The 144,179-nt window shown below is 39.8% G+C and overlaps 1 protein-coding gene across 2 annotated transcripts; it reads right to left on the bottom strand.

Annotated features, from left to right (window-relative positions):
- Positions 1-39,176: 39,176 nt before the first annotated feature.
- PDGFB (platelet derived growth factor subunit B) lies at positions 39,177-119,990 on the bottom strand. Of its 2 annotated transcripts, none has more exons than XM_044066349.1 (7): positions 119,063-119,990; positions 94,448-94,547; positions 79,162-79,248; positions 76,567-76,766; positions 61,240-61,381; positions 51,647-51,786; positions 39,177-49,285 (listed from the first exon to the last, which is right to left on the bottom strand). In XM_044066349.1, the coding sequence occupies exons 1-6, from the start codon at positions 119,114-119,116 to the stop codon at positions 51,668-51,670; spliced, it is 702 nt and encodes a 233-aa protein (XP_043922284.1). In that variant the 5' UTR covers positions 119,117-119,990; the 3' UTR covers positions 39,177-49,285; positions 51,647-51,667. The 2 variants fall into 2 exon arrangements, with proteins under 2 accessions (XP_043922284.1, XP_043922276.1); XM_044066341.1 differs by having other exon boundaries at positions 51,647-51,789; positions 119,063-119,986.
- Positions 119,991-144,179: the final 24,189 nt, after the last annotated feature.

Consider the following 144,179-nt stretch of genomic DNA (forward strand, 5'->3'; position numbering starts at 1 on the left):
TGTTTGTGTGTTTTAGCTGCTTTTCTGTATATATAGACTTCTCTGTATATGTAGACTAGCTACTTATTCTGTTGTATTGCTGCCTCTTAAATCGTTTTGCACTTGCCTTGCTTCATTTAAAAAGCTTTAAATTGCTAATTTTGTAGCATTTTAATTGCATTTACTGTTTTTAGGACTACACACTCGAGTGTTAGCCTTTTCTGTGTTTATTTACTGTATTATTGCATTGTTTAGCCTGTTTTAACCAAAAAAGAAAAATACTATCTTGTTTGCTCGTTTCCCACCTTTCCTAGTCAGTCCATATCCCAGGCTTTGCTTGTCTCAGGACTTTATTTTCTGTGTTCAGAGCTATCCAGACCTTGCTGTGGTAGAGGGAAGTCCTACTGCTTACCAGTGGGAGTGATGAGCATTGTACTGCCTATCTAATGCTAGAGGAGTGGTTTCCAGCTCTGAAATTGTAATTTTATTAGCCTTTTTAGGCTGAGTTCTACCTCTTTCAACTTTCTGGCTTAAAAATGTGCGTGTTTGCACATTTTTCGCATCGTGCAGTACTGCAAGGCTACAGTTAAACTATTCCAGGTGCCAGAAAGTCTGCTCTTCAAAATTTCCCTTAGAACTAGCTGGTTTCTCAGTAGTAACACTACAATCTGAACTGTGACTAGCACTTGCTCTAGAACCTGCTGGAAAGCACTAGGAAGCCTGAAACTGATACAAGCTCTCAACTCTCCTTGTCAATAAGGAAATATTAATCATAGGCACTAAACAGCCTATAATTGCAAAGTACCTTGAAAAGGTAAGGGAAAACAGCTCTTATACTTTACAAAAAAGCACCTAAACAGGCATGTCCAAGGGTCAGCTTCCGGTGATTTCTCCTGTCCACCTCGTGAATCTGGGCATACTGGGGCAATGCGGCATCTGCCTCACGTACACAGACAATCCTCTCCTCCTACCACCCAACACTACAACCTGCGAGAGACTTGAGACGTACCTCCCTGGATTACATGAAAAGAGACATGGAAGAGCTCTTGGATCATGTGGACCCAGGCAGGTATGACCCTAGCCCTGAGTAACATCCTGCCTTCGCCCGGAATGATACCACAGCATAAGGACAAAATAATTGACTTCAACAATTGGCTAAGCTTCTGGTGTCATTCAAAGGGGATCCAGTATCTGTCTGCCTGGGAAGACATGATCGACAAACCACGATTCTTTGCTAGAGATGGTCTGCACCTGTCACCCCTGGGATTCAGGTTACTGGCTAAAGCTCTCGCCACCTCTATAGTGCCTTTTTTAGGTAAGGTTCAAAGGATAAAACCACCACTGTAACAGATACAAGCATGCAAAATCTGAAGGTAATGCTACTCAATGCTAGAAGTCTAAACCTCAAAATGCACTCTCTTGAAGCACTCCTAAAAATGGAGAACATCGATATCTGTGCAGTAACTGAGACCTGGTTCAAGGCTCCAGAGAGCACCCCTGCAATACCAGGCTACAACTCTTACCACACTTTTCGGCCACAAAACCACGACTGAAACACAAAAGGTGGATTAATGTCCATATTCACCAAGGATATTCACACCTCCAGGCTAGTTGCCCAACACAGTGCATCTGAAATTCTCCATGTGCAACTAACACTAGGTAAGACTGCAATCCAAACTGTAGCTTGCTACAGATCCCCCACCATGCCCCAAGATTCTCACTACACCTTTCTAAACATACTGGAAAATATTAAGATACAACCAAACACCCTAATACTGGGTGATTTCAGCTACCCTGCCATTAACTGGGAAAACTACTTGGGTACCAACTCCTTTTCCCAACGGTTCTTGGAATTCATAAATTCCAACGCCCTGGATCAATGAATCCATTGTCCCACCAGCGGCTCCAATATCCTAGATCTGGTCATTACCAACACGAGAGATAGATGCTCCACACCAGTGGTCACCTCCTCATTGGTCAGGTCTGACCATAAACAAATCACCCTTGACATCCACATCCCACCCCCCAGTAAGGAAACCTCCTTAAAAAACTTCTCCAAAGCCAACTTCATGCTACTGAAGTCAGAAGTGACAAACTTCATGACACCCATGCAGACAGGATCTGAAAGTTCGACTGCAGAATCCTACACTAAGGCACTGTACGAGCACATCCACTCGTGCATGAATCATGCAATCCCAAATAGAACCAAGATGCTCTTCTCCAAAAAAGGAAGCTAATCTGATGGTCCCGTGCTATAAACAAACTATACAACAGAAGGAAGAAACTGTTGCAGAAAAGAGGAAAATTCCAAGATGCAAAAAACTCACTCACCAGGCTCATTAAGAAGCTGAGATCCCTCATAAAATCCTCAAAAGCTAGTTATGAAAATAAAATTGCCAAAGATTCCAAAGACAACCACAAGGCATTCTATAGTTATGTCAAGAATCTAAATGGCAATGCTCAGATCTGCTCTGAGCTACAACAGAATGGCATTAAATATTCTGATCCCAAGGATATTGCCAATATCCTGGCAGGTTGATTTAGTGCCAACTTCACCCCCCTCTCACTCCTAAAGGGCCCATCTCAATACCAAACGATTGCCAAATGACGGTAATCATGGCCACACAGGTAGAAACCGCACTCTCAAAGCTAAGAATACAGCATCCATGGGACCACATGACATCCCAGGCTGTGTACTACATGAACTACAAAAACTGAACCCTGAGGTACTCCACTTGTCACTTGTCTGGATCTGGATTTGGAGTCGGCTACTTTTAAAGTGTGGGTTCTATCAGTAAGCCAGTTAGCAACCCATTGGGTGACATAGGGATTAATGCCCAGCTTAGTAAGTTTATCTATGATTCCAGAGTGGGGGATGGTGGCAAGGGCCTTGGCAAGGTCTAGCTAGGCTGTGTGGACAACCTTACCCTTGTCCATGGCTCTGGAGACTGATTCGAAGAAGTCAATTAGGTTCTGGAGACAAGATCAGCCCTTTACGAACCCAAACTGGGTGGGGTCCAGTGTTTGAGGGTTGCCAATGTCTTTGTTTATAAGTTCCATGATAATACACTCCATGGCCTTGCAGATAAGGCTCGTCAAACTGATGGGACAGTAGTTTCCGGGATCCAAGTTGGATCCCCCCTTGTGAAGTGGGATAACTGTAGCTCTGCGCCACTCAGTGGGCATGAAACCTGAGGTGAGGCTATGATTAAACATGACACTTAGGTGAGGTGTCAGTTCATATTGTAGTTCATGTAGTATACAGCCCGAGATGTCATCTGGTCCCATGGATTCTGTATTCTTAGCTTTGGAGAGTGCATGTGTGGCCATTATTACTGGAATTTGGCAATCTTCCGGTACTGAGATGGGCCATTTAGGGGGTGAGAGGGGGGTGAAGTGGGCACTGAATCGATCTGCCAGTATATTGGCAATATCCTTGGGATCAGTATATTTAATGCCATTCTGTTGTAGCTCAGAGCAGATCTGAGCATTGCCATTTAGATTCTTGACATAGTTATAGAATGCCATGTGGTTGTCTTTGGAATCTTTAGCAATTTTATTTTCATAACTAGCTTTGGAGAATTTTATGAGGGATCTCAGTTTCTTACTGAGGCTGGTAAGGGAGTTGTTTGCATCCTGGAATTTTCCTCTTTTCTGCAACAGTTTCTTCCTTTTTTTGTAAAGTTTTTTTATGGCAGGGGACCACCAGATCGGCTTCCTTTTTTTGGATGAGAGCATCTTGGTTCTATTTGAGATGGCACGATTCATGCATGAGTGGATGTGCTTGTACAGTGCCTTAGTGTAGGATTCAGCAGTTGAACTTTCAGTTCCCGTCTGCATGGGTGTCTTGAAGTTTGTCACTTCTGACTTGAGTAGCATGAAGTTGGTTGTGGAGAAGTTTTTTATGGAGGTTTCCTTACTTGGGAGTGGGGGTGGGATGTGGATGTTGAGGGTGATTAGCTTATGGTCAGACCTGACTAACGAGGGGGTGACCATAGGTGTGGAGCATCGATTTCCCATGTTGGTAATGACTAGGTCTAGGATATTGGAGCCCCTGTTGGGACTATGGATTAGTTGATCAAGGGCGTTGGAATTTATGAATTCCAAGAACTGTTGGGAAAAGGAGTTGGTACATGAGTAGTTTTCCCAGTTTATGGCAGGGTAGTTAAAATAACCCAGTATTAGGGTGTTTGGTTTTATCTTAATATTTTCCAGTATGTTTAGAAAGGTGTAGTGAGAATCTTGGGGTATGGTGAGGGATCTATAGCAAGCTAGAATTTGGATTGCAGTCTTACCTAGTGTTAGTTGCACATGGAGAATTTCAGATGCATTGTGTTGGGCAACTAGCCTGGTGGTGTGAATATCCTTGGTGAATATTGACACTCCTCCACCTTTAGTATTTCGGTCCTGGTTTGGTGGCCGAAAAGTGTGGTAAGAGTTGAGGCCTGGTATTGCAGGAGTGCTCTCTGGAGCCTTGAACCAGGTCTCAGTTACTGCACAGATATCGATGTTCTCCATTTTTAGGAGTGCCTCGAGAAAGTGCATTTTGAGGTTTAGACTTCTAGCATTGAGAAGCATTACCTTCAGATTTTGCATGCTTGTACCTGTTACGGTAGTGGTTTTGTCCTTTGAACTTTGCCTGAAAAAGGCACTATAGGGGTGGCAAGAACCTTAGCCAGTAACCTGAATCCCGGGGGCAACAGGTGCAGACCATCTCTGGCCAAGCATCATGGTCTGTCGATCATGTCATCCCAGGCAGACAAATACTGGATCCCCTTTGAATGACACCAGAAGCTTAGCCAATTGTTGAAGTCAATCATTTTGTCCTCATATTGTGGTATAATTCTGGGCGAAGGCAGGATGCTACCCAGGGCTAGGGTCATACCTGCCTGGGCCACATGATCCGAGAGCTCATCCATGTCTCTTTTCATGTAGTCCAGGGAGATATGTCTCAAGTTATTCACTCCAACATGGACAATGACAGAGTCATATTTGTAGTTGTTGTGGAGTGACTTGAGTGCATGTGTTATGTGGTGGATCCTGGCACCCAACAGGCAGCTGATTGTAATTTTCTCCTTGTTCAACCTGGTGAGTGGGACATCAGTGTGCCGGACTATATAGTCACCTATGACTAAAGTGTTAGGTACATTGTCTTACCTTAGGGGCTGTTGCTGGGTGGCACACTGGTGTTGTGAACTATGTGACACTTTGGTTGTGACTGGTGTTTGTTTGCATTTCAGCTTCAGAGGTCCTTGTTGTTTGGGCAGGTTACAGTTAAGGGCCTCTGCATATGTAGATTTAGTATTGCTATATGTTGGTGTTGGTGGTGTGGGTTTAGAAGGGCTATGTGTTGCTTGAGGTGTAGTGTGGGTATTAACCCTCTCCTCTTGACTGTCTAGCACAATCTTGGGTGGAGAGAGCTTTGCTTCCATTTTGGCTATGTAAGTGCATCTCTCACAGGTTGTTGTGTTGGCTGGTAGGAGGAGAGGGATGTCTGTGTACATTCAGCAATTGTTGCATTGCCCCAGTATACACAGATTTACCAGGTGGACAGGAGAAATCACCAGAAGCTGACCCTTGGACATACCTGGTTTGGAGCTTTTTTTTTTTGTAAAGTACAGGAGCTGTTTTCCCTTACCTTAGCAAGGTACTTTGCAATTATAGGCTGTTAAGTGCATACGCTTAATTTCTCCTTATTAACAAGGAGAGTTGAGTGCTTGTATCAGTTTAAGGCTTCCTAGTGCTTTCCAGCAGGTATTAGATCAAGTGCTAGTTACAGGGATGCTTAAAGGTAAGATGAAAAAAAATGCACACTGCAGTGTGCACTAGAGAAGTTAGATGTGAAAGTAGGTAACTTAAGTTTTACCTGTTTAAAAAGTTAAGGTTTAGTGGAGAGTTACTATTTTTAAAACAGCAAGATGGATTGAAAGGGGTGGTCTTTTTTGTATTCTGATACTATGGAATACAGTAGGATGGTCAATAAATTTAAATAGTTGAAGGGAAGGGATTTCAAAAATGATGATTTTGTGATTACTCACACAAGCCAGTGAAAGCAGAGAGGAAATGAGATATATGGTCAGATTAACAAAAGAGGCAGGCAACTAGAAAGACAGTGGTATTTAACAAGACAACGGTAACTGAGTGGGAGCCTATGAACCTATGGCCCCACCCAGTTTGGGTTTGTGAAGGGCTGATCTTGTCTCCTGAATCTGATTGACTTCATCAAATCAGTCTCCAGAGCTGTGGACGAGGGTAAGGCAGTCCACACAGCCTATATGGACCTCGCCAAGGCCTTTGACACCATCCCCCACTCTGGAATCATAGATAGACTTACTAAGCTGGGCATAAATCCCTATGTCACTCGATGGGTTTCCAAATGGCTTACTGACAGAACCCAGACTGTAAAAGTATCCGACTCCAAATCCAGCTCCAGACAACTGACAAGTGGAGTACCTCAGGGTTCAGTCCTGGGATGACTCTTGTTTGGCATCTACTTCCCTGAAGTACAGGCCAACACTAAGGGACTCTGGCTAACAAAGTTCACAGATGACTGCAAACTGGGAGCCATTATTGAATCCCCAAATTATGTGGATATTCTACAAAAGGGCCTTACAGAAACAGATGCCTGGTGCCAGAGCCATGGGCTCAAGCTTAATGCCAAGAAATGTATAGTTATCCCCTTTGGAAAAAAACATGTACCCATGAATTACCACATAGGTGGCAGTACACTAAACATCGAAAGTGTGATAAGAGACTTAGGGACACAGGTGGACAGTGGTCTCACTTTCGATAACCACATTGCCACAACAGTCAGGAAATCCTTCTATGTGGCACACCTCATCACTAAAGGATTTTCATCCAGAAAAAAGGAGGTCATTGTCCCACTGTACTCATCCCTCATTAGACCCATTATAGAGTATATAGCCCCATTTGGTATGTACCGCACAAGACATCTGCAATAGCTGGAAAGGCCACAGAAATACCTCACTAAAAGAATTACAGGCCTAAAGCAGATGCCATATGCTGACCGTCTAAAAAAACTCCAGCTATACTCTGTGGCATATTATCTACTCAGAGGTGATCTCTGCTTAACATATAAGGCCATGTAAAACCCTGAGCTGTTGGACATGCTGCACTTAAAGAAATCCCAATCCTTCAGAGCCACATGCTCCAGGGATCCAAACTTTGTCATCACAATGAAGAAAACATGCTGGAGGGATAGGTTCCTGACCCAGAGACTCCCCATACTCTTGAAGAAACTGCCCATACATGTCAAGCAGAGTGCCTCCTTGGCCCTCTTCAAAAGGAACCTTGATGATTGGATGGGAGATAGGAAATTCACCCCAGGGATCACTTCAGTCACCCTGCTAGACAGGGGTCCAGGGAAGTAAATAGTGTGGGAAGAAATAGCCAGGGAATTGTTATGGCTAGGCTTGTACAGGCCCTAGGGCCAATAGCCTAGTACCAACCTATGAACCTATGGAAGCACCTAGGACATATGTCGGGGTTCTTAAAAATCTAAAGGATTTTGTAAATCCATCCAGATCTGCACCATATAGATTAAACTGGGCAACAGCAGTGTGATATCTGCGACTTATAAAATAAAATGTCAGTAATAATGTGATATCTAGGAGTTATAAAACAAAAAGCAAATTTATGATTATGCACGCCAACTCTGCATGACTTATCTGAAAGAGAATGTATTATAGTAATGAGGAGCGGAGTAATGAAAATCAGGTGTTCATGAAATTGCACACAGGTTATGAAGTCTATAAATGTTTGAATCAATCTCTGAAGTGCTGCCTTCTATCTGCTTGAGCAAAAGAAGGCAAGAAATGGATGTGGCACCTCAAATAGTGTCTCTCCTGGCAGTTGTGTACAAAAGGAGTACAATGGGTGGAGCTCCTGTACACCGTATCATGCTATATGTATGCTGGCAGGAACTACACACCAGGCAGAGATCTCCTGTTCTAACTGGTCAAGAGCACCTTCCTTGGCACAGGGTATACACGGCAATTATCAACATCTGTGACATATATGGTGTGGACCCAATGTAAACCAGCATACAAAGCTGCCCATCTTATTGGTCAGAAAGGTTAGAGATGCACTCCATATTCTAGCAACATGGGCATTCCAGTGTCTTACATGTAATACAGAGGATACCTTTCATTCTTCTACATCAAGTATCCTTGATACAGTTCTTACATTCATGCTAGGAATGCATCATGTTCCTCAGTACTCCAGGTATGATGAGCCACCTGGAAAGAATTCCACATAGTGCCAAGTCTGCTTATGGGTCCCTGTGTAATGAACTGTACACTTGCAACTAAACATTCCCAAGTGGGAAAAAAGGGGGTAATGTATATGAGTCAGACGTCACAAGTGGAGTCCCTCAGAGATCAGTCCTTGGACCGCTCCTTTTTGGCATTTACTTCTCAGAAGTCAAGGCCAATGTCAGTGGTCTCTGGCTAGCTAAATTTGCAGATGATTGCAAATTAGGAGCTGTCAGTGAATCTCACTTTGACACAAATGTTCTCCAGGAGAGGAGATGCTGACACAGACAAACATGCTGGTGTCAGAGCCATAGACTAAAACTAAATGCCAAGGAATGCATAATAGTATCTTTTGGGAAGTCATCCACCCCTGGTAACTATCATATTGACAACACATCCCTTAGAGTTGACCCATTAGTCAGGGACTTTGGGACACACATACACAGTAATCTAGCCTTTGACCATCATGTGTCTACAGTGGTGAGGAAATTGTTCTATGTTGTGCAGCTTATAAACAAAGGTATGGCATACAAGTCCAAGAAAATCATTGTTTGACTGTATTCAGCATTCTTCAGACTTGTCATTCAGTACAATGCCCCCTTTGGTATGTACCTAACCAGGCATATCCAATAATTAGAATGTCCACAGATGTTTCTCACTAAAAGAATACAGGGCACAAGTAAAATATCCTATACAGACCACCTCAAGGCCCTATCCCTGTATTCTGTCTCCTACAGGCTTTTGAGGGGAGATTTATGTCTGCCATACAGGGCATTGTCAGACCCCACTTTGATGAACCTCCTGCATATCCACAAAACAAACAGCACCTGAATGACCCATTCTAAAGACTTAAACCTTGCCTGTGATATAAATAGGACTTCCTGGAGAGATAGGTATATATCCCAGAGACTACCCTGTCTCTAGAACAGGCTCCCCATCCATGTGAAGCAGAGTTCCTCCCTAACCCAATTAAAGTCCAACTTGGACAATTGGATGAGAAACCAGAAATTCATCCCTGGATTGGTACCTGTGTCTCTAATGGACACATGCAACATGTAAATGGTTCATCTCCCAGCCCCATGCTTGCACTTATCAAGGGTATCAAAAGGCCCTTGTGGTCATTAGCCTAGTAAACATCTATAAACTTATGAACCTAAGAAGGAGGCTCCTTACTTCTTAATCTGTCAGATTGTATGCAATGTCAGTGACATTATCATAAGTGACATTATCAGAGGTGGCTGTTAGAAAGGACTGTTGCATTGACTGCAGTAGCTATAGTATTTCTGTACAAACAGCACAGAGCACTCTGCTTCACATTAGTACTGACAGATGCAAACTTGGATATATCTTTAAGAAAATTACTTCAGTAACCCAGACCAGAGGGATAGAGCCCTGACTGAAACCCCAGTTTGATTATTGGTTTGTGCATTGGATAAACCCAGCTAGTGAGAAAGACATGGCGTTTTGTTGGCACCACCTAGGGGGAGGAATTTAGTGGCTGTCCCATTGATTTATGCTGCTTCAGGTGAAGGATAAAACTAGTGCCTGGAAGCTAGGTTATGGCTGGAGTATGCATGATGCTACCCAAAGTAGCTTCCAAGTAGTTTTCACAGGCAAGTTTGGTCATATACACACATTGCTGCTTGAGTAGTGCTGGTAGACCTTATGGTGATACAGGTGCTTATGCCACTACAGGTTAGGGGAAAAAGATAAAATCCCCTCATGACTTTTTCACTGAGGATTGTGTCTGAGGCTCCTCCCTCCTGATTGTGAACAAATGGGAACCAGAGCTCTCAAGTCAGTGAGGAATGAAAGAGTGGCTGTGGCTTGATAGTCACCAGGCACAGAGCCAAAAACATATCTGGAGCTATGTCAATTGATCCAGTTTTCAGAAACTCGAAATTCATATCGGCAAGACAATATGATTGAATTTCTGAAAATTCAAACATTAAAACAAAAACAAAAACAAAAAAATCTATCTTCTTTTACAGTTTTGCAGGGGGTAAGCCTTCCTGTACCCCCCATGTGTGGCTCACACTCACCCTGCTAATTATATATACACAACTCTGAGAAGATCTCACTCCATTGAGGAAATTGGTAAATTTCCCGATCCTCACTGTTCTGCGATCTCCATTCAAGAACTTCGGGTTTTCAGAAATTTGATCATATTGTTTCTCCAATATGAATTTCGAGTTTTTGAAAACTCACTCAACCGATAGGGATCCATATATATATATATATATATATATATATATATATATATATATATATATATATATAAACTTACAATAGTACATACTTGAAGGTGCGTGAACAATAATCTTCAGTTTAACTTTTAAGTTATTTGTTAACGAGGAGTTAACAAAACTGGATTAATTGACATATCTCCAGATAGATATGTTTCTTTCAGTCATGAGTCAGGCCACAAAGTCAAGGGTAAATATGTTTCTATATATACAGTAAGTATATTTGTTAGTGTAACCAATCAACCAGCCATGCTTAGGGATATGAGAGGAAACTGGAGTACCTGCAGAAAACCCAAAAAAAGATATTGGTAGCTGATGCAAAACTCAACATAGAGAGTGGAAATCAGGACTGAACCATAGACCTTGAGGCTGTGAAAAAAAGAAACTTAGCACTAAGGACCAAGTTTTAATAAACAACTTTTTCTGTTTTTTGTTTTTTTTTTCTTCTCCAAAACATTTCAAACAGCTTTACAGTATAACACTTTGGAAACTGCATGTACAGTGGATATAAAAAGTTTACACATCCCTGTTATAATGCCAGGTTTTTGTGATATAAAAACATGAGACTATAATAAATCATTTCAAAACTTCTCCCACCTTTAATGTGACCTATAACCTGTACAATTCAATTGAAAAACAGACAAATCTGTTAGGAGAAAAATATAAAAAATAAAAAACATACAATACACTGATTACATAAGTGTGCACACCCTTAAACTAATAATTTGTTAAAGCACATTTTGATTTAATCACAGCATTCAGTCTTCTTGGGTAGGAGTCTATCAGCATGGCACATCTTGACTTGACAATATTGCCCACTCCTTCTTGCAAAAGTGCTCCAAATCTGTCAGATTGCAAGGGCATTTCTTGTGCACAGCCATCCTCAGATCACCCCACGGATTTTCTATTGGATTTAGGTCTGGTCACTGGTTGGGCCATTCCAAAGCTTTAATTTTCTTCTGGTGAAGCCATTCTTTTATTGATTTGGATGTATGCTTGGGGTCATTGTCATGTTGAAAGGTGAAATTCCTCTTCATCTTCATCTTTCTAACAGAAGCCTGAAGGTTTTGGGCCAAAAGTGACTGGTATTTGGAACTGCTCATAATTCCCTCCACCTTGACTAAAGCCCCAGTTCCAGCTAAAGAAAAGCAACCCCAAAGCATGATACTGCTACCATCATGTTTCACTGTAAGGATGGTGTTCTTTTGGTGATGCAAAGTGTTGTTTTTGCACCAAATGTACCTTTTGGAATTGTGGCCAAAATGTTCAACCTTGGTCTCATCAGACCATAACACATTTAACCACATGCTTTTGGGAGACATGATGTATTGTTTTGCAAATTTTAGTTGGGCCTGGATGTTTTTCTGTGTAAGAAAAGTCTTCCATCTTGCAGCCCTACCCCATAGCCCAGACATATGGAGAATATGAGAGATTGTTGTCACATGTAGTACACAACCAGTACTTGCCAGAAATTCCTGCTGCTCCTTCAGTGTTGCTGTAGGACTCTTGGCAGCCTCCCTGACCATTTTTCATCTTGTCTTTTCATCAATTTTGGAGGGCCATATTTTCTCCACTTTTTGATGACTGTCTTCACTGTGTTCCATGGTATATCCAATGCTGTCGAATTTTTTTGTACCTTTCTCCTGACTGATGCCTTTCAACAGTGAGATCCCTCTGGTGCTTTATAAGCTCTCTGTGAACCATGGCTTTTGCTGTAGCAGGCAACTGAGTAATTATCAGGAAAATCTTACTAGGGCAGCTTGGGGTTAATCAGAGTCTCTTTAATTGCTAGCAGATGTGTACCCAAGAAGACTGAATGGTGTAATTAAATCAAAAGGTACTTCAACAAAGTATTAGTTTAAGGGTGTGCACACTTATGCAACCAGCTTATTGTACATTTTTTATTTTTATATTTTCCCCTAACAGTGAAAAGTTTTGAAATGATTTATTGTGGTCTTGTTTTTTTATTATATCACAAAAACTTGGCATTTTAACAGGGGCGTATAAAATTTTATATCCACTGGTATGTTATCACACCTGTTAACACATTTATCTTTGAAGGAGCTTCAGATGCTTTCATGTACATTTGTGCACATCAGCCATTATGCATAGCACATGATAGTGGAGTTCTGTTGGCTTTATGCAGTACTTACAAGACCAGTACAGAACAGAAGGGCCTTACTTTGCACGTATTCCTTTGTATTCTCGTCTGCTGATTGAACTGTTCTCTTCTATGTATGTTAGCATGTTGAGGCATGAAATGTGCACATATTTTTCATGTGATAACACTTTGCAGCATCATTGGCAAAATTTGTGCTTGTGAACAGTGCACAGTTTGCAGGCTGCCGCTGTTGGTCTGTGAGTCTTTGATTTGTTGAACCTTGCTTGCAGATCACTAAAACTTGTCTTAGTGACTGCAGTATGCTAGTGCCCAGGTAGTGACAAGGAGATCTCTCATTTTGTTAACTTAGTGGGACCTTGTTACAGTGGTGCTGTTAGAATGGTAGGGCATTGTAGCGATCTAAATAACACAGTGTGGCATCTCACAACAATTGTAAGCATTTTGTGACATGGGAAGTGGTGCTGCTGTTGCTGATGCTGCTGCCATTGGTGGAATGTGTTGCAGCAATGAGTTTCCAGCGTCATGAGCTGTTGAGAGTATAGATCCCAGAAAAGCCCCAATGACCACTTATTAAATACATCTTTAATTGTCTTTCCTTTTGGTTTTGCAGCATATATATAATAATGAGCAGTTTGAATAATTCTTGCTATCATAAATTGCAGTTCATTAGTACTGTAGTAAATTTTGTACAACAAGCATACACATATGCAACTGTAGATGTGTGGCATCTAAATTATTTAAATTATTACCATAAGAATTCTACAAAACATGTTGGCTTATTTTAAAATGAGTACATCACATAACATAAATCTTCTTGAGAGTAAGACATATTTGTTAGCTTGCCATAGTTGTAAATTATGGTTTGTACTAAATGGCTGTAATATCCTACCATAGCATATAAGCTAGTTTAGTGAAAGAAATTCATAGATAAAAACTCCAACTGTCAATCGATCCTGGATTGGACACTAACCAACAAACCTCAGAATTATCAGATTAGTGGCTGCTTACCCAACAGCCTTAGTGATCATATGCCAACCTATCTACTGAGAAAATATATCAGTACTGTCAAGCTCACCACCTTCCACCAAATCCGCAGTAAAAAAAAACTTTATCCCCCAAGACCTAATCAATACACTAAAGAAAATAACTGTCCGCTACTAAAAAACCTACACCTTGATACTGCAGTAGATTATTTCAACAGTACCTGCCTTGAAATTCTAAAAATATTGGCCCTCCCCAGGTCAATTCATATTAAAGCCACATACACACCATGGCTAACTAATGGCACCAGAATTCCCATTAGTGGAAGAGACAAAGCTTGGCAAACATGCCTCACCTGTAAAACCAAAATCAACTGCATCATATTCCAGCAAATTAGAAACAAGGATAAACACCAAATCAACCTAGATAAAAAGAACTCCTACTATAACCTGCAACATAAACAGCAGCACAACCCCCAAACATTTTGGAATACCATAAATGCCTTTCTCCATCCAGGACATTTCACTACCCCTTCCCCCAACTTACCACACTCTACTACCACCACTGCAGAATAATTCAATAAATACTTCATTGAAAGTGTGCTATCTCTAATTAAAAGTAATTCCACAGAACCATCACTAGCCTCCAAACCTCTCAATATTAACTCCAACTCCTTCTCCTTCTCCTTTCAGCCTGTTCCCACAGCTACCATTAAGAAACTACTGAAATAGCTCAAGCCCTCTTCAATAGCAGCTGACAAGCTACCAGCCAAATATTTAAAACTAACAGCTGAAGCCATATATTATCCAGTGTCAATCATTATTAACAGGTCCATAGCAGAACAACATGTCCCAGTAATATGGAAAATTACACACATTATCCCCTTACACAAAGGCGGAAACTCCACAGAGCTGAACAACTACAGACTGATCGCTATTCTCTCTCCACTATCTAAACTCCTTGAAAGATGTATCCACTCCCAAATGATTCAATATCTTACCTTCAACAATATGCTAGCAACATGTCAACATGGTTTTAGACCCCATCATAATACCACAACTGCATGCCTCAGTTTCACCAGTACCGTCAACCAACTCAGAAACAATGGTAAAATAGTCTCTGCTGTCTTTCTAGACATGTCCAAGGCCTTTCATATGGTCTCCCACCCCAAACTATTAAATACACTCTCCAAATTGGACCTCAGCCCTCTCCACTAAATTGGTTCTGCAGCTATCTACAGGACCATCAACAATCTGTAAAATGGTTTAATGCACTATCTCCCCTCTTCCCGTCACACTAGGAGTACCTCAAGGCTCAGTTCTTGGGCTGCTACTATTCACTATTTTTACAAACAACCTCCATATTGCTACGCCACTGGCTTCAACTATTCAATATGCAGATGATACAACACTTATATGTGCCGCTAATAACCTGCAATGCCTCCGTGATATAACCCAAAAATTATTCTCAGACACAAAGCTATGGCATTCTAACCATCAGCTCATACTCAACCCCAATAAAACAAAACTCATGATCTTCCAACCTCCAAGATCCTCTCCCCCCAGTACCTTCTACATCACAACTAGGGATAATACTAAAATGAATGCCAATTCACAAACAAAAGTACAAGATATAATAATAGATAACAACCTAAGATTTGACCTACATATAGCACAAACAATTAAGAAAGTTCACAAAAAATAGGTACTCTTTACAGAAATAAGAAGTATCTAACTAGCACCTCTAGGTTTGGCATTGCTAGAACCCATCTTCTATCAACACTTCTGTATGCTTCCCCAGTTCTCACCAACCTTAAAAATACAGATTTAATTAAACTTGAAACATGCTAGAATAAAATAGCTAAATTTGCAATTGACTGCCCACATCATACCCACCTCTGTCACTCCATAAAGAAACTCTCCTGGTTAGAAGTCCCACAGCTTCTATCCTATTACCAATTAACCTTAGCACACAAACTAGTATATCAACCTGAAAAAAATTATGTCCTTCTAAATATTCTCCAGCCCCATACCACAAACTGAAGTCTTCGTTCAACAAATAAATCTCTACTACACTTGTCCAAATCCACTAATATGGCAGGGGACTCACTATTTTCTCATTATGTAGCAACAAGATGGAATTCCCTACCTCACAGCATCAGAACCAACACAAATACCAACCAATTCAAAAAGATTCTTAAAAATTATCTTAATGACATCTGGCTTTGTTCCTGCATTACTCCAGGCTAACTAGTTTTAATAGTTTCTGGTCAAACTTCTTCTTCTTCCCTAATCACCTCATAATCTGTGCTCTCTCTCATGTCTAGATAATCGCTAACTTCATCTTTATTTATCCAATTCCCCCCCTGCAATCCCTTCCACACCTTACTTTGAGAAATTACAATGTCTACGCTATAATAAGGAATTACATCAGATGACTGTATAATACAAATGTCAGCTATAATAGCATAGAATGTCATTTCTGGTGTACTGTAAGTCTTGTATATTTTTTGTATAATTTCTTGTATAAGTTTTGTATAATTTTTTTTGTATAGGTTTTGTATAATTTCTGTATGTGGAGCTTTTTTCCCTGAGCCTCCACTGACAATGGGTCTTATCCCAGTCGGACTTTCCCGATAAACAAATGTAAAATAAAATAAATAAGTAAATAAATTCCGAACAGTTCTTACATATAAGATGTGCGTGGGGCATATGTAAAACTTCAGGACTGTACTATTGAATATTTCTGGAAGCAGCAATGACTGTTATAGTGTTACTCATAAGCAAACTAATTGGTCATACCACTTCCCCCACAGATGGCGTAGTCTAGGTCATAACACTTACTCATAGCTGGCTCAATCCAGCCATGAGTGTAAAGCCCAAGTAGGTAAATGACGAAGATCAAAACTTTCAGCAGTAGTCATCGCTACTACGCATCAGACTTACTCAGAAAATACTTCTTATGTTTTTAAACTGTCCATTTTATAATAAAATGTTTCACATATCATATTGCCTTGAAGGGATTCAGCAGAAATACATATTGCACGCTCATAAATACTTGGACATTTAGTACATCGATAGAGTTTGCTTTGTGCAGTTGATGGTAAGGCAATGATATTGTGTGTATGTGTGCGCGCCTGTCTCTATGTGTGTGTTTGTGAAGGACTTATCTTAGCTGTTCATTTCACTTTCTTTGTTTTAATTGCAGAATAAGAATACTGAAATAAGTAACTTCATGGGCCAGAAATGAAGGTACTTGTGTTATTCATATGTGTAATTTATGCATGTTCACGTGCTGTTTTTGTCTCAGCTGTATGGATATTTTTGTAGTGGCAATTGTGGTTTAGTACTGCTAAAATTAATGCTTTTTCTATGAAATAGCTCATTTGCATACATGTTTTTAGAAACTCTCTATAAAACACATATTTATGTTGTTACATTTTGTTTTAAAATATTTTAAGCTTTGACATTCTATATTATATGACTGAGCTATAGCTGAAAGTCTAAGAGTAAATTCTGTAACATTTTCACTAAGCCCCACACTCTATGTGCAGGTGGAGATATTTTCACCAAGTAGAACTTCCTGACAAATAATTTATTTGAGTAAGTGGTATAAACACTTTGTGCATGTGACACCCCGGGAATATGAATGCTAGTCAAATGATTATGCTTCATCAGAACCCACTATAACGACAATTTCTGAAAACCACTTTCACTGAATAGAAGATGTTGCACTTTCTGCACTGTTGTGCGACTGTGGAGTTGGTATATATAAATTGGGGGTTGGGCGGTTTCCCCCAACATGGACGGTGCAGGGGTCTTGCACCCCTTGCAAGAAAAGGCTTGAAATTTGTTCACTGATAGTGGTTTTCAGCAAATCATGTTCATGCATCTGTCTGTTGCAGAACTATCCTTCAGTGAATAATCACAAATCTGTGGCAGTGAAGGATTCGCTTGTTATGTTGGTAGGTAGTGGATCGTAGTAGATCATCCGGTGTGAGCAGAGTGTGGAAGCCATTACTTGATGTGAATTAAGTAGTTTGTCTTACAGCTGATGCTGGTGTATGTGTACATTCTTTATTGATGGGATAGTGTTTTAGCACCTACTGATTCCCCATGCAATTTGCCTGCAGTATTGTTTACTTGTAAGCTTGTTTTCTTTTCTCTGGCTGCTTCAGTTTTGCCTGCAACAAACTACAGTCTGTGGCAGACACTTCATCAACATTTCTTTAAGTTTAAACTGACTGAAGGCTACACCAGGTGAAACAACCTTGTCTAAGCTTCAACTCTGCTAATCTTCTAAAATGTGTTTTTGCAGAGGGCCATACATGTGTGCATTCCTCATAACACATTTAGATATTTATACTAATTTCATAGTCACACAGATGCAGAGGAAAAAGTACACACACACACACACACACACACACACACACACACACACACACACACACACACACACACACACACACACAGACACACACACACACACACACACACACACACACACACACACACACACACACACACACACGCACGTACATTGACTCACCGCTGTCCTGCAAATAGAAACTGTACTGGTAATGATTTCTAATAGGAAAAAAAAGATTAATGAGTTCAGTGAACAGGAATAAAACTAGACAAGCTTAAACCTGATCCAGTTTACACCTGGTTCAGTGCAGGGAAACAGTAGCAGGATGAAGATCATAGATCTAATTCTGTTTCCTGCCATAACAAGGCTGTCAGCCTGTACTGTTCTGCATCAGGTGAAAAGAACTTTTCTGACTTTGATCTGCTGATAAGGCCACTTACAGATATTAGTGGCTGGTGCCAGTGATTGTGATGATCAGTTGTGGTTTTAGGCACATTTGTTTGTTGCATGTGCAGTATTTGTACTTTCCTGATCTTGGTGGGGCCACTGCTATACGACTGTGCTGATCCTTTATTGTGCACTCATGTTTTGAAGATGAGGACACTATGATGGCTGAACAAATGGAGCAGAAGAATTGGCAGTGAAGCATGAAACACATTTTGTCAGTTCTAATAGGGACTGGTATTTCTAGTGTATCTATATGTATGGTAATGCTATTTTCACTACTGCGGCTTCAAAACTGCTCATGATCTCATTGCATCCCTGAGCCCAGATGGTGGGTGATGGGAGGAAAATGAGACAGCTTCTCAGGGGGTGACTGGGGGTACCAAGCAAGAAATGGATGCTGCTGAGTCATCTGTACTCCACAAGTAGCGTTATGTGAGCATCATAATCATCACTGCACTGAAATGTCCTCAACCAGTTTGGGTGGTGTCATCCAGGTACTGCAAGACCTCCCAGATGGCATGATGAGATATCCAGGTATTATAAGACCTCCCAGATGGCATGATGGAATATCCAGGTAATGCAAAACCTCCCTGATGGCATGATGGGATATCCAGGTATTGTAAGACCTCCCAAATGGCATGATGGGATATCCAAGTACTGCAAGACCTCCCTGATGGCATGATGGGATATCCAGGTACTGCAAGACCTCCCAGATGCCATGATGGGATAAGATGCTGAGGATGTCTTATGAGACATGTGGATTGCTCCTGTGTCACTGACGTATGTCACTAGAGGACTGTCCTCCTTGTGCCATCTGATGCCGCACCTCATGAAATACAGATGGCACCACAGCTCATGGATAACATTAGGCCTGTTAGCAGCAGCAGCAGCATGTGTTGCAGCTCACCATCTCCATGGCTGTACATAACAATCAGTAAAAATGGTTACTGCACAGTTCTTACTTTTAATTTAGTAATATGTTTATCTGATGGCGCTAGATGATTGTCAGTGCTGATGTGATATCCTGGCCTCATGTGCAAAAAATGGGAGAAAAGGGGTTGTGGATAGCTGAATGGATGTATAGATGACTGGGTGGATGGATGGATGGATGGATGGATGGATGGATGGATGGATGGATGGATGGATGGACATTTGTGAATTCATATAGTATGTGTATTGCAAGCATATGATCTTGCCTATTTTTTTTTTGTAGTGGCAAAGTGCACTGATTCTGTTGTGTAGATCTGTTTCTTATCATATGTTTACTGCACTGTAACTATACCTACAACCCTACTGCTATGCCTCTGCCTGTGTTATATGTGCACGGGTAGCCTATACATGCTGTAATCATATATACCTTTATATCTGATGCATTGCCCATTCATTGGGAGTGTGCCCCTTTTGAATACATTGGCACCCACCTGATTAGTGCATAAGTGCTATGCATTATTTGGAGTTTACTGGCTACTTTATGGAAGTGCCCTGCGTGCCATGTAGCTTGCTTATTTTTATTGCTCTTGTCATAGCATTCCTATCAATGTATTGCTTTCGATAATATGCTATGCTGCTATTTCTGTGGAAGCTGATGCTTGTCTGACTTCACAGCCATACTAGTGCTGTTCCGCTAACTGAATTTAGTACTCCTTAGTATACTAGGCTGTGTGTAGTTGCTACTTTGTTACTGCTCATAACTGCTGGTTATATAGGAACAACATGCAGACTGCACACAGAAGGCACCCTAATTGGAAACCAAAGTGGTGCTCCAAGTCTTGTGAGGCAGTAATATTAACCACTGCATGAATGTACCACCAATTGTGTACATTGTGTTTATATTATTATTTACATTTTACAAGTTCTCCTGGGCAATGGCAAAAAAAAAAAACTCTTAAAATCAGCCTGTTTGATAAGTTAACAAACAACTGCATTAAGTAAATAAAAGAGTAAGGAACGCCGCTATTAGAAAGAAGCAACAGGACGCACAAAGACCAATCATTGCAGCTTCTTTACCACAGCTAACACAGTGTATGCACTGCATGACTGGTTGAAGATCCCAGCTGAAATTTCTAGAACTTTACTGAAAAGATGCACAACTAATTGCAGAGAATAAAGAAGTAGTTCTATGCTAAAGAAAAATGAAATTGTTTTCATAGGGCAATGGCGATAAGCTGACTGACGTTTGCAACTGTCTTTCAATAAAACATACAGAAAACTTTATTCTCTTGGGGAAAATGTAACTGTTTTTACATGAACAATGTGTAATGCAAATGTGCTTCTTGCTTCCATTAGATACTGCAATGTGTAATAAATACTAGGGTGGTACCCATGTCCCTCCTGGACAAATGAAGTCAGTATTAACTAGTATAGACTCTTACCTCTGTGAAGTTCACTCACTTAACCACCAACAAGTGGGGCACCTTGGGATAAATATGGCTAGGCTTGTAAGGGCTTTAGGGCTGTTAGCCTCATAACCTTCTATGAACCTATGCAGAAAATGCAATGGATTACAAACAATTAAATTACAGCAGAGCTGATAAGAATTGACACTGGGTTCTCAAAAGTGCTTGTATTTGCACTGCTCTGCTCCTTGAAATGCTACTCTGGGTCAACGACATTATTTAACTTGTTTAGCTCCACCCATCAGGAGTACATTATTGTGGAAACATGGGCTCCCGTAAGAATTTTTGCGGGGGGGGGGTGCAAACCCAGAGGCCAGAGCTCCAGGGTATATCTGTTTCCATGCAGATAACCAAGAAAACTGTATACTGTGGTTAGCTGTAAAGTACTCAGATCTTCATACCACTGCCCATTTCTTGCCTAAACAAATAAATGATCACCAGCAATATCAAAGCCTTCCACAAGGCATCTCTTGTAGGTCCTTGCTTTATTTTTGGCCACCTGCAGCTTTAAGTAACAGTGTCCACAGTGGGCGAGGTGCTCATGCAGCTCTTCCTACACAATGCAAGGTGCCTAGGCCATTACACACACAGGTGGGACATTGTAAATGATAGCAAAGCCACTCCCCTGGTTGCTTCAAACTAACACAGGAAATATTCATTAAGAAAAACTCATTTAATGAATCAGTTAAAATTACACAGCAAGCATTGCAGATGTCTTAGTGCACATACTGATTCCTTCATTTCAGTGTAAGCCATGACCGCAATGAAATACAAAGCATTGTAATGTTATGGCAGGTTGTGAGCCAGGTAACTTCATGGTTGAGTTCCTGCCTGAAAGAAATTCTGGCTATAAATGTGGCTGACATTGTGGGTGGTATGAATGAAATATAAACAGTCGAACATACTCCGTCTCATACCTGCAAATGTTAGATCTATGCTACAGTGGAAGTGCACCCTGTGTGTCTGTGGTTGAGGAGCAGAGCCATATCATGGTCAAATGGTGCCCTAGGCAGAGTAATGGATCAGAGCCCACCAAATACAGAGCTCTCCTCCTGCAGCCATTCCATTGTCCCATTACTTGGCTATTTCTCCCCAGTTACCATAAACAGTGTAATGTGCATACTGCTTTCTGCTTTACTTCTACAATGATTATTTGGATTTAATTTAAAACTTTTATTTTAAATTTTATAGCTGAAACACTGAAAGACATTTGCTAAACAAAGCAATACAGTCGCAGAATGAAAAAAATACTTAGCATTAAAACTTCTCTGCCCTTGAAATTCACATTCATTGAAACAGTATTGAATCCCAGATTCAAAGAAAATGCATCTGGCCAGTGATGGTAAAGTTTACCTTTGGACAGTTTTCAAATCATAGGCCCCTTGCATACATATTTAGGGCTATGCATACAAACATATATTCTTTGATTCACCTGCCTGAGTGTATTAAATTATATTCCTTATATAATACAGCACTATGTGTTAGGGTGTGTTTTAAATTTGTAGTTTTGAACATTTTTCCAGTAAACTGGATGAATCAGTTATGACAAGACTGCCCAATTCAGAACATTTCCCTCACAAAAGTCTACTCAAACTTCTGTCATTATAATCTACCAATATCAGTAAATATGCACAATCTCTGCAGAAGTAAAAGTCACCTAAATAATTCCACATTAAAGAGATATGTAACTAAGGCTCCAGAGAGTGCCCCTGCATTACCAGGCTATAATTCATACCACACGTTTTGGCCACCTAACCTGGACCGAAACAGTAAAGGCGGAGGCGTGTCCATATTCATTAAGGATATCCACACCTCCAGACTAGTTGCTCAGCATAATGCATCCGAGATTATCCAAGTGCAACTAACTCTGGGCAAGACCGCAATCCAAATTGTAGCTTGCTAGAGATCCCCACCATGCCCCAGGATTTCCACTCCTCATTTCTTGATACACTGGAAGATATTAGGGTACAACCTAACACCCTAATAATGGGTGATTTCAACTACCCCACCATTAACTGGGAAAACTACTCATGTACCAACTCTTGTGCTCAACATTTTCTGGAATTCATAAATTCCAATGCCTTGGATCAACTTATCCAAACCCTCACCAGGGGCAGCAATATCCTAGACCTGGTTATTACCAACATGGGCAACTGGTGCTCCACACCAGAGGTCAATTCCTCATTGGTCAGATCTGACCACAAGCTAATCACCCTAGACATCCACATTCCTCCCCCACCCCTCATTAGGGAAACCACAGTAAAAAATTTCTCCAAAGCCAACTTCATGCTTCTTAAGACAGAAGTGGCAAACTTCACGACACCCATGCTGACGGACAGTAGAGGTATGATTGCTGAATCCTACACAAATGCACTTTATAAGCACTTACACTAGTGCATGGATCATGCAATCCCTAACAGAACCAAGATGCTTTCCTCCAAAAAAAGGAAGCAAATCTGGTGGTCTCCTGCCATAAACAAACTCTACAACAGAAGGAAGAAACTGTTGCAAAAAAGAGTAAAATCCTATGATTGGAGAAACTCCCTGGTCAGCCTCAGTAAGAAGCTGAGATCCCTCATAAAATCCTCCAATGCTAGTTATGAAAACAAAGTCATCACTGACTCTAAAGACAACCACAAAGCATTCTATAGCTATGTCAAGAATCTCAATGGCAACAGTCAGATCTGCTCTGAGGTACTACATAATGGCACTAAATATACAGAAACAACTGATATTGCCAACATCCTGGCAGATAGGTTCAGTGCTAACTTTACCCCCCTGTCATCCCCTAAAGGGCCCATCTCTATACCAGAAGAATGCAAAGTTCCTGTAATCACAGCTGCACAGGTAAAAAACACACTATCCAAAGCCAAGAACACAGCATCTGTGGGACCTGACAACATCCCAGGCTGTGTTTTACATGAACTACAGAATGAACTGGCACCCCACCTAAGTACCATGTTCAATCATAGCCTCACCTCAGGCTATGTGCCCACTGAATGGTGCACAGTGACGGTTATCCCACTCCACAAAGGGGGAGCCACCACAGACCCTGGAAACTACTGCCCCATTAGCCTAACGAGCCTGGTCTGCAAGGCTATGGAACGTATCATCATGGAACTTATAAACAATGACATTGGTAATCTCCAAACTCAGGACCCCACCCAGTTCGGGTTTGTAAAAGGCATATCATGTCTCCTAAACCTGATAGACCTCTTTGAAGCAGTCACCAAAGCCATAGATGAGGATAAGGTGGTTCACACAGCCTATCTATATCTTGCCAAGGCTTTTGACACCATCCCCTACTCTGGAATTATAGATAAACACACTAAACTAGGTATAAATCCCAATGTCACAAGATGGGTTGCCAACTGGCTCACTGACTGAACCCACACTGTGAAAGTAGCAGACTCCAAATCTAACTTCAGACCAGTGACAAGTGGAGTACCACAGGATTCAGTCCTGGGTCCTCTCCTGTTTGGTATCTACTTCTCTGAAGTACAGGCTAACATAGAAGGTCTTTGGCTAATGAAGTTCGCAGATGACTGAAAACTAGGAGCCATGATCAAAACTCCAAAAGATGTGGACATCCTACAAAAGGGCCTCACTGAGATAGGTGCCTGGTGTCAAAGCCATGGCCTCAAGCTCAATGCCAAAAAGTGCATTGTCATCCCTTTTGGTAAAAACTCTGTACCCATGAACTACTACATAGGCAGTAGTCTACTTAACACCGAAAGTGTGATAAGAGACCTTGGGACACAGGTGAACATTAGTCTCTCCTTTGATAATCACATCACCACAGTAGTCAGGAAATCCTTCTACGTGGCACACCTCATCACAAAAGGTTTCTCATCCAGGAAAAAAGAGGTCATTGTTCCTCTCTACTCGTCACTCATTAGACCCATTATAGAGTACAATGCCCTTTTGGTATGTACCTCACAAGACATCTGCAGCAGCTGGAAAGGCCACAGAAGAACATCACAAAGAGGATTACTGGTCTCAAACAAATGCCCTACACTGACTGCCTGAAAATACTCCAGCTTTACTCTGTAGCATATCACCTACTCCGAGGTGATCTCTGCCTAACATATAAAGCTATGTCAAACCCAGAGCTGCTGGACATGCTACACCTAAAGAAATCCCAATCCCTTCAAGCTACATGCTCTAGAGACCTAAACCGTGCCAGCAGAATAAACAACACAGTATCTGCAATCCATTTGCATGCTGTGATAGTAGAACCCACAGCCTTCTGCATCAAAAGCAAGTATAATACATGCTGTGCTACTAACCATGTGCTTAGATTCTTTAACACAATAGAAATACTATTTGCTAAACAAATTGGAAAAAGAACACATTTTATTAATATTGAAGGAAAACAGGAAATACAGCTTGAAACTAGTTTAAGTAGGAAGGTAGCTTGATAGTTAAATTGATGCCTTGCTTCTGGAGTAGGTACAAGAGGACTGCATTCTTAAATAGAGCTCAAGCTGGAATCTATTTGTCTGTGAAACTATGCAACCACTGTTTGGGGTTCTAAGTCAGAGGTAGTCAGAATTCAGTAAATTGTTCAACTATGCATAGTGCTAAAGCCAGCTAAGCTGTTAGAATTTTTCTTTATGTCACCTTTCTCTTTTAACCCATTTACTTGGTATTTATTTGTGCAAGGGTAAATATGTCTGTATATTCAGTTTGAAAGCACATTGCTTCATTTTATTTTCATTGTGTAAACAACTTTATTTTTTAATCAATTTTAAATGATTTTTATGGTGATTTCTAAGCCTAAGGGTATGTGTACTAGACTGGATCAATCTCAACTGTTGGATTTCTACCTTTTTTGAAGAGTTACTGCTCAAGCTATTGCTATGATATAATTGATTAAGAATTGTCTTATTTTTAAGAGCAAACAGAAACTGTTTTCTTAATATTGCAGAATGGTCCTTTTGTTGGCAATGCTAGCATAAAGACAAAGAAGGTGGTCTTCATACTGTAGAGGTATCATTAATTCCCAACCTGGAAAATATTGTGTGTGTTTGTGTGCAAAATATTCAGTTACCGCTGGGAAGATTGTGCTGGAAGGCACAGGTTTCAGACTGAGGTGGTTGAAATCCTGAAGAGTGAAGAATTGTAAACGTGATCTTCAGCTGTGCAGTGTAAAGCTTATTTGGGTGAGACAGGTGATTGCTATTTTATGAGACAACACTCGGCATTTACTCTGTGCGTTTAAGTCTAATTATCATTCACATATAATTTGGTGGTCAGTAACCTTTTATCATCACATAGTAAACCGGTGTATGAAGTACAGATTTCAAGGCCACATTGTAATATATTAAACTGGTTTTCAACAGTGTGGATGCTTTAAACAGAATTTGTATAACCTTCAAAACTGTTTTAGCAACAGAAAGTGTATGCTCCATTGAAGCCACAAGACAAAATATACCCTGCACTGCCTTCAAATTATTAAAGTAGTTTATCTCCATGGAATATGAAAAAAATTGTTAGTGTTAAAGTTGACTAAAGAATGCAACTTAAAAGGAATATAATGTATCGGTGTGAACAAGGATATGGTGATAGACATCTATTTGTGCAGCTAAGATTCAGTCCACTGAACTTGAAGACAGCCTGGTTGCAGCTGTGAGTGCAAACCATGCAGAAAAACAACTTAATCCATACCCAGATGACATCAGAGTACAGCTAGAACCAAGAAAAATGGAGCTAGATCTGGAAATAAGATCTCCTGAGACAGCTGAGAACCAAGAAAAATGGAGCTAGATCTGGAAATAAGATCTCCTGAGACAGCTGAGAGAGACTCAGCCTAAGGAGCAGAATAGGGAGAAAGTAAAAAAAGAAAGACAAAATGACAAAAAGAGTACTAATATGAAAGATAATATATTACTGTCCACTAGAGGCACATAAGTACAGGAGGTGCCCTTTGTGTCAAGGTGAATATGAAATGTTTCTTTGGTATAAAGAGGTGGATTTTATTGATAGTTTTATTCTAGTATTTGAATATGCATGCAATCACCGTCAAATTGACAATGGGCAGGGTGTAAAATTTTTATCCCCACTGGTTTCATTCAAATGGTATGTTTGCTTTTCATAAAATGACTCATGATAATAATGCAGAATGCTTAAAGATTCAAATCCATGTATCTGAATGCTTTATACTCAGTCCTGATACTTACAGGAAAACATCTAGAGGACATTGATGATGGGCAGAGGACAGCATTAGGAATTTCATACAGAAATAAGCCCTTAATTTCATTGATAGATGAGTGCATATCAAGTTACTTCTTTAAAATGTTGCGAGTTATTATGACAAATAAACAAGCACTCATTTCCTAACCTGGGAGCACAGAATATGGTTAACTTATTGCTGACTAGGGTGTTTCAAAAAATTGTTCTTCTCTAATCGTTTTGCATAGGTTTCTAAAATGTGAGGTTTGGTGAGTTGTGTATGTTTGCAAAAAATTAGAAATGTCTGACTTCATTAAGTGACAGCTCACAGCATGTAAAAATACACACTGTTTCCAGTACCGCTAACTGCATTCCAGTGTTGTATTTATCTATCTCCAGTCAGTTTTACTTGTGCTTCCATAACCTCCTGCAACCTGCTTTACTTATTTAAAGCCTTGTGCACTATTTAATTCTATTTTCATTGTTCAAAATTCTATGCTGTTTCCTGTTTACACCGTGCAGAGTGAAACATTGTATTAAATTACTTCTTGATGATTTATCAATTCATATATTTTCTGCACATGTGGCTGGCAATGTTAATGCTAATTGATAGAGCCCAGTCCCCCTAATGGTAAACCAAGAGCTCAGTGAGTGTCAACCAGAGCTGCTGCTGATGTCTGGCTTTTTGGCCAGCAGTTACCTGCCCTTAATATCTCAACTTGCTCAAATCATCTTCCAACCAACAGTCATGTTTTACACAGACTGTTCTATGATCATAAAACCAATAAGTTAACTCTTTCAGTGAGTTGTTCAAATGCTGTTGATGAAGTTCTGCAGTTATGGCAGTTAGCTAACATACCTACAACGCAGAAGCCGAATGCAGTGGCAAAACTCAAAATTCTGTATGAGAAGCATTCTAGAATCAGGAACAATAAGATGGGCCAGTCAGATACATACTCTCAGTCAGAAACAGATTTTAGCAATGCACTTTTGAAGCTTTTTGATGTGGGGAATGCTCAAGAAGACTAGGATTTTCTACAAGATCAGTGTACAGACAGAAAAATGATAATTGGTGGAGGGGACATTGAATTCGAAAAATGAATTGGTAGAAAGGAAAAACGACTACAGGGAGAAATTAAATGTAAAGATAAAGAACAGATGAACGAAACAGTCAGAGAAGCTGGAGAACTGACAGAGGCAGAAGACAGTAGTGAACATGAAAATGATGATGAAGATGATACAGCAGCAAACATGTCAAAATACCACCAGAATTGAGTACAGTAGATACAGAATCACCTGAATCGGTATCCAGAAATGATGACTGGTGGATGATCCTCTTTTTATTGCCAACTTGGACCGCACAAAAATAAATTCTCGTCAAGCGATGCATATTGTTGCAGTGGCATTGCAAGCAGCTGCTGTTGACGTAAATGTACGGTCATGTCCACAAGTTCAATACACAGAGCAAGGTAAGCTGCACGACAACTCATTGGTGAGAAAGTAAAGAAGCAGTTTCAACCATCAACACCCCTTGTAGCACATTTTGATGGGAAGCTGTTACCTCAAGGTGATGGAGAATTTGCTGATTACATACCAGTTGTTGTTACAGGTCGCAATACTGAAAAACTGCTGGACATAACCCAACGTCCATCAAGCACTAGTGAGCTGATGGAACAAGCAGTGGTACAGACATTGCATAGCTGGCCAGGTATCCCAGAATGGCTAGCCGGTTTGTGCTTTGATAATACCAGTGTCAATACTGGTGTGCACACTGGTGCCATTACAGTGATTCAGCGAGCATCTGAGAAACGACTCTTGTTTTTACCATGCAGACATCACATTTTAGAAATTATTTCTACGGCAGTGTTTGACATGTTCTTCCCATCTTTAGGACCACAAATAGCAGTTTTTAGAAGATTTAAAGAATATTGGAAACTTCTTGACTTGAATGCATATGCACCACTGGTTAAGGAAACTGGAGGTAATGGATGCCTGTTAGACTGTAAGAAACACTGGCTAGCTGAGAAGAGAAGTGAGGTTGTTGCACTACTGTGAAACATGCTGACATGTGAAACACAGCCTTATGATGACTACCTTGATTTTCTCAAACTGTCACTGCTCACCCTCATTGACAAACCACAAGGTGAAGCATTTGCTTTCAGTCTATCTGGTGCATACCGTAATGCCAGGTGGATGGCAAAAGGCATATACTGCCTTAAAATCTACTCCTTCCAGGAGCAGTTTAGATTAATTGCACATGAAATTCAGGCTTTTCACTGAATCCGCCTCTTCACAGTGACAGTGTACATTAAAGCATGGTTTTCAGCTACTGACACTTGCAATGCCCCACTCCATGATCTTTGTCTATTGCAGACACTGGAGTCATTTACAGCCATAGACAACCAGATGGCTCAAGTTGCTTTGCGAAAGCTTAAGGGACACCTTTGGTATTTGAGTGAAGATCTCATGGCACTGTCCTTGTTCTCAGATTGAGTGTGGAACGAAGAGAAATATCACACTACTGAAGCCTTGAAAAAGCCACCCAGTAAGGAAGATCTAAGAAGAGTCAATACAACAGCTGTTGCCAGTTTCCAGGGCATGACCTTATCAGACTTCACAACAGAACAATCAATGAATCTCTTCACTGCTGTCAACATAAACCCATCTTTCCTAACAGCTGATCCTCCAGCATGGAGTGACATGCCTGACTTTATCATTGCGAAACAAACTGTTACAGCTTTGTGTGTTGTTAACTGTGCCGAACAAGCAGTCAAATTAGCAACTGACTTTTGTCAAGTGCTGACTCACAATTACAAACAGTGAAAGCTGGTATATCAGATTGTTGAACACCATCGACAGAAAGTCACAGAACCACTAAAAAGACACTATAGTACTATAAATGAGCTGATGTAAACTTGAGCTTACTACCTATGAATGTTGTTAATTTTTACTAGGCTTAGTTTTTCCTAAACTGTTTGACATTTGTGTTGCTCAGAATTACAAACAGACATTTCAGATGCAACATGAAACTGATATTTGCCATTTGTGTACTGATCTGTGAATATATTTCATTTCTGTTGGCGCAATTTGGAAAAAAAATGTAAAAATCATAGAATTAAAGTGCACTGAGCTGTCACTTAACTTAGAATTTAAGGCTTTAAATTTTACATGTTTTTTTGTCCTACCAGTCCTCATAAAATCAGGGAGTATGCGAACAGAAAATAAAAAAAAAATGTTTTATATATATATATATATATATATATACAAGAAACATCCTATTGCTGACAGTCAGGTTATTAGATGTTTCATTCCTGACTGTTAGCAGGCTGAAAGTACAGTTGTGTACACCTACCATAAATGTAGATGTTCGAGTGTCTTCACTGTTGCAGTCATAACTGTAGGGTACTCCTGCCGGCAGGCAGCCCGAGGTCGGCCAGAATATCAAAGTCTGGGTCTGGCGTCGGCTGTGTCAGCAAGTACCCTGACATCAGAATGCATGGGTATAAAGCTGACAGCCGACGCCATCTTCTCCAGCCTTTCTTGCCCCTGATGTCAGAAACCCCCATAAAACCAAAAGGTGTCCCAAAGGAAACACAAATACACCAGAAAGGTAGTGGAAAAGGAAACAAAGTAAGCAAAAAGAAAAAAGAGGGGTCTGGAGGGAGGGAAACACCGACTGCAACAATGAAGACACTCGAACATCTACATTTATGGTAGGTATAAACAACTGTACTATGTTCTTCGTGTTTCACTGTTGCAGTCATAACTGTAGGGTAGAATCCCAAAGCTGAGAACATGGGAGGAGGTTATGAAGAAGAAGGAGCAGTTAGAAGACCCTGCAAAACAGCAGAGGCAAAGCCTGCCCTAGACTTAGAGTACAAAGGGAGGTTATAGTGCTTGGAAAAGGTATGCACAGAGCTCCAAGTGGCAGCCTCCAGAATGTCCTTGGTAGGAACTCCTCTGAGAAAGGCTGCTGAAGTGGCAGCTGCTCTAGTAGAATGAGTCCTGACAGTACCTGGAATCTGTTTTCCATAAAGAGAGTAACAATATCTTATTCCATGAGCAATCCATTTGGAAATAGTTTGCTTAGAAATAGCTTTACCTAGAGAACTGGAAGCAAAAGAGATAAGCAATTGATCTGATTTTCTGAAATCTTTTGTTTTGTCCAGGTAAAAACGTAGTTGCCTGTGTACGTCCAATGAATGCAAAATCCTTTCCCCCTTATTTTGGGGTTTTGGGAAAAAGGTAGGAAGGTGAATAGTCTGATTTAGAGCCACTATAGAAACTACCTTAGGCATAAAAGTAGGATTGGTCCTCAAGGAAACTCTGTCCTGATGGAAGATGAGGTATGGTTCCACGGCCATGAGGGCTTGTAACTCAGACACCCTTCTGGCAGAAGTCAAGGCCAACAAGATAGCTGTCTTCCAGGATAAGAACTTAATATCTGCAGAGGCAGCAGGCTCAAAAGCAGGCAAAGTAATCTTTTCCAAGACATAGTTGAGATCCCAAGGAGGGACAGGAGGAGATCTAGGACGTCTTAAATTCTTAGCTCCTCTCAGAAATTGTCTAACCAGCTGGTGGGAAAAAATGGGAGGATCACAATTGAAATGAGCCAAAATAGCAGAAGCATGAATTTTAATGGAAGAAAAGGAAAGACCTTTAATCAAAAGGTCTGAGAGATAAAGTAAAATAGAGGGAATATCAGGTAAAAAAGGATCAGAACCACGATCCTGCATCCAAGTACAAAGTCTTTTCCATTTAGCAGCATAAGATTTCCTTGTACTAGGATGCCTAGCTTCCAAAAGAACATCCAAAACTTGTTTAGGAAGAGAAGAAGGAATCAATTGCCTTTGATGAGCCAAGCTGCCAGGCAGAGAGTCTTGATTTGAGAGTGAAATACCTGACCCTGATGTGGGACAGTAGAGAATGGGTCAGAGGAAGATTCCAAGGGGGTTCCAAGCAAAGGTGCAGTAGAGTTGGATACCAAAACTGACGAGGCCAATTTGGAGCTATCAAAATGATCAGTCTGGGTTTGTCCAGCTTTATCTTTAGCAATACCCGAGGCAGAAGAGGAAGAGGAGGGAAGGCATATCCCGAAAGATTCCTCCAGCTGAAGGACAGGGCATCCACTTTCCAAGCTGTCTTGTGGAAGGACCTTGTGCAAAAGAGAGGCAACTGATGGTTGAGATGGGACGCAAACAGATCTATCTGAGGACAGCCCCAAACTGCAGTTATCTTGCTGAATAAGTTGGGGTCCAACATCCATTCATGAGGATCCAAAATGTTTCTGCTTAGGCTGTCTGCTAAGAGATTCTGATTTCCTGGAATGAACTGTGCCTGAAGATTCAGATTCAAATTTAGGGCTGTGTCCCATAAAGTCATGGCAAGTCTGCAAAGGGGGTAAGAGTGAGAGCCCCCTTACTTGTTTATGTACCACATGACTGTGGTATTGTCTGTTCGAATTAGCAGAGGTCATGGCTTCAAAAGAGTCTGGAAGGCTAGAAGAGCATTTTGGACTGCCAACATTTCTTTCAAGTTGATATGCCATAGAAGGTGTTTGTTTGTCCAAGAGCCCTGTTGGCATTTGTCTAGAAAATGAGCTCCCCAAGCATAATCCGAGGCATCCGTGGTTATGATCTGAGTAGGTTGAGGAAGACGAAAGGGCTTCCCTTCGTTCAAAACACACGCCCTGGACCACCAAAGGAATTCCTTCTGGAGGCAGGGAATCAGTGGAATCATTGTATCCAGACTGTGGCAATGCTGAGACCATACACTCTTTAGGTACCATTGAAGTTTCCTCATGTGAAGCCTCGCATTTGGAATCAACAGGATGCAAGAGGCCATGTAGCCCAAAGCCTGCAGGAATTTCCTTGCAGTGAGCTGAGTCAAGGTTGCCAAGGTCTTGAAGATTGAAGCCAGCTGTAACTGTTTTTCTGGAGTAAGGAAGGCCATCTGTAAACTTGTGTCTAGAAGAGCTCCCAAAAAGATCATTCGTTGAGAAGGAATCAAATGTGACTTTTTTGTGTTCACTGAGAATCCCAGACGTAGGAGAAGACGTTGAACAAAATGCAGGTGTTGAAGTAAAAGGTCTTTGCTGTCTGCCTGAATTAGACAGTCGTCCAGATAGGGGTAAATCTGAATCCCCTGAAGTCTGCAGTAAGCTACTACTGGAGCCAGGCATTTGGTAAAAACTCTGGGCGCAGTAGATAAGCCAAATGGCAGTACAGAGAATTGGAAGTGTCTCAAGCCTGTCTTGAATCTGAGGTACTTTCTGCATTGTTGCCTTATGGGGACGTGTAAGCAAGCTTCTTTTAAGTCCAATGTTACCATCCAAGCATCTTGTGAGAGCATTGGGAGAAGTTGTTAAAGTGTAAGCATCTTGAATTTTGGAATTTCCAAAAGGGTGTTTAATATTGAGAGCTCCAGAATAGGTCTCCAGGAGTTTTGTTTTCTTGGGACCAGAAAAAGTCTTAAATAAAAACCTTTCCCCACCTCTAGAGGTGGAACAGGTTCTATGGCTCTTAAGGCTAATAAAGCGTCCACTTGATTTAAGGCCTCTGTCCATTGATGTTTTGGCAGATCTGACCAGCCGGAAGGCCTTGGAAGAGTGTGAAAATGGAATCTGTAGCCTTTCAAAATCACGTCTAACACCCATTTGTCCTGGGTAATGTGAGTCCAATTTTGGTAAAAAAGAGAAAGTTTTCCTCCGAGAGGGGCATCCAGGGAAGGAGGACCTGTAGCCCAACAGAGGGAGTCATTGGGTCTGCTTTCTTTGGGTTTGAGGTCTGTCTTCTCCCCTTCTAGGTGAAGAAGCAGTCCACTGTCTAGATCTGTAAGATACCTGAGCCTGCGCCCGACCTCTGGAGCGTCTATATCTTCCCCTTTGAGGCCTGTCAGAAGTGGGAAAAGACCAATTTTTGGAGGGCCAATTTCTAGAAAATCTAGGAGGCTGTACTTTCAAAAAATCTTTTACAGTCTGCATAGACTTGGCTTTTCTTCCATCTTTTAATAACCTCCTCAGCCTTAGATCCAAATAAGACATCATGCTGAACAGGGGCATCTAGCAATTTAGCCTTAACTTGTTCAGGTAAATTCTGCTCACGAAGCCAAGCATGTCTCCTGATAACAGTACCAGAGGCAGCAGCTCTGCAGGAAGCCTCTAAGGCATCAAAACCACAATGTAAACTATGTTTGCTAACTTGTTCAGTTGCATGCAACACATCCTGTAATTCCTTGTCCTCAGCACATGCAGGAAAGGTAGAAAGCCTTTGTTTTAAAACAGATAAAAGAAACTGTTGATACTTAAACATGTGAAACTGGCAATTTAAAGCTCTAATAGAAAGGGTAGCTGAAGTATAAACCTTTTTGCCCCACCTGTCCAAGGCACGAGAATCCTTTTCAGAGGGGATAGGATTCTTAGAGGAGGTGGCCTTAGCAGCCTTGGAACCCTGCGAAATGGTTTCAGGATCAGCAGAAGGGTTCTTAAATAAGAATTGATGGGAATCAGGGACCCTCTAAAATCTATCAGGCTTAGAAGGAGCAGACGGCATGGAATCAGGATTCAAGTTAGCTTCAGAGAAGGCATCATCCACAATGTCAAGTACAGGAGGAATAGCTAAAGGCCTGTGTTGAGGGAGAAGAAGAAATTCCCTAAGTCTCTTTTTGGAAGCAGAATAATCCTGACCTTCCCAATGAAAATGCTCCCTCATCTCATGCAAGGTTTCCCCAAAAGAGAAATCTTCAGGGGGAGAGGCAGAGGGAACAGAATCCTCTGCATCCGAATCCTCATAAGGAGGAAAAGAGTAACCCTGATCAGATGAAGAAACTGAAGATACAGAAACCTGATCAGAGGAATCATAAGGGATATCCTGTCTAGGCCTTTTCTCAGGAGGAGGGTGAAAGCCCCTAATCATAGTTAATAAATCCTCAGCCATCCGTAGTAATTGCTTCTGAGTCTTAAGAGCTGAATCCGAAGAAGCTTGAGCAGAAAGTCTGGGTTTAACAGGAGTCTTTGACTTAGCCTTTGTCTTTGTGGAAATAGTAATATGTGAAGGCCTGAAGACCCCCTCAGAAGCCGGTACCTGCACAGCGGTTCCGGACCCATCTGAAGGAGCGACGTCCGAAGGTCTTGCAGCAGACAAATTACTAGGCCTAGATGGCTCCCCATGGGAGTCCGTGTCGGCCATCGGTTCTGAAGTGGCGGACGACAGGGGCTGCAAAAGTGCCTCACTGACGACCGCTGAACCTGAAGCTGGCTCCGGCTGCAAAGTATCCTGTTTGGACCTCGGAGGCCTGTCCTTGTCTTTGCATTTCTTCTGTATTCCGGTAGTCGGTAAAGTATCCGACGACATCCTATAATTAAATCGTCTACTGAAGTAATTCAAGGCCCAATCGTACCTATGCTTGATAGTGCGAGAATTAAACCTGGCACAGAACCGACAGCAAGAAATGTCGTGGTCAGGGCCTAAGCAAGGTAGACAGTAAGAGTGGAAATCTTTATGAGGTATTTGTTTTCCACACGATACACAATTATTAACTTTTTCTGACATCGGAGGAGCAAGAAAAAGGTTTCCCCAACGGGGTACTTAGCTTTGAGAAGAGAAGTAGAAAACTTCGGACCGACGACAATATAACCATGTTGTCTTGAAAACGCCAACCAACAACTAGCGAACTGCTTTGCACCGCACGGCAAGAAAGACTGGAGAAGATGGCGTCGGCTGTCAGCTTTATACCCATGCGTTCTGACGTCAGGGTACTTGCTGACACAGCCGACGCCGGACCCAGACTTTGATATTCTGGCCGACCTCGGGCTGCCTGCCGGCAGGAGTACCCTACAGTTATGACTGCAACAGTGAAACACGAAGAACATCAGCAATTGCCTAGAGCTCACTGTAAAAAAAAAAAAAAGAAAAAGAAAAAGAAAATTAAATGCGAAGTAGTATTTTCAAATGAAAAACTATATTTTTTTGCCTTTCTTGTTCTGATAAAGTAATTTTTTCACATTTATTGTTCTTAATCATAACACTGAATACCATAAATTCAGTACCCAATTAAGTTGCAATAGAACAAAAATGAAAAAAAAAACACTGTGCTTGATGTACATTTCAGTCACTATATGCTTGAATAAGACATGGAGGCCCACGCAACCAGTATCAGGAGGATCACAAAAACATGGATGAGGAAGACACAGCTTTCACAGCCCACTGTACAGAACCTGAGGGATGTACCAAGAAGACTTCTGATCCTCAGGGGCAGAAGGGATATGTGTACTTGAAAAGGGGCAATTATACAGATAAAGGACTCTTGAAGGAGGTCTAAATGGAGAAGTGATACAACGTTTAGTCCCAAGCTGATGTAGCATTTTGTACTCCCATGAGACTATCATGTGGCACTTCTGTCCATTGTCCATGATAGTCTTTTTTCAGGCAACCTGGGCATAAAGTGCACAAAACGGGGACTTATGTAGAACTTTTAGTAGCCAGACATTGTAAAATATGTCAGACAATGCTTCAAAATGTGTAAGCGGTGTCAAAAGGTTGGCAAGGCAGAAGATAAACTTAGGGCTTCATTGATGCCTTTTTTGATGTCGACAGTGGATACCATATTTATAGTCGTTAATGATTTAGTAGAGCTCCTAGCAACTACTTTAACCTATTGTCATAATCTGGTCATTAGTATCCATCATGTTTGCTAGAGATGAGACAACTTGGGAGAGACTCCATTCATCTGATTCTTCTGGCTAAGCCACATTTTGGGCAGTTCTTCAGAGATGGCATGGAGTTGATGTGAGGTCACTGGAGTGGTGAAATGTGTGGATGAACACCAGCCAGTGGCCTTTAGTCTTGGCAGACATTCCACGAAGCAGGAAGCAGTACTGAAATAGGTAGAATGACTGGCAGTAGTACTTTTCTTAGTAACTTGCTGAAATGGTGGAACACATTGCATATATTCCCCCAGACCCTTTTGGTACATACAGACTTGCCTTATAATTGCCTTTTTACTTTACAGGCCAGGGTAGCATTGTTCAGTATAGGTATGTCAAGGACCTGAATTTACTGCGTTATGTATTGTAAGGTACTTAATATGTTTGCTAGTCATTGTTTCTTAAATTAATGCATTATGTTTTTTGCTATGTAATTTTATTCTATGTCTGTAGCTAGTTTTATTTTAGATTAAGCTTTACAGAACTGTACTACTTAACTTATACTATATCATTTTCTTACATGACAGCATGTTGCCAAAGTATAGAGTAACCAACGACATTAAGATGTGTGTTATTGTATACTACTGTACTTTGCAGATTTTCATATAGTAAAATGGGCAAACTCAGATATTACTTTATTCCCCAGTCCATACATATTTGCAGACAGACTTTCAGCTGCTGTGTGAGCTCCACAGGGAAAAGTGTGAGATGACTGCAGCCATTTTATATCTGACTAGGTGATCTGAGTGGGAAGTCTCAGCTGTAAAGTGCAATCATAGGAGAAAGGATGTGACTGCAGCCATATCAAGTGGCCAGTGGAAGAGGTAAGATAGTCATGGCTGCTAACTGCGGTCTGCTGGGAATTCCATGCTTTTCTGCAGCCCTTTCCAGTAACATATCTACTTGGATATTGCTTTAGTCATTCCAATCAACTGTGCCTGATTATCAGATATATCTCTAATTATACTTCCAAATGTTGATCCATCCCTTTCGAAATATGCAGTAGTATAAGAAAACTAGTAGGATTGAACAAGGCATTACTATTACAGTTTTGTTATTATTCAGAATGTGTATATTAGTGCAAATACTATTATTCTAGCGCATATCTAAATGAGCAGTACTATTATTTAAAAAGTTTTCCTTATTTTGGTGATTTTGTCCCAGACTATTTATTGGTTGTCCTCAGTTAAGGCAAGAAGTCCAGAGTCACAGCCTCAGTTGTAAAACATGAATCAGAGTAGGCATTATTGATCTTGTATAGCCAGTTCTAGAAATGTGTCAATCTCTTTATGGGGGGGGGGGTTCAACTTTTGGTTATAGTCCACAGGGGAAACTGCATTTTTAGCCATGTTTGCCAACGGTATCTCTGCTTGAGGAGTAAACTCATCTTTTGTATATGATTCCCACAGTCTATGAACTGTCTGCAACCACTTTCAAAAACATTTTATACAATTTGACACCCCCATCTTTTGTATGTGGTCCACATTAATATGAGCAATGTACTATTCTTCTAAGGATGATCGCGTGCATGATGGGTTTTAGATGAAGCAGAGTTTGTCTGCAGACATTTTATGAAGGAGGAGTACTTAAGTCTAATTGGAGATTGGGAGGAATTTGTAGACATGCTGTAAAGAAAGGCCCCAGTGGCCTAATGGATACAGCATTGGCTTCCTAAATCAGGGATTGTGGGTTCAAGCCCCATCTTGGGTAATATAATCTTGGAGACAGGGGTTAGCATTAAGGTGTTTACCTCATAGAAACAAAATGCAGGATGTGATTGTCACCTTTGAAGGGAAATGGGCTAGGCTTAAAATGGCCTACAAGGACAGCTAGCCTAGTAATTATTCATGAACCTAAAGGGCACAACACTGTATTCAGGTCTCTTTTGTTTTAGTAATACTGCATTGGGTTAGTGATTGTATGAGGTGTAGCATAATTGTGTGGGATTTACATTCTACATCTTAGATTTTGTTCTCACAATTTGATGGGATTCTGAGAGATATACTCCAAAACACACTGAATGTAATAGTAACACTCAAATTACTTTTCTGCTAGCTAATGTGTGTTTTTCAGATAAGCTGAGTAGCACAGCCTATGCCACAATGGTGGGCAATCTCTGACAGCATGTCTGACAAGTGTTAAAGCAACAAATTGAAATACCGAACACAGTACCAAGTAGCTCGAACACAGCAGACCTCGAAACAGGTAGCAAAAATAATCCTCAGGCTCTCTCAGTAATGACTCATTACTCATTTTTCCTCATTAATTACTTTGCAATCAAGTCTGGATGAGATCAGTTCAGACTCATTGTATGTCTTGTAAGCATCCAGAACAATGTACGCTAAGTTTTCACTTGTGTCACATAATTTGTGATTTACTCAGACCTTCTTGACAGATACACGTATAATCTCCCTTTCTCATCCTGTCTTATGTGCATTGTTTTCTCCTTCTGCATTAAAAGTTACATTAAATAAATCTGAGCATCTGTGACATGATTTTTCACAAGACAATATTTTATTCTTTTACTTACAGCACATTTGTACATTAAATACTGAATATAAATTAAAAATTCAAATTCAACAAAAGCATCACAGATGGATATGTACACAAATAATACAATGTGGCAAAATAAAAAAATTCTGGACATGAACAGACAAAGGATGTAGACAATATGGACTTTAAAACAATTTACAAAGGAAAATGTGGAAACTGGGAGACCAATATCAAATGGTAGTAATGTGAAATGTCAAAACATGAGAGGAATCTCAGGACTAGAAAACTGAATATAGACAACATAATAAGGCACAATAAAATAGCCGAACGTATACAAAATATACAGCATACAGAAGACTCATTCCTACCAGAACGCGATTGCAGGTTCTGGCTTTCACAGCAGCATGCTGAATAGGTGGTTTGTTTGTCACCACATCACCCCATGGATAGGTAAAAAGCTATAGATCTAACTAGAGGAACCTTGTGACGTGAAGCAAACAATGTAAAACAGTTGTAATTACTGGAACAATAGTCATAAAGGTCTTATTTCAGCAGGACAGAATACTCAGTGTATCAGAAAAAAAATTGATTTAAAGCCCTTCTATAGAGTAGCAAACTAATGCTTTATATATTTTTAATAATAAAGCACACACTCCATAAGCAGGAATATATTGCTTTTATACTGCCAGCCTGTTGTAGTCAAGATTCATAGAAAATGGCACAGCAGCTGTGCAGTGTACCTTGCATCAATGTGCTGGGTTGTGCCACTGCACTGTTAATCAATTTATAATCATATACATTCCCATAAGGACAACAGCTCAATACACAGTATCACTGTCCTGTGCTTGTAAACAGCTAGGGGACTATAAATTGGGTATGGTTTCCTAGTATCCATGCTGTACTGTATAGCTTTTCATTTTATGGTATGGCTATGAATCCTAGCAAACATTTTGCAAACTCACCGTTTTAAATGTGTCACAGTGGATTTGATGACCAGCAGAACTGTAAATGCAATTACAAATGCTGTTGCCCACACATAGGACACCGGCATAGGATACAGAATAATAAGACATGCAGAGATGGTAACCTGCATCTTTGGGTAACTGATTTTTTTATCTGAGTTTTATCTGCAGTCTCATAAAAAGAAGGTTAAAGACTGTTATTTCAGAATGTGCGGGACAGGAATAACAGCAGAAAATGCACCAGATCTCAATATATGCCACTACAGTTTGATTTATAACAGTCAATGAATGTTGCCTCTGTTTCTAGTCACTGTATATTCTGAGGACTTTCCCTCACAATTCTCCAAAAGCACAGCTCAAATAAAAAAATTAATAGTGAAAAAAGAAGGACAATCATAACAAATGGAATGGTTTAAATAAAATTAGAATGATCTTTTGATCAAAAGTCTTCATATGGCGTAATCTGCCGAGACATAAAATGAAATGCCTAAACGTATGCAAAAAACCCTAGAACTGAAACAGGTTTTTAAGATTATCTTTGCTGCTGGAATAGCTTCATTGCATGCTACATTTGCCATCCTGTTTCATTACTACTATTTAAAAAATGTAATTTTATTTTCATTCTTTAAAGTGGCTAAACCATTTTAAATGGTTTAGCTTCTGGTTTGGTTAAAGGGCATCTTTTATTTACCATTTCTAATATATTTCCTTGGAATTTAAGACATTTGCAAACTGCTAATTATTACCTCAGGGTCATAAATATAACTTAATCTTACAAGCAAATCAAAACATTCCCTACAAATGAGGAAGTAAACAAACAATTAACCAAAGCATGTATGTCTGCTGCATTGTTTCACAAAATCTTTCACATTGTTTAGAACCAAGACTGGAGACCACTCTTTGAAGACTATGTTAATCTTGAAAGTTGTTATTCAGTAAGGTGCACAGGAAATCATCTACTCAATCTTTCAAATAAGATGAGAAAGTAAGTCCATCCAAATGCCAGCTTTGCATATCTCAAAATAGGACAGTGTTCCAGATGAGAAAAAAACATGGACACTGTTTGAGAAAGCATGTATATTTTTTAAAGGGACTCATTAAATTTCTAGGCAATGACCTAGAGATACAGGCTAGATATACATCTAGCATAATGTATAAAATACATAACATTTTGCAGTGCTGTACGTCTGATTTGTGAATGTATTATGACATCATAGCTGTAGTATTACAGTATTACATCACTAATGATAGCAGTGAGATCTTTTATCTACATTAAATGCAACAAAAGACTTGAATAATAAAAACTTTCTTTTTCACACAAGTTAAAAGTACATGGTATCACTGAATCCATACTCAAGAAGTAATTAAGTGAATGATGGGCCACCTTGGGTCATAAAAGTGTCAGAGTTTGAATTAGTGTAACACTTTTTTTATCCATTCAGGTTAAACAATCTGTTTCAAATAAGTTGCTTGGTGATTCTGTACTAAATGTAGATTTTTGATGGATATTCTTGCCATCAGTCACTCGACACTTAGGCATGGCAAGATGATCTCTGGCAATATAATAAGTTTAGCTATGCTAGTGCTGGGACTTAAGCCCTACAGCCTTGGTGCTTAGCTGACAGAGGGCTGGCCTTAGATCAAGTGGTGCCCTAGGCAAAAGAGCTCCACAGCACCCCCATACCACCTGGTGCCCCCATCCTGGTCTATTTACACCATCCAGTTTACTGGAAAAGTGCCCCTGCTACAGCGGTGCCTTAAGTGGCCACCTAGTTGGCCTATGCCTAAGGCCAGCTATGTTAGCTGTAGAATAGCAATGTGGTGAGACCACTGTGCAGCAGCACAGGGTCTGCATTCAAGCTTTTCAAGCTTTAAATGATTTGCTCCTCTCAAGGCATGGAAAACAGAGTTGATTTAGCAACAGCTATAAGTGCTATTCTGCTCCCCAGTATGGTACACCATTTAACAGCTACTACATATTACAAATGGGAATCAACATCACTTGTATTATCAGTCAACTAGTAATGAACCTTTAGTGATAATCCTAGCATTCTAGAAAGCTCTTCAGCTGAGCAACACTACTGGCAACAGTTGGAAAACACACAAAAAATGTGCTAATGATCCACTGTGTGTTTACATGATGATGTAATTTTGATTGTTATACTTTCAAGCTTGTATTCACAGAACAATGTATCTCTCTCATAAAAACAGAAACAAATCTAAACAGCTCTTACAGCTAAACAGGAACATCAATAGACATTACAGAATAAAAATGATTACTTAGTAATGCAATAATTTTTGGGATTTCAGAATACTTATATTTGTACCATAAGACTACATGATCAAGATGAAAGTTAGTGCTACTGAGATAAACATGTTTTTTTGTTGTTGTTTTGTTTTTTTGGGGGGAGGGGGGCACAGAGTACATTTTTTTTCTCAAAAGAAATTCTAATAAGACAAGGGAATACAACATTTTGGTTGCATTAAGCAGTATCTATTATATGCTGAGCTTCTGCTTTACTTTTATAGCTCTTGCAAGTAATGTTTTCAACTAAAAATAAGATACAGTAAATCTATGTTCTTTTTTTTCAGCTATGTCTCTTTTTATATGAAACAGACTGCAAAACCCGTTAGATGTTGCCATTAGCATTCTTTCACAGGCCATGTTACTTAAGGCACTGGGCTAAACAACCTTCCAAAAAAAAAAACAATAAAAATACAACTACGTAAGACATCTCACAGCCAAACAACCACAGCCAGCAGGACTATGGACTCACAGTACAGAAATTCCAAAATAAAGATGTTAATCACCACCAAGGAAGTATAACAGTTTATTAAAGTTTCTCCAATAAAATTCACTGTTAAGCACTTTCACCAGGTCAAGTACCAGGCTTCATCAGAACACTGGTCATGGTTGTTTGGCGTTGGTTTTTGTTCGTGGTATTGTTTTCTTAAATTTTACATCTCACAGCCAAGCATGAGAGATTACACTACACTTTTGTTTAGCAAACTAGTGTGAATCCACATTAGTCATTATTGCTCAAGATTGTAACAATTATTATTAATATTTTAAATTTTTTGTTTGCTGTGGAACATTACATTTTTAGTCACCATAACAGCCTATTAAATGGTGAACTTGTTACTTATGGCTGTGTCTTCAGTTAAAAGTAATTACATACAATAACCTGAGGACTGTTCCACAGTTCTCTACCTACGAATCCTTAACTGTCTCTGCTAAACCAAGCATAAACTGTGGGATGATAAAATGTTTGAGGCAGCATTGTGGAGGGCCACCATCATGCTACAACATTATAGCAATAGTGACAACCTAGACTGATCTATAGCATGATACCATGCTACGGGAATAGAATACTTCTCACGCTACCCAGTGCTACTGCCAGCTCTTTTGAAAAGATGTTACATCAGGACCATATACAGTCACAAAGGTGCTATGAAGTCAATACTGACTGACTATTCTTTGTGCAGGCTGATCCCCAGCGAGCCCACCACATAACCAATGAAGTCTTCCAAAGCCAGTCGTCTTCACATATCAAGCTATACTGCAAACATGAAAAAGCATTCCTGACAGGTAAAAAAACAAGTCCTGTATGCATTCTCATGTTTGAAACAACAGGATTTGCATCCAAAGTCTTTTCTTTTCATTTAACATATTTGAGTCATCCCTTGTATTCAAAGGTGTACAGTTTCTAAAAACAACTTAAAACACGTTTACTGTCCTTGGCCAAATTCTCACCCACCTATATAGTTGTAATACAGGCTACTGGCCTATCCACCATGTAACGCTTACAGTGCATGTACTGACATACAGGTGGAGCACCATTTACACAGGAAAGTCTAATTCACATCAGCCTTTCCACCATGTAATACTTACAGTGCATGTACTGACATACAGGCTGGGCACCATTTACACAGGGAAGTCTAATTCACATCAGCCTTTCCACCATGTAATGCTTGCAGTGCATGTACTGACATACAGGTTGGTTAACATTTACACAGGGAAGTCTAATTCACATCAGCCTTTCCACCATGTAATGCTTAGAGTGCATGTACTGACATACAGGCGGGGGACCATTTACACAGGGAAGTCTAATTCACTTCAGTCTATCCACCAAATAATGGCTACAGTGCATGTACTGACATACAGGTGGGGCACCATTTACACAGGGAAGTCTAATTCACATCAGCCTTTCCACCATGTAATGCTTACAGTGCATGTACTAACATACAGGTGGGGCACCATTTACACAGGCAAGGCTAATTTACATCAGTGAACCACGCTGTTACATGGAGACTTTATATTGCTGCACAGCACCAATGTAAAATGTCCATGCCCAGGTGTTGTGAGATCAATTCACCTTTTAGAACTGGGAGTCACCTCAAGGGTTTCATATTAGCCTATGCATCCTGGCCAATCTTGTAATCCTTTTCTTACAATCAAGGGTAGTGTTACTGCTTTGGTAGGATGATTTTCTTACAATCAAGGGCTGTGTTACTGCTTTAATTCCAGGGACCAAGCTCTTGTTTAGAAACATTTCAGTTCAGTGAGTGTTAACACTTAAAATATCCAAAAAAGGGGAGAGAAACTACTACATACAGTGCAACTAAAATAATCCCGGACACTACATTTTTAAAAGGTTATGTACAAGTTAATATTACGGAAGGTGGATTTTAAGTACATGTAACTTACATGCCTTACAAATCTGGGCAAAAATTCACAAGTTTTATAAGAATTAAGCTTGCAAATATGAAATTAAGCATGGCTGCATTTGGCAACATCATTAGCAAACTTTGGTAAGTGGTCAAAGATAATGGCACTTATTCCATTCTGTGATGAAGGAAATTAACATTCACAGTATCTTGGCATAACAACTTCTTGCATGAAATAAACTAATTCTCACTGAAAATACTCTGTTCTCTGCAAGAACTGTCACAGAAATTTATAGAAATGTCCTGTTAAGTTCAGGTATTAATGACTTACAGAACACAGGTATATCCCAGAAGGTCATGAGTCTAACAGCACTGCAAATGACTGCAATTTTGGCAGTACTCTCTGATCAAGTTTCATTAGCTAAAAATGCTAGTGTTCAAAAATGTCTCGGAAGCAACTTGTTTTCTAACATTAATACGTTTTTTTTTTTTTGAGAGATGGAAGGGCTTACAGTGTAGATAGCAACACTTTTAGGAAGTACAGAAGTTTCTGTAAATTTGAGATAGTTATGTTTTTAGGAATTACAGTAACTTCTAAGTATTATTCTAGACTACAGTGTATTAATATCTTATGGCTCTGTAGTAATGACACTCTTTACATGGTTTTACCCAGTGACAGTGGTCACTGTAATAAAGAAAGGGCTCCTTTCCTCACTACAAAGCAAACCTGGAGCTGTTTACAATATTTAGGGTAACAAAGACCAACTTCCTTGTGTAAATGAATAAAGACCTTACTATGACCCAGAATTAGTTACCATCCTAGGCACTGGAAAACTTGGGAGAGAGTGAGACAGGAATGACAAGGTAATTCCTGTTTACCTCTCTCACATAGAAGGGGGACTGCACACTTCCGGGATTCACAGCCAGTATTAGACTTCCCTGGTAGAAATTACCAAAGAACAGATAAAGGTACTTATTGCAGACCAAGGCAGATCCTTAGAGGGGAATACATCATTCACAAAAATGTCACCACCCATCACGTTGGCTCACTATGCACTCACTACCGAGATGCCTGCGGGCTTGTAAATTTTTTTTTGTTTTTTTTTTTGTGTGTGTGGGGGGGGGTTAATAGTTAAAAGTAAAAACCCTGGTTCCAAGCATGGGTGAAAGCTTCATTCCTGCCATGCTCACCCTCATGTTAAGGGGACTGAATGAGTCAATAAAGTGACCAGATAAAGGTTCAGTGGTTAGAAGAATTCAGAGACAAAAAATAAGTAGATGTTTTGGGTAGGAAAGTTAACATATGTTCTTCATAGTTTAAAATGACTTCAGAACTGATCTTGTATGGATGCTTGTGGAAAGGTACACTGTGCTATGTCTGTGATGTTTCTTTCACTGTTACAGATTTCACTTGTTTTGACTTTTAGTGCATGTACTTCAATGTGCTCTGTCATGTTTTTGTATGCAGTCTTTGTGTCCTCATTTGTTTCATAATATATAAGAAGCAATGTAAAAGGGTAAGCCATCTCTACAGAATGTGTTCAAAGAAGGTCTTCTGCCACTTTAATACTTTATTCATACATCTTTTCAGATAATTTATAATTAAGCCTTGTACTTAATTTAAGCTGGAGTCCGACTTTTAGCCAAAGTTCACAGATTTTCTTTAACCAATTTATGCAGAAAATCAGTAAGTATAAAAAACAGCTTTTTAAACAGTATTAGGTAGATATGCATGAGCAGCATTAGTGAGTGGAAGCCATTTAGTCCCTAAGACCTTAGACAGGTGTGGCTTACATGGCATCACTTAACTTGAGGATCCCCCAAACCCTTAATAGGTTAACTCTGCTTCGCATAATAAACTGCGAGAAGATTACACCTTCAGGTAAAGAGACAAGCTGCCAAAAACTAAGGCTTCAGACAAAGTGTTGTCTGTGAAAAAAACATTATTTATTTTTTTCTTTTCAGGAGACATGGTTTGGTGAAAAAGGGCAAAAGAAATTTATTTTCACTCATCTTTCACTCTGATTAGCTGCTGTATTCCTCACAGTTACCTGGAAACTACTTGTTCATTGTGATGTTGTATCATATTCCACACTGCTGACAAGTTATAAAAAATAAATAAATAAATGAATAAATACTCCAGCCCAGCTGTTGTACTTAATTTTGATAAACTATTTCTACATTTATGAGTTTAAAAAATATTAATTTCTTATAAAGCATAACTCTGTCAACGTCCCTTTAAGAACAGGTGCCATTCTATGACTTTCTGCATACCCTTTCAAATATCACTCCACAGTAGACAGTTCTTTTAGCTTTTTCAAAAATATTTAAATAAACTAATATATACATTCATCATTTCATTCATGTATAGATGACTGCAACAATTTGCCAACATTTATTGTACAAAAGAGAACTAGAAATAAAAAAATGTCACCTACTCATAAGTAAGTAAGAAAAACTACAAATTCTTTGAATAAAAAAAATATTAGTATTAGCTCCTAAATGGATAAGAGAAGAGGATGTTGAATTAAGAAGACTACATCTTCCAAGGACATGTAGCTTGTAGTGATGCTTCCAAAATGGACAATTTGTCCACAGGATGGTGGTTTTGTGGAGTAATAAAAATATCGGGTCCTGTCATTCTACTGAGAGTAAACATTGACAGGGTCATGTACATCAGCCAGGTATGGAGAACATACAATGGTGAAGGGATCTGTTTTATACAGGGGTGATAGCAGTACTTCTTGGTTAAAGTTTGCCACATAGCAGATGTAGACAGTGCTGTGGTATCTTCTTTCAAAAGCAGAATTTACACTGGAATGCTAAGTTTTTTCTGAAAAGTAAAATACTGTTCAAGTGCAGCTGCACTTAGAGTTGCCTAATTCATTGCAGTGGGAAGCCATTATTGTAAAGTATAAAATGAAGACCATTGCTGCTGAAAATACTGTTCAAGTGCAGCTGCACTTAGAGTTTCCCAATTCATTGCAGTGGGAAGCCATTATTGTAAAGTATAAAATGAAGACCATTGTTGCTTCCAGCTGGTGCCCAGCATCATCACCAGGATGAAAAAGGTGCAGCCAGAACACATTACCAAGTTAACATCATGAGCTATAAATGAAATATTCCTTTGTGAATTCAGTTTCCACAACCTCCATGTGTACACTGAGTGGATTTTATCAGATCACTTAACCACAACAAAAGTTCACAAGTAAATACATGTACTGGCATCTTCTGGACTCTAGCAGATCAAAGATTAAAATAACAAGAACTTGCTGGAGTGCTGCTGAGCATGGCTGATTACTAAAACACACAATCGCATAAGACACACATGGAAACAAAGATTAACACTTACGCTGTCATATAAAAACCTATGATTAGTGCATTTCAATACTCACTGTACTGTACACTAGCTAAGCATATCTCATGAATGTATGCAGTTTAGAAAATCCCTCAGCACTGGTGGTCTTAGCTTTATTAATCCACTGGTGCTCAAAGATACCAGATTACTGACTGCAGTTAGTAAAGAAAGGCTGTTGGAAGCTTTAGAATTTATACTTATTAAAAGGATCTCAGTATCTATTAAAAGGAACCATCTGTGAACGTTTTGCTTGAAAAGTCCACGATATTTAATGCAGTCCTCAGATGACTGGTTGGCAGATAGACAACAATGTTGACTTAGCAGTGTCAATTTAAGGTACATCAGATAAGTGACATACAGGTGCTGCTTTCTTCTTACTGTGTGAACATTTAGCAAACACCCACAAATGCATTATTAGCCTATTACTTGGGAACCTAAACTTCTGCTTGGTTGCTGTAGCTAGTGGAATGGAAAGGGAAGATGACATCAACATACAGATTAATGCCAGTACCAAACACATGGTCATTTCACACATTTCTGACATGAAAATATTCTTAAAACTATTGTGCAGGTGTCTTCTCTCCCTAAAAGAAAGCAGGATTCAGAAGCATCTGAAAACACATACATTAGCAGAGATGACAAATAACAAAGGGTATAACATGTTTTACAAGACAGATAGCCCTTTGTATATTGGAGGACTCAGTTCCAGTTTGATTCAGTTGTTTATTTTTTTCCAGTTGCATGTCATGCAGAGGTGGCACAGAATGTCATTACTCAGTAGCCATCACCTTGTGCATTTAGTGGTTTCCAGATCTGTTACAGCAGAGCTTTAGTGCATTTTGATCACTCATACAGAGATAAGTTGCCAGTCTGGAATACATCCCCGCTCCATAAAATATTTCTCTGTCTCTGTTTCTCTCCACTGGTGGAATCTACCAAAGATGCCAACATCTTTTTTCACCTTATTAGACATTGCACAAGTTATGCTTTGTGTAATAAAAAAGAGCCATCGACAGAAAAACAGAAATCTGTTTAGGAAGCACCTTTGCAGTTTGTATTGGCAGGTAGCCACTTCAATGCCCCATAGGGGTTATGCAGAAATAATATTAAATAGCCTAGAAAATAGAAATAAAAAATAATTATTAGAGCATTACATTACCACTATCTTTACTTCTGCATGCTGTCTTTGGACCACAAAGTACATAATCTAAACTTTAGGTGACATGCAGTTCACAGACTTCAGAATGTAATCTTCAGACTAGACAACACACCTGCTTAGCATACCACCTAAACCAGGAATGTTTATTAAAGGAATGATAAAAAAACAGACACTGATTTTTTTTGTGTTGCAGCTAATTATAAAATGTTCCTTGCATTGACATTATTGATTATTTATCACCTTTCCAATTTTGGCAGTTTGAACCTAACTATGGTATGAAAACAACTCATAGATCTGATAAGCCACATACAGAAACAATAAAATCATAACAGATGCTAAATATGCCACTGTGATTCTGAGCCACATTAGAAACAGTATACACCTGTGTAAAAAAATCACTTTTAATTTAAAAAGACAGTAACTTTGGATACCTGTAGCCTTTTAATTGTGGTGCTAAGGAAATTAATAATTTGTTGTGCCTCCTGGCATCTTTAGCTGTGATAATATAAAACTTAGTATTTTGTTGACATCCATGCAATATAAGAGGCAGTCCCTTTTGTTCAGGTAGTTAGGGTAGAAAATTGGCAATTTGATTTGTTAAGTACAGCTTTGGTGACTACGTCTGGCTTGACTCTTGGGTTTATCCTAAATACAAAGCTGTTTTTGTGGAAGGTTAAGTATTGGGGTTTTATCAAAAGAGCTTGCAGTTCTGACACGTATTTCAAGTCTTCTTCATCAGTTAGCTCAAACATGTTTTTCTTAGTATCTCCAGGATGAAAACTGTAGATTCCAAGGTGGCCCTCTGTCACTGACTGGAGAACATCAGTAGGATGCACCTTCAGGGAAGGCCTTACCGAGCCTTGCAGCAACTAAGGAAGGCATGTGCAGACTCTGATGAAAATTAAAATGTCAGAAAGTTATTTAATGGAAAAACAACCAAGACCTGTTCCAAGAGTCTAGCCAAGTACTTCATGACTTGTTCTAGGGATGGAAACGGGGAGTCTATCCTTTTCAGTTTGCCCAGTACACAAATTACTTCCACTTTTCTTCATATGTTTTTTTTAGACGATAGCTTCTATATGGAGAGCAGGATGTCTAAGATCTACAGTATGAACTGGGGGGGGGGGGGGGGTTACCACATTTAAAGTTGAAGAAGTCATACTGACAGCTTGATGGCACTGATGTCTGAATGTGGTTGCAGCAAGGAATAAGTAACTAACCCCTCTGAAAGAGCCCTCCTTTACTGTGCCACATATGGACTGAAGCAAGTGGTGAAAAGACTTTTTTGGGGGAGGCAGTAAAGATTTGCATTCCTTGGTATCCAAACTATAGCTCAAAAAGGAAATGCACTGGGTGGGAGTAAGCTGTGAACGGTGGATGTTGACTGGGACAATCAGCAGATTGAGCTGACTGGTCACAGACAGGGCATGGTAGTTCACTAAGTATGAGCAAGGAGCCATTGCTTTACACACAAGAAGATTTTCTTCCTAGAAACCATTGGTAAGTTACCACATACCCTGATGGTTTTGGTCAGTAAAAAAATGCCAAGCTTCCGAACTATACTGACTAGATCCTACCTAAAAACAAAGATGCCTCCTGGATTTGTTTGCAGTTTTTATGTGTAGATAGACATCCCAGAGGTCCAAAGAACAGAAAAAAATCTCCTTTTTATAGATGCAGGAGGGCTGTCTACAGAGACATCATTCCAACACTTTCTTTTACATCATAATTGCTTAAGCCACTGAGATCTAGGATGGGACTGTGGTCTTCTGTTATTTTGTAGGCAACAAAATGAAACTTAGTTCATGACCTTTCCATCCATGATCTGGTGGAACTTATGGAGGCTTTTTTTTCTTTTTCAAGGAGATTGTCAACCTTGTTCGCTGCACTTTGTCTCTAAAATAGTGAAATGTATGACAGGGACTTGGGTTTTGAGGCTTTGGGAGGATAGGCTTCTTGTAACCTCCAGATATTACATGCCTAATGTACTTGTCTCAAGTGATCTTTGACCTCTGCTCACAGTAGAGAGGTATTCATGCCTTGACTGCTTCCAGAGAGGTGCATACAGAGAACCCACCCAGAGTGCTGCTCCTCAAACAATGGTTGGCTATGGCCTTCTCATCAGTGGTGGGGCCCTCAAATAACCAAACTGGCAAAATTAAAATTGTGCATTTAATCTACCAAATATACTTGCAACTATCTTCACTTTCATTCTGCAGAAACCTATATATTTAATAACTGATACTGTAACGGTCGGCTAACACTGCTGTTTAAAGGAGAACTCAACATGTTAATGATGATTCAATTTGAGACATACCTAAAAGTATCTTACAAGCTTCTATGTTGCAAGAGACTCTTTCAATGACAGCCCATTTCGATAGGTCTTGTGTTTCCGTTGCTTTCGCCTTCTTGGCTGTTGCTGATGGTCTGCTATACCAGTAGAATTTCTGACTGCAGCTGCTGAAACAGACAGGCATAGTGTCATAAATGTGGATTTGAATATGTGACTTGCTATGCATACTGTGAAAACGATGGCACAGACACAGAAAATGCATTTATTTATTTGCCTACCTGTCATTAATTTTGTTAACCAGAGTAGAACATTTGTGTCTTTGGATCATTTACAGGTTTATCCTGGGAGCATTAAAAATATAATAAACATCAGAAGGTATAAACTATTAAGACCTGGCATATCATTTCCTAGTCAAAGAAACCCAAATAAGATATTTGCTGCAAATCAAACTTTTAAATCACACCACTGCCTTTCTCTTAACAGCCTGAACTGGCTGGAATTTCCCCACCAACTACTTCTCTCTCAGCTTCAGGTGTTTCACTCTATCCTGTATCATCCCACCTTCTGTCCAACTCTAACATCACTAGTCACCTTTTACAAGCCTCCCAGGACCCTGAGAAGTACAGAGTAAAACCAACTTCAAATCTACAAACCTATAAGCAAAGCAGGCAAAAACCTTTACAGTTATTCCCCTGCCCTCTCTTGGAACAAACTTCAGAGTATTAGATGTATTAAGCAGACAAAACAATTCAAAACTGCTACCAATAATTATCTAAAAAGCATTTGGACCTGCCACTGCACAGATCCTCCTTAACTAATTGCCTCACCTCATCAATGGTCTCCTCCCAACTTCTTCCTCCTTCTTCATCCCACTTACTTTACCACTGTAACCCTGAATCTTACTTCCACTTCACCTTGAATTCCTCTTTCAAATCAATTCTCTTTCCTGTTTGTTGCTATGTACTCCATCCTCTGTGATTGTAAATGTTAAGACTGTACTGGCTGTAATTGATCATTTTACTTACTGTGATAATATATTAAGTTTGTATATAACTGAGGAACCATGTAGCTATATTGCTGTTGACATCATTTTTCATAAGTGTGTGTGTGTGTGTGTGTGTGTGTGTGTGTGTGTGTGTGTGTGTGTGTGTGTGTGTGTGTGTGTGTATTACTAGTTAAATGACTGTCAACTCCTTCACTTCTGTATTATACTACTTGTTTGTGTTAACTGTGGAACTTTTCTCCCTGGGCCTCCTCTGAAAAAGGGCAACAGCTCAGTTGGAATAACCCGGGCAACAAATGTCAAATAAATAATAAATAATGAATAAAATATCAGTCGTAGTTCTTCCTATGATACACCAAAAACACTGCCAAAAATAAAAGCTGTTGGGGATCCTTCAGTCACACTGCACTTCAGTAACAAAGAATGGTGGTAGAGAGGGTAGTATTACTACCTCATAGTGTTTATCACTCCACCAATTTGATTCTTCAGAGGGGGTGCCTTCTGCGAACACTGTGCATGTCCTCCCATTTTCCATACTGAATTTCTTAAGGTGCTATAGTTTCCTTCCACATCCTAATGATGTGCTGTAGGTTAAACAGGGATCCTCCAGAATGCTTACAGTTAGGGGTGCCAAGTCTGAGCAAATGTGCATGTGTGTGTGTGTCCTGCCAAAGACTGTCCCATCCAGAATTAACTTCTCTATCATGTAACCCCCAAAGTGCTACAATGGGATCTGGCTCCCCAGCAGTTCTGCAAGTACTGGAAATTGAATGAATGAATAAATAATTCTTCACAGATGTACAACTTCAAAAGACCTGAAATGAACTATTTGTTGACAGCTTGAAAGAAACTTGAAATAAATATACAAAAATGAAACAAAATACACTTGTGCATTATTACTTTCAAATTATTTCATGAGTCTGAACAGTTCGTAAAAATAAGGTGCTGCATGGTCTGTTTTGTTGACTACTAATGTCACTTCGAGTATGTTAGGGTTTACCTTTTCTGTTAAAGGTCAGATGTAATGTTATTAAAGCAATAACTGATGATGTGGTGTGGTATATTGAAGATTTACTCATGGTTGGCATGGTTTAATCACGAGTGCGAAGCCCAAGTGATTAAATAAAACCAACCGTGGGTAAATTTCAATATACCACAACCACAGAGTCAGTTATTGCTATTACACAATTACATTATTTAAGGAAAAAAATACTTACTTTTCTTAAATAATGTCTTTGTATAATGGTACATTACTGTTCTTCTGCCGGTGGTGGTATACTGCTTCCTTGTGTTGATGTACTGCGCATGCATATGGGACTTATATTCCCACATATACCCAGTACATCAATGCTTTGAAATGGAAGCAATGGAGAAAAAAAGTCTCTGTTGCTCCGTTTTTTTTTTTTTTTTTTTTTTTTTTAATTAAGAAAAAAAAAAAACTTTAGGGCAGTTTAGGGGTAGGTAAGAGACAGCATGGAAGAAATGCAAGGGATATCAGGTACGTGTGTTTAATTTTAAATAATGTACATTTTCCTAGTATTTTGTCCAAGCTGCCTCTCTGGTATGTTCGGAGTCGGGGCTACATATTTTATTTTTAGTTTTTAAGAAATAAAAATAAAATTTAAACAATATACCAACGGAAAGAAGTCTGGGTGACCGGACCTTTTTCCGTTGGTATATTGTGGGATTTAGAATGGGCATCATTGTATAATATACAATAACATACATGCTGTCATGCCTTATTGCTTAAGAGAACGCCAGTGAAAGAAAGGAATCAAAAATTACCAAAACAGTGCCACACTATTCATAAGGCAAAGATCTACAACTGCAGGACACACAAAAACACAAAAACCTCCAGACAGCCTGAGTCATGGTCCATAAATGGAAACATTTCCATTTGCATTAATACATCTGCCTACATCCCCAAGGGTAAGAGTTTGATCACACAGGTACAGAAAGCTGGTTAAATACACCAAACAAAACTATCACTCTTCAAATTAAATATGCAGCTAACATTTCCACGTGACACAAATAAATCCTGTCATTTTTATTCTTTTGTTTTACAACCCCAAAATACACACAAATCAGCGAAAAAAAGCCTTGAAATGTTGACGTATTTGTGCTAGCTATCATGACACCACTATGGAACCTAAAGGCAATGATTTGGGAAACCTTTTATTTTTAAAACAGCCTGATTACATGCTGTACATTTTTAGTGCCACTGATGACAAAGGAACGTGTGAACTTCAGTCTAAGTGAACCATATGGTGATATAACATTTAGTTTTGACCTGCCATCCAGTGGCTCTGCATCAGAATGTTATTATCTGTGAAAATTAATACAACAATCCCTCTGTCTCAATAATTACGCACACACTAATGGACATCTCCTCGTTTTCTAACAGATAACTTGGAATATTGCTCCAAAATCCTAGATTTTGATGCAATAAAAGGAAACAAGGATTCTAACAAAGTACTGTTTTGTACCTACCATAAATGTAGATGTCCGATAGGCATGCATCTGCAGTCCTTACAAATGGGTTGTCCTGTCGTCAGGCAGCCCTTCGGTCGGCCGGATTCCAAAGTCTGGGTCTGGCCTCGGCTGGTGTCGCACTTCACCCGACGTCATAGCTGCAGTTCTTCGGGTATAAAGTTATCAGCCGACGCCATTTTCCTCAGTGTTTCTTGCCCCAGATGCCAGGTGCCCTCTAGGAAGGCTAAATTTGGATAAATGCAAATGGTTCCAAATAGTAGAGAGCAAACAAAAAATAAGCATGTATGTACATATATACAAACAAATACACCATAATAGATTCCCCCAGCTAGCTACAAGATGGGCAAATACCCTAGGAGTACCACAGAGGGGAAGGAGGGTGGGTAATCCTGACTGCAGATGCATGCCTATCGGACATCTACATTTATGGTAGGTACAAAACTGTACTATGTCCTTCAAGGATGCATCTGCAGTCCTTACAAATGGGTAGAATACCATAGCCAAACTGGGGGAGGAGGAGAAATAAGATTATGGTGTAGTTAAGATCCCTTGCAAAACAGCAGTGGCAAAACCTGCTCGGGATCTGGAGTATAAAGGTAAATTATAATGCTTGGCAAATGTATGCACGGAGCTCCAAGTAGCAGCCTCTAAAATGTCTTTGGTAGCCACTCCTCACAAAAAAGCTGTGGTAGTGGCTGTAGCCCTTGTAGAGTGAGGCCTGATGTTTTCTGGAGTTTTCTTCCCATGGTAGGAGTAACAAAATCTAATGCAATTTCCTATCCACTTAGAGATTGTCTGTTTTGAAATTGCTTTTCCTTCCATTCCTGTTGCATATGCTACCAGTAGCTGGTCAGTTTTTCTGTTGCTCTTGGTCCTGTCCAGGTAGTAACGTAATTGTCTATGTACATCCAAGGTATGCAACAGTCTTTCTCCCCTGTTCTTTGGGTTGGGGAAGAATGTAGGTAGGTGGATAGCTTGATTTAAAGATACCCTGGAGACCACCTTTGGCATAAAAGTAGGATTAGTTCTCATGGACACTCTATCTTGATGGAAGATCAGGAAGGGCTGTACTGCCATTAATGCCTGTAGCTCAGATACCCTTCTTGCTGAAGTGATTGCAAGCAGGAAAGCAGTTTTCCATGATAAGTATTGTAATTCTGCTGTTGCTGCTGGTTCGAAAGGAGGTAGTGTCAACTTTTCTAGCACAAAGTTCAAGTCCCATGCTGGCAATGGTGGCTTCCTAGGTGGTTTTACATTTTTAATTCCTCTCAGAAACTGCCTGAGCAGAGGATGTGAGAAGACTGGAGGGTCCAAGTTGTATTCTGCTGAAATGGCTGATGCATGAATCTTAATGGAAGAATAGGACAGGCCGTTGTGGAAGAGCTCTGACAAGTATTCCAGGATGTTAGCTATGTTTACCAGTGACACATTCTCTCCTTTTGCTGTACTCCAAATGAGATATCTTTTCCATTTTGCTAAATAATTTTTTCTTGTTGAGGGTCTGCGAGCCTCCAAGATAATGTTTTTAACCCTTTGAGATAAATCTGGGTTATTTGGTCTTATGCAATGTTCCAGGCAGCCAGCTGCAGTGTTTTCAGGTTTGGATGCAGGGTTTTGAAGTTGTTCTGTGTTAACAGCAAGGGAACTAGGGGCAGAGGCCATATTTGTTCCCGAGATACTCCTCAGTAATGGGTACCAATGTTGCCTTGGCCAGTCTGGAGCTATCAGGATGATCCTTGGACGGTCTTCTTTGATCTTCAATAGCACCTTGTGCATCAAAGGAAGAGGTGGGAATGCATATGCTGTCAGGTTTTTCCAACTGAAAGATAGGGAGTCCACTTTCCAAGCAAGTGGGTGGTACGTCCTTGTGCAGAATTTTTTCAGTTGGTGATTGTGTGGGGATGCAAATAAGTCTATTTCTGGTAGTCCCCATTTCCTTGTAATGGTTTTGAAGATGTCCGGATGCAGCATCCATTCATGGGCATCTGTGGCAGTTCTGCTTAGGATGTCTGCTAGTATATTTTCTTTTCCTGGCACAAAAATTGCTTGTAACTGAATGTTGAAGCTCAGTGCCACATTCCAGAGGTCTATTGTCATCCGGCATAGAGGGTATGAATGTGTGCCTCCCTGTTTGTTGATGTACCACATAACTGTGGTGTTGTACGTCCTTATCAGCAGTTGACCCTGTCGAAGAAATGGTCTGAATGCCTGAATTGCCAGTTTTACTGCCAGCATTTCCTTTTGATTTATGTGTAGGTGCAGCTGGTCTTGAGTCCATAAGCCTTGTATGCACTTGTCCAGCATGTGTGCCCCCCAACCGAGGTCTGAAGCATCTGTTGTGATGGTCTGGCTTGGTTGAGTGCTGTGGAAGGGCAGTCCCTTGTTTGTTTGACAGGCCTGAGCCCACCATTGGAATTCTTGCTTCAGGCATGGAATTATTGGAATTTGGGTTTCTAGGCTGTGCTTGTGCTGAGACCATAAATTCCTTAGGTACCACTGTAACTTTCTCATATGTAGTCTGGCATGTGGAATCAATATTATGCAGGATGCCATGTAACCGAGAGCTTGCAGGACTTTTCTTGCTGTTAGCTGGTTCTGCTTTGTTAATGCCATGAAGTAGAAAGGAGTTGCTCCTGTTTTTCTACTGTCAGGAATGCCATTTGTTTTGATGTGTCCAGATCTGCACCCAAGAAGGTTATCCTTTGGGATGGTATCAGCCTTGACTTTTTTATATTGACTGTGTATCCCAGGGCTTGTAGTAGATGAATGACCCTTTGCAAATCTTTTGTTAATTTGTTTTGTTGTCCGCTTGTAACAGGCAGTCGTCCAGGTAAGGGTAAATTTGAATTCCTGAAGCCTGCAATGAGCAATTACTGATGCCAGGCATTTTGTGAATACTCTGGGCGCAGTAGATAAGCCAAAGGGCAATGCTGAGAATTGATAATGCTCTGATCCTGCAAGAAATCTGAGGTATCTTCTGCAATTTTGTCGTATGGGGACGTGCAGGTATGCCTCCTTGAGATCTAGAGTTACCAGCCAAGACTCCTTGCCCAGCATGGGAAGAAGCTGCTGTAGGGTCAGCATTTTGAATTTTGGAACAATGAGGTATGTGTTTAAAGCGGACAGGTCGAGAATAGGCCTCCATTGGTTTTCTTTTCTTGGTACCAGGAAAAGTCTGCAGAAAAATCCTTGCCCTTGTTCCATAGATGGTACCCTTTCTACAGCTCTCATCCTTAGTAAGTGAATTATTTGTTCTAGAGCTTCTGTCTTCTGATTTGGAGGTAGGTTTGGCATTCCTCTCTTCCTTGGTAGAGTATGGAAGTGAAACCTGTAACCTTGGTCTATTGTCTGTAAAATCCATTTGTCTCCTGTGATGTAATGCCAGTTTACTGAAAATAAGGCTAGCTTCCCGCCTAAGGGTGCCTCTAGTTGTTCCCTGGTAGGCGGTGCCAGAGCCAAGTCACTGTGATTGTCCTGTGGAAGTGGTGGTGGTGGTTGGATCTGTGGCTGTACCTCGCTGGTTGTTAGCCTGCCACTGACGTCCCCTGTAGGCACCTCTGGATTGACCCCTGCCTCGTGAGTGTCTATTCCTGCCTCTTGGAGCTCTGGAGGTGTCTGGAAAGGACCAATTCTTGGAAGGCCAGTTCCTGCTAAACATTGGAGGCTGGACCTGCAAGAAATCCTTGACTGTCTGGACAGATTTCGCTTTCTCTTCCACCTTCTTCAGCACCTGCTGTGCAGGGGAGCCAAACAAATTGAGCTTATCCATGGGAGCATCTAGGAGCTTTGATTTAACATGGTCTGGTAAGGACTGTTCTTTTAACCATGCATGTCTTCTGATCACAGTGCCAGTCATGGCTGATCTAAAGGAAGCCTCCAGTGCATCATAGCCGCATTTTAAGGAATGATTACTAACCTGCTGAATGTTATGTACCATTTCCTGTACAGATTTTTTGTCTAATGGTTCATCCGAGGACAGTTTTTTAGTTAACTGGTCTAACATAAATTTCTGATACTGAATCATGTGGAATTGACAGTTCAAGGCCCTAGCTGAAAGAGTAGCAGAAGTGTAAACTTTTTTACCCCATCTCTCTAAGGCCCTAGATTCCCTTTCAGAGGGAGGGGTTTTGGTAGAGGTAGCTGCTACAGCCTTGGGTCCCTGGGAGATAGTTTCGGGATCTGCAAAAGGGGCCTTATACAAATGATAATGTGTGTCCGGAACCCTGTAGTACATATCGGGCTTAGCAGGGGCCGGAGGAAGAGAATCAGGAGCAGTACAAGCATCATTAAAAGCATCATCCACAACAGTAAGTACTGGAGGAATGGCTAAAGGCCTATGCTGTGGCAAATGCAAAAAGGTTCTAAGCCTTTTCCTAGAGTCTGAAAAATCCTGGCCCTGCCATTGAAATTGTTCCCTCATCGCATGCAAGGTTTCCCCAAAAGAAAATTCCTCAGGCGGAGAGGCAGAAGGAATGGACTCTTCTGCATCAGAGTCCTCATAAGGAGAAAAAGGGGCCTCTGGAGGGTCTGAATTATCTGATTCATCAGAGGAGCCATCTGAAGAAACTGGCTCAGGGGGCTCTACTCTAGACCTCTTCTCTGGAGGTGGGTGAGAGGCCCTGTCTGGATGTGGTTGGGATCCCCGGATCAAAGAAATGAGATCCTCTGCTAGACTAAGCATTTGTGAACTAGAACTGGGCCTGTGAGAGGGGGTCTTAGCAGGCACAGTTTTGGTAGTTTTTGCTGCTTTAGCCCTGGCAAAGGCCTTAATCGACATGGATGCAGGAGGCCTAGCAGCTCCACGTGCAGAGGTAGAAATATCCAAAGGGAAAGTATCAGATAAATCCTGTGAACCTGCAGGAGCAGGTGGGATTTCAGTAGCAGATTCAGCCAAGCTGGATGAGGCCTCGGTAAGTGGCAAACTTTCGGCCGAAGGAAGAACCGTGGACTCTGTTTCAGCCGAAACCGAGACAGTCGCGGTTGGCTTAACCACGGTTTCGGCCGAAATCGCGGACCGCGATTGGCAGTCCTTTTCCTTGCGTTTTTTAGAAATTTGCGTAGTCGGAGTATCCGACGGCATAATGTAAGCAAAAGTGGAGCCGAAAAACTCTTCAGCAAATTCAGACCGACGTCTAAGCGTTCGTCGGTTGAAAGAAGCACAGGCTAGACAAGCTGCTACGTCGTGGTCTGGGCCTAAGCAAGGTAAGCAGTAAGAGTGGAAATCTTTATGAGGTATTTGTTTCCCACAATTTAAACAGTTATTCACTTTTTCTGACATCGGCTGAGGCAAGAAAGAGTCCCCAACGGGGTACTTAGCTTTTTAGAAGTCTTCGGTACTTGTAGTAGTAATCTCTGGTTCTGACCAACCGGCACTTGCGAACAGCTTCTGCTTCGGGCGCCACGCGGCAAGAAAGACTGAGGAAAATGGCGTCGGCTGATGCCTTTATACCCGAAGAACTGCAGCTATGACGTCGGGTGAAGTGCGACACCAGCCGAGGCCAGACCCAGACTTTGGAATCCGGCTGACCGAAGGGCTTCCTGACGACAGGACAACCCATTTGTAAGGACTGCAGATGCATCCTTGAAGGACATCATAGGTTTCCATGAAGTAATTGACTGTTTCCAGTCTCATGCACCAGCAGCTATTCCACAAAAAAGTATTTATTATTTATGTTTGACTCCACAGATTTCATATTGTTAAAATGTCAACACTTTCAAACCATAGGACTTGTTGCATTTATCCAACTATACAAATATACAGGAGAAAACATAAATAATGAGAATAGCCTATTATAGTGCATCTTTCATGAAAATAGATTACTAGAACTTATTTTGCAATCAAGAAGTACAGCAATACAAACTAACACCTGAACAAGAGCTCCCATACACTAAATTCAATAGTTTGAAGTTAATATTTATCTCCTAATAACGTTCACACTTAAACTGACAGGTTTAACACAAAAATAAAGTAAATGGTAAGTAAGAAAAGCTGATGGCAAACATAAAATGAAACAGACAAAAGAATTTGACATGCCATTTGTGTTTTTAAGTTGTAAAAGCATGAAAAACATATTACAAAAGCCCTAGAAAAAGCCTGATTAACAAAAAAGAACAGAGATACCTTGTGCTTGTGTTGTGCTAGCTGGCATAGTGCGGGTACTGGTGTGTACAACTGGTTCACAACGACATGCCAGATGATCTTCTAGGGGCACTGCAACCTTCTTAAAAACCGGTCTTTGTCGCACATACTCTATTTTCGTTACCTGCAGAAAAAGAGATGAGAAAAGAAGACTTTATAAATGGAACGGTGTTAGATTTAGAATGATACAGCTTTTAAACTTGCTACTCTGGTGTGTGTGTGTGTGTGTGTGTGTGTGTGTGTGTGTGTGTGTGTGTGTGTGTGTGTGTGTGTGTGTGTGTGTGTGTGTGTCTACATGGACATACGCAACCATCAAATGGTGTGCCTGTATGAATCTGAAATGAGTCAACCTCTGCAATATGTATCCACAGGTATAACGATGAAACCTACAAAGCTTTTTAAAAAATTAAAAACTAATTTCTTTATAGTAAGGATTCCAATGATGCCAGGCACTGCACAGAAGGCTAACAAACATTATGTATGCACAGCAACAGCATCATATAGCATGTTCCTTTGTTCTGACCTCTTTATTTATTTACATTTGTTGACTGGGAGAGTCCAACTGGATTAATGTCTATTTTCAGTGGAAGCCCAGGGAGAAAAACTCCAGCATACAATTAATCATACAAACAAAAGATACAGTTAGTCAAAGAAACAAAGATACACTACTTATAAGACATATTACTTGTCTTATACAACAGAGTAGAAAATATGCAAGTTCGTAGCTTTAGTCATAACTGAATTCGGAGAGGACATGTTTTCCAAGTGACACTGTTTATTTATAATAAGATGGGAGGAAGTGGACAAAGATTCCTGTGGAGGAGAATATTCTATTGTGCTAAAAAGACATGCCTTAAGGTGTTGCTTTTTAAAGTCAGGAGCTAGAGAGGGGTACGGGGAAGAGGGAGTCCGGGATCACCCAGAGTTAGCACAGGCGCATATCCAGTCGGATGGGAAATAAAGTTTGAGATTTTTCTTGAATTTAACCAAGGAGGATTCCTGAGTTAGATCTGGTGGCAAGTGGTTTCAGGTTTTGATAATGTAGTTGGGGAAGAGGGAGTCACCTGCTGAGGTGTGGGATTTTGTAGTCTTGAGTAGTAGTTTTTCAGTGGATCTGTGCACTAGAGTCAGAAGTAATTAAAGATTTTACAGCAGGTACCTTATCAGGGTGGTGAAGCACTTTATGATCTGTATTAGGTTGGTTGTACAGAAGGAGACTAGGGAATTCAAGCCAGTTGAGAAGTCTGAGGTTTTGACAATAATGTTTACGAAATAAAGAGTTGCTGGCAAAATGGACTATGTGATTGTAACAGAGTGATAGTTTGTTTAGTTCAGCCTTAGCCAAGTTGGTAAGTATAGGTGATGCATACATAAGTGTTGATAGGAGGTGAGAGCGGGCAATAGTGGGTCTAGTTTCTTGGGTTAAGAATGCCCTGTTCCTATACAGTGAACCAGTTCTTTTGTTTGTATTTTGTATGGTTTGCCTTATATGGAGGTTGAATTTTAGATGTTTATCTATGTGCACCCCTAGCAGTTTTGTGTGGTATCTGGAGTGATAATAGTTCCCTTGTTAGAAATCACAGTAAAGGTTGTGGGAGGGGACCGCTGGGTTGGGGTGAATAGTAATATTTTTTTTTTTTTGGGATTCAAGATCGGTTGGCAGTTGGAAAGCCAGTTTTCAATGGTATTAAATGTTGTTTGGGTTATGGATTGGAGTTTGAGTGGTATGTAGGCTGTACAAATCAAAGTGGAGTCATCGGCATACTGAGTGCAGGTGGCATTGGGGATTGCTGTGGGGAGGTCATTTATAAAGATAGAAAAAAGTAGTGGTCTCAGGATAGAGTCCTGTGGAACCCCAAGAGTGACTGAAAGTAGGGAAGACAGGTTGTTTTGCCAAAGTACAGCCTGATTTCTACCCAGTAAGTATTTTTGGATCTACTGAATGGCCAGCTGATTAAGGGACAGATTTTCCAGGGTGCGGATAAGTTGGTGGTGGTTAACCATGTCAAAAGCCTTGGAGAGGTCAAGAAAAAGAGCTAATGACAATAACCATTATTCCTGTTATTGTTAATAGTACTAGTGAATGAGAGGAGTGCAGTTTTTGTGCTATGATGAGGCCTAAATCCATGCTGTGAGTCAGCTAGTAGTTTGTTATGGGTAAGAAAGTGCATTAGCTGACTGTGAATGCACTTTTCTAAGATTTTGACTAGTGGGGACAGTATAGCGATTGGCCTGTAGTTGGACATTTTGGTAGAACTCCCGCCTTTATGTAATGGTATCACATTTGATACCTTCCAAATAGAGGGTTCTTTGATGGATCTATTGACTAAGATGGATATGAATAGGTCTATGGCATCTGAAGCTATTTGCAGATAATTGATGGGGAGGAGATCTGCAGCTAATTGTGGTGGGTTTTAGTTTAATAAGAAGTTTCCTGATGTAGTTGGTTGAGACAGGGTTGAAGCTAAAGGATATTTTACTATTAGATGTTAGAGGGTCGTTATTTGTTAAAGTGGAGTTATGTTGGTTGGCTAGGGCCTGGACTGTTTCTGCAAAGAAGGTGTTAAAGCTGTTGGCTATACATGTTGGTTGCGAGCCTTGGAATGTTGATGGGGTGGGGGTGGTGGGTCTACCTGGGTGGAGTAATTTTTTAATACCAGACCAAAATTTCTGCGAATTGTTTTGATTATTTTGCTGAAGGTGATAGAAATACTCCTTTTTATCTCTCAAGATGGACTTTTTTGTGTCGTTTCTGAGCTGCCGGTACAGTAGTTAATCAATAGGTGATTTGGTGGTTCTCCACTGTGACCAGGCTTTATTCTTTGTTTTAATTTTAGTTATGGTATTTTTACTCAACCATGAGGCTGGATTCTGTTTAACTCTATTGGTCCTAGATGGTGCATGAGAGTCTAGGATTGTGAGAAATGTGGTATTAAAGTAAGAGACAGTATTTTCAAGGGGAACGTGATGTAGTATGGACCAATTGCACAGCTTTAGTTCATCCTGAAGTAGCTTAGGGTTGAAGTATTTGGTAGTTCTAATAGTTTTATAGATGGGGCGATGGTCATATTCAAATTTGGCTTTTATAATAAAGGTGGGCGGATGATCACTTACTTGATCAGGTAGTATTCCGGATGAGTATGTAGAGCTGTGATTATTGATGTGTATCCAGTCAGGGATACTTTCCCTTTTTGAGGGTTTGTCTATTCTGGTGGGAGATGTAATCAGTTGGCTGAATCCATACAAGTTGATGTGAGTGGAAGGGTTGTGAGAGTAGCAGGTGGACCAGTCTATATTAAAATCCCCAAAAATTATAGATTCCTAAGGGTGGTTGTTAGAGGCCATTGTAGTAGACTCTCGAGAGTTTATATGTTGTCCCCTGGGGGAATGTAAGAACAGATGATGTTTATGGATTTATTGTTATTAATTCTTAGCTTAGCTACTAGGACTTCTGCATTGTTGAATGGAGGAGGTTGTAGATTTACTATGGTAATGTCTAAGAAGATTTTATAGATAATGGCTACCCCACCTCCTTTTTTGGTAGATCTATTTAGCCTAAGTATATTATAACCTGGGTGCAGTATTTCACAGTCTGATGTATCACAGTGATAATGTCTGAGTAAAACTATATTTATTAATGAAGGCAAACACCACCAAACCTCTGTTGGTATATGACTGGCCATTCTCTACACTAAGTGACAAGTAATTACAAAAATATGCCCAATACTAAAACAGGCAAACAATGTTTCACTGTTAGACTGCATTAAAGTGAGTTTTGCATCTGCAAATACCTTTCACAATTAGCACACAGGGATAATCAAGAAGTGGAATACATCTTACATGTAGTGAGTAGGCTTACAGTCAGTGACAAGGATTGTCTGAGATGGAGTCACATCCAGTTGTTTACAACAGGTTTAGGTAGCAATTGCTTGCATTTTGTTGCTGACTTCACAAAAGACTGAGATTATATTAGTGACATAGTAGCTAGCTGTGGGTGATCCCATGTCAGTGCACCTGGAAATATAAGGGAGACAAACTTTTTTAGTGGCTTTTAATGACTGCTCTTTCTCTAAGCTGTAGCAGCATCATAGTGAGAATAATTAAATAAAAGTTCAGTTTGAAGTTCCCATATGGGGTGGGGGTGGAGGGTTGCACTGAGACTTGCTTTCATTCTCCCTAAAATCCCTTTTTATTAGTGTTATAACTGCCCACAAAGTAACAGGTTCAAGTAAAAGACTGCGCAACTTGCAAACATGTGTGCACTTGAGCTGTAAATTGCAAGTTATTGAGACTGCGCTAGTGTGATAAGATCAAAGGACAGCTGAGATGCAGTGCATCAAAGTGAGTGAACTGAATTGATATCTTTCAAACAGGAGCACCCCACCTGCAAAGTGTAATGGTAAGCCATGACAGACAAGCACTGTGAATGCTAAGCTGTAATCATCCTAAGACATCCAGCACATGTAAATGATGGTATCAACTTTTTTTTCACAATATGTTAGCAACTAGCCTATAATCAAAGAACCACAATTCCACCTCATCTCCTCTACCATAACCATTTGCATATTTATCTACAGTTTAGCTGTTTATTACACCAAAGTCATAGCTCATGAGGAATTGCATTCTGGCCAGCACACAGAACTGGTCTGTAATGGGATATGAACCTGGTGTTTTGTATTTACACTCAAACAAACTATATTTGCCCATCAAGTGGAAGTGAATTTGAAATGAGTCAACATGTGTAAAGATGGGCAGCATTACCAGCCTCTTCAAATACCACTAACGATTCTTCACCTCTATGCAGTGAAAAATGTTTCTTGTGGAATTTGGATGTGTAGTGTGAATTTTCAAACGGGCTTCCATCTCTTAAAACTTCATTATTCATTCTAACTTTCCCTAAATGGTGAGATCAACTGAAGCCAAAAAAAAAATCTGTTACTATTCCAGAAAAAATACATAATCTTCAAAATCATTCTTCTCAGTTTACATAATTAAAATTATTTTTAATGTAATACAACACTTTTTTGTTCTAAGAAAACATGCTTTTGTGATATTGGCTTTCTGGGAGTCTGTGTGTGTGTGTGTGTGTGTGTGTGTGTGTGTGTGTGTGTGTGTGTGTGTGTGTGTGTGTGTGTGTGTGTGTGTGTGTGTGTGTGTGTGTCTGTGTAAGTAAATTAGCTCTCAGGAAGTTTGCCCAATTAATAGATCTGTCAGCAAGCATTACTTTCACAGCAATCACAGCCAGTTGCAGGACAACTGAATGCCACACACACACACACACACACACACACGAAATCATTCACCAGATATTATTTACATGCAAATTATGAGACAAGTCATACTGAGAAATGCTGTTATAGCAGTTGTGTTTTGTTTACAGCCTATGCACTGCGGTAGGGCTTGCCCCTTCATTATGGAATTATTTTGTTACTCAAAGATGGAAGCCAAAGCTTCTAGCTGTTCTCTGCTTTACTGCTCATGTCCTCTTATGATGGAAAAAAGAACTAAAGACCTACTTACCATTATTACATATTCTTTTCATAAAGACTGCATTCCACACAGAGCTAAATCATGCCCTACATGGATCAAAGTAACTGCACTCTGCAGCCGCAGCTTTGTACACATCCACTGACTGATACAACAGTTAATGTCCAGAATACAGAATCAGGCATTTTCAGTATGATTTTCTGGAGGTGAAACTTTAAACAACAGACCATTTAATGAAACCTTACAATTTAACATAACAGGGATTCTGCAAGTGGTAAAACAAAGTAGGCTAGAGTACCATCAGTACCCCCCCCCAAAAAAAAAAAAAAAAAAAAAAAAAATATATATATATATATATATATATATATATATATATATATATCCTCAAAGCCCAGCAAATGAGTTTCTCAGGATGATTTACATCCATGTCACTCGGTCTTGCAGTGCACAAATGAGCAGTATATTTAGAACCAAATCAATCGGTAAAGAAGTTGTTTCTATTGAATGTTATGAATGTATGACATTATTGTGTTATTTCATCAAAATAAAAGTCATTTGAGTAAAAAAAAAAAAAAAAAAAGTTTGCAAGTCTGACATGACAGCTGGCACTTGACAGGGAATTCTTCTACAGTGAAGAATATAGAGCAAGTGACTCAATCTTTCACCAGAGGTTAGTACATTTAACCACTTTAATTTTCTAGAAATTTATTTATGAGTTATCTTCCATTCATGGAACAGGGGGTCGCAGATCAACACAGTTTCTAGTACTGACCTAAACAGAGACCCATATAGAAGAAAAAAAAATTGCTATAACTCTGAATTTAAAAAGTACAGTTTTGTACCTACCATAAATGTAGATGTCCGATAGACAAACAACTGCAGTCATAACATGTGGGTTGTCCTGCCTCAGGCAGCCCTCGGTCGGCCGGATTTCAAAGTCTGGGTCCGACGTCGGCTGATGTCGCATTTCTCTCCGACATCAGAGCGGCTGGAGTACATAAGCATCAGCCAACGCCATTTTCTTCAGTGTTTCTTGCCCCAGATGCCAGGTGCCCTCCAAGGAAGGCTGTAATCAAATTGGAAGACAAAAACAGGATTCCAAACAAATAAATGAGCAATAAGACAAATACACCATAACAGATATCCCCAGCTAAGAGAAACAGGGATAGGAGTGGACCCTAGGCATAGAGGGGTATGGAGGGTGGGAAAATCCGACTGCAGTTGCATGTCTATCGGACATCTACATTTATGGTAGGTACAAAACTGTACTATGTCCTTCAAGAATGCAACTGCAGTCATAACATGTGGGTAGAATACCATAGCTTAGCTGGGGCAGGAGGAATGCTCTAGAAAAAGATGGTGTGGCAATCAAACCCTGCAGGACTGCCGAAGCAAAGCCTGCTCTGGATCTGGAGTATAGAGGGAGATTGTAGTGTTTGGAGAATGTATGCACGGAGCTCCATGTAGCAGCTTCTAGAATGTCCTTAGTAGGCACCCCTCTTAAGAATGCTGTAGAGGTGGCTGTAGCTCTGGTGGAATGCGGTCTGACATTGGCTGGAACAGTCTTTCCATGAAAGGAATAACAGAATCTGATGCAATGTCCAATCCATTTTGAAATAGTCTGTTTGGAAATTGCTTTCCCTTGTACTGCAGGGGCGTAAGCTACAAATAGTTGTTCAGACTTCCTACTGGCCTTGGTTCTGTCCAGGTAGTAACGAAGTTGTCTGTGAATGTCCAAGGTATGCAACAGTCTTTCCCCCTTGTTCTCAGGATTGGGGAAGAAAGCAGGCAGATGAATGGCTTGATTTAAAGAAACCCTAGATACCACCTTTGGCATAAAAGTAGGGTTGGTCCTTAATGAAACCCTGTCTCTGTGAAAAATAATAAAGGGTGGTATTGCCATTAGGGCCTGTAGCTCCGAAACCCTTCTTGCTGATGTAATTGCCAACAGGAAAGCTGTCTTCCATGAGAGAAATTGCAAGTCAACTGAAGCTGCTGGCTCAAATGGAGGTAGAGTCAGTTTTTCTAGGACAAAATTGAGGTCCCAGGCTGGAACTGGAGCCTTTCTTGGTGGCTTAATGTTCTTGATTCCCCTGAGGAATTGCCTTAGTAAAGGGTGTGAAAAAACAGGAGGATCAGTGTTGTATCTAGCTGAAATAGCAGATGCATGTATCTTTATGGAAGAATATGAGAGACCGTTCTCTAACATATCTGCCAAATATTCCAAGATGAGTGGGATGTTCAACAATGATGCATCATGTCCCTTGCTGGTATTCCAATTGCTGAATCTTTTCCACTTTGCTAAATAAACCTTTCTGGTGGATGGTCTTCGAGCCTCTGTTAGTATCTGCTGTACTTCCTTGGAGAGAGATAGGCTGAAGTTATTTATGGGATCTCCCAGGCTGTTAGCTGCAGTGTCTGTAGATTTGGATGCACTGTTTCGAAGTTGTGTTGAGTCAGAAGTAGAGGCCATTGGGGAAGGGCCCACCTCCTGGTGTGACATATGCTCCGTAGTAATGGGTACCAGTGTTGTCTTGGCCAGTCCGGAGCTATTATGATTCCCTTGGGTCTCTCTGCTTTGATCTTTAGTAATACTGAGGTCATCAGTGGCAGAGGTGGAAATGCATAGATTGTTAGGGAGTTCCAGTTGAATGAGAGGGCATCTATTTTCCAAGCTTTTGGATGGTATATCCTTGTGCAGAATTTTGGTAGAAGATGGTTGAGATGAGAGGCAAATAGGTCCACTTCTGGCTTGCCCCATGTCGAAGTGAGTTGTCTGAAGGCCTTCGAATATAACCTCCACTCGTGTGGATCTGTGAAATTCCTGCTTAGGCTGTCCGCCTACACATTGTCTTTTCCTGGAACAAACTGGGATTGTAACTGGATGTTTAGGCTCAGTGATTTCTCCAAAAGATGCATTGTCAGTCTGCAAAGGGGGTAAGAGTGGGTGCCCCCTTGCTTGTTTATGTACCACATCACAGTGGTGTTGTCTGTCCGTATCAGTAAATGGCCTTGCTGGAGTTGGTGTTGAAAAGCCTCGATGGCATGCATTACTGCCAGCATTTCCTTTTGGTTTATATGCAGATGTGTTTCCTTTGGAGACCATTGTCCTTGTATACACCTGCCTTCCATGTGCACCCCCCATCTGAGGTCTGAGGCGTCTGTGGTCATGGTCTGTGTTATCTGCGGTTTTTTGAATGACATACCTGTGTTTGCCTGGCTCACCGAGGCCCGCCATAGGAATTCCTTTTGTAGGCATGGAATGAGCGGTATGATTGTCTCCAAGTTGTTGCTGTGTTGAGACCAAATACTTTTTAGGTACCATTGAAGCTTTCTCATGTGTAGTCTTGCTAATGGAACCAGGAGAATGCAGGATGCCATGTAACCCAGGGCCTGTAGGAATCTCCTTGCAGTCATCTGGGTGAGTTTTGCTAAACCTTTGAAGTAATGAGTTAACTTTTCTTGCTTGTCTTCTGTCAGGTAAGCCATCTGAGAGGCTGTGTCTAGTTTGGCTCCTAAGAAGATTATTTTCTGGGATGGCTGCAGTCTTGACTTTTGGAAGTTGACTGTGTATCCCAGTGCTTGAAGTAATCGTATGACATAATCCAGGTTTTTTGTCAACATCAATTTGTCGTCCACTTGTATGAGGCAGTCGTCCAGGTATGGGTAAATTTGTATCCCCTGGAGCCTGCAATGAGCAATTACTGAAGCCAGGCATTTTGTGAATACTCTGGGCACAGTAGATAAGCCAAATGGCAATGCTGAAAATTGATAATGCTCTGGCCCTGCAAGAAATCTGAGGTATCTTCTGCAGCTGTGTCTGATAGGGACATGCAGGTATGCCTCCTTGAGGTCCAGAGTAATCAGCCAAGACCCCTTGCCCAGCATGGGAAGAAGTTGCTGTAGAGTCAGCACTTTGAACTTTGGTACTATGAGAAAGGTGTTTAATGCGGACAAGTCCAGTATTGGTCTCCATTGAGATTCTTTTCTTGGAACAAGGAACAGTCTTGAGTAAAACCCCTGGTCTTGTTCTTGTTGTGGAACTCTTTCTATTGCTTTCATCCAAGTCAGCAGAGTGATTTGCTTGACAGCCTCTGCCCTCTGGTTTTGAGGTAGGTTTGGCATGCCTTGTTTTCTTGGTAAGGTATGAAAATGAAACCTGTACCCTCGGTCTATAATGTCCAAAATCCATTTGTCCTTTGTCAGTCTGTGCCAATTTTCTGCAAACAGAGATAATTTCCCGCCCAAGGGAGCTTCTATTTGTTCCCTGGTAGGCGGTAGTAGAGGGAAGTCATTGAGATTGTGGTTGTGGGGCAGGTGAAACCCCTGCGTCACTTCTTTGGTTTCCTGGCTGCCATTGTCGTCCCCTGTAAGGGCCTCTGTATTGGCCTCTTCCTCGGCCACGTCTGTTCTTACCCCTTTGAAACTTTTCTGTATTAGGAAAGGACCAGTTTTTAGAAGGCCAATTCCTACTGAATCTGGGGGGGGGTTGAACCTGTAGGAAATCTTTCACCGTCTGAACTGATTTTGCTTTTTCTTCGATGGTCTTTAACACATCCTTAGCATTGGCACCAAAAAGCTTATTCTTTTCCAAAGGTGCATCCAGAAGTTTTGCTTTTACATGATCTGGTAGAGGTTGATCTTTTAACCAAGCATGTCTACGAATGACAGCCCCTGTCATAGCTGCCCTACATGAAGCTTCCAGTGCATCATATCCACACTGCAGGAAGTGATTGCTTACTTGCTGAGTGTTATGTACAGCTTCCTGCAAAGTCTTCCTGTCTAAAGGATCAGGAGTGGCTAAAGTTTTTTGTAAGTCTTCTAAAAGGTAATCCTGATATTGTAACATATGAAAAAGGCAATTTAAAGCTCTCATAGATAAGGTAGTGGATGTGTAAACCTTTTTGCCCCATCTCTCTAAAGATCTCGCCTCCCTGTTGGAGGGCAATGGATTTTTAGAGGTGGAGGCTGAAACTCCTTTAGGCCCCTGTGAAATAGTTTCCAAATCAGCAGAATGGGCCCTGAATAAATTGGAATGAGTTTCTGGGACCCTGTAATACCTGTCTGGCTTGGCTGGAGCAGGAGGAAGAGAATCAGGGGTAGCACTAGAGTCAGAATATAAATCATCCAGAACATCAAGTACAGGAGGAATAGCTAAGGGCCTGTGCTGGGGCTTCTTAAGGAAAGTCCTCAGGCGTTTCCTAGAATCAGAATATTCCTGACCTTGCCACTTGAAATGTTCCCTCATGGTGTGCAGAACTTCCCCAAAAGAAATATCCTCAGGAGGGGAGGCCGAGGGGATGGAATCTTCTGCATCTGAGTCCTCATAGGTCTGGAAGAGCTCTTCCTGGCTATCAGAGTGGACAGAGCCCTCAGAATCTTCATCTGAAGGAATAGGTTCAGAGGGTTCAACCCGGGGCCTTTTATCAGCAGGAGGCTGGGATCCTCTCTCAGGATGGGCCTGTGAACCTCTAATCATGGAAATTAAATCAGCAGCCATGGACATAATTTGTGTCTCTGCAGAAGACTGAGGTAAGGATTTAGAAGTAATATGCTTTGTTTTGCTGGCTGCCTTAGCCCTAGTGTAGGCCTTAATAGACATGGCCATAGGAGGCCTGGCAGCTCCATGTGCAGGAGTGAACTTGTCTACAGCAATGGTCTCGGGCATTTCCTCGGTTTCGGTATCCGGAGGAAAATCGATAACAGGCGTCGGAGTGATGTCCGAAATTGGAGTCGTCGGTAATGTGGTGTCTTCGGTTCGGAGCGGTGGAGAGACCGTCTCAGAGGGAACCGGAGCACTCACGCTAGGTTTTGGCGTGGAGTCGGTGGTAGACGCGGGCCGAGGATGTCGGTCCCGGTCTTTTCGCTTTTTGGGAGTTTGCGATGTCAGAAGATCCGACGGCATGGTGTAAGCAAATTTATCGGCAAAAAAGTCTTCAGCGAACTCCGCCCAGCGCCTGAGAGTGCGCTTGTTGAAGCGAGCACAGGCTACACAGGCCGAGACATCGTGGTCTGGGCCCAGGCAAGGAAGACAGTAAGAGTGGAAATCCTTATGAGGTATTTGTTTACCACAAGAAAGACAATTGTTAACTTTTTCAGTTATTTCTGACATCAGCTGAGGCAAGAAAAGGTCCCCAATGAGGTACTTAGCTTTTTTGATGACTTCGGTATCGAAGAATACAGGAGCTGACCGACCGGCACTTGCGAACTGCTTCTGCTTCGGGCACCGCGCGGTAAGAAAGACTGGGGAAAATGGCGTCGGCTGATGCTTATGTACTCCAGCCGCTCTGACATCAGAGAGAAATGCGACATCAGCTGACGTCGGACCCAGACTTTGGAATCCGGCCGACCGAGGGCTGCCTGAGGCAGGACAACCCACATGTTATGACTGCAGTTGCATTCTTGAAGGACATCTGCACATAACTGTTTTACTGTTTAGTTCATATACGAAAATACATGAAGACAATAAGGACCTACTTACACATATAATAGCTACTTTGGGGAAGATTAGATGGAGATCACAGGCAGGCCATACTATATTCTGACTTCTCTAGCTCTGGCGTACTTGAATACATAAGGTGGTACACTTTAAAATATAACGTGCTTTAGCTGTCCTAGTCCAGCCATCTTGAGGAAGGTTAATTCTTCTAAAATACCCCTGAATGTAATATCTAATCGCAGCTATTCTTACAGAAAATGGATATCTTATGAAAATACAAATGGGTGAGGAACCAATGGAGATGACCAGCGGAAATCACACTGATGCGTGAAAGATCAGTAAAGCATTAAAAAGGTATACAAGTAAAAACTACAAAAATGTATTAGCCTTTACTACATTCTTAATCAGACACAGACACACACACACACACACACACACACACACACACACACACACACACACACACACACACACACACACACACGCACACACACACACACACACACACACACACACACACACACACACACACACACACGATAAACTGAATCCCAATGAAAATATGCATTAATATAAGGTAAGCTATGGGAATAGTTATTTCTACTGTTACCTTTGAAACTGTTCATCATTTATTTCCATCAGTCTCTCCCTCTCTCTCTCTCCCTCCCTCTCTCTCTTTGTCTACCTCTCTCTTACCTTTCACTGTGGTGAAAGCCACACACCCTGTACCACCCATGCCCCTGCCCACTCAAGCCCCCTTTCTGCCAACTTCCATGCCTATTTTATGACGTAAACGTATACGGCATTACGGCAGAACATTTCCCTTAGTCTATTTTTTTCTTTTTCTACCTTATCACTGATTCATCCGAATTGAGTTCTACTTAACAGCTAGTTTTGGACTCATCCGTTCACTTTAGCAATGCTTTTTGTCAAAACTTCAGACTGATGTTGCTTTTTTACAAACTCCAGCATTTTGATCATGCTATTAAATAGAATACCAGAGATTTACAGTGTTTTCCAGACTACTAGGGAATCATTCTGATTTCCAGACACTCAGGAAAAAATACCCAATAGGTGGCATGTCTACTCTCTCTCCAGCTCTCTCACTAACAGACAGATCCTGGTTTGATTCTTGGCTACGGTGCAGGGTCTGCATGGGTTTTCTCTGGATGCTTCAGTCTCACTCCACATTTCAAAGGCATACAGTAGATGAACTGGGCAATCTCTATTGGCTGATGGTATGAGAGTACATGGGGATATGTGGTATGGAAAAACAACTGCAGCTGCAGCAGGGCTAGGCATATCTGGATGATTGTCACTTTTGAAGTGACAGCCAGACCCCATGTTCACAAAATAGGAAAAAAGTGTTATGGATGGCTGGCTTTAAATACATTTATATATATAAATAGGAGGGGTCAGAGCAACAAAGCTGCTGTATGCAGACAATGTGGCAGTACAGGCAGACTCTGATCTAGAACTTCAGCAAAGGATAGGAGAATGGAATGCAAATCTGAAGGCACATGGGATAAAACTAAGCACATATAAGACAGTGGTAATGGCAGCAGATTGGGGAAATCAGAAGAAGCTGAGAATAGAGATAGATGGGAAGATACTGGAACAGGTAAACAGCTTCAAGTATCTGGGAGGGGTGGTTGAGGAGAAGGGTAGTCTGAATGAAGAGGTCAAAGCTAGAATCAGAGGGGCTGCAGCCAACTGGCATAGAGTATCAGGTGTAGTCTATGAGAGAAGAATGCCAAATAAGCTGAAAAGTAAGGTATACAAGACAGTGGTGCGACCAGTACTACTGTATGGTACAGAAACCTGGGCAGTAAAGGCAGAACAGTTGAAGAAGCTAGAGGTGATGGAAATGAAGTGCCTGAGAAAGGTGGTAGGATGCACACTGCAGGACAGGCGAAGAAATGAGGACATAAGAGCAGAAGCCAAAGTAGCTCCAATTGCAGAAAAGATCAAAGAGAACAGATTACGATGGTATGGGCACATGTGTAGAAAAGCAGACGACAATCTGGTGAGGGAGATTTGGGACAGACAGGAAGAAGGTAAGAGGAAGCGAGGGCGTCCAGCAAAGAGGTGGATGGATTGTGTGAAAGAAGATCTGCGACAATCAGGCATGAGTGTTGAAGAAGGCAGGAGAGTAGCACTGAATTGAGAGAGTTGGCGACAGTTAATACAATACCCCGACCCCATGTAAATGGGAAAAAGGGGGATGATGATGATATATATATATATATGGGTCTACTTCTTTTGACCTAACTTTCATTTGCCCGACACTCATTTTCCCGACCCCATTTGACTGAAAGTTCATTTGCCCGACACTTCATTTGACCGACAAGTATTATTAGCAAGAAAATGGAATATGCCCCCTTCCCCACTGTAGTGCGACCCTGGAGTTAGAATATATAGTTAGGGGGGGTGGGGGGCGAAGCCCCCCACTTCATTTCATATGATATTGTTAACTTTTGATGTAATATTGCTTAGTAAAAGAAAAGTGAGTGGGGGGCTTCGCCCTCCACACCCCCCCCCCTACCTATATATTCTAACTCCAGGGTCGCACTACAGTGGGGAAGGGGGCATATTCCATTTTCTTGCTAATAATACTTGTCGGGCAAATGAAGTGTAGGGCAAATGAAGTGTCGGGCAAATGAAATTTCAGTGATTTGGTCTCGGGCAAATGGGTGTCGGGCAAATGGGAGTTAGGTCAAAAGAAGTAGACCCATATATATATATATATATATATATATATATATATATATATATATATATATATATATATATATATATAGGTGCCCTTCAGAATATCGCAGATTTAAAACTTTGAATTTCATATGGTTGAGACCATATGATCGAACTTTTAAAATTTTGAATGTTCTGAATGGAGATCTTCATACAGCGCAGACAGGAGATTTTCACTTTTCCTCAATGTAGTACAATCTCGAAGTTGGTATATTTAAATGGCAGGGGGTATGGGAGTGCAGGGGGGCTTGCCCTCTGCAAAAATGTTGAGGAACATGGTTTTGTTTTGTTTTTGTATTTATTTCAGAATTTCGAAGTTTTGAAACTTTGGTCATATAGTCTTGACCATATGAAATTCGAAGTTCTGAAGTGAATACATACATATATATATATATATATATATATATATATATATTTATATAGATAGATATATAGATATAGATATACATACATGTCTCACCCCAGTTCTCACTGTCTACATTTGCTAGTCAGTGAATGAATTAATACTTTGTGCTTAAAATAAGCTATCAGGGTCTAATACAAGCAGATTACACATATGCATAACATACATTTTGGTTTGTTAGTCATTTCTCTCTGTAAGTCATGCGGGTATGAACAGCAAATGGCCTCACCTGCACATGCCGCACATGAACCTTTGATGGCTTGCATTGAACATTCTTTGTATTACAGCAACCAGAACAGCGTTGTACCTCAACACATGGGGGCCACACAATAAAATTGGCATTGGTAGGGTCAACCATGCTTCGTGTAATCTCAAACACCTCTGTTCGTGTTTTGCACTCTGCTAGTACTGCCGGCTCTATTACAGTACCTATGAAAAGGAAAAGAAATCCAAGTCAAACTTTTCATCTTTAATATTAACACTTGAAATAAATCTGATAATAAACTGATTATTCTTTTAATATTTGCATTTTTTTCATATCCACATACCCCAATAACTTTGCTAATTATACATCAAACTTCATCAAGCAATATAAAAAGGGGACAACTGATTACAATCAATGTTACTTTTATTGTAGTTTACTTCAGTAAAATATATGTACAGACTGGAAAAAAACACATGTACTAAAGGCAGGTAGCTTTTTGGTCTACAGAAAGAAAAACTGCCGATCAGCAGTCTGCAGATCATGGGCAGTTTAGTGTGATCTGCGAAGGAGATACAATGAGCACTAGATAACCAGGTAATCACAGGTTCAAAATGCTTAAAATAAATGGATTACTCTGTGTCTTCATAAAGGAACTGGGAATCCTGTGCTATTACTAGCCATTGCACAGATGGACTTGGAAATAGAATCAGATCAGAGAAGGATTTCATGGAAATTTCACTTATTTTACTGGTAGCACTGTCCACATCTTCCAGCCAAGGGGGATTGGTAGGTACATAGACCAAAAAGAAAAAAAAATCCCAGCACCTACCGTACTAGACACTTTCTTCCTACTCATCCAATTTTAACCAGATGCCTTTTGTAGATCGTGAGGCAGGGCCAACTGCACATTAAAGCCTCAAGGAGTATTCATATCAAAGCCCTTAGCAATTCATAAAAAGCCAAGTGCACAACAAGGCAAGACCTAGTATATGACACTGCCCTACTGTGCAGCAGCATGCCATGCAAGGAGTACATATGCAAATGATCCCCCTCCACTGGCTGTGATTCAGATTTGCAGTACCATTAAGATACTGGCTAGCCCAAATGGGGCAACCTACAGGACTGCAGCTGCATATAATCCCTAAGGTATTGCAGTTCTCAGCACAGTGATTCCATATCTTACTTTCTATGTATTGCTTAATGTTTTTCAAAAGGACTATGTTGTATATTTTTTGTATAGAATTTTTGAAAAGCGCTTGTAATGTGATTATGTTGCATGTCTTTCTGTATTGTATGTTCATGTCAGTTACTGTTAAAGTGATGTACTATGTGGAGCTTTTCTCCCCAAGCCTCCGCTGAAAATGGGCAATTTCTGCCCAGTCAGGTTTTCCCGGTAAACAAATGTAAAATAAATAAAATACAACAAAAATAATATGTTTCTCAGGATAGAGAACTGACTAACATGCCAGCAGTGTCAATAAATAAATAAATAAACATACCGCTTTGCCTTTATTGCACACAAGGAATTCTGTACAGGTAACGGAGTTTACTATGATGCAGGCAAACTTGCTACCCCAATTAAATTTGCACCTCACCGCACAATGATGCTGATAAGCTCCAGCCAATGGAAGCTTTCACAGCACCAGATCCACTCATCGCCATATGTTGGCTATAACCCCAGGTGCACTGTCACACCTAATGACTGAGAAATCTTCATGACTCACAATCAGGCATGATGAGAACAGCACAACAGGAGATATCTGCATACAAAGGTACTTAACGCATATGTTTGAACATAATTGTTATCTGATGTGCTGGGTTCTGTCGTCATGCAACACAGCACTGTAAAGTAGCTGTTGGGCGGCTGATGAGACAACAGATGAACTGGGCACTATCTACTCCTATAGTTTATGTGTACAATGCACCCATAAAACATTGATCTCTTCTGTACATATGGTAATCCATGTATACAAACTGTGATTCTGAATGTTTGCATACTATACACAGTGCAGAGACTAGCTGCATGCTTCTGTCCAGTATAATTATGAATCACAGGGTTCATCTGCTTCGTGTTACTAATGATTTATTCTCTTTCTCCTTTTTAAACATAATGGCGCAGTAAACCTTCAGTGCATATTTACACTGTGTGTTGCTAAATGCATGTTTTTGTAGAAATTTTATCTCGCAGGTTAGTACTAGGTTAGCTGTCCTTGTGAACCATTTGAAGCCTAGTCAGTTTCTTTGGTGAGAATCAATCCCTTTATTTCTTGTCTATGAGGAAAATATAGTAACCATTATGCGGACTCCAAACCCAGTCTTGTGCTCGTAAAGATGCAGACTTTTAATTCAGGCCTATATACACAAAATACACCCCATTAACAAGCAGTGCAAGCAAGAGTCACACATATGAGATTATTTTTAGATTATATCTTGTATTTTGCAAAACACATGCTTCACATTGAGAATCAAAACTAAAACCTATAATCAGAAAAGCAGGAATGAGCTAATATATAATCCTTTCATGTGCTTTCAGTAAAAAAAAAAAAAAAGTAAAAACAGTTTTCTTAAATCATAAAGAAATCTGTCATTACTATAAGTGATAGTGCCAGTAACACTCACCTAAGCTTCGTACAATCCGAGGTAAGCGTAAGCTTCCTGTATGGTCTTTTTTGAAGTCTTGCTCGTCTGCGTGTGTTCTATCCTCCTCTGCAACAGATAAACCACCACAGGTTAAACTACTACTACCACAAAAAAAAAAAAAAATCTCTCAAAGCTAGGCAGCAGATTTTCATACTAAGCAATTTTCCACAAGCTCTGGAGACGGCTGCAGTCTCTTAATTGGCTGTAGAAGACAAATTAACATTCTAACTACTGAATTATCCATGGAATGTGATGTGCCTCAGACTACAAGGCACCGAAGACTTGTAACATAAAAAAATCTAACAGACACTGATTGGCTCTTAAAGAAGTCATAGAGTTTATAGGAAGTCATGTTGGCTGCATGTAATTATTCTTAACCGAGTATGCAGTGGTTTACAGCAAATTAGCAGTCACTTTTCAGGGACAATTTCACACACAAAACCTCAGAATATATGATATACAGAATAAAAACACAGCTGCCGCTGGCCCAAGTTTGGCACAGTCTGGTATTGTAACAAAGATCATCGTTAATTCTAGTTTCATAACTATTTTACATTTCTGTATAATAATCTAACATATATTCTCGGGATTTTTTTAGTTATGCGGTGATAAAAGGGGATAATGCTATAACATTACTATCTGCATTGTTTAGGGGCTACACCTAATGGTTAACAAGTAGTCAGCAGTAATTAATTAATGAGAGTAATGAAAACAAAGTCAGCTATACAGATGTATATATGAGAGAGAGAGAGAGAGAGAGAGAGATCACTTCTAAGGAACATACAGCATTGACTCTAATAAGCAAGGATGCAGTCAAATTATCAAATTAAAATGTAATTACCAGTTTTACAGAATGTTATAAAAATAATAAAACCATCTGCAGGTCTCGAGTGGCTGTGTAAGTATATATACTGACCTAGGACATCTGTCAAAATGATCAGCCTTACACACATCAAATTACAATATGAAATGCTCCAAGCAAATCACAGAAAAACATAGCCAACTCCTTGAAGGCATCAAACATCACTACAAAAATAAATAAATTAGTAAATAAATAACTCCAGTAGTAAACCAGAAAGTAAACAGCTCCCATTGTAAGTTTTAAGTATGGCAACTGCAAACCTGAGAAGTACATAATTTAAGTGCATTGATAGGGATGTATAAATAAGTCTTAGAGGATCCCATTTCTCTCAAGTACTTAGAGTTTGGTGTTAGTATATACATAAGCAAAAGGGTGGGGTGCAGACCCCCATTGCGTGTGACACCTGATAAAAATCTATTATCTTTTAACAATAACTTTCACAATTGCCTGTCACCTCTCTTAAAATACATTAATATTTATACTTTCATAGTTTTGGGACTTGCACTGTTGAGTTCTCAAATGCCCAACTAAGCACAAAATGTAAATAAAAGGGTATCTGATGTGTAAATGTAAATGTCGAAAGTAAGTAGGATTAACTTATTTCTCATTAGAGCTTCACTTAATTCTATATAATTGGAAGCAATCAGACAAACAGGAGAAGGATCAAAAAGAAATTACAAATAGGTTATGTCTGCCTTAAAAGTTGCAGCTAAGAATTTCTGCATATACCCAACACAAGAAAAGTGAGGAGATGGTTGACATAGTCAACTGCATTACAGGAAAAAGTATTTCTATTGGCATTACGGACTTTGGTGTTTAATAAGAGTTAGTAATGCAGTGCAGAGGGTTATGGGTATGAGTTTTTAATCACCTTCTTTCTGTAGTACAGGGTTTCAGTCCCTTAGCCTCCACTGACCTATGTGCGACTTTGAGCAAGTCATTTAATTAGATGATGTTCTTGGCTTGAGCATGAAAAAAAGATCCATGTCGATTTGGGGTCTAACTGGTTAACGAATGCAAATTAATAACTAGAAGAGTACCATATTCAAAGTAAATTGTAGAAAATGTTCACAGGATCATAGAAGCATAGGAAGTTACTAAGCTAATGGCTTGACGGCATTTACAAGTCTAGCCAGATTTATGCTTAACTGCGGTGGTGGTGCTGCGGTAGCATTGTCGCCTCACAGTAAGACGTTGTCCTGTTCGATTTTCAGCTAGAGCATCTTCTGTGTGGAGACATGCGTGAATGGATGTACCTTCATTGAAGGTTGTGTGTCAGGGCTGGCAACTCGGCACGTAAAAATCTACTGCCAATCATTAGCGGACCGGAGTTCCATTGTGGTGACCCCTAACTGAGAAAAGCCGAAAGACACAACAACAACCATGATCAGCACCTATTGCCTCTGTCCAAGAGGGCAAAGGTGGAACCCCTGGGGTGAATTTACGGTTACCCATCCAATCGTCCAGAATATGTTTGAAGAGGGCCAATGAGGTGCACTGTTTAATGTGAAATGGGACTCTATTCCAAAGGTGCAGTAATCTCTGGGAGACTAATCTGTTCTTCCAGCAGGTTCTACTAATGTCACATACCAGGTTTAGGTTGTTACAGTGAGTAACCCATATGCCATTTAAGTTGCAGATGTGCAGCATTTCCAGTAAAGCAGGGTCAGAGATCACCTTATATGGAAGGCAGAGATCACCTCTCAGTAGTCTGTATGAAATAGAATAAAGTGACAGTGATTTCAGCTGATCCACATAGATATCTGCTAAAGACCATGAATTTTCCTTGTGAGGACCTTCTGTGGTCTCTCAGGTTGCTTCAGGTGCTTTGAAAGGTGCATACCAAAAGGGGTGTTGTACTCAACTTTTGGCCTAATGAGTGAAGAGTACAGGGAGGTCATGACTTCTCCTTTTCTTGAGGCAATGTCCTTACTTATGAGATGAACCGTACAGAATTCCCCTATTACCATTTTGGAAACACGGTGATCAAAGGCAAGGTTGCTGTCAACCTGAGTGCTTAGATCTCTCACCACTGGGTGCGTACTTAGGATAATTCCATTGATGCGGTAATTTGCAGGAACATCGCTCTTACCGAAAGGGATGATAATACATTTTTTGCACTGAGTTTGAGCCCATGACTTTGGCACCAGTCAGGATGTTGACATAATTTGGAGATTCTATGACTGCACCCAGTTTGTAATCATCAGCAGACTTTGTCAGCCAGAGTCCCTTGGTTTTAGCTTGTACTTTGGAGAAATAAATTCCAAACAGTAGAGGTCCCAGGACTGATCCCTTTGGAATGCAACTGGTTACAGGTCTGCTGTTGGAGGTGGATTCCCCTGTTTAGACTGTATGGGTTCTATCAGTGACACAGTTCACAACCCACTTTACAATATAAGGGTTGATATCTAGTTGGGAGAGTTTGTCAAAGATTCCTGAGTGAGGGATAGTGTCAAATGCCTTGGCTATATCTAGGTATGCTGTATGCACAGATTTCCCCTCATCCAGGGCCCTGGTGACTGTCTCAAAGATGTCCATCAGGTTTAACAGGCATGATCTCCCTTTGACAAATCCAAACTGGGTAGGATCTAGTGCTTGGAGATGGGTCTATATTAGAACACCGAAAGTTTACTTCAGCAAACGCTCACATGAGCAAAAATGCTGGTAAACAAAAGGGTGTTTGTGGGGTCATGGTATATTTGCCCTTTCCCCACTGTAGTGTGATCTCAGAGTTAGAATATATAGTTAGCGGGGGTGTGGGGGTGCAGCCCCCCACAATAAGCAGTTTGATTACCAGCACTTTCGCACATGTGAGCATTTGCTGAAGTAAACTTTTGGTGTTCTAATATAGACCCCTTGGAGATTACCTATATCTTTCTTGATAAGGTCCATGATGATTCTCAACATGGCCTTACAGATGAGCCTAGTCAGGCTAATAGGTCTGTAGTTCCTGGGGTCAGTAGAAACAACACCTTTGTGCAAGGGGATAATGGTGGCTGTTTTCCATTCAGCTGGGATGAAGCCAGTGCTTAGACTGTGATTGAAAAGAGTACCCAATAGTGATGCTAATTCTTGTTTGAGCCCATGCAGGACGCAGCCTAGGATGTTATCAGGTCCCAATGTTGTTGTGTTTTTGGCCTTATTGTAGGCGTTTATGACCTGCTCTTTAGAGATACAAGGTAAGGGACAGGTGGTAGGGATGTCATGAGGTAAATGAAGTGGGGACAGGGGAGTGAAGTTTGCACCAGACTTGTCAGCTAATAGGTTAGCTATGTCCATTTGCTCAGTATATGTGTTACCATTAACTACTAGTCTGGCACAAATCCAGGCCTTACCATTTAACCTTTTAAGTTATGGATGTAACTAAAGAACGTCTTATGGTTGTCCTTTGATGAGGAAGATAACTTGGAATCAAAGTTTGCTTTGGAGGACTTCAAAAGTAATCTTATTTGCTTATTTAAGCTGCGAAGGGAGTGTCTCCAGTTTAAAGCCCACACCTTCTTACTCTTACACAGCAGTTTCTTCCTTTTATTGTATAGCTTGCTAATGGTGGTTGTCCACCAGGCAGGTTTTTTCTTCCTTGAAGAGCTTGTTTTGGTCTTAACAGGTACTGCCGAGTCAATGCAATTATACAGGTGTTTGTATAGGGCATTGGTGTAGAGTTCAGCCTAGTTACCAGTTTTGTTTGAGAGGCGAGGTGCAGTTATACCATCCCGTAAGAGGTTGTGATTTGCTTTTGAGTTGTATAGTATAATTGCTGCTGAAAGGGGTTCAGGTGTGATAGTTACTTCAAATGAGACTGATTTGTGTCAGATCTCACCAGGGATGAGCTCACAGTGGGGGTGCTACATTGGCCTCCCATATTTTTAAGCACCAGATCCAGGATGTTGGTGCCCCTAGTGGTGGTATCAACCAGCTGGTCCAGGGCATTGGTGTTAACAAAGTCAAAGAACCCTTGGATAGGTGAGTTTGAGCACAGGTTATTCACCCATTTAATGCTAGGGTAGTTAAAGTTGTCCAAAACCATGGTGTTCAGATGTATCTTGATAGACTCAAGTTGATCCAAATAGGCAGAATGGGTGCCCTGATTCATGGAGGGGGTTCTGTCACTGGCAATGACTTGAATAGGTGTCCTACCAACAGTTAATTGCACCTGAAGTATCTCTAGGGCATCATACTGTTTAACCAATCTGGAGGTGTATTTATCTTTGATGAATATTGATATACTGCCTCCTTTAGATTTCCTGTCATCTGTTTGTGGTCTGAATGTGTGGAAGAAGGTGTAACCTAGTATGGCTGGGGTGTTCTCCACAGCCTTGAACCAAGTCTCCGTGACTGCATAAATGTCTGCATCCTCCAGGGAGAGGACTGCTTCCAGTAAGTGCAGTTTCACCTTAAGACTCCTAGCATTTAGCAGCATGACCTTGAGGTTGCTTTTGGTTAGTATTTTTACATCAGGAGCTTTGTCCTTGTGACACTGCCTAAAAAGGCACTATGGGGGTGGCAAAAGCCTTAGTCAGTAGCCGAAATCCCAGGGATGACAGATGAAGACTATCTCTGGCAAAGCATTGAGGTCTGTCAATCATGTCATCCTAGGGTGACATATACTGGATCCCCTTAGAATTACACCAAAAACTAAGCCAATTATTGAAGTCAATTATTTTCTGTTTGTATTGAGGCATCATTCTAGGTGAAGTTAAAATGCTGCTTAAGACTAGGGACATACCTGCCCGAGACACAGTTTGACAGCTCAGTCATATCTCTCTTCATATAGCCCATTGAGGTATGTCTCAAGTGTTTCACACCAACATGGACTATGATGGAGTCATAACAGTACCTGTTGTTGAGAGACTTGAGTGCATGTGTCATATGGCAGATCCTGGTACCTGACAGACAGCTGACCATGACCTTTTCCTTATCCAGCCTAGTGAGAGGGACATCTGTGTGTCTCATGATTGAGTCACCTATAACTAATATGTTAGGTTTAGTGTTTAGCCTTATGGGCTTGACAGGTGAGACACTGGTGCATGAGCTATTGTGTGTACTGTGTTCTGCAGGGGATGTATGACATGTAGTGCGTTTGTGTTTGGGAGGTCTTTGGTGTTTACATACATTTCTGGCGAGGACCTAAGCATATGTAAGCATGTGTGATGTGGGTGTGGGTTCACAGGCAAAATAGCTTTTTGAGTAGACATGGGGACTAAAATGGGATTCATATACTTACCTGACAATTATAAAGAACTAAGAAAAGATGGAATTCAAAAAACCAAAGGTGTTATTGGAAGCAAAGATTGTGAACAGACTAGGTGCGCAAATCAGCTTTCTTCCCTGTTTTATTTGTCCTTATTGTTCAATAAAAAGCCACTCAAGAAAGAACCTTCTTTCAAAGAAATATTGTTATCGCTCCCTACTAAAGATGCCGCTGAATATGGCATGTCACAACAAAGACTGGAGAGTTGCTAACCTTTTCAGCATTCGAGGTATGAGTGTAGCCTACATTTGACCAGTGGTGATGATGAAAGCACAAAAGATTTCATCACTTTTGGAGGCAGTAATAGAAAAGCTGTTGGGTAATTCACTCCAGGCTCCATATACATGAACAGCAGTGACAGTTCTGCATTTCCTTCACTCTGATTTTCAGGCCTAGCATTACTAAAGGCTGAAGAAATGAAGGGTCTATGTGCCTACTCATGTTGAACTCATTCCCAAAACAAGTCAGAAACTTGGAAAAGATGAAGACAATAACAACAGCATGGAACAAAATAGGCTGATATATACATCTTTCTCAGGAGGTGGAAACAAGCCTTTGGGCTAAGAGCTGCATGTTATCACGATAAATGTCAAGGATAAAAGGACATTTCACCCATCCAAGTACTAACCAGGCCGAACCCTGCTTAGCTTCCAAGATTAGATGAGATTGGGTGCACTCAGGGTGGTATGGCCGTAGGCAGGCCTACAGCACCTGGTATTCCCAGGCGGTCTTTGAACTTAGCTTACACAGATAAAAGTGAATGTATGGAAGAGGAAATAACTCCTGCTAAAATTCTCCAACAGACTGCCACTTGAACATGATTAGAAGTGCTTCATTTTAAAGGAAGATTTTTAAGAAAGGCTCTAGATCTAAACAATGGATCAAAAACAAATACACCTGGGCATTTCTTGTACTGGCTATGGCTGACATGGTTGACAGACATTTCTGTGATGCAAGTGAGCAGCTATAAGAAGTGCTTGAAGGAACATTTGTGCAAACTGAGTTGGATGAATACTGGTTGGTGTAAATGGTGTTCAGAAAGACTGTGTATGAGTGTGTGTGTGTGTGTGTGTGTGTGTGTGTGTGTGTGTGTGTGTGTGTGTGTGTGTGTGTGTGTGTGTGTGTGTGTACGGTGACTGTCTGAGCTGTCTTGTATAGTGATAGTGTTAAGGAAAATTTTTTCGTAAGGGAAGCTGCACATTAGGGTTAGGTGCAGGGTTACATTTAAGGTTAGCACACAGGGTTAGCAAAGATTACTAAACCTGCCCCCCCCACCATAGTGTGTGTTACCCTAACCCTGCCCCTAACATGCATCTTCCCTTACAAAAAAAACTTTCCATAAAGCTCTTTCCACAACAATATCACTATTCAGAAAAAAATTGAGCTGAACATATCATAGGGGTACATCACAAAAGAAAAATTCTTTCTTTTTTCAAAGAGCCGTGCCACTCTCATATGTTGTCTCAAATAACCAGGATAAAATGCTAATGCAACTGAGACATGCACAGACAAAACCAAAATACTCAGAAGTGTAACGGAGGAAGAATGGAAGTCACTCAGGGATGCTAAAAAATAAAACTTTAATGAATCAAATGCAACAAAATTATCACTTTCATCTCTCGAAAAAGAAACATCTCAAAAAGTCCTACGAAGTCTCCTCTCCTATTTGAGATTTTTTTTTTGCGAGACAAAAGTGATAACTCAATTATAGTACAGTAATCTCTATGGCACAGAGAAATAAAGACCTAATTACAAAGCAACTCAGACTGCACACACACACACACACACACACACACACACACACACACACACACACACACACACACACACACACACACACACAACACACACACACATGTGCGCGTGCACGCACGCACACACACATGACAACTTAGTAAAGGAAAAAGTATGACTGAGGTCCATGGCCTTTGACGTCTCACAAGAATGGGACAGCTGACATTAACATTACTGAGCTATTTATCTGCAGACTTGAAAATACTTTGTGTATTTCAAATGCTTTTATGCTGTATTCAGTAACCACAAGCAAGCTATTTATATTGTGACATTTAAGCTAAGGGGTCATGAAAATGATTTTTTTAATTTCAGTTGGCATTTCTTTATAGACTATAAGAAAAAGTATCTAGCTGGGTCCTAACATTGCTGGTAACAATGCATCTGACTGCTGAAAACCACTAAAGAGATATGTGCTGTATAACTTCTCTGAAACTAATTTCTGCTGTCAGTATTTGTTGACACCACTCAAATCACTGGCAGGTTCATCTCCAGGTGAGAAGACGGTCTCTGAGTGAGAACAGCCTTCCCAACTCTCTGTTAAAATCCTCAGCAGTTTACTAAAAGCTGGAACTGAAAATTTATGGTCAGCAGTTATGTCTTAGGTTAGCTGCATCATCTGCATTTTAAAGGTAACAGAACACACTTCACAGCTATAGGTATTAACATCCCTCTCAACCTCTTAGAGCAAGAGATCTGGACAAGACCTAAAATAATGATGGAGGACAAAGGCCCAGAAATATTTAAAAACTCAAATGTATCTCATTATTTGGTGACTTCAATCCTCAGTGATTTGCCAAAAGAACACAAAACACAAATTTTATGAGGAACAGACCAAAAATATGAGGCAAAAATCTGGACATTTGTGAAACTCTGGACTGCTGAGAGGTGTGGATATCAAACATGTGACACACTCTTCACTGCTTTTTGCAAGCAAGGCTCCCTTTTTTCACTCCGACTACGATCACTCACTCAATCAGACCCTTACTCTGCTCTACAAACGTAGTGTTCTTGACTGTGACAGTAAGCATTTGTTAGTAAACCAGTGTCTGAACATTCAGTTATTTACATAAATACCTAACTTAGAATCCTGTTACTGATGACTGATGACATGAAGATTATGCTATACTCAAAACACGCCCCAAAATAATGAATTTATCCTGAAACTGCCAGAAGACTGTATCATTTTCAGACAAAACAAAGTAGGGCAATTAAATTTCAAATATACTTCCTATCATGGCAGAGGTAACCAAGAACAGATGTAAATAATGAACCTCAAGCAGTGGGTACAATGAGCAGACAGTGGAACATATGAGGCTGTGCAGACCTGGGTGCCAGCCAAAATTACTAACAGCTAAGCATTCCTTTTCAAGACATTTCCAAAAGACACAAGGAATGATGAAATAACCCTTGACATTTATTATTACACAAATGAACTTTCTCCATGCCAAAAGCACAAAAAAGTAAGGGATGGAGAGGTCCCTGTTTTTTTTTTTTCTTGAAGATAACAATCTAACTTTACTGGTAAAACAGTTTAAAATTTAAGAATTCATTTCCATTAGTGAATTATGCTTGCATCCTCCCAAATGTACAGAAGCACAAAATACTACAGCTTTTTTATCCAGATGATCTAAGTAAAACTCAGTTCACATCAAATGTTTCAAATACAGTGTGAAATAAGTTACTTTAGGCAGGGGGATGAAGGAGCACAACTGTTAAAAAGAGTTAAGGGGGAATGAAGAAGGGAGCTATGCAATGACATGGTCTTATTTAAGTTTCAATAAAATCTAGTTTATCATATGCAGTGCTCATGGAAATTGTTACCTGAATTTAGAATGTGCAAAAAGACTAAGCTGGTAGAAGTGTGTGTGTGTGTGTGTGTGTGTGTGTGTGTGTGTGTGTGTGTGTGTGTGTGTGTGTGTGTGTGTGTGTGTGTGTAATATATCAAGAGATATCAGAGTTGTTGGCCTAAAAGCAAAAGAAAAGGGCCAACCATCTTTAGTGGATGACCACAGTATAGACTATTAAATGCATGGCAAAATTCCAGTAAAGTGAATTGCTATAGTGGTACTGAGACTTATCTTCAGACTCCAGTAGCTCTCTACTTCAGGGAGAGAAGAAGATGGAAACTGCAAAAGCTTTGCTAGAAGCTTAGAAGACGAATAACCTGATAACGAAAGGTAATATACTCTTGCTACACACTAACATAGTGGCTGGAAATTAGTCACAACGTGCCTTGTTATGATCTGTGGTACAGGCCAAGAATGAACTACCTTTAATAACTGCAAATATCAACCTGTCGTAAGGCACAATGGAAAACATACAGAAGGAAAGGATGAGAAGCGGGGTCCGAGTACACAGATAAGGTTACACACACACAAACAAAGAAAATAAAATAACCTGCTCTGCAAATTTATGTTTTTATGACATTGTATTTTGCACACAGCTCCAGTTTACCAATATTAAATACATTTTGAAAGAAAAAGGAGACAACTAGAATGGCTAAAATAATGAACTTGAAGGGTTGCAATGAAAAGAGGAAAGAAAAAGCAAACAAAAACGTGAGGAAGAGGAAAAGGAAAGATTACAGAAACAGGCCAGAGAACAGACAAATACATTATCCTGCTGGTCAAGGTAACACTACAGATAGAATGTTACAGTGGAGTAAAGAGCAATATGGAAACAGCTGTATTAGAACAGTGGAATGAACAGAAATTCAGCCTAAGACAGTTACCTGGGGTGGGGGATATGTACTAAGAGGCAGGAAAACCGAATGACATACTGAACAAGTCTGCTGTGTCTCAGTATTTACAATGTGGACATATGTCACTTCTAAGTGAAGAATGGTTCAAATGGTAGCATTCACAGAGAGGAAGAATGGAAGAGGAAAAGTGACAATAGTTTTATCTGAGATCTGTGAAACTAGGAAAATGAGCAGGGAATTATATTTATGAGTACTAAAATGACTGGCACATCCCTTGAGACAAGACTGAATTAATAGTTGCCTTCAGGGACTGAAATAACTGATATGCTGTAAAGACCAACGTCAAAATAGTATGATGTTGCAAGAGGATAAGTCCCATGCGATTGTCAGGATGGAACTGGCTAGTCTTATATCCCATGAATAGTAAACAACATCATTCTGTGGGGCAGGCAGATAAAGTTCCTGAAAGCAATCTGCCAAGCAGATGGGAAACAGTGTGAATTCAAACAGCGCGCACACACACACATACACACGCACACACACACACACACACACACACACACACACACACACACACACACACACACACGCACACACAGAAAACTTGCACACAAAGATATGCATTACATGCATACACAAATATGCACACTAAAAACACAAGAGAAGAGCAAATCCCGAAAATCACTCTTCTCCTACTCCTATAAACTTCTTTTTGCAGGGAGAGGCAAGCCTCTTGCACACCCACTAAACTTATATATACCAAGTCTGAGATCGCTATACTTCAGAGAAAAGGGAATATTCCAAGAAATGGCATCTCTGACTTGGTATATGTAAATCCATTCTTTCAGCCATTCAGTCTCCGTATTATGGGACTCACTGTAGCAGGTCCTGACGTTTCAAATGGTTACTGTGTAGGTGTGCATGCATGTATGTATGTGTGTACATGTGCTGAGTGTATACATTCAAATTTCTTATTTGGATTGCAGTCGACTCAAAAACTCTGGATTATAATCCAATAAACCCTAATTCAGTGAACTTCAGAAATGGGCTTTAGCATAGGTCCTTCAGAGGAAAGGGGTAGATTTTGCTCTCTTTTTTCCTTGTGATCAATAAATCAGGTCTCATTAGACTGTGACTAACTCTGTTGGATTGTGATTGATGATCCATAACTCCATCACAATCCAGTTGATGGCATATATACATACATACGTACATATACAAATACATATATGGCTGCAGTTGATTTTTTCACAGCACACATTCATTGCATGCTGCAATCCTATTTCTTCATGGTTGTATAACCGTGAAGTTAGTATATTTAATTTTTGGAGGGGTTGGTCAGGATTTCTCATTCTTTTGGTGATCAGAAATGAAATGTATCTGTTTCATTTGTTCATTTGCGATACATTATTTACTTGTTTTTGTGTTTTGATGAAAGAGATTGCTGATGAAATTTCTAGATGTATTTCATGTTAATTCATTGATATAAAGGAATGGGTTCCTATCTAATGGTCGAATTAACAGAATGCCGAATTACACACTCCCAAGACGAGTTTGCCGAACTTACACATTGCCGATCAGTTAAACTGCCAAATAATATTACGCCTAATAGAACATGAACTCTACCTGAACGTATCCCATAGCGTACCTCATACAACATTAATCATGGTGGACTTCACAAGCAAAGCACCAGAAACTTAAGGTAAGCTTAAACACACTAGTACACACACCCCCTACTTAAAAATACTAACTCCGAGACCGCACTACAGTGGGGAAACACGTAAATTCACTTTCAACCACTGTAGTGTGCTTTTGCATTGTGTTATTTGGCAGTTTAACCAATCGGCAATGTGTAAGTTCGGCAAACTTGTCTCGGGAATGTGTAATTCGGCATTCTGTAAATTCGGCCATTAGATAGGAACCCAAAGGAATATATATATATATATATATATATATATATATATATATATATTTTTTTTTTTTTTTTTCAAAATCCCATATTATTGAATCCCACTTTATCGACACTAAAAATGCAGAACTCCCACTTTATTGATCGAAGCAGTGGAACAACGAAGATCTTCCCAGGGTAAGTAACCACTTACCCAAAAAGAAACAAAACCCAAACCACACTATTCCTAACCCACACACCCCCTAACTAAACATACCAAGCTGGAGATCGCACTGCAGTTAGGAAAAGGGCAAAGTTTACAGTCTTGCATAACAGGTTACTTACCCTGGGATGATCTTCATTGTTCTGCTGCTTCGATAAAGTGAGAGGTCAATATTTTGAGTGTCGACAAAGTGAGATTCGATAATATGGGATTTCAACATATATATATATGGTTCTACCTGACTTCGTCGACAGCGCAGAAGACCGACAGCGGAATTCGGAGCTCCAGAAGATCGAAAACGAAGAAGACCGACGCGAATCGCGAGTGGCAGAACATCGACAATGCAGAAGACCGACACGACGGATGACAACACCAACGCCGAGGATGCCGACATGGGGAAAGGCTGTGTGAGTATGCGGTAGTGACGGACGTTAGGGTGCGAGGCAGGTAAGTGTGGAGATTGACGGTCTGTGGGGATAGGGGTGGGTTAAGTGAGTTAGGGTTAGGGAGCGATAGGGGTGGGTTAAGTGAGTTAGGGTTAGGGAGCGATAGGGGTGGGTTAAGTGAGTTAGGGTTAGGGAGCGATAGGGGTGGGTTAAGTGAGTTAGGGTTAGGGAGCGATAGGGCGGGTTAAGTGAGTTAGGGTTAGGGAGCGGGTAGGTAAGTGTGCGATAGTGACGGACCTTAGGGTTAGGGTAAGGTTTAGTGTGGGCTTGTAAGGATTTTGGTGTGCTTGTGTGTGTGTGTGGTTTGTGGAATGGGGATGTGTTTTGTTTTAATTGTTATTGTGGTGTGTGCAGTGTATGGGGTTTCGTGTTTGTGTACCGTCGGTTATTTCGTTGTCGGTTATGTGTGGTTTCGTGTTTATGGACTGTCGAATATGTGGTGTCGGTGATGTGGTTGTCGGTGTTGTGTGGTTTCGATTATGTCAGGTAGAACCATATATATATATATATATATATATATATATATATATATATATATATATATACACACACACACACACACACACACACACACACACACACACAAAACATCTACTGTGCTCTCCTGTCCTCCAAGTTGCTCTTGAAACTGGTGCATTAGGGCTCCATTAAACTAACAGACTTTGGTGCTTCATTACTACCATCAGTAATTATGAAAGACTAACTTATCTTATTCAAATCAATTTACCAGTATAGTTACAGCCTTGCAGAAAATAATCTATACTTTTCCAAAATATAGCACAAACAATGCTTCCATGTCCATACTTTCCAAGGGCATGCATTTTCTCCTGTATTCTCCTTTTTTAACTCTTACTTTCATTTGAAGGTTAATTTTATTAAAGCTAGTACAGCTGTCTGTAACAAGTAAGCTACTGAAATATCTCAGCTTCACCATAGCTGTCTTCTGAACAGCTAATTCAATTGAAGCTGGGCACAAAACAGCCTTAAAAAGTTATGCTGCTAATTTAAGAATTTGTAACTATTGTCCATACTGTGGAATCAAACAGAAAAGAATTTCAGATAGGACAATGGCGGGTGAGGCAAGCATTTTCAATGGTGCCTCTCAGGCATAACATAACACAAGTGCAGGCATCAGAAAACCCTAAAGTATGGTAAATGAGGGGGGGAGGAAGAACGTTTCTAGAACCGTGCCAAAAGTCCAGTTGGCAAGGGGAACAAAGGCAGGAAATTCTGTTCCTCCACAGATAGCAGCTCAGCTGGGATTCCAAAGACCTTAGCAGACAAAACAAGGAATAGAAAGGGGGCGTGATTCTGAAGATTAGTTCAGGTCATCAAACTGAAGTGCACGTGGTCTTGTTATGGAACATTATAATTCTGACAGGTGACACACTATAGCTATTTTATCTTCTTGCTTCTTATTTAATTTACTGTGATACTGGAATGAACACCTTGCATTCTTAAATGATACTGAGCCATATCACTCTTAAAACCTAGATGAACAAATGAACCACCCAGTAGACACAAGTAAACGACTGACTGCAGAGTTTAAATGCACACAAAGAAAAAAGATTCAAACAGCCAGTGATAGAATTATGTCATGAAAATATGACTGAAGAGGCAGGATTCAATGAGGCTATTTCTGTGGTACTGACTGGCAACAGACTAAATGTCTAGTGAATAAGACATCCCGCACGAGTAGCATACCTGCAGTGTTCCAGGTATATGAAACTGCTTACAAATGTAAAGTGCTGAACTAAAGTCATTTCCAGTCATTTATGAAGCTCTTTACAAAACAAACAATGAAAAGCTTTGGTAGAGGAGCACATATAACAAAACTGTAATATTTCAGGAAACCTGCGGTTAGATATGACTTAAGAGATTCAGCATTGCTCTCACTGAACATAAATATGTATGCAATGAAGTGACCAATGAACCAGTTCCTGATTAAATGTATTCTGTCAAGACATTCAAAATGCCATTCAGACAATGCAGTCCAGAGCAGAGCTATGCTACTGCTACATCTGATTAGGCTTTATTTGGATGCCTGACTTTAGTCGCACACTAATTTGTATAAAATGAATATGGCCATCACAGATTTACCTACGGAGTCTATGTGAAGTGCCACTCGGAGGTCGTCAATTGAGTGGATGTTACTGCTACCCAATATGTGATAAATGTCTTCTGGGATTGGCTCTCCCTGCTGGACAAAGAAGGAAAACAAAAGCCAGTTAATATTTTGTTGAGCACATTTCAAATCACATCCACTACTTTATTCTAAATAATACTACACCCACCTTTCTTTACTAAATAATTATGTGTGAGATTAAATTAACATGCTTGGGTTGCATAAAAATATACACAGATATACAGTATAAGCTTGTCATCCTTTGTTTTCAAAAAGGACTGATCAAAGGTGTAATAGTGCATTTTCAACATAAGCATGCAAGAAAGTTAAGCCGACAGTATTATCTGCATGTTAACATATTGTAAATAGAACTGGCTAGTTTTGTAAACAAATATCACAAGCATGAACTCATATTACATTACAATCACCTTCCAACATTTTTATATAAACTGTGTTCTAAAGTCCTGTCTAACTGCTCCCACCATTGCCACAGACACGCACACACACACACACACACACACACACACACACACACACACACACACACACACACACACACACGCACACACAAGTTTTGCAGTTACTAGAAATCAGAGTGAGGCCTGTTCAAAATGACATAGCCTATGAGAGGTCACAATTACTCAGGAGAATTTGTAGTTCCTTCTTTTGAGTGTCTAACTAATGGTAGCAATCATGCATATGTGTTACAATGAAATGTAGCACCAAGCAGTCATTAGGGGTAGTTTTGTTTGCTTTAATATCTGTGGCCAGAACATGGCAGTTTTATAGCAATATCGATAACTCTCTTTACTTACAAAATAGCAGCATCATGCATCATTACGGTTACACTTTATTGGCTTGACCCACGAAGGTTTAGTGTTTAGTCTTTCACTTCATTTTGTTTAGCAGGGGTAGAGCACATTAAGCCAAAGGATTCTTTGCAAGGGAAACCATGGGAGAAAATTTTCATAACAACATGCCTAAGGCAGTTTTAAAGTAGCCAGATAACTGAAACATTTTGTAAGGTAAGCTATACATGTCATGGGTACCCTGCTGTAGAGGACGGGTGGACAGGCCGTGGTACATTATCAGATGGGGAGTCTTCCAAATCAGACAGAATGGTGCTACTACACAGGATCTACTTTCTGAATGTGCACTTTAATTATTAATGTTACCTACTTATGACAATAAATTACAGTAACCTCTCAGCGGCTACATAAAGCCAGAAATGAAGTATGCATATCACTATATGCAAAATCCACCTGAAGGACACTGTTAATATATTGTGCATAGTGTGTACTGGATGCAATACATGCTTGCAGTGACTGTGTCCTTTTCTGTCAGTGCCCATTCAGACATATGGGCTACATATCTCTTTGAATCATACTGCTGGCATGAACACATACAACATACATGCAAACCTTTTATGGGATTGTGCACTGTACCTGCAAATTATGTGAGAAAAGTGTTTCACTGCTTTTGACAAAAGTCCTACTAAGCAAGATGCATCCAGCATTCTACATCAGTAAAACTGACAGAAAGCTCAGAGAAAGGGTGTATGAGCACATATACAACATTAATAAAGGGAAAGTGGAGAATGTCTTAGCTAGGCATTGTGCTAGGCATTCGGATCATACCTTTCTCTTTAGAATGATCGGACAAGTTGTACCTCACACTAGAGAGGGCCCCTACCAGTTAGTACTGGAAAAACATGAACTGTTATGGCAGCTCCGTTTAGATGCAAATAGACCATCAGGTCTAAATGAAGTAACAGCTATAACTTGTATTTTAAAACTAAGAAGTTTGTCTAGATGAGACAGCCCTTTGAGCTACATTTAGTAATAAAAGAAACTGACATGAGCACATTTTATGTATATTACGAAGGATTGCATACATACACTTGTGTAGATAACTTTTTATATAATAATTGTTTAACAAACATAATTTTTAGAATATATTTTATACTGTAGACGTTATGTTTATTGTTGGATATAAAGGGTTTAATTATATATAGTTGCTTATGCAAGAATTGGTAGGATGTTTCTGTATGAAGAAAGAAGAAAAAAGAAAAAAGTTGTTTGGTGTGACCTTTGAGTTGATCAATTAAGTAATTAACGTGTAATTAAACAGAAGGGAGCGTGTGTCATTCACTATATAGGCATGAATTTTATCTGTGGCTGATCTGATGAAGTCTGGCTACTAAGCCGGATGAAAAGTGCTTCACATGTATTGTTTGTTTTATATATTTTTATTATATTAAAAGTGTGGAGTTCATTTGTTTGCCTCACAGTGGTCTTTGTTTGCATGTCTTTGGAATGTGGAAGGAAACTAGAGCACCCAGAAGAAACTCACATGACTACAAGAAGGACATGCAGACTCTGCACAGAAGGCACCCCAGCCAAGAATTGAACTGGAGATCCTCTTGCTGTGAGACAACAACACTAATCTCTGCATCACCACAGCCACCCAGAACACTTGACAGATATGCCTTTTTAAAACACAGAGCACCTGGTCTAAGACTTTATCTTTTGACCTTGTGACATTCAGTGCCAATACATGCTATCTTACAGACATCCTCGCAATGATTGATCCCCCAAGCCTGAGAAGGCCAGAACATACTCTATTAACATTCTGAAACCAGACTCTTTAAACATAGTATAACATCATAACATCCCTTAACTCCTTCAGCACTTACTTTGCCTTCAGTTATCTGTCAGTAGACTATAATTTGCTAATAAAGAGAATGCAGTTGCAAGGCACTTGAAATATAAAGCTACAACTTATGTGAAACTATAGCTTGCATAATTATGCATTTATACTACCTTTTGATTTTAACATAAACATATTATAAGCATTTTATTTGACTCATTTGTGAAGAATGTGCAAGTTAATATGTATTTTATGAAGAATAATCATGAGACATAGTATTTTCTGTAACAGATAGACACTCTACTGAACCAATGTACTGTACATGTGCAGTGCATGTACAAATCAACACAAGAAGTACGTTTACACATGCAAAACATAAGGGAAGCCATTTACAATTTTGGAATTTAGCTATAAGCTCACTATAATGCACTAATGTCAGACCGAGTATTTCTGAGAAATGGCTAACAATGCAGTACACTTATGGATTATGGGATTGGTGACATAGCAGATACAGGCACTTTTATATTAGGTGTGATTCCACAAATAAAAGCACTGATATAAAGTGAATGACTGTTGGAGATATGGCATTTGCAGAAAATCCAGATGCCATGCAGTAAAACAGTATGATATACAATGCAGTTCTCCACCAACACAGAACAAAATGTAAGCATTTATATTTATTTATATAGTTTGTTTACTGGAGTAGTACATTGATCACAACAAACTATTTGCAGGTACAGCCCAGGTGAAGAAATTCATAAAAAATAAAACAGAACAAATGTGCAAACTGAGTAATCACAGATGGTAGTTAGTTATATGGTTCAAAAAGATGCAGAGTATTGGCATTGCCAACTGAGAAAAAATGATCAGTGTTAACTGAGGGAAGAAGGACTATGGGGCACAACTGCCCACTGCTGACTAGGCAAACAACAATCAGAATTATTATCACTAGAAGATTGCTAGTAACTCCAGAAAAGGGGAAGAAGGTGGCAGTTGTATTCTTCTCACTTTCTTCCTCTTCCTCAAGATTATGTAATCTCAGAGTTGATAAATTTGTGGAAGTAGGAGCATTACATGGGCGGGGGGGCTTCAGGGGAGTTTTTTTGTGTGTGTGTGTGTGTGTGTGTGTGTGTGTGTGTGTGTGTGTGTGTGTGTGTGTGTGTGTGAGTGTTTGCATCCTTGAGAGTGTTTTTGTTCTAATGTCTTGGCATTGAATAAACTGCACATTGACAAAATGAAACACACTTAGTCATTGTAAACTCCAGTAATGATGGAGGGCAATGGCCTTTTAAGAGAATGCCGGAAGGCTTTGGGACACCAAGAGCAAATTTACTGGTACTACTATATTCTACAACCCATGTGACTGAGGCAGTGTCAGGAACACACTACAACGTCTTCATTTTCAACATCTTTTGCACTCAGCAGCCGCAATGTCTTCCATGCAAATAACCACTTAGCAACACTTACAAAACACCACTTAGCTCAGTTTGAATGTCACAGCTGCAAATTTTCACTTAAAAGTACATATTTTAGGTTTTATATTGCAACCAAACTACAAGCTGCAACTCACTAACTTGTGGATAATTTTCCTAGCCGACACAGTAAAGGACTTTTTTTAGCTTCTTCTGGAGTTGCATCTGTTGATAAATGAAGGAAAATGCAAAACACAAGGAGTCATCCAATCCTGCTGTTACTGACGTGAATTGTTTTTGCAGTATGCATCAGGCACATTTCTAGCATGTGATTATGGGGTTCAAAACCATGACATTTAGTACACATGCTATAACATGTTAGTTGAGGCACAGCACATTCATTGATCCCTTTTCTCATGTTATGCCATAAATACAATTTACAAAAGCTGTAGCAAAGATGTGTAAAGTATAATGTTAGAATGAAAAGCTAACCCCCTATAATGAAGATAAATAAAAAAGCATAAAATTATAATTCTACATGGTTATTTTCAAACTTCTTCCTTACACATTTGCACATTAAATCACACTGCTATATATGTACTTTATTCAGAAGACATCCCTGTGGCTGAAAAACACATATTTACAACACAAACCCCATGATCACGCACTCTGCATTTAGCACTGAGGCATGCCGGCTGGAGCCTTCCAGGGTTTTAATTCCAAATGTTCACAGCCAAAGGATTTGTCTCCAAGCTCATAGCACCACACCACAGTAGTAAATTTATGGCATAACAGCCTATTGAAATCACTGTGGGACACAAAACTCCTCTTGTCAAACAGCTTTATATTTGCAGTACAGTTCAACAATTTTATAAGAAACCCACTGACATTTTTAACACTTACTACTGTTCAGTGTAGAGAAATATAAATGTCAGGGATGTCAGTCTGCAGCAAAGTCATTAAACATATACACATATAAATATATACATACATGCTGAGATACATACATATGTATACAAATATAATATGTAAAGTTATGTGGGCTGCTTGTTTCACATAAAGCAAATGCAGATAAACAAAGCCGTTTAGATTCTAGGGTTACTTTTACTCAGTAAAATTCAACCAATATACAGCATAAGGTTGGCTAAATCTACTGCATGTCTCAATCAGTCTACAACAAGAGTATCAGACTAGGGCTCCTTCTTGGATTATGGCTGGACATTCTGTCTCTATAAAAGTCTTAAGGCTGTTACTGTAGAGATAGAGACATAAAACCAGCCGTCCCTCTGCAAAACAGCATTCACTGGAAAAAAGGCCATTTTATGGCTAGTCTTTGGTTCCTTCTGAACTGGTTTATTTGTGTAATATTGCAGAAGAAGAATAAGATTTGTGTTTAATGTCCAAACCTGCCCGTCCACTGCAATGCAGAAAGTCCCCTGGGCAACGTCAGAGCCACAAATGTCACTGTGATGTCCTTATTACACACTGCAGATGCTTAACTTTTTTTTTTTTTCATCTTAAGCTTCTGAAAGGTTGAATGAGGAACAATAACAGTTCACACTGTACTTGTGAAACTAAGAGCTATTTAAATGATTGTGCCTTTTCAATGAAGAAACTTTACAGATGAGATCATACAGGAAACAGACTGAAGAAAAGAAACAGACAGGAGTGCCACAATGAAATGAATCTATTTTCCATGCAATATCCATTTTCAACCTGAACAGAGAGAGAGAGTGTTAGACAGACAGATAGATGGACAAAACAGAAAGAAGTTAATGCAACTCGTCTGAGAAAACACTATAAAGTATGAGCTAATGACTCATAATATTAAATAGACAGGTATAACAGATCTACAGTGGCCTCCAAGCTTAAAGATTTTCCCTGTATAGCTTGTAAGAACTTGCATGGCTTTTTATAATGACATAACAAGTAAAATATGTGTGCACTATCTGCATATCAAAATATGAAAAGGAAACTTGCTCTACACCCAAACAAAAAGGAATGTTCATGAACTTATGTTTGCCTGGGTATGTTGCCAGTTCTTAAAACTAAACAGATTTTCACTTTGCAGACACTCAGCATGCTAAGCCAATGCTGTCAGCTACAGAGCCTGCATTTAACCATAATGCAGAGAACAATCATTGGTGGGAGAGTAGTTAAGAGAAAAACAGCAATTCCTCAAATCACACTTCCTTTACACCTTTGCCAAGTGCTGAGAAACTCAGTGTTAGGTCTTGCAGAAATGATACCGAGTTGCAAGGTACTTCCCCACCCACTTGCTAATAAATTGTTTGCTTGTTTCAAAGTTTTGGCACGGAGCCACACTTTACATCTGTTCCTCCCATCAAATGAACAAAAAGATATCACATGTACTGCACACCTAGCAGACAGAAACACTAAGACTGTGATATATATCGCTATCTATCTATCTATCTATCTATCTATCTATCTATCTATCTATCTATCTATCTATCTATCTATCTACTGTTTCCATTATTATTATTTCAGATGCTGATAATACCAGCCTGGCATACAGCCAGACACTTAAGACATGATAGCTGTTTTCCTAGTGACAACACTCTCATCTCATGTGACAAACCATAGCAATGTCCTCAAGATCAAACCTAAATAAGGACTCCTACAATAAGATTACTCTACCCACAACTGCCTACTTGGTTTACCCATTCTTAGCCTTACTTAATTAGCCTGAGAAAGGAACCCTACTGTCGTCTTGTGCAACAAGCTATGCTTGTAAGTCACACAGAAACTGCAAAGTGGATGATGAAAATGTCATAAACAGAATATGTCCATTTATTTTCAGTACCACTCTAACAAATCACATCTCTTGTGCACTGTTAATGACCTCAGCTGGTTGAGTGTGGGTAGCAGGCAGAGCTGTATGCCTGCCCCCCACCTTGAATGAGAACATACCACCCAAAATAGGAATGCTTGTTACATGTGCAGAACGGCTCCCTTCAGAAAAAGTGCTGAGAAATGTGTGCATAGGCACATTCCAGCAGTGCTCCAGGGCTCCCACTTTTCTCATGTCTACAGCTAACTTCACTAAGGCAATTAATAACCTGACTGACAGCAGAATGCCTCTTCAAAAAGGCCAAATGCCTTGCAGGGTCCAGCTTCTAGAATGGAGTACTGCATATAAATATAACTAACTGGAAGAAATTCAGGTGGATTACAAAATAATCCAAGCCCAGACAGTTTGTGTTACTAGAAGGGATGAGGCAGCCATCCACATTACTATCCTGTGTGTGATTCTCCCATACCATACATCACAGATCTTCAAAGTGCTAATACATATGTGCCTTGCATGGGACTAAATGATAGCTATCCACATTTGTAAAGAGGAATTATATTCAGATGCTAAAATGTAATTATATTCTGGGCTTTACCTTTTGCAATAAAAGGAATCAAACATAGTGTTTCCTATAACAATTGCAGTATGTTTTCCCTTTCCACATCCCTAACTGTAAATCACTCAAGATGCAAACCACTGCTAGAGGTTACTTAGGAGTGCTCAAAATATTCACTGACCTCAAGATAGAACAGTAAGGAATGTGTCTGATGGTCACTTCAGAGCCACGTTATCCACTAGAATGCACCTTTTTCTCATATTTCCCATGACGAACTGACTGACAGAGCAGTCTGGTACACAGCTTTCATTCAGGACTTCTCAAGGATTCAAGTTCAAAAACAACCAGGACAACTAAAGTCCATAAAGTATTTTGCTGTTTTGAATTGCCACATGTAGGAAGTAGCAAGGCTGTGCTGAAAATGCAGCAGAAAGTCTAGGTTGTATTATGTTATCAGCTTGCTGATTAACTAAGAAACTGTTTGTGGCTACAATTAATTTAACAGTTAATTTCTCTGCCTAAGGGTATTGGGTTCAATCCTGACCTCAGGTTACTCCCTGTATTGAGTATGCATGCTATTTCCTCTACACAGGTTTTCTGTGAGTACTCTGGTAATGCTACTAGCACTGGCCATGTTTGCTTTTGTTAAAATTAGCAGTAGAATTAGCCCTGTTTTTTGCATTTTCTATTCTATTTTTCCTATTTCCTTAAAATTGCCAAGTGATTGGCTACTCTAAACTGATATGTTTTCACATTTACCCTCTGTCCTAAGTCATGGTCGAAAAGGCACCACAATGGGTCATTCACTTCTCCTCCCCAAATACTTGCAAATGTAGTGCAGAGGATAATTTATTTCACTTCTGCTGCTGCAGACAAAACATTATGAAGTAACTGTAACCTTTATGGGAATGAACTACTGCAACAAAATGCAAGAAAACAGAGTGAGAAAGAATGCATACCAAATAAAAAAGTGGCCTGGAGAAAGATGCCAAACAGGTTAATATTCATTTGACTTCTTATTTACTTATTTATTTATTCATCATTCATTTGATAACTAGGGAAAGCTAATCAGGCCGAAGAGGTTTTCACTGAATGACATCATGGAATGAGCAGTGATTCAAATCTTTTACTGAAACATTTGTAGCAAACAGGTATCACTAATGGTAAGTTTATTCATAGGCCACAATTTCAACCTGAAACGCGTGACACTGCATATTACCAAAAAGTAAAGCAGTATGATAATTTGGTAGCATTAGTAACAGTTCCCTATAAAATATGTCTTTAAAATGTCTTATTAACCCATTTTGCTGGATGCTGACATACAAAGGGCACTGTCCAAATCCACTGCTTCATAATCCCAAAAGGTACACAAAAGATGCTAAACAAAGGATAGTAATTGGCTACCATATGTCACTCTCTCTCTTCACCCAAAGACTGCTCCATGTGAAACCTGTAATCAATGAATATTTCTGTCTCCTTTAAAACCATGTGTTTCCATAACAGAGGGAGCAGATATTTTTCTGCAGAGCCAACTATCTCAGGCCCAGTGAAGTAAGTAACTTACTTAGTCACACAGTAAGTACATTAATAGTACAGGAGTTAAACTCAGGTCACTGGGATATAACTTGAGAGGCACTCATTCACTAAACATGTTATGATGCATTGTTTTGTGAGAAATCTTTTGGGATAGCTTTGGCTGTGTTATAGTGGTTGTGCATATGTTGTTGGGATGCCCAGTGGCATTTTCCAAGTGAAATACATAAACATTATGACAGGTATGCAGGCTATATACACTGTTAGACTTTACTAATGTAAATGACTTTGTTAAAATAATTAAGTATTTATGGGGGGAATGTGGCCTCTGCTAAATCATTTAACACACACACACACTAGGAAAGCATCCATGCATACAAGACAGAACATCATCCCTGCTCTTGTTCTATGAAAGCAAACAATGTTATTTATGGAAGTTAAGAAAAAAGTGTCTGACATGTTGGTGTACTGAAGATAAATGCTACAAACATGTACACATGACTGCTGTGTTCACTATGAGCAAAAGTGTAAAAATGTGCACATATACACAAAGAGACTTACACACACACACACACACACACACACACACACACACACACACACACACACACACACACACACACACACACACACACATGCCCACACGCCCACACATATGCCTTTCCCTATCGATAATGAGCAGCATTTATGTCTGCATATCTTGAAACTAGGAAATAAGTCACGTGATTTGCTAACATGCTGGCAGGGAATAGTTGTATGATTACAAGCCAAAAATGCTATCCTGCAAAGAGCTCAGAATGTTATATATCATATCTATATGTGTGTTCTGCATCTGTATAGCATGTTTGTATTAGTGCTGCATGCATGTGTGCGTTTTTGTGTGTGTGTGTGTGTGTGTGTGTGTGTGTGTGTGTCTGTGCTGCACATGTGACTGCATTGTGTGTGAGTTGTGGTGTGCTGTTGATTAGGAAGACCGAAGGGTGTCATGCCTAAGAAGGGTTCTATGATAACAGTGCAGGTTTGCTGGCTTCATCAGTTTCATATGCTGCCCTATCTTCTGTGTTGATTCTCTGGTTTGTTTTTGTGTGGTTACTACATAACAGAAAGGTATGATTTTTGTACACCAAAATGGAAATGACTATTAGCGCAATCACTTCCTATTTGTTATATAACCCCTAACTGCCAGCTAGTGTAGAACCGTTGTTGGCAATTAAAGCAGTTATATGACTGCTTTATCAAATAAAAGAAATGCATATCTTCACATACTCTGATCCATCTGGTGTGGGAAAGCATAGGATGTATGATAAAGCAGAATATGACAACAATACATATTTTCATAATTCTATCAGAAATGCCTAGGTTTCTTTAAAAATAGCTAGGTCAAAAGATGTCACTCTCCAATTAACATCCACAAAATATATAAGGGTTCTCCATCTGATGCATACAGACATATTCATGTATTTAGACAGGTTAGAACACAGAAAGACAGTCACATTCCACTGAATTGCTTTTCTCCCTGTGCTATGAAAACTGAGTCAGAGAAACTCATTTTTCACTTTTGTGAACCACTCAGCAGATGAGAAGATGTCTAGGCTAACACAGATATGTCTGCAATATGTCTTTGAGTCAAAGACCTAATTCTTACTTTGCAGCTGTCCTAAGTGCACTGGGACATAGTCTTGCCTGTACATACTATGCAGCCATGCCCTTTCTCCCTCTCCTCTTGAGTTTTTTCATTTCATATGCAACATGCACCTACTGAAAAATACAAATGTCAACCTGTGTGTGTGGATACACTTGTAACCATGTATATATTTGCTCTTGTTCTGTAAAACTTTTTTCTGCCTTACTATTACTGCATTGTCTTGTGAGTTGTCATTGGCATAAGGGGTTGGGGGTTGGTATAATAGTTAAGGTTTTTACCTTACAGGCAAGAGGTACAAGATCTGATTCTTATGAAGGGAAATTTGCTAGGCTTAAAATGGTGCACAAGGGTAGCTAGCTTACTATTAACCTATGAACATATGACTGTACTCCCTTGGGCTGTGCCAGGCTTGAAGCATGGTGATCTGGGCACTACCCCAGTAAACAAATCTAAACAAGTATATAAAAATAATAAGACACTGTCACGAAAAACATGCCCACGTGATGCAGAAATTAAATTATGTGTTCTACTTCCTTAAGCAGACGTGTCCTACTTCATAGTTTTGGTTCAACACCATTATGTATTCTAATATTCTGTAACACACTATTACCCCAGTTCCGATTACTATTACTGATAAAGGACTAGTCGGCTCGGGGAAATGTTCTAAATTTACTTAGTTAACACCGTAGAATGTTTTGCATCAGCTTGCATTTTCTGGACAATAAGAATTATAAAACTCTTAATTTCAGATAATATTAGTTGACTGTCTATAAACCGCATCAATTTACCAGAAAATCAAACATTTTACGAGGGACAGGACAATAATCTGAGGCAAAATCAGGGACAATTGAAAGATACACTTCTGATTATCTCTTATTATCTGACTCCATGCACTGCAAGTATTACAACAGACTACATTAGTATGTTTGTTCCATTTCCCTATTTCCCTAAGTTCCCCTTTCTCTCTTATCTGCTTTCTCTAACTCGTTACTCCCCTTTTAATGATGGACAATACAAACAATTAAAACATCAAATTACATCATATCTCACTCCACAAATTACTTTTAAAAACAGTACACCATGTTGTACACTGAGAATGACTGGCTATACCTTCTGGTTTGAGTATAGCATTCTATTTAGATGTCTGTTTAATGAAGATTCATTTCTTCCACGTTCTGGTATACAGAGCTCAAAGGTTGACTTAGCCGAAATTCATGCATTTACTCCTAGGTAATAAAGCCACCCAGGTTTGACAGTGAGCTCCAATTAGCAATAAAGTGTGCAGTGCTAAGGGTCACATCAAAGTTGTTATTATGCCAGAGGGGCCGCTGTCTTGTCTGAAGCTATTATTTAAGTTAACAATGAATCAGACAGGCTGAGATGTAACAACACTGTGTGGTTATCTGATGTGCATCTGCAATGCTAAGATCAGAGAGTATTAAGCAGGTATAAGAGGTATTAAGCAGGTGAACAGGTAGAATGACTTGTCCTTTTCATGCTATGCAATTAGACTAAAGTGACTAATCAACCTCCTGCTTTAAGGTACTTTTTTTTCTCCTTCAGCACAAATTGTTTACTGGAAAACATACAGTCTGCAGCAATTATCCTTTCTTCACATATCAGTGAGAAAACATTAAAACAGTTAAAAGTGAAGAGCCAGTCAGCTTAGTACATGACTAGAGCCTCAGCTCTAGGAATCTATGCTTAGGGCTGCTTTTTATCTTCTTATAGACCTCAGTGGCTTTCTGGCTATCAATGGTGCCCCAAGGCAGCCATCTTCCTCTGGCCCAAAACAGCAACTAGTTTTACAGGATAGGGACACTATTAGGAGGGAGAGCCTGAAAATCGAGTGCTCAGACTTCCATGGTAAAAGCAGTGAAGCTGTGGTACTACTGTACAGCAATATCACTGGGAGTGCCCCAATTCATTGTCACTGCTTTTTCTTCACTGCTTTTACTGCAGAAGACTGAGCCCTCCATTTCCTGCCCCCCCTGCCTGAAACTGTCCCTAGAAATGGAGGGCTCAGACTTCCATGGTAAAAGCAGTGAAATTGTGGTACTCCCAAGTGCAGCAATATCATTGGTGCCTACATGGATTTTTATAAGCAAAGCCTACACCCCTCCCCCACTGGCAAACAAACAGTGCTTTGTCCCACTATGCAGAGGCCATGCTCCTGCACATGTGCAATGCTTGTGGGACTAAACCAGCACCATACCCTGACGTTGGGTGTGTTAACATTAGCCATTACCTCACTTACCTCTTCAACTGCATTACCCAGCAAGTGGGGCACTGACTGAAGCCAGATCAGCTAGGAATGCCTCAGTTCTTCTTGTCACAAGACTTCTGGAGAAAGCCAAAATAATCAGGGGGGCAAAGACCCCAAATCAGGGACAGATGTTAAATATTACTCTTACATACTTGCAAAACTTACTAGAATAATGTCTGCTGCATTAACATGCATTTTCTGAAGGATGTGAAGTCTGAAACTCAAATGTCTGTCATAATTCAGTGACTTCAACCCTCCATGATTTGTCACAAATCCACAACCTTTATGAAAAACAGACAAAAATTGAGGCAAAACTCTTAACATACTGCAATATTCTGGACAGATGAGAGGTATGCAGCTAGGGCATGACCACTTCACCCCACACAGTGAGCTGATATGTGGTCCTGCTCTGAAATAAAGGAATCCTATGTAGCCTAAGGTTATTGCAGTTCCAGCTGCTGCAGACACCACCTCTTTATTTTCAGACACTGTATGCAGCTTGAACATAATGGGGAAACAGTCGTCAGGAATACATGTTCTAAAGCTAAGCACATCTCCACTGGCCAGAAAAAATTACGATCATTCACTGTTTCAAATGGAAGATTGAAATTACTATGCCATAAAAACAGAAAACAAAAATGTTAGAATCTATTTTTTTTTTTAGATTGTTAAAAGGATTTGGTGACTGAAAGGCCCACCATTTCCAGGATTTGTTCGAGAAAAATGAAATATGTATACTAGCATTCACTTATACATAAGGCAAACATATATGTGCCAACATGTGGAATTAAAGCAAGTCATCAGGAAAGATACCTTTATTGCACAGAAAACACCTAAGTGATACAACTTTATCAATTAAGTACTACAGCAATAGCACTGTGGCAGCACAAAATCGTTCCATTTTTTTTTCTTTTGTCCTAGCACCTGACGTATGAGCATATGAGTGACAACATAGTCTAAGAAAAAGAACATGCTGCCTGACATCAAAGATCTAGCCCAAGACATAGCCAAGAAATGCTGATGGAGTAGCTCACTTAATCTATATATGTATGTATATATATATATATGTATATATATATATATATATATATATATATATATATATATATAGATATATAGATATATATATATATAGAGAGAGAGAGAGAGAGAAGGAGACATTTATATACACATACATGCATACAAATATGCAGAAGCAAGTAAACACATCAACAAACAAACACCATCTTTCAGAACTTGGGAATTATCTGCACACAAGCAGCAGGCAGAAGAAAGGCTTGAATGAAACCATGTAAATCTATGCGAGCTCTTGAACTTACCTCAGTATCACAAAAACTAAGGGACTAAGCATCAATAATTGGCAAGCTGGCATGCCAACAATGGTACACTATCCAAAACATATGCTATTATGTGTAGAGTGTCGCTCACCATGCTGCTGTTTAGGAAATGTGTAGCTCACATGGTGAATACTTTTACTTAACATTCCACTGATTATGTTTCTTCTGGCAAATTTTGGAATACATGTAATCTGCCTTTGTCTTCAAAGACTGGATGACTAATTTAACTGCATTTATGTCAGAATGAGAAATACAGATGAACAAGTAAAGTGAATTTCAGACATTAGATCCTATCTGCCAGTTTTGACAGTATTTATTTATTTTATTTAACATTTGTTTACTGGGAAAGTCCAACTTGGAACAAAGCCAATTTTCAGCAGATGTCTGGGGAGAAATGTTCCAGTCTTTGTAAAGTGGGTGGAACCTGGAGTACCCAGAGAAAACCCACATGAATGCTGGGAGGAGATGCAGACTCCACACAGAAGGCACCCCAGTCGAGGACTGAACTGAAAAACCTCTTGCTGTGAGGCAACAACACTACCACTGCACCGTTGTGAAACAGCCACTTTAAATGACTACTCTTCCTGTTCAGTTATTCTCTTAGTATGTTAATAATACATAAAAAGACTATCACACCCATCCCAGTGATCCCAACAGCCCCTGGAATAGTTTGCCAAAAGTCTGCCTGTAATTTTCCATTATGCCTTTACTGCATAAGACCACTACAATCTCTTGACCTCTTCCACATTTGAAACAAAAGCATTGTTACCACAATTGTATCATATTTGTATCCGAATTCCAGGTGTGTTTTATTTCAGATGGCGAGGATGAAGGGTAGCTTGAATTAGCAAACTATGTGGAGTTTATAACAAGCAGCCATGTAGTTATGGACAAGATATCAGAAAGAGCACATCAGCAATCAATGCATTAAGTATAAAATTAATGCATAACATACAACTGATAACGGGTATTTACATTATTAACATTTCTTTGTTATTTATTTATTTTGTGGGCTTTAAACCTTCCACTCAAAAAAAGCAATAGTGAAGTGTGTGTGTGTGTGTGTGGGGGGGGGGGTGGGTTCGCTTAAGAATCCTTAAATATGACAGTCCTGAACTTCATAATCCTGAAGCCCAAAATCCTGAAAATTCAAAATCCTGAATCCCAAAAGACTGAAAACATACAGGACACAAAGAATGACAATATTCCTGTACAAGGACACACAGAAACATACAAGAGAAAGGACAGCACTTTTCACCAAGCCCCCTGCACACCCCCTGCTAATTAAATATATGAACTCCAAGATTGCACTCCACAGAAAAAAATGACAAACATACCATCACATGTTTCATGACTACCTGTTGTAACCTTAGCAATGTTCCCTTTTAACTTGTTATACTACAACATAACTCATGATAGTGTAGTGAAATGCAATCTTGGAGTTGATATATTTAAGTAGCAGAGGGTGTGAGGGGTGTAGGGGAGCTTACCCCCATACTTAAATTTGATTACATGTAATAGGGTTTGTGTTGTCTATAGTCAGTAGATGTATCATCTGTGTTTTCAGTCTTTTGGGATTCAGGATTTTCAGTTTTCAGGATTTTGGGTTTCAGGATTATGAAGTTCAGGATTGTGATATTTCAGGATTCTGAAGTAAAAAAAAAAATATATATATATATATATATATATATATATACACATATACATACATATGTATGTATTTATAATTCGATGTAAAGTCTTTTCTGGGTTTTAGCACCTATAAGACATTTAGACCTCCTGAAAATTGTGTGGAAGTTATCACTAAACCCACTACAACCTAATGCCATAATGCTTTGAATGAATTTATAATGGTATTACCCATTCCATCCCTGAATATACTGCTAATTTATTTGCAAACAAATTCAGTACAAACTACCCCCCCCCAAAAAAAAAATGGTCACTAAAGTTCCACAAATTCCTAAGTCTTTTTCTCTGTAGAGATCATTATGGATCACATCCTAAATGCATTCTTTAAAGCTAAAATGATCACCTCTATGTGCCCTGACACTGTACCTGTTTGCTTAGTCAACAGTGCCAAACATACTTTATCTGAGCCACTTGAAAAACTATTCAACTTAAACATAGCCATAAACTTTTTCCATAACTCCAAAACATACTCTATTATTATGCCACTACAGAATGGGCCATCCCCAACTCAGATATGATGAACAACACACCTTCAGCCTAAAAGACCTTCTTTGCAGAGTCACAGAAGGCATTAGATGTGATTTTGTAAGCAATTATATGAAAATCTGATTGATTTAGACCAGCAACAATATGCTTTTGTCAAAAGGAAACTGTGTTTTCCATAATTAAACCTCTACAAGAAAATCACTGAACTTTAGATAAATGGCCACGTACTTCATATAGTGTATTTGGGTCTGACCATGGTCTTTGACACTATTTCCAGTGCCGGAAATGTAGCAGGTGCCACCTTAGGAAAGAAAAAAGCTAATTAGCAGTGATCCTTATGGCTCAGTACTGGGACCCGTTTGGGTCAACATAGTTTATTGGATCAACAAACCAATAACTCAGACATATGGCTAACCAAATTTGTAAATGACTGCAAGCTGGGTGCTGTGATTCACAGAAAGGGCTAAACATTAAAAGTCAGTAGTGTATTAGAAACAGGCTTTAATGCAAAGATGTACAGCATTCTCACCTTTGGTTAATCGATGCTGAGAGTGGCTTACATTACAGGCAGCACCCCACTCTAGACTGATATGATCATCAGCAATCTCCACGTCTGTATAGTCAACTCCTTATCCTTTGGCTACCAGTTAGCAGCACTAGTCAGGAAATCATTTATCCCCCCAAGTAATGACAAATCACATCAAATCAATGTAATCTTATTCTATACTCTGCTCTGATCAGAATATAATGCCCCTTTAGTACACATATCTCCACAAACATCACACAGCTACAAAGATCCCAGGGGATCCTAACTAAAAAAGATCATGCACTAAAGATCCTCAAATACCAGTACAGACTTAAAGCTATGTTGCTATATTCTGTTCCTTATAGATCCTCTGTTGTGGTTTATGTCCAACATTGTGTACATTTTGTGCTGTTAAGGACCCAACCCTATTTGATCCCCTACAGCTGCTCAAAGCAAATGACTTCACAAATGCTTGAACTAAAGACTTGAATCTCCTTCAACAAATAAATGAGAAGCAACAGAGGGACATACAACACTCAACTATTCTCTGGCATAATCTTCTATTACATATAAAACTAAGTGAGACACTCATTTTCCTTAAAACCAACCCATTTGATTAGACATACAGCCATACATTAATCATGGACCTGACTTGTTTTGCCCTCCTGGAGGCATACCTCTCAACTGTCATGATTTTTGCCTCATATTTTCCAGCTATTCATCTTCCTCATAAACTTTGTGGTTTCCTGGCAAAACACTGGAATGATCTGATGAATTAAGTCATTCAATAATGATGTACATTTGAGTTTCAGACTTCAGATCTTTCCAAAAATGTACATTAACACAACCCCTGTTACTCTAGTAACTTTCTAAATTTGTAGGAGCAATATTTAAAATATGTCCCAATTTTTGGGCCTTTGTACTACAATTTTGTCAAGCTTTATCCACATTTCTTGCACTAAGAAGTTGAAAGGTATGCCCGGAATCAGAATGTGCCCTCTGAGAGTAAGTATTGGCAAAGTTTGACTACACCTTTCCCTTTTTGCACACATTGTCTAGAATTTGATATATATTTCTTGGTTCATGGATATTTCTCTTATCTTAAACCCTCCCCTCTGTCTTACACAATAGCAGTATGGTATTTATTAACTAGACTTTATTTTTTTTCAGATATGACAAACATTTGTAATAATGACTGCAAGTAATGCCCACTGCCTGCAAAATACAAGCTCTGAAAGCAGAAATTCAGACCTCCAGCCATGCTACATATTCTTCTTGGTTGGAGAGGCTTAATCCTTCAAAACACATGTGCAGTGAACCAGTGAAGGTAATTCCCCAACCTTGACTGTAACTATGATGTTATCATACCGTTTAACTGTTCAGATTTTCACAGAATGTCCAGGATTTTTGCCTCACATTTTGGTCTGTTTCTCATAAAATATGTGGTTTTCTGGCAAATCAGTGAGGAATGAATTCAATAAATAATGACATACATTTGAGTTTCAGACTTCATATCCTTGAGAAAATGCATGGTAACACAAATTTTATTCTAGTGGCTTTGTAAGTTTATAAGAGCAATATTTAAACGTTGTCCCTATTTTTGGCCCTTTGTTCCTCCTTATTTTGGGGTCTGTCCAGATTTCTTGTGCTAAGAGGCTGAGAGATATGAATGTTATATCTGATCTTGCTGTCATCTCACAAAGTAAGTGGGAAACCCACAGAAATGACTACAACCCTAGACTTAACATTCCAAGGCTGTGTGCCATGCCGTATTACTTTCACAGGACCAGCCTTTAGGTGTCAGCAGATGTATCTATCTGCATTATGAGCCCTACCAGTCTACAAGGATGAAACCAGTGCACACATGGCTGAAAGTTCAGCATAGATGCTATAGCACTCCACAGCACAAGTGTATCATGTCACTATAAAGGCTATACTTGGCTAGAATGTATCTGGCCTTAAATAGCACTTACACTCCTGCATGAAGGAGGATATCAACTCTAAATTCCCCTTCCACATTTACTCTCAACCCTAATGAAGTTATGTACATGGAGAAAGGATTTAATATGACTTGATGTAACAGAGCTATAAATTTACAGCTGGATAATCATCACCACTAACTGCAAAAGTCTCAGTATACCAAAGTACATCAAGACACAAAAGAAAGCACATCTCACAACACAACATTTGTAGAAACAAGCTCAGCAGTCAAGTTCTGAAAGTTTCAAATAGTTAACGTTACTGTCTAATTAGCAATTAAAGTGTTTTAAGTTGAGTTGTCTAAAGTAATACACACTAATGCTAGTACGTATACAATGCGGTCCACAGAGATGGTTTAGTGAGGCTGGAGACGAGTGCATATAAGGGGACAGTCTACATAAGTAACACACAGGGAAGTTTTTCAGTCTGTTCCATATACCCTTAGAAAGAACAGTTAAGAAAGCCAGTTAGTGGCAAAGGCAGAATTTTTGCAACTCAGTAGCAGCCTAGAGAATGTAGCCCCCACTGCATTAAATGTAGCTCCCCTCTTTACCACGGACAGTGCATGTTTTGGGTAGCATATGTTTAATAACTTAAAGACAATACACTGACAAATAACTACAGATTAAATTGGCCCAAAATTCTAGCATATCCTATTGCACAAAATAAGTAGATAATTTAAAAATACATGCCATGGTGTGCAGAGCATATGCCTGTTTCACATACGTTCCTTGCCTCACATGGTCTTAAAGTTGGGTTAAAAATGTTTCAAATGGGACACAACATTTTCTCCACCTCACTAATCATAAAACTATTTATGAAATCACTAACAATGTTGCTGTATTTAATAAGAGCTCCACAACCTGACAAGGACCTCATAAATGGCTTTATGCTTTACTTCACTGTTGCAGATTCCTGGACTTGGTTAAGTATTTCTTTGTGCTACATTTTTACTGCATCATAATGTAATAATGTGACGAAATGAATTGATGCAATGCAGACTGTTACAGTTAGGGGAGGGGATTACAGAAGAAGGCACAGCAATTTCAAACTATTATTTACAAAAGGTTTTAAGTAACAGGCTATTCAATATTAAATAATCCGACAGCAAATCGTTCGAAATATGTCTTGTATTTGTGAAACAATATACAGGGATTTTATAACAATCACCTTTCATGTCTTCAAGGAGTAGCCAGAGAAAGCTATATTGAAACAGATGATAAACTCCACACTGACAGTGAATGGAGAACATGAGGTTGGTAATGAACAAGAGCTGTGGGGAGAGAAACCGACTTAACCACTCTAACCCTCACTTCTATACCAGCTTTAAATTATCTGCTTATTGTTAGATGCTGTGTGTTTACACTAATTTCATAAACATATATATTGACATACACAATGTAGTCTTTAAGGTAAGCTATGTTCAGATTGAATCCTGGATCTCTACTCGTTATTTCAAACAATCGATAATATGGATGTTTGGCATTGTTTGAGTGGCAGCATGATGAATGTAGACAGGTGATTTGAATGGAAGTTTAGAAAGACGGTCTTCAATGAATTCTGTCAGGGGTATGTCTAAAAGGTAAGTGTATTGCCTTCTTCTTTGTTGTCCCTTCATTAATTCATTTATTCATTCACTCACTTATTCACCAGTACCCAGTTTACCCTATTTAAGATTGTGAAATAGCTGGCACCTATCCTGACAGTGAAGGGCATGAAGCCAACCAGTCCAGGACAGATGCCCATCACAGGGCATGCACACCCATACGTACCACACTGTATGCAGAATATGATGTTTAGAAGCTTATGAATTTGCATCATATGCAAACATCTTTGGGATGTGGGAGAAGATGGTAGAGACCAGAGAATCCAGCAAAAATCCAAATGGGTACAGAGAAAGATCAAGAAAGCTCGGCACCAAAGAGAGAAACAGAACCAGAAAACCTAGTGTTCTAACACAGCAACACTATCCACTGGGCAATGTTGTACTTTACTGGCTCACCTTCAGTTTTGCGCAGGAGTGGGCATGGTTTACATGATTGACGAGCGAACCTGAATATGAAATAAGGCATGATTGGCATGCCGTGCATATTAGCCACTGACACTAACTCAGCTGCTCGTCTACATTCATTGCATGCATCATGCTAGGGGAACTAGAGAACTAAGTACACTTACAGCATTATACTACTGGTCGGTATATCGAAGTGGTGGGGGGTGTGGGGGGTGCAGTGCTTCCACAGGAGTCGGTATATCCAAGTGGCGGGGGTGTGGGCTGCAGGCTTGCCCCCTGCAAAAGCTAAGGGAAAACATGGAAAAGGACGTAGAAATCACGTTAAATTATTCACTCCTTTGATGTTCTATTCTGGGTGGAAAACCACATTGTGTTGGTTATTCATGAGAACAGCAACACATCAACCAGCCGGGATGGGGTTTGGGCGGCGTTTGCTACTGCGCATCTGGTGAGCCAGTCAAGTAAAATATCGCCAGCTGACTATATTGAAACTTATCAAAAGTTATGCTTTAATTTAGTGAGGTTTTTTGTCCTGTTAAGACATCCCTATTTTACTCAACAGCATTTAAGTATTCATTTGCTCCATAGTTCATTTAGTTTACTCAGTTCCTATGTAAGGAATTGGTCAACATGGATCTTTTTCAGCCTTGACTTTTGTATATGGTTAAATGTAATCAGGAGCAGCCTTAGATCAACTTGTGCCCTAGGCAAAAGGGCTCCACGGCGACCCCCACCACACCACCCGGTGCCCCTATCCTAATCTACCTACACCAAATAAACACTGGAAAAGCACCCCTACTAGATTGGCGCCCTAGCCGGCCGCCTAGCTGGCTTATGCCTAAGGCCAGCTATGAATGCAATGACAGCTTTTTTGGAAGGGGGGGGGGTGAAAATAATAAACCCCATGCAGTAATGCATGCAGACAGTATTTTTATCCCAGATTTGGGCTCAGATTTTTGATCTGTCACTCCTAAAACAATATTATTATGATTATTATTATTATTTGAGAAAAGGCGGTGACTTGGTCAGAGTCAGTAAATATTGAAAATCACCGCTAAATACTGATAACCACAGCAATTTCAGATTTGTTTTACTTAAGAAAATACATATTGATTCACATCCTCCGTTTCTATCAATGTCTTAAGTTAGCAGGGCCTGTGTTTAAAAAAGTGTCCCTTAACTTGGGGGCTTTTTTGAACCAATATCTTGAGTTAAAAGAGTTGAGAGCTGTTACATGCGAACAGGGCTGAACTCCAGAGCTGAAAGGCAGGTCTTAAACAAGGGGGAACGAAGCTTCCCAAGTGGGGTTGAAGAACATACATACATAACACACTGAGCCCAAAACGGTGGCTTACTGTTATATCTACAAAACATGTGCCGTTAAATAACAGAAATTCGTGGACTGCAGAGGGCAGTAACAGTCTTGCTAAAACTGTTTCAACTTGAAATATTATACATTTGAAAGCATGTGTTGCATGACTCATGCTCTGAGTACTATAACCGGTGCAGAACTGCTGAGTGCAACTGTACTGCATCATTCTAACCATTTTTCACCTGTTTACATGCACACTGTACAGACCACATTTACTCATGTCCCCACTGGGTTTGGGGTAGTTTAGAGAGGGGAGATTGATTTTAGGTTTAGGGAGAGATGGAGACTTTAGGGTAGGGAGGGGGGAAGAAACTCTTGGGTTTAAAAAGAGACGGGGACTTAGGGTTAAGATCAGGGTTCGGGTTAGACTGCATTGTCTAGCGTATTGGACGACGACGTTAGATGTGTGTGTGTGTGTGTGTGTGTGTGTGTGTGTGTGTGCGCGCGTCTGCGGGTGAGTAAATCAGGTGTGCACGAGAAACTACAGAAAATGTATCATCTTCATGAATGTGGAAAACCATTTGAATGTGGAGCAAGTGTGGAACATAGAATTTTTAGGATTCAAAAATAAGGACCTCATACTGGGAACACTTAGGAGATGTGAGCTCAAGTCCTGTAAAATTTGATTTCCAATGTTCTTGTGCTACTGCTGCAGAGTGGGTGGTGGTAACAAGAGTCCGGGTACCTAAGTTTTCGGGGTAAATTAAAAGGAAGTTTCCTAACGTATATACATGTTAAATAAATATTCATGCCAAATAATGATGACTCATACATATAAGATCATTAAAAAACGCATTTAACATAATCTGAGCTTTACATTCGAAGCTATTAGCGAACGTTCAACATTTTGCTCATTTATTCAACTTTATCAGGAAGTGTTCTATATTTTGGAGATAGGTTGAGAGCTGTGGTGGGAAATAAAAAATCCATTGTGGAGTGAAAGAGGCTGTTAAGGCTGTGTATCACAGGGGGGTGGCACAAAGTGGGGCATTCCTTGAATTACCTCTAACCTTTCCGCATGTCATATTAATTGAGTACTCAGATATGCTCCGTGTATTCGCTTGTGTTAAGTAAGAATTCACAGTACCCTATTTCAGAGTGGCTCTGCAGGACACCCTTAATGTGCTTGGCACTTACAGACTGCTGCAGAACAGCCACGGAAACCGTGGATTAAAAGCACAGGGCTGGTGGGACCAAGGACACTTTGAAGCAATGCACTGGTCACCTGCAAACAAATATACAAGCTAAGATCGGACAGAGAAATGGACGTGGGCAGGTGTGCCTATCCAGCTGATGTGACACACTGCACTTGGCTGCAAGACCACATTTTTGACCGCACTTATTTGTCACAGTGAAGGCTAAATATGCACGTATCTGTCTTTCTCTTTGTGTGAATAAGCATACAATGCCCCCCGGAAACTGTGATCTTCGGTTTATTCAGTCCTTTAGGAAGATAATAAAAACACAAGACTTCGTTTAACAAAACTTCGAACTGTATTTCTACAAAGACCGCCCGATATTTCCCAGGGCTACTTTAAACTTCTCCGAATTCTCTGCAAGTGGTTGTAATCTGCCAGCTGAATTTGAATTTTTACAGATGTTTTATTTCTCATTTGGAGTTTTGGACGATTGCAAGAGGCCAAAAGAAGTATCGTACACATACCTCTCCACTGTCATATTTTCGCAGAATGATCAGAATTTTGCCTCATTTTTTGGTTTGTTCATCATAAAATGTTGGTTTTCTGGCAAATCATTGAAGACTGAAGCCAGAAAATAATGACACACATTTGAGTTTCAGACTTTATACCCATCAGAAAATTCACATAAATGCAAAACGTGTTTTCTATCAACTTTCAAAGTTTGTAACATTTAACAATTGCCCATATTTTGGGGCCTTTGTCCCCCTATTATTCATGGCTTTATCCAGATTTATAGCAAGAGGTTGAGAGGTATGTAACGAGCTACTGAAACGTTGCAGTACTAGTGATGCTTTAGACTTGAAGTACCGAATGCAGACTTACTAAATGTCTGAAGTTTTACGATTTAATAATACAGTAACATGTGTATAGCTTTTTCCCACTGATTCCCCATGGAAAGCAGGTGCTCATCGTTGTACACACAGCATTACTGCATTACTTTTGCATACTACAAAGTGGGTAAGGTCATTTTCTTAGCCCCCCACCTCTGCAATTGACACTCATTCTTTTTCATGGTTGACTGTTAGAACCCGTGGATGGGGATATCACAGCACAGTTGAGGAGCGAAAGCTGACAAAGTAAAGTACATAAATATAATAGTAACATGACAGAAACTCACCTCAGCAAGTGCAAAATAATACCACAGGTGTAAAACAGCTGCAATCTGTAGCATTGTGTCTCAGTGTAAGTCCGCAAAGTTCCAGGCGCATTTAAAAAATACAAAATCCTCGTTATCAGTATGGTCCAAATTTCCAAGTTTCGTTATCTGTAATTGAGCAGCATTTCACACATTAGATAATCTTGCAAAAGTAAAGCTGACTTGTGCCCCGTATTTCTAGCAGGTAAATAATTATGTGTTAAACAAAATCCTCTTGGTTCAGATAATCCCTGGTGATATTATCCCCCTTAGTTTATAATATATTACTAGGCTAATTGTGGTAAGACCGCCACTATGCAATGGAGATGCTTTCCTTCAAAGTTTAGTGCAACTTTTCTGTCATTTTTTTAAGTTTTGGGGAGCACCAGGCTAGCAGATATGAATAAGTGATGGTTGTCCTTTTTATCAGCTTCACGGTTGCACAACGAACACAGCTACAGTGACGAATTTGTAGATAAAATTGGATGGTCCTGCACTCAGCTGGCAGGTGGCTGATCTCGTGGCTCCCAACACCACAGCAGTACTTGTCACTGTCTGAGTGTGGAATTTGCAGTAATCATCGCTTCAAAGTGCTGCCCTCTGTTTATATACCTGTACCAGCTGAGGAAGTGGTGGGAGGAGTTAGCAGTGGCCTCTTCAACAGGGAGGTGTGGAAACCAGCACTAGAGGTTTGGGGTATCACTGAACCGTGTTTAACGTTTTCAGCTGTGTATAAACACGTTTTAGAGTCTTGGACTTAAACATGCAGAGTGTCTGTAGGGTGGAATCTAGTGGCTCCCTCTTCTTACTTTTCGCTGTGGATTTTTTCAGCTTGCAGCCAGTATTCACTCGTAGTCGTGGATTACTACAGACCTGTTTTGACACTGTTGCCCGAGAAACAGGTTTGCCCATGGCGCGATACGTCAAACAGCGAGTTGACAGCACGACAAGAGAAAGTGCACTGTACAACAGCTGGGTAGAAAGTACCCCACAGTTTAATTTACTTCACAGCTGTAGTGACCCACTATTTTCAAAACTGCAGCTGCGTGATCTTCATAGCAGGTGCCATCTATGTTTGTAACTAACTACAAGTAATTATGAATTTAAGATTTTATAATTAACATCTAAAATAACCTTGTCAGTCTTACTTCTAGCATGTCACAGAGCATGTAACGCCCCACGCTGCCTTTCTGTGCACCACAGGATTCGTTCCGTTTCTATCCTCCCCACCCACAAAACGTCTGTATGACTGCCTCCAATGTGTATGTCTCTACTGCTGTTTTACTGCTGCAGTTCTAGCCTGCTCGCACAAACCCTTCGGACAGAGATCTACACAACCTTTTCCGCCTCATTCACGTCAGTTCTTAGTTTCTAGTTAATATGTTTATGTTCATGCGTCCTTCAGCGTGATTCAAATCGTGTATCTTCCGCGTACCTACTGGTCTGCATGCTAGTTTTTATTTTCACTCACTCCCGTTCTGTACTTTATCTTCTGCTGTCGACTGCGAAAGTTATTAAATTCTAAGGGGTTACATTATAGTACCTTTTCCTGTCATTCAGGGTTGCCACCTTTTCAAATGCCAAAAGTGGGACATTTTTATTTTTGTAGAAATGTGAGATTTTGCAGGACAACACATGCCCACGGCCAGTGCAAAGGACAGAATTCACTTTTTTGCCAAATTGTAGCATTTATGTTGCCTTTGCTATTTCATATGATATTTATGTGTGTCAGATACAAAATAACTGTTTTATGTGACTATTAAAGAAAACCTAAAAATGTATTTTGTCTAAAAATCTCAGGACGTTTGCCATTTTTTAGTTTTTTTTCACAGGACCCAACTGCCCAAAGTGAGACTGTCCCTCGCAAAGAGGGACAGTTGGTAACCCTACAATTAGGCTTTACAACAACTTCTCTTGTCTTCTTTGCTATGTCTATGTTTTGTTTTCTTCTCGTTTCCTTAGCCCTGACGTTTCTGTGAGCACCTCTAGGGTATGATTGTGAAAAAGGTTAAAAAAATAATGATTGCACTGGCCCCATCCACCACACATTACCACGCTATAGTGATCCTCTCAGCACACATCTGTGGTTTGATTGTGAGGAAATTTAAAGAAATTATGATCACACCAACCATCCCATTCACCCCACCACAATCTACAGTGACCTTCCGTGCACACCTCTGAGCAGAGCCTGTTTTAGACTAGACGGGGCCAAGGGTAGAAGATACTATTAAGCCTGTATAAAAGAGTAGAAGATACTACTAAACCTGGGTAAAAATCCACTTATACAGCCTGGGGTGTGGGGGCCACCAACCCCACTGCAGAAGCTCAGTTCTGTGTCTATATGTTCTATAATGTATTTTGTGCCTTATTTTAGAAAGATATTGAATTAAGACAACCACACTACCTTTAACCTTTAAGACTCTGATTCATTCCCATCTCAAAACCCTCTGGGAATGTTCCTGCTCTCATCACACATGACTCACCCCTTTTTCCCCATTTCTCACACTCCTTTACTTCTCTCTTCTCTTCATCATACTGAGCTTCTCTGACTACGACCATCTTCATTCTTCTCATTTACTTCTACTCTTGCTCTACTTCTTTTTCTTATTGTCCCACCCTTCTTACATACAACAATTAACACCTCTTATCCCCCTGTTCTACTTTAACTCTGCTAAGATTTCATGTAAAACTGTAATATCAACACTGTGTTATTCCACATTGCTACAAATCTAACAGGAATATGTACCAATGGATTTTTATTATTTTAATTGTCTTATTTATGTGTGTGTGTATGTATGTGTGTGTGTGTGTGTGTGTGTGTGTGTGTGTGTGTGTGTGTGTGTGTGTGTGTGTGTGTGTGTGTAATTTTACCTTTTGCTTTTTTGACTGTATTTTCACTGCAATTGTGGATTTTTTGTCATGTTGTGTAATACCATCGTTCTTCAATAGTATTACATGAATGTAAATGCATTGTCTTCATGTTATATTGATGTTCATGGAGCTTTTCTCCCCGGGACTCCATTGAAAATGGGCTCTTCTTGGCCCAATGGACTATCCCGGTAAACAAACGGTAAAATAAATAAATAACTGTTCTTTTTTAACTGCAGCTCATAAGAATTAGGCTTTGTATCAGAAATGTACCTCACAGAATGTGCAGTAGCAAGTCCAACACAAACCTTGCCCACCTTCCAACAATCTAGTGAAAGTAAAGTGTATTCATACCAATGGAAGCATGAATAGTCATTGTCTTATTCATAGTTTCCCCTTTTCCTCAAGATAAATGGTGCGATCATGGAGTTGGTATACTTAATTTATGGGGGTGTGGGGAGGGTGCAAGGGGGGCTTCCGTCCCTGTAAAAACAAAGGAAAAAATATTTGCAGTCTTTTCCATACCAAAAACAGGCCTGTTTCACCTGTCAATCACTGAGGCTATGCCCACTTCTGCGCAAACCGGCCTGCAAGATACTTTTCTAATACAATGCTAAGAGTTATGTTTGTGACAGCCAGTATTGTGTGTGCTCACAGATAAAAAAATGGTGATATTATCCACCCCTAACAGACACACACACACACACACACACACACACACACACACACACACGTACACACACACACACACTCTCACACACACACACACACACACACACACACACACACACACACACACACAAACACACTGCACACTTATCTACAGGCAAAATGGAGGAATGTCAGTTCACCTATGGCATATCTTTGGGGTACTGAAGTAAACCACAGCACAAGGATAAACTGGCAGATAAGGAAGGCATGCAGACTTCAGACAGAGGGAGCCATAACAAAGACTCAACCAGAGGACCAAATGCTATGAGATGGGAATGCTATTCACTGCAATACTGTACCACTCATCAGTTGCTTTTTTAGACATCCTGCCCAAATAATCAAAAATAGCCAGTTTTTTGTGCAATTCTGATGTTTGTGTTGGATAGTGAAACTAATTATGGCCAAGTTGCTACTCTTAAATACACTGTAATGCCCCCTCTCCACACATACATACAAGCATAAGCTATATGAATCCTAGGTTTACATTGATTTCAGCAAATTCAGAATATTGCATGACTGTACACCTAACATGCCAGATCAGTGACTGTTATTCAGCAGTGATCAAACAACAAAAGGGCTAAGCCACTTTCTCATATCCTCAGACAGCTTCCTTACCTATTAATTACTTATTTTATTTATTTTATTTTATTTTACATTTAACTGGAAAGGTCCAACTGGACACAGGTCCATTTTCAGTGGAGACCTGGGGAGAAAGCTCCACAGTAAGTAAAATTTTACACAATATGTTAAAATGCAGTATACAAATAATTTTCAAACAATATGTTAAAATACAGTATACAGCAGAAGACATAAGACCTATATATACAGGAAACAATAGTTACACATGGTTAATAACAGAATAAGTATACAAATTCAATCAGCATTAGGAGAAGACCTAGACTGTAATATATATTATAGTAGGTATATTAGGAAGTGAGGTATATAAGTGGAATAATCTGAGGACTTATGTAATACATGGGCATAGCCACTTATAAGTATGTTCTAAGTGAGTTTTTAAAGTGAGAAGAGGTAGGGGCAGAAGTCAGAGCACGAGGGAGATTATTCCAGGTTCTAGATATGGAGTGGGAGAACTCTGCTTTTCCTGCAGTATTGTTAACCCTAGAGATACATAGAAGGGGTTTGTTGGAAGATTGGAGAGGACAATTTGTGTTATAGTAGGTGAGAAGTTGGCCTAGTGCAGGAGTTTTTTCTGGATGTGTTACCACATTGTAGGCAATGACTGATTGGTGATAGGTTAGTAGCTGGGGAAGTTCCAGCCATTGCAGTTCCCTTAGAGGGTAGCAATGGTGGGTTCTAAAGGTGGAGTTGTTTGCAAACTTGCAGATTTTATTATAACATGATTTGAGTCTGGCAAGGTCAAGTTTTCTAAGAAGGGTAAGAAGTGGTGCAGCATACATTAGGGTAGACAAGAAGAGAGTTTGGGCAAGGGTAATCCATGCTTGTTTCGAGATGGATTTCTTGTGCCTATATAGTTTTCACATTTTTTATGGACTTTTTTGACAGTTTGTGAAATGTGGACGTCAACGTGTAGATTTCTATCAATTTCAATGCCTAGGAGTTTGGTATGGTCAGAGGGAGAGATAATAGTGCCATTTTTGGAGGAGATAGTGAAGGATAGAGGGATGGAAATGGTTTTGTTGGGTGTGAAAAGTAGTAATTTGGTTTTATTAAGGTTTAGGATAAGCTGGATCTGAGTGATCCAACTTTCCACAAAGTTAAAGGATTCCTAGGTGAGTTGTTGTAGGGTGGGAAGTGATGGAGCTGAACAGATAAGAGTTGAATTGTCAGCATATTGTATAAGTGAAGCATGCTGTGTGGTAGTATGGAGATTATTGGTAAATATGGAGAAAAGAAGTGGGCCTAATATGGAGCCTTGTGGTACACCTATGGTAGTTGGGAGTAAGGGGGATAGTACACTTTGCCATTGGACAGATTGTTGCCTATTTAACGGATAGCTTTTAAATCAGGCTATAGCGGAAGGGGCAAAGGATAGGGATGTCAGGGTGTCTAGTAATAAGGAATGTGAAACCATGTCAAATGCTTTGGAGATGTCTAGAAATATTGCAGATACAAAGTTATTATTATTTAATGTTGGTTGATCAGATAGGTGAAAGAGAGCAGAGCAGTGGTTGTGTTATGGTGTTGTCAGATGCCATGCTGTGTGGGGAAGAGGAGATGGTGTGAGTTTAGGAATTGTGCTACCTGAGAATGTATACATTTCTCTAGTATTTTAGATAAGGGGGATAGAATGGACTGCCACTTTATTGGTTGAGTTAATCTCAGGTGGCTAATTGTGGTTAATAGTAATAATAATAATGGCCACAGTAATATATTTAAAGTTTGTTTCACAAATGCACACAGTGATCACAGTAAAGTATTCCATGTTTTCACAAAAATGTGTACTAATTCAGCAATGTCAGGTTAGTGACTGTTCAAAGTGAGCAAATGACATGAGGATCAGTTATTTTATCCACAAACAATCACACCTCAAACAAGTAGTTACAGACACATTGTTGACTGTACATTTCAGACATCTGATTTTTATACAAATAATCACCATGGGGAGTATTTCAAATGTGTTCCATAAAGCACAGTAGTCACACAATAAATTATTTCAAGTTGCTTCATACGAATGGTATTCATCCTTGAAATTTCAAATTAACTTTATTAATGTGATTAAACCTAAACATAGTACAAAAGCCCAAATAAAGAACTACAGATAAATCATATGAAAAACTGATGCAAATTATATACAACATTGTACATTATTCAAACACAAGTACTTTGAGTATAATTTACAAATCCAGTAGTTAAGTAAATTAAGTAAAAACTGAATTAAATTTAGACATTTAAAATCTTTAAAAGTAGTGTCTTGTATTTCAAACGGTTGAAGTCCACAAAAGAACAGAGACACATAAAAGCAAGAAGCCAAAACCACTAATTGCAATCAAAATATGTCAGTGGAAATCATGATAAGCAAACAAGTCCCAGGTGCAGATCCATTCAAAGGGACCTCACTCACAACTATGGTTCACAGTTGCAGCAGTAACAATACAGTCTCAATCACAGTAGCAATAATTCAAAACTAAATATCAGATCCATTCTAAACTATGTGACCAAGGATCACATACAATCTTCTTTTTCCGGCTTTTCCCAGTTAGGGGTCACTAAAGCAGATCACCTGTCTGCTCATGATTGGCAGTAAAGTTTTACAGTGTCAAGTTGCCAGCCTGGCACCCAACCTTCCACAGAAGGCACACACACGCACATACTCATGCCTAGGGCCAATTTAGAGTGTCCAATCCACCTACAACATGTTTTTGGGATGTGGGAGGAAACCGGAGCACCCAGAGAAAACCCACGCAACCACAGGGAATACATGCAGACTCCGCACAGAAGGCACCCCAGCCAAGGATTGTACCAGAGAACCTCTTGCTGTGAGGCAACAATGCTAACTGCTGCACCACCGTGACACATACAATAAACTTTGAAATTGTTACAACCATAAAATTCTGAAACAGTAATCACAGATACAGTAACAGCAGTTCTAGATGTTTAAGACATGGAAGGTCAGCAAGACCACACACACACACACACACACACACACACACACACACACACACACACACACACACACACACATTGTTCTTGAGCACAGATGGCAGATTACTTAAAATGATGAACAAGACTATAAAAGCACTAAACATAAATCCAAAAATTAACAACATTCCCAAATGCCGACAGTTGCTGTGGCTTAGAGGATTAAAAAGCTACAAGCCTGTGAACCTGGATGCTGGGAATCCTCCTGTAATCTGGGAATTGGGAAGCTAGAACATTGCAAAATCTGTCCCAAACACAAGTGAAGTAAACCAAGCACATCATCCACTTGACAAAAGCCCCAGATTCAGCAATTCACATATTTCAAAGACTTAGATGCATCATAGGCGAATCAATAACGAAGCCAACATAATGTGCAAACAACAGTAGTCAGTCATTGTTCTTCACAGACAGTTCCAGCAATTATAGCTATTTTTGTCAGAAAATATCAGATGTCTGACTCTTACAAAATAAAAAAAAAAACAAAAAAAAAAAACAAGGGCTTCACAGTTGGTCTGCAAAAGCATCCACTGGCTATTCCTGGTTGCCTACCAAGATAAAAAGTACTGTTGTTTTTAAACAGTGATTTACTATTGACTGTGTACTGCCTTTTTCCTGTATACCATCCAAGAAATAAAGTAGATCATGGGACAGCAAGGAGCAGAAACTTCACAAAGAAATGGTCAGGTGCAAAGAACCCCTCCACACTGTCCCTTTGCATTGAACAAGAGCACTGCAGACCATTTAGTCATGTGTCTATTCAATTATTTTAAAATAAAGTGGTGCTGGCATGCTGCTTTAATTAAAAGTAAATAAATAAATACACAAAGAAACACACACACACACACACACACACACACACATATATATATATATATATATATATATATATATATATATATATATATATATATATATATGTATAAATGGCTGAAGAGCACCCTTAGCCAAGTGGTACCCTAGGCAGCCACCTTGTTCACATACCATAAGGCCAGACATGCCATCTTGTTTCTGACCTCATACTAGCTCATCTTTATACAGTATTCCTCCTGTAATCCATATGATTGGTCTTCCATTTGACTAATTCCTTAACCTGTTAAACTCTCACCTTGGTCTTTGATTCTGCTTTTCACTCCTTCCATCTACATTGGCTAAATGCGTAAGCATTGTGGAAGCATACATTCTCTTCTTAGTCTGTGCTGTTGACCATCTTCTGATTTTTCTGTTACTCACTCTCAGATACTGATTAATGACATTCCTAACATAGCCTTCTCAGTATAGGCCTTCTATAGCACTTGTCATCAGGAAAAATACCTCCAGACATATCTTTAGTTTGCTGATGGGTGTTAACATATGAGAATGTGGAACCCAGCTCTATCCCCAACAGAAGTTAAACTCATAAGCTCTCTGCATGTGCCTTTTTCACTGCTCATTGGTAGTAGAAACCTACATCATACCAGTTTCCAACAAGATCATAGGCTCGGAAGTCAGATTCTCTCTCTGCTGTACAGGAGGATATAATCAGTCCCACAGTGACTACAGCAGTCCTGAGATCTTGCCCAACTGTCCCACTTTGGAGACAGAATGGAATAATTCCTTGTTTAATTTCAACAACTGGAAAAAATATATGGCTGGATAAGGAAGATAATGTCCAGACATTATATATCATTTTCATATACTCCCTATGTTCAATCACTTCAGTTGTTAAATAATTTATTTATTTCCAGTTTGATTACCGGGGAAGTTCACTGGGCCCAGAGAGCCCATTTTCCGTGGAGGCCTGGGGAGAAAAGCTCCATGAAACAGATTACAGTAAAGATAGCAGTCCAATAAAAATAAAAGTACAAGTACACATACATATCAATGCAAAGCGTGAGTAATATTGCCCATAGTGGAAAATATTGTGCAGATATATTTTAACAAATTCATACAGTTAAAGTCAGAAGTCAGAAGCTATTTACAATATTTACAGAGTGTGAGAGATCATATGGGAATTAGCTATAGTAGGTTATAGCCAGCTATAAGGTGCTTAGGAACTCAGGAGGATACCCTCCCAGAGTTGTAGGTAGGGAGAATGCAGTTACATTTCCATTTGGAGCAGAGGTAGCTGTAAAGCTGAGTTTTGAAGTTGTTTGTGTTTGACATTGTCCTTAGTGTGAGAGGGAGAGAGTTCCATTTCTTACCTAAGGAGAAAGAGAGGAGAAGTTGTCCAGCAGGACATTTAGGTTTGTGGACAGTAATTAGGTTTTGCTGTTCAGATCTGAGAGTTCTATTTGGGGTGTATGGGGGAAAGATGTTAGTTAGAGTGGGGCATTTGGTTGGATTAAATATTAGTCTATGTGCTGTAGTGAGCTGGAGGAAGTCCAGGTAATTTGTGAATTCTAATCAGTTGAGGGATTGGAGGATAACACAGTGAAGAGTGGAATGTTTGGCTTTGGTGGCAAATTTAAACATTTTGTTATAACAGCTTTCATGTTTGGAATTGATGGAAGAGGATAGGTTAGTTAGTAGCAGGGCACTGTACAGAAGGGACGGAAGGAGGTAAGAGGAGGCCAGAATATGCCTGGTAGAAGTAGAGAGGAAGTGGTTGTTCCTGTATAGCATACCTAGTTTGTGGTGAGTTTTCTTTATATTTTATTTAATATGAAGGTTGAACTTGAGGTGCTCATCTATAGTTACACTGAGTAGTTTGGCAAAGGGAACAACTTTGATCAGAGAGCTGGTTTGGCTAAGTACTTGGAAGGAATTTTTATCAAAAGCGAAAGATTTTGAGGTTGTGAATAGTAGTATTTTAGATTTGTTAGCATTGAGAGAAAGGTGATTTTGGTGCATCCAGATCTCAGTAGTTGATAAGGCAGTCTGAGTTTTAGATAGGAGTTCAGGGAGGTTAGAGGCAGAGCAGGCAAGTGTAGAGTCATCTGCATATTGGATGACTTTGGCATTAGGAAGAGCAGAGTGAAAGTTATTGATAAAGATATTAAACAGCATTGGTCCGAGGATGGACCCCTGTGGTACTCCGGTAGGGGTGAGTAAGAAAGGTGAGGCACCTTTTTTTCCATTTCACAGCCTGAGATCTATTTGACAGATAGCTTGAGAACCAAGAAAAAGTGTTTTAGGAGATTTAGGTTTGAGAGTTGACTTAGAAGGTGCTTATGGGAAACAGTATCGAATGCTTTAGAGAGAGCTAAAAGCACTGTGGATACTATGTTCCCAGAATCGTAGGCTTGATTAAAAGTTTCTAAGAATGAGAGTAGAGCTGTTATGGTGCTATATCCTGGTCAGAAGCCATGTTGGGTAGGGGTAAGAAGTTGTTTTTTTAGTCAGAAAAGGCATAAGTTGGAGGTGGATGCATTTTTCTAGGATTTTGGAGATTGGAGAGAGAAGAGCTATAGGGCAGAAGTTTGAAATGCTAGTGTTTTTGCCTCCCTTGTGGAGAGGAAAAATAAAGGTGGAATGCCAGAGTTTAGGGACATAGGATTCTTTTATGGATCTATTAATTAGGATACTAAGTGGGAGATCTATACCATCAACAGCAGACTTGAGAAAGAAAAGGGGATGTTGTCAGGTGCATTGGAGGAGGGTTTACATTTGGATAGAAGTCTTTTTATGTAGTTAGTGGGGACAGGTTTAAACTCAAACATAGGGGGGGAATTATTTGGGGACTTAGGTGAGGTGGAATGTAGGAGAGATGAGTAGTTGTTGGGAAAAGTTTTCGTTAGGTCTAATATTGACTCTATAAAGGAAGAGTTGAACAGTGAGGCTAATTCAAGGTCAGATTTACTTGGGTCTGGACAGGGATTATTTTTTGAGCCTGGGTTGAGGAGCAAGTTTATGGAATTCCAAAAAAGCCTAGGGTTTTGGGGATGGTTGGACTGGAGCTTAGTGTAGTAGGATTTTTTTTTGTCTTTGAAGATTTGTTTTTTTTTTTGCAAAGTTATGGAGCTGTGTATATTGAAGAAGGGTTTCAAGATGTTTATTCTTTTGGTAAAGCTTCCAGGATTTGTCTCTTTGATGCATAATTTGCTTTGTTTCTTTGTTTAGCTAAGGGGCAGTTATAGTTTTTATTATTTTTTCCTTGGTGGAGCTAGGGAATTTAGAATGTCTAGGATAGTAGAATTAAAGTGGTCTATGGCTTTATTGAGTGGAAGGGTTTTTAGAATGTTCCAATTCATTTGTTTGAGATAGTTAGAGAAGGTTCTGGGGTCAAATTTACTAAGGTTGCAGGTCTGGATATATTGATGTTGGTGTGGATATTGGTGTGGATGGGAGGTGGTTGTACGGTAAATGAAAGCTGGGAGGTGGTCACTAATAGAGTCAGGGATGCTGCCAGAGTTGGTAATTTTATTTGGATGGGTGACTAAGATCCAGTCAAGAGTGAAACCTGGGAGGTTTGTTTTATTGGGTCTGGTGATGGAGTGGACTACTTGAGTAAAGTTAAAGAGGTTAATGGACAGAGAGGGTAAGGGGCTGTTGATTTTATTCCAGTCGATGTTTACATCACCTAGTATGTAAGTTTCAAGGTTAATATCAGCTGAGGCCCATTGGAGTATGTCTTCAATGGCTGAGATGTTATTTCCAGGTGGGATATAAAGGGCGATGATGCCAAAGCTTTTGTGATTATTCATTTTTAATAGACCGACTGTTAGTTTTGCATTGGGGAATTTAGGAATGGGAGTTGGTAGGGGAATTAAGGTATGTAGATTGGAATAGATTTATGCAACACTTCCACCTTTTTTCTTTGGGCGGTCACATCTAAGAGTGTGAAATCCAGAGGGTAGGATTTGAGAGTCAGAGATGTGGGGTTTGAGCCAAGTTTCAGAGATGGCTGCAGTGTTAGGTTGGTTATGACTTAGCCAAGCTTGAAACTGATGTGATTTATTGTTGAGACTCTGGGCATTGAGTGTGAAAAATGTAAGAGTATTGTAGGGGGATGAAAGGTTAGAGGAAGGGGAGGGTAATTGTTATTTTTGGGAGGGTTAGGTCCAGAGTTGTGGTGAATGTCTCCAGCTAAGACGAGGTTATTGAAGGATGTTATTTTAGTGTGTTTTGGTTTGGATTTAGGGTATTCTGGATGGTCTAGTATTTGTTTAAGAGTAACTGTCTTAGCAGTAGTGGAAATAATTTTAGGATTAAAAATGTGCAGAGGGTTGAGCTGAAACAGAGAGGAGGATATGGAAAAGAAATGATTATTTGTGTGAGGAAGGATATGGTTTTGTGTGGGAGTATGGTAAGGAGTAGAGAGTGGAAGCTGATTAGAGGTATAGGAGCTAGCATGGCATAAAGTTGTCAGGAGTAGGAGGAGGGATATGTGGGTTTGGAGTGTTAGGAATAGTAAGGAAAGCATGGTTAGAAAAAGGTAGTTTAATATGGGAGGATTTGTAGTTGGAGAGAAGAGCTGTGGGTGAGAGGGGGTAGTGAAAGAGTGATGTATATAATTAGTGATGCATTTAATTACTGTAGGTGAAAGAAGGGGGGAAAGAGGGGAAGGCTTTGATTGGATGGTTGTCTTGAGTGGGTGGGGAGTGGTTGAAATAAAAGTGGGAGTAGTGGGGGCGGGTGAGAATTGGGGGCAGGATAGGGGAGCGGTGTGAGCCCGCATGGCAGAGTGAATAGAGCCAAAGAGAAGGAAGAAAGCCAGCAAAAAGATATCAGTGAAGCTGAGAATTAGCTCAGAGGTAAGGCGGCACTGGCATAAGGCACTGTGTGTGTGCAATTAGAAGGATGCAGAGTGCTGACAGGGGATAGGAGCTGAAAACAGGGCAGTAGCAGTTTAGTAGAATATAGTAAGTATTAATAGTGCTAAAAACAGGGCAGTGGTAAATTAATAGAACAGTTACAGTACTATAAGTGGCAAGGAAAGAATTAAAGCTCCTCAAAAATATCCATAAGTTTCTACCAGATCAGGAAGGCTTAGGATTTTAATTCAGATCTTTCTTGGTGCCAAAAAAAAAAAATAAAAGATATCTGACCCATTTTATGACTCAGTGGTTCACCTCAAAAGGCTTTTGAAATGGTCAAAATGTTGTTAGTCCTTCCTTGTCTGTCATAAGAAGACTGGAAGTGTCCTGCCTTCTTCCATATCAAAATTGTCAGGAAGTCAAAGAATTTTCCAAATTGTTCAAGTTGGAGAAAGTCATTACAGGTGGTGAACCCTTCTTTTTCATCTCATTTTAGTCCCCAAGTATTTAGCTCCAGTTCAACAATTAAAGGTATCTAATATATTCCCCATGTGGCACACTCCCTGGTTCAGTAGATGCAGTTTAGAAGAGGGAGCCTGTGCTCAAACTGTAATAGTCAAACATGCAAAGTTACTCTTACTCCCAGTTTGATTTTTGTCTTTCACAAGGTGAACTTTGGGTAGTACAATATGTTAAGGTTTTTTTTTTGCTTCCTCCACAATTTGTTGTTTTTCCATGGGTCACTGCATCTATGGGATCTAGAATGTTCCTTTGCCTTGTGGGTCTCATTTCTCTATTCTGAAGGACTTGTCAGAAATCAGACTGTGAATGCCCTTGCAGATATGAGATGAGGAGCAGATGTACTGAGGCTGTCATATTGTGACCAGCTGAGTATTTCCATTAAGGCCTACCTCCCATTATCATGCAGGGCTGACTTCATCTAGGTGGGCATGCAATGGTACCATGGTAAGAACACACCAGTCTATGTGATGAGCCATTGATCTTTGCCTGCCCATTTACTGTCCGGATGGCTCTTATTACAGCACCAGTAGTATTACCAGGGCTTGTGATATGTCTGTACCCACAGCATGTTCCCCACAACTTTCCCATGTGGAAGAGATGAGCCAACAATGTCTTATCATTCTTCTCTCTCTCCTGACCAGCTCCAGCAGGTGAGCAAGCTGCTAATCAAACTTAGGTTGACTGGTCCATAGTTAGATATTATCTCTGTATGCCAGTGGAACTAGCTGTGCAAGTGCAGCTGGAATTTTGAGCTTTTTTTCCATACAAGACAATATATTTTCCCTTCCTCATGCAGTTACATTATTTCAGTCAGTGAGTACATTCAATAAGAAACTGATATCAAGCTTTAGGCCTCACAACAGCTTTCACTTTTTGAACCTTCATGCCAAGTTCTATATGTAGGTCCATCACTAGACAATTTAGGTCCTGTGGCCTCAACATCTTTATCACCTCTCCTATTCAGTTCAAATTTCAAAACTTGTTGATTGTATCTATAGTAGTAACTGGGCCTTTCCAAACTTCAATTTGAAAGTCTATTCCATCTTTAGACTCCTTAGGCTGCAGTGAACACAGACACATTTGCTCTGGGGTAGGTGGCACTACAGTGTGCCAAGAGTACATGGACAAATCTCTCCCATAGTAATGTCCTGAAAATAAGAGCTGTTATTTTGTCTCATTTGGCCTTTCAAAACTTCATTCCACAAGAAATAATGTCAATTCAGTCTAACAACAGGGATGCTGTGCAGCACATCTGTAAGTAGGGAAGATCATATTCCTGTATACTGTGCTGGGAGGCATTTGGAAGGTGGTGATGATCATTCAAGACACAATGCTTTAGTTAGTTAGTTAGTTAGTTAGTTAGTTAGTTAGGTAGGTAGTTAGGTAGGTAGTTATTTGATTTAGTAGCCAGGACAGAGCAGTGATCTAAATAGACTTATTTCAGTCTCTGCCCAGACAAACATAAATGACAGTAGACAAACAAATTAAGAAGAGGTATTATGAATACAAACAGAATGTTGTGTGAAGATAGTAATGAATCAGTAACAGCAGTATTAACAAAGTACACAGTATGAGGGACGATATGGAAGGATGGCTAGAGCAAAGGGAGAAAAAGAAAAAGAGAATGAATTAGTGAAGGAAAGGACCACAATGTGCTAAAGATGGCAAAAGTAAGGTAAGGGCACTCAGAAATGAACTATGTTTTACATGTATATATGTGCAATGATATCTACAGTGTGGGGGAAGCATCACATATTAGCATAGGGAAATAATGTGAGAAAGAAAAAGGTGTCTGACTGGTGACAGAGAGAGGGTGAGAGGATTAGTTGATGTGTTCAGAGGGAAATCATTTTGAAGCTGACTGGGACTTTCTATCAGTGTACACATTTCAGGGAGGCCAGTTTACTGGTGGACACATTTGGCTCTTGTCTGTTGAAGTACCACAAATGGTTGCAGAGCCCCTTGGTTACAAAAAATAATCTTTTACCTATGTTACATTCCAATATATGATCTATTACCTCTCCAACAAATACCAGATGTTGCATTTTCCCTAATCTCTTAACCAAGGGGTTTGGCTAGAAGTATTCTACTCCATCAGTGACTAAATGGACTCCTTATATCTTTCCTTCTTTTTTTGTGATGATGAAATTCATCCAGTAAATCAAACTTTTCAGATTCAAGGTCACTCTGATGCCTTTATCTTTCCCTTACAAACTTGTTTCCCTCTTCTGGAAACATTCCTTTTACAGAAGACTGTCTGTCTTTGTCCCTTCAGGATGTTATTGTCTCACCCTTGAGATGGACTTCAGCCAGACCTTCATATTCTTAAGTTGACAGACTGGCTTTTCCATTTTCAATGATAGTTAGATTATGCTTTAACTAAGAGAGTTGTCTTTTTCACTTGATCCTCTCACATGTCTTGTACAGTGAAAACTTACATGAACAAATGGACTGCTTTTCTGTCCTGGTGACTAATAAAGATATTGACTGCTTTACAGCACTTCCCCACTTAGTCCTTTCTTATTTTTTCACAACATGTTGACACTGACTGGTGTTTAGTTGTTCTTTCATCAAATACATTTTGCAGGCATCTCTAACTTTTATTCTGGTTTACGTGGTTCTTCCCTTATCTCTGTTAAAGTTTGAAAGGCCTTCTTATTTTGTGACTACTATCCTAGGCTCCCAAGTTAGAAACTTTTACTTTCTGTATGTGAAGCTTATGTGGTGGATTAAGTGCATTGTGGGCCCCAGGCTATTTTTAAACTGTGCCCCCACAGCACACATTTTTAGGGCCGAGCATAAATGTGTGTGTTCTTTTATTCACCTTCCTGATTTAGTTCAAATTATATTACTTGTTTAATACAGCAACATTTGTTAGAGTTTCCTTTAAATTTGTAGTTTTGAATCTTTTTTTTCCAGTTAACAGTTAAAAAACATATATGAACCAATAATGAAAAAAAGTAACCATTCAGAGCATTTCAACCATAAAAGGCCACTCAGACTGCTTTCATTATAATCTAACATTATCCTTGCTCAACAATAATGTCCACTTTATAGACTGTGCAGACACCACGCATCTGATTGTGATAAAAATGACCACAGTAAAGTATTCCAATGTGCTCTTACACAAATCTGTACTAGTTCTGCAAAATTAGGCTAATGACTTTTTTAACTTTATTAACTCAGTAGGGCCAGTTATTTTTATCAGCAGTCATCCTCCAGACCCTGCACTTATAACTACATTGTTGACTGCATCCTTCCCAGATATTCGTGTCAAAAAATAAAAATAATGACCAAAGTCACGTGTCTCAAATTTGTTTTTCACAAATGCACAATGGCCAAAGTATACCAACTTAATTCACAGACACACACATGCACATATGCACACACATACGCACACACACACACACGCACACACGCACACACACACACACACACACACACACACACACACACACACACACACACACACACACACACACACACACACACACATAAACACACACACACACACACACATACACACACACACACACACAATAGTCTTGCAAAGCCAGATTAAAGACTGCTTAAAAAGGACCAAATGATGAGATTATAAGATACTTTTATCCACAGATACCCCCCCACCCCCAATAACAGTTGCAGTCACTTTTGTTGATTGTATATACCCTTTACTGTTATGATTAGAAGTACTTTATTGTTAGCTGTGGATAAACTACATGACATTATATAAAGATTACCAGCATCATATCATAAGACCTTGCTAAGTGTAGCATATTTTAAACAGAAGGGTATTTATGAGCGCATAATAAATATTAACCGCCTGATAACGTGTTAAGTCAATATGCACAATCTCTGCAGAAGTAAAAGTCATCTGAATAATTCCATATTAAAGAGAACTATTAGTAATGCAGAGGTTGCTGTTGGCAATCAACTTTGCATTTCAGCATTTCATGTACAACAAATGCAGTGCCTACTGCCCTGAAGAATAAACAGCCTGTGTTGCATTAAAATGGTGGGCTGGTGCTATTACCATAATATTTCCTGAACTAAGTCAACTATGCAGTAAGGAATGGCTGGCAAACAACAGCAAGAACAGGTTCATAGTTATTTGAATGCTGTCCAGGAGGCCATTAAGGAGCCTAGCCCACATTTCTGATTGATCCAAAACATACTTAGGTTAAGTGACTTGCTTGATGTCACACAGTAGGTAAACAAAAGTGGAAATATTCAAACTTTGGATCCCTTGCCACAGGATGAAACATTAAAATGTTGGAGCTTTAGTATTATCTGTGTTAGCTGACAGTCTAACAGTTTTAAGTCAATGGAAAAATCCTTTACAATCTGATCTTGTAAAGAAAACTACATCACAGTAAAATGCAAAGATGACAACATAATGGATGTGGAAGATCAGATGGTTTTGATCATCACTACAAATAATGCAGACTATATGACCTGACAAATGTTATCCCCTTTGCAGTTGCTGGAGGCTGTAAAAAAGGAACTGCAAAAATATATTACTAAAAGGTGACATGTTTAGACTAGATTACACAATCCAGGCCCTTTAATAAATTAATTTATTCTTTAGTGCAATGAATAAAGCAAAACATTTAAAGATGATATAAATGTTGCATCAGCTTTTGTTCAATAACCTCAGTCATACAAAAATTAGAAATATTACTGCTTAAAAATGCTGTTCTTTTTTTTGGGGGGGGGCTCAAATGCTTGCAGGATACCTGCATCTCATTTTTGACCTTCCCTTTATCTTCATTGTCATTAAGAATAACTACCCTTCTGTCATCACTCAGTACAGCTTGGACCAGAATGAATGGGTAATAAGGTCATGTTGTTAAAGCATACACATCCAGAGTCAACAGAGTGAGATCATTGACTAACGGGGCCCTATGTAGGGTACTGAATCATGCCACACCAGCTATACCATTATATCAAGATTTGGCTGTCTCTGCCCATTTACCATAATCACTGTTCAAATTTGTCAGTGTACATATTATTTTCTTCTTTGCTCTTACACTTATCATAGACTTGGATTTCAGTTAAAAATCTTAATTCAATTTTTGCAAAAAAATATAGTGAAAGTCATTTTCTAAACAAAGCAAAACAGAACACTTTCTCATTAAAATAGCATAAGAAACAGTACACTTGTCTTCCCTTGAAACTCAAGTTTAGTAAAATGCATCTGGCAACCCACTAAACTACAAGAGTCTTATTGGAATTCACCCTCAAATAGCATATAGTGAAGTATTAATTATCAGTAGGGTTGCCACGTTTGTTGGGGCTGAAACCAGACCAAAGCCACACCCCTTGCATCTTTCACTGGGACTGAATTCAGACAAAGCCACAGCCCTCGCACCTCCCATAACCTCGCCCATCTCCTCTCCTCTTCCCACTCACTTTCCACATATTTCATAACATTACATGCACTGGAGAAATGCCCTCTTTTCCTGGTTTGCCTAGCAAGTGTGATTTTTTTAAAATAAAAGTATAGCAAATCTGACAGTTTTAAAACAGAATACTGGCATTTGTACAGTGCTTTCTAGACCACTGGACAGCCAGTTTGATTTCCAGATAGTCTGAAAAAATGGGTAGGTGCCAACCCTAATTAACAGGTATGTGAAGGATACAGGAATTCAAAAGACAAATGTATAACACATTTTTTTAACATCCTGGACATCCCACTGGGTATAATTGTCACTTTTCAGGAGCAGCCCAGATGCATTGTCTGGTGAAGTAACTCAATCAATTTTATATAAAAGACAAATGAAAGTTGAGGGGAATCAAATGCTGTGCTACAGGAAGCAGCTCATTAGCAGCTTATAGCTTTACTCATCTGCTCTAAATCCAAGACAGATGTTTGTAGTCCAAGCACAGGGCATTTCACATATGTTCCAGCAACAAGCTAAATTAAAAATGTGCTAACCTTACTTTATTAAACTACAATATCATTACTTTTGATATTGCTTGGAGGGTACTTTATCCATTGCTTTTCTTGTTTTTCCTCAGTTTGTCTGTTTATTTTGGTTTAAATTAAAAATGTATTCATAGTTAAAATACTTACATTAAACTCAGGGCTGGTGTTAGCATTTTGGGGGCCCACAGCAAATGTCAAGTTGGGGCCCCCCTAGGCACTTCCTGTCTAAATGTCACCCTGTCACCCTGTCACTGCCTCCCCTTTTAAGCAAACCTTTAGTTCATGCTGCAAACTTTTAGGAGTAGTATGCAAAGACTGATCTGTAGCTGCAGTGCTCTTACATTACAACAGGTCTGTGTACAGCACTATGTTGGCCCATCTCACAAAGGGGCATTTACAGTTACTGGCATTTAGTTGCAACAGTGATACATTACAACTCTATGTACAGGTCTGGACTTGTGTAAAATGGAGCCTTAGACCTACTGTTTCACCCCCCCCACACACACACCCTCCAGTCTTCCCCTATGTTTCCTCCCATCTTGGGTTCCCCACACCATGCACATTACTTTTTTCTTCCTTTTCTCACATTTTATTTTAATCTTCAACTTTTTCAGTAAGCCGTAACTTTCTATATGCTCCGATCTGCATTTTAAAGCTTATTTTCTTTTTACACAACATTTTCATCAGTGATGGCTTGAACAGAAATTAAGATTAAGGTGAGGAAATTGAGTGAAAAAAATGATTACAGTAATGTATTTTACTTTGTTGCTCCTAGACAGTATACTGCCCCTACATAAAGTATAATAACCTTTGTACACCTCTGAGGTCTGTGAGGAAAAGTAAAAGAAACAATGACCACACTGTCCTCAGCCCCAACACAAGCTATAATGAACTCCTGTGCACACCTCTAAGATTCAACTATGATGAAAATTAAAGAAGTAATAACCACACAATCTCCCGCCTCCCATCCCCACCCCCATATAACCTACAGCAGCTTTCTGTAAACACACATATCTGAGCAGGGCTGGTTTTAGAATGGGTGCGGTTGAGAGCAGAGGTCATTATCAGCTTTATCCTAACAGGGTCATATTTATTCACTGACATTTGTTAACCAGGTTAGTCCAACTGGGCTTGGGACCCATTTTCAGTGGAGACTTGAGGAGAAAAGCTCCATGAAACACAAGCAATTTACAAACAGAAGTTATACAATCACTAAGTAGGTCTTTTACACACACAGTTTACACTAACAGATGATATTACTTAAAGAAAAGTTATACAGTGTTGAATATGAACACAATTGTTTAACAATAGATATGTTGGACAAATCAAAAGAAGAAATTTAAAAGGCAGTAAACTTGTATTATATAACAGGGTAGCAGTGTAATAACATATTTACATTACTGGTTTGTTTCATCAGTGCAGGTATCAGAGATTTGGGGAGAAAAATGACTAGCATGATTTGGACAAATCAGTTGAAAAAAAGGGGGTAAATGACATAGGGGATGGGGAAAGTTATCAGGTTGGGGCTTGGCATGGACAGATTTTAGAGTTTAGTAGGTGAGCCTTGAGTTTATTTTTGAAATGCGATGGGTGAATGATGGAACAGATGTCCCTGGGAAGTTTGTTCCAGGCTTGGGCAATGGAGGATTTGTAGAGGTATTTGCCAATAGTTTTTTTGGGTAGGTAGGTTTGTAGCAGTAGTTGGTTAGAGGTATGAAGAGTACGAGGATGAGAATAGATTGAGATGAGAGAAGAGAGGGCAGGGCAGAATGAAGGTTTGTAGAGAAGGGAGTGTAGCATTTGAAGTTGAGATAACTGCAATAAGTGGGGGAATTCGAGCCAGTGTAGGGAGTTAAGGGATAAGCAGTGGTGTGCATTATATGAAGAGTTTGTGACAAATCTAGCTATCTTGTGGTAAGTTTATTGGAGTTTATTTAAGGTAGTAGCTTGGATATGGGTAAATATAGGGGCAGCATAAAGAAGGGAGGGAAGGCGAAAAGCTTGGGCAAGGGACAGTCTAGCATTGGGTGTTAGGTATCTTTTGTTTCGATATAGAAGACCTAGTTTCTGGTGAGTCTTTTTTATACTGTGTAGTAAGTGTGCATTAAACTTCAGTTCATCGATGATGACTCCTAGAAGTTTAGTTTGAGTATCAGGTTTGATAGTAGTGTTATTTGAGGAAGTGATAGTAAAGGTGGATTTGTGGTAAGAGGGAGAGTGGGGAAGAAAAAGTTACCAGTTTGGTCTTTTTGGGGTTGAGGATCAGTAGGTTATTGGTTAGCCACTGTTCAATAGAGAGGAAGGTCTGCTGGGTAAGAGTATGAAGTTCGGAGATGCTGTCAAAGATACAGATGAGGGTAGAATCGTCAGCATATTGGATGAGGGATGATTGTTTACAAGATGTGTGGAGGTCATTAGTAAAGATGTTAAAGAAGAGGGGTCCCAAGATGGAGCCCTGGGGAACTCCTGTTGGGACAGGTATAAAAGGTGAAGTAGAAGAGAGCCATCTTACTGATTGTTTCCTACAAGTTAAGTAGCTAGAGAACCAGACGAGGGAGGAGGCAGATAGGTTAAGATTAGCAAGTTTAGATAGCAGTAAGGAATGGAAGACTGTATCAAAGCCTTTGGAGAGGTCAAGGAAGAGACAGGATAGGAGTTTATTTTTGTCCAGGGTCTCTGCAATGGTATGGGTAAAGTATAGTAGGGCAGTAGTTGTGCTGTGGTGGGGACAAAACTGTGTTGGGTGGGGGTAAGGAGATTATGTTGGAGCAGGTAGTTGAGTAGTTGAGAGTGGACACATTTTTCAAGGATATTCGAGAGGGGGGATAGGATGGCTATGGGTTGGTAGTTAGAAGGGTAAGTAGAATTGCCACCTTTGTGCAGAGGAATGGTGAAAAAGGATTTCCAGAGAGTGAGAACAGTGGATTCTTGTATAGATCTGTTGATTAATATGGACACTGGGTAGGCTATGGTGTCTGCAGCTAGTTTGAGGAAGGTCGTGGTAGATTATCTGTGGAGGAAGAGCAGGGTTTGAGTTTATAAAGAAAAGATCTTATATAGGAGGTGGAGACAGGATATAGAGAGAAAGGAGGATTGTCAGGTAGGTTGGATGGGATAGACAGGGGAGTAGTCTTACAGTTTGATGGGATGAGTGGCTGATTAGTATTGATAAAGTGATTGTTAAGAAGGGTAGCTGTGTCTAGAGGCTTGTGTTGGGGAAGGGGCTGGGTGTTGAGGGATGGCCTGGGGACAAAATTCTGTTAACTGTAGTCCAGAATTTCTGAGGGTTTGATTTGTAAGTAAGTTGGCCAGAGTTGTAGAAGGACTTTTTATCTGCATTGGCTTGTTTCCTAGAAAGGTTTCTGCGGTGCTTATAGTGGTGAAGGAGGGACAATTCTTTGGTTTTGGTCCAGGCTTTCCAGGCTTTATCTTTGTTGAGCATGACGGACTTACTTTGTTTGGAGAGCCATGGAGCATGATTGGATTTTATTCGAATCCTTCTAGAAGGAGCAAGGGAGTTAAGGGTATTCAGGAACTGCTAACTGCATCATCTAGTGGGATATTTTTTAGGAAGGACTAGTCAATGGAAGATAGATTTGAGTTGAATTGTGTTAGATTAAAATTGGTGAGTGTATGGCAGTTCCGATATAGATAAGGTTTGGGGGGTTGGGTGGTGAATCTGAGAACAGAGGTGGGGAGGTGATCACTAAGTTGGTCTGGCAGAGTAGTAGGGTTGTGGTAAAGGTGGGGGAGTTGGTAAGTATCTAGTCTATTATGGAGCTAGAAGATGTATTTCTATCACAGCCCTGTTTAGGTTAAATAGTATAATAAGACAATTAATACATTTTTCTCAAACCAGAAACGTCTTTTTTGGGGCCCCCACAGAGTCAAGGATAATTAAGGGAGCCCCGTGAATCCATTTATACAGTCTGGGGAGTGGGAGACACTGGGCGCCTAGAAGATCTAAGTGTCTGAATGTTCTGTAAGATATTTTATGCCATACCATTAAAATGAAATAGAATTATCTGTTATCTGCATTTTCTATTGATACCTGGAATAATAATGTATATGTCCTGGCATTGTTTGATATGTGCACAGATAAAATCAGTGATATTTTTTAGACACACACAAGCCATAACAATACCAGTTTTGTACTTATTTCAGCAAATAGCAGTACATTGCAATAATGGTACTGCAACACCAGATTAGTGACTGCTGTTTAGCAGTCATCAAACAACAGCAGGGGTAAGCCACTTTTATTTACCTCACTGAGGAGTAATGCATACCTGTCACCCTCTCTAATTTCACAGATTCTGTTCATAATTTTGCTCTGTCCATCGTAAAATGTTTGATTTGCTGATAAATCATTCAGGATTATTAGATGGTCAATAAATCCAGACAGAGTTTATGCTTATTGTCCAGAAACATGCATGTTAATGCAAAAGGTAGTATTCTATTAACTTTATAAGTGAATTAAAGTAATATTTAAGATGTGTTTCTGATTTTGAGCATTTATTCTGCTATTATTTGTGGCACTGGCTGAATTCTTCAGCAAAGAAGTTCAGAGTTATAGTATCTGGTGTTCTGCCAGTATTTATAAAACTTTCAGAAAGAGGAAAACCATCCCTGAACATTAGAAGCATCAGCGCTTCTTAAAATCCAAGGTTTGCACTGAGATCAGTCACTCTGGGCTGTTGACTTCTCTAACTCTTACCTTGCTCATGTTCATTGTTAGCTTTATCCTATTATGACCATATCACAGCCCCGTTCAGGTTAAAGAGTATAATCACGAAAAACATTTTTTTTTGCTCCTCATTTTTCCCCAACCAGCAACAGATTTTGTGGGGCTCCCCACAAAATCAATGATGATTGACACCCCCCCCCCCCACAAGCCAAAGGTATTGCAGGTACCATACCTAAAGATGGCTATGTTAGTTAGTGGAGAGAACGTCCACCAGCAGGGTTTAACTAAGCTAGGGGCATTGTAAGTGGTAAAATATTTAATGGAATTGTGAAGCCTGTTACTTGATAAAACACTGTTAATATACCCAGAGATATCTTTGAATTTTAAAGGCAATATAAAGAAGAGTTATTACCAGCTGGTTTATTAAGTATACACAGTTGCTGTATTAGCTTTTGTTTGTTTGACAGATGTTACAAAATATCAAGGTAAGATAACTTGCTGTGTTTGGGGGCCCCCAGCAACAGCAGTGTTTGCTGGTGCCTAAATCCGACTATGATTAAACTCATAGACTTCATGCTGACCAGTTTTTTCACAGTTAAATAATAAACGCACTGTCAACATTCAACAGAACTAGGAAACCATATCCAAAGAACTTGGCTCATGTGATGATGCTCCTATTTATTACAATTGACTTTCTTCCTTTACAGCATAACTAATCTAGTTCATATGTAGTTAGTAGACCTACTACATTGTAGGAAACTTTTGAGGAGTCTGGTTAAGTGACTCGATCAAGGACAGGACATAAATATGAGGCAAAATGAAAGATGTTCTGCAGAACTGAAAGCAGGTAAGAGCAGATTACTCTAAATTCATTTAAAATTTGACAGAACATCTGGTTTTGAATCAACATGTATTTTGTGAAACTCTAAAAACTATGAAAATTTAAGGAATGGCATTGATTGATTGTAATACTTAGTGATTTACCAACTACAAAAAAGGAAGTCAATGAAGGATTAAGGCTCCTGCTTCCTGTAGCTAAGGTATACGTTTTGTTTCTGTGTGACTCTATGTTACTTAACCAGACAGTGC

Source organism: Protopterus annectens, chromosome 1.part0 (assembly GCF_019279795.1).
Source record: "Protopterus annectens isolate FY-2018-M chromosome 1.part0, PAN1.0, whole genome shotgun sequence".
NCBI classification, from domain to species: domain Eukaryota; kingdom Metazoa; phylum Chordata; order Ceratodontiformes; family Protopteridae; genus Protopterus; species Protopterus annectens.

Bases quoted from the DNA above. Each gene is read 5' to 3' on its own strand.
- PDGFB (XM_044066341.1), bottom strand. From the start codon at position 119,116: ATGCTACAGATTGCAGCTGTTTTACACCTGTGGTATTATTTTGCACTT. The intron at 94,548-119,062 runs GTGAGTTTCTGT...TTCTTTGTCCAG, and splicing joins ATTATTTTGCACTTGCTGAG to CAGGGAGAGCCAATCCCAGA. The intron at 61,382-76,566 runs GTGAGGCCATTT...CTTTTTCTGCAG, and splicing joins TTCATGTGCGGCATGTGCAG to GTAACGAAAATAGAGTATGT.